This window comes from Myiozetetes cayanensis, unplaced genomic scaffold, assembly GCF_022539395.1.
Source record: "Myiozetetes cayanensis isolate MyiCay16 unplaced genomic scaffold, myiCay2020 scf5-8, whole genome shotgun sequence".
Taxonomy (NCBI): Eukaryota; Metazoa; Chordata; class Aves; order Passeriformes; family Tyrannidae; genus Myiozetetes; species Myiozetetes cayanensis.
The window spans coordinates 93,839,998-93,984,176 of NW_026087742.1; the positions used below are offsets into that span (position 1 = coordinate 93,839,998).

General features: G+C 36.9%; 1 protein-coding gene across 3 annotated transcripts; it reads right to left on the reverse strand.

Annotated features, from left to right (window-relative positions):
• Positions 1-29,517: 29,517 nt before the first annotated feature.
• PRKX (protein kinase cAMP-dependent X-linked catalytic subunit) lies at positions 29,518-81,178 on the reverse strand. Of its 3 annotated transcripts, none has more exons than XM_050332479.1 (9): positions 80,824-81,178; positions 56,803-56,971; positions 52,608-52,871; positions 46,602-46,721; positions 40,597-40,692; positions 38,416-38,473; positions 35,788-35,865; positions 32,598-32,746; positions 29,518-32,184 (listed from the first exon to the last, which is right to left on the reverse strand). In XM_050332479.1, exons 1-8 carry the CDS (start codon positions 81,005-81,007, stop codon positions 32,621-32,623), a joined length of 1,095 nt encoding a protein of 364 aa, XP_050188436.1. In that variant the 5' UTR covers positions 81,008-81,178; the 3' UTR covers positions 29,518-32,184; positions 32,598-32,620. The 3 variants fall into 3 exon arrangements, with proteins under 3 accessions (XP_050188436.1, XP_050188438.1, XP_050188437.1); XM_050332481.1 differs by lacking the exon at positions 80,824-81,178 and adding an exon at positions 71,904-72,047; XM_050332480.1 differs by lacking the exon at positions 80,824-81,178 and adding an exon at positions 58,933-59,056.
• Positions 81,179-144,179: the final 63,001 nt, after the last annotated feature.

Below are 144,179 nucleotides of genomic sequence, written 5' to 3' on the forward strand. Positions count from 1 at the left end.
TGTAGTTACCCTCATTTATTTTAAAGAAACAGAAGAAGGCAGGTTTTGGACATACCTTGCATGAAATTAACACCACTTATTGCATTACAACTGCCTATCTTCCAAATAAAAGATTAAAATTGACACTCAGGAAAAGTTCAGATTCAGAAACTTACTGGTAAAATAGATTTCTAGTGCATGGTGAGCCATATAAGTCAAAAACGCTCTCTTACACCATTTAGGAAATGTGAAAAACGTTTCTGGCATCCTGGAATGGAAATGTAATCATTTCTAGTAAGGTTGCTCAGAAAAAATATCTTGGTCTGAAGTATCTGGGTGTGCCTGCTCATACATGAATTCTGTATTTGCAAATGTCCAAATTTAAGTGTCCGATAACACAGACCTATAAATCATGAAACACTGAAGACTTCTATGCAAATTTAGTTTCCACTCTAACTGTGTTTAAAAATACTAAATTTAGAAAGTACTTATCAAAAAGCTTTGGGTTCTGACCAATTTACCCAGTTTCTGAGGGCAAATGCGTGACCAGGCTTTGCTACTTCCAGAACCTGCTGTCTGTAACTATTGCTTGTCCTATATCTAGAAAATACAAACTCAGCTGGTTAAAAGCAGAGAGAAAAGGTAAATATAACTTAAACAAGCATATACATTGAGGTTCTGATAGTTATCTATTCTAGAGGAGAAGCTTTGGGTCGTTTGTTTGTTTTTTTCATTGAAAATACTGTAAAGTCTTCCATAACACTAGTAAATAAAAGCACAAAGCCTGTTTCTTCCCTGTTTTCCACATTATGGTACTGTGACGTAAAACGATCAAGCAGATGGTGTCAGACACCACTTAATCATGAAGGGAGCACACTGAACTTCCTACTGAGTGGGGCAATGACTATTCCAGGTGGGGACTAATATAGAAACATATGAACATCAGTCCACCATGTTTATATGAAATATCTCTGGAGGGATTCTCTATTAGGTATTGCTTTGTCATTTTCTCCAAGTATCAGTAGCACCTATGCTGTATTAGAGCACAGTTTATACATATAACTTTTTATCAGGCATTTTAAGAGAACTGGTGTCAGACACTTTTCTGGGACAATGCCATTTCCACTACTTTTAAGAGGAGGACATTGCCTCAAATAGCAGTAGCCCATGACCCACCCAGTTAGCACCAAATCACAGTCCATGTCAAATAATTTGTAATACAAAGTATGCTGAGAAGAAAATTTTAGTTACTATTGTTCCCCCCAAGTTGGAGTGCAAGCAAAATCTCATGGAGCCTGTTGTCTGCTCAACATATCACCTTCACAATTACTGAAGTATTAAAATGGATGTTGCACATCATGAGCTTCATTGATTCTGAAAACCATGTGCTGGCCAAGATCACAGTGGCAGCTACCACAGACCAGCAACTTCAATGGCAAACAATTCTTGTGCATCACTACACTTCTCGAATAAAGATCTCACTTCATAAACAGTCATCCCCCAAAAAACATATTTTATAGAAAATGCTTCTACAGAGTTACCACTGTTGGCTTGGGAGGATTGTGCTGATGAAAATTCAAATTCAGCATGCTTAGAATGAAACTGGAATTTCAGAATTTAACTTAAGGAGAAATTCTGATTTGTCATTATTTAATTTAACTTCAGTAAAATCCAATTTGGGAAGTAGAGACTTAGGTTACATTTTCAGACAGGTATATACATATGAATGAAAATGCATATATATATATAATTTTTTATAGATATATAAAATTACATTAAGTCAACATCTTCCTCTGCTATAACAAACTCATACAGTTAGAGGATCATATATGCTGAAAGAAAAAAATACATCTCTTTCACTACATGGCTTAACTGCTCAAAATATATCTATGTTTTAACTCTGTGTTCATCATTATGCAACCAAAGCAACTGCATTTTTCATTTACATATGACATTGTGAGGGTTAGTATTGAGAACAACAGAAAAAAAAATGTTTATTTCTTCTCAAAAAATTTCTTCTGGCCTTTAGAGGTCATAGGTCCTTTTCTTATTCTCTTCCCTAGCTCTTATCAGTGTACAGTTTCTTAAAAAACAAAATAAAAACAAATCCTCTCCTGAGATATTAGAGCCTGCAAACTGCAAATGATTTTATGAGCCTTGTGCATTGATATTCCATAACTGGTGCTACACAGCACCTCCAGAGAGTAGTAATGTCTTCTTTCTGTCATTCTGTGGGAGGATGAAAAGGAGAACAATGGAGATCACTTTTGTCTTCTCAAAAACACCACAAAACATTTCTGAAATATTTTCTATTAAAAGATATGTATTTATCATCAACTCATTTCAAAGGTAATCTCATTACTGATGTTTAGTCAACTTTTTATTGCACAGTCTATAAAGTGTAATGTGACAAATATGTAATATGGTCCTGTAACAACACAGAAGATGTTTGAAAACAGAAGCCAGTTCTGAAGAAGTGACACCATCTTTCTAAGCTTTCTTCTGGATTAAATCTCACCTAAGCACTTCCCAGACCTTATCTAGCATAAATCTGACCTTGTACAATGTGCAATTCTGGCTTCTCCTGACAGATACCTTATCTGTAGGGAATTGGAATTCCTAGGGTCTGCTTACAGGTTTTTTTGTTAAATTTAACCCAGGTTCATCGAGACCACCACTTCATGAACTGACAGACTATCTTAAAAATATCCTTTGTCCTTCTTGCAGAAGCCAGTCTTCAATATATTTAGCATGTGGTCATATAGCCAGATGGATCACGAAAGAATAATAGGCAGTGCTAGAAAGAGATTTGAGTGGTACTGAGATCAGTCTGCCTCCTCAAACTGTTCCTACTTTACTCTTACCATATATGCTCATATCTTAACTCTTTAGCTCCCTCAGTTACATATTCCAAAGGATCACTATGTGACCTGTGGGGGCACAGGAGTGGCCTGAAATAATCATTGGCAGAAGCTAAAAGTAGAAGGGAAACTGAGACGGAGTTATGGCCAAGAGTTTGACAGTAGTACGCAGAAGGCTTGGAAATGGCACAACTGCTCTCAGAGCCGCTCCCTTGCCTTTCCGTATAGACACAGTCAAAGCAGCCAGCTGGAACAGCTTAAGGTTTTATGCAAAGGATCATCTTACAAAATACAGATCTGTCATACTTCTGCCAACAGGGTAGACCTCTGCTGGGTCCCCCCCATTCCAAAACATCATCACGTAACAGACTTCTGAGAAAATTGCAGTTTGTAAGAAGTAAGTGCACTTTTCTTTGTTCCAGGAAGACTCTGAATAAAAATAATGAAATAATTAATTATAATTCACTTCCAGAGTCTGAGACAAAACTAACTTAAGGGTCTCGAAATAGAAAGTAGAAACAGCAACCAGAAAGTTCATAAATAAAGCAAGAGTTGTGTGTGTGTGTTTTTCTAATCGAGTCAAGTAATCTATTTGTTCCTTTGAAACAATTAACCCCTCACTTACAGCTGCTACTGTACCTACTACAGGGAGAGACAGGGACAAGAAATGATCACGAATAAAAAGGAGGAATGAGAAAGAAAATATAATGAACAAATACTTCTGCTGCAATATTCCTCAGTCCAGACACTGAATCCAAACCTGAATCCAGTAAGCCAACACATCATTAAAACAGAGAAAAGAGTCTTTAAAGGCATGTTTATTAGAGGTTTACTGTAATTGCCTCACATTCACAGTAGATACAGTTTGAGCCGCAAAGGTAACCCTGTTGGTTACAGATGAGATCTGAAACAATCAGTGCTGCAAAGGGTGTTTAATGAACATTTTCAGCAGATTGGGGCTTTGTCCTGAGACTGAAAGAGTATTGGAAAAGACAGTGTGACTGCTGGTTTCTCGTGTTTTCCTTTCCTTGTCTTCTATTTATGTCTTTTGCAAAATATGGAAGAATGTCTGAGTTTTTATATTTTCCTTGGTTTTGCCTGTGAAGTTTCTATTCAGAAATTTAGTAAAGGGATAGCATTTGCCTGGAAAAACTCATTATCTGCTTTAAGACTTTTTATCCTATCCCCTCTTCCTCCTTCTGTTTGTTTGCTTGTTTTTTCAATAAAGAAATAAATGCTATAGTTTATCCCTGGGGAAAAAAAAATTGCTCATAGTTCCATAATCTTACCTCTCTTTTTCTCCCCAAAAGTAAAACCTGAAACATGTTTACAGCCCTAAAAACAAATTATCCTCTATTTTTTTTTCAAAAATTCAGTTCACATTGTTGCTTTGGTCATAGAAATGGGCCTGAGATGCAAACATAAGTACATACTCTAAATTTCTGGAAGTGGGGTTTTTTTTTCTGAAATTTTGTTTTATCTCTTTTTCATGTAGATGTCAAATACATATGGAAATCTTTCCAGAAATTCCCCTTTAAATGCAAAGCTGTCTAAGTTATTCAGCTCTTTGCTGTGTTTTAGATGTTAGTGATGTCTTTACTTGCTACAGGAGAACCCAAGAATCCTGCCCTCAAATCTAAGCCAAGTAGAAAGACTTCACTTTAATAAAATGTCTTCCACTTTTAGTTCACACTTCACATCTGTAGATTCAGTCATGTGAATATAGGCTTTAAAAAACTGTCCCATTTCTATATTTTGCTTTTCAGCTAAAAAAAAAAAAAAAAAAAGAAAAAAAGTCTCCTTACCATCATTTATTAGAAGAAGCAGTAAGATTTTGTAGGAAAAAAGAGCAGGAAAACTAATTATAAAATTATAAAAGAAACAGGAAAATTACTAGAAAGATGTGGTGCATCTAATAAGACTTTAGCCTCAGCACTGGTGGTGCAATATGACAGTCAGTTTATGTCTTACTTCCCAGACAGTTCCCTGGAAGTGTGCAATCACAAAAAGAATTGTTGAAGCAGTCCATTCTCACTAAGAAAAGAGTTCTCTGTATTTTTATAAGTGAGTTTGATGTGAGCACATGATTTTCTTCTATGAGCTGTGTATACAGATAGGAGTTCCCATACTTTTAAGGCTTAACCTACTTGGCAAAACTTGAAGTAAATGTCTAAGTGGGTGTTGCCATTTCTTCATATTTAGTGAACTATTTCATATGAAAATATTCATAACTGTAAAAAGAAAGACTGCTTATTTTTTATAAGAATCAATAGTGATATCTTTTCCAGAAAGATAATTCATCAGTGAGCCTAAGTCTTCCAGGAAAATTTATATTGTCCAGTATAAGATCAAACCAGCTGCCTTGAGTTTTTCCAGAAGTTTCAGGGTGTTTTAAAACACCTTTTCAAGAAGTAGCACATCCTCTATTTTCAGCACACTGACTATTTGTCAAAAAACAATGTATAGTAGTCAGGCATTTGCATGGTACAGGAAAATAGACAAAAGATGGTTGACATATTAGATATGAGAAAATGATGCAGTATTAAAAGAGGTTAAAACTCTGATTTGGCAATAAAAGGTTTATTTGATCAAACACTAACACAAGCAAATGACCAAGTTGTGCGGAAACCAAGAAGTTTTAGAAATACACAGATGTATAAAGTTTGCTTCCAAATTCCTAATAAAATGTTTGTGTCTAAAGATCATTTTAATGAAACAATTCCTATAAGTTTTAAAATTGTCTTAAAGATTTTAACTGATGTGTCTGTAATACTGCACATAGCTCTACCTAAAGCAGATAAAAACAGATAACTTTTAGATTGCTAAAATGTACAAAACAGTTGTAGGATGAGAACAGGCATTTTGTTTTTATATCCTCAATTTTTTGGGAAGGAAGACTACTGAAATCCAATTATACAGAGCTCAGTTCCTGGGATGAATGCCAACCAATGGCTCTGTCTCTTCTTCTTTGACTGTTAGGGCTTTGGAATTATGCCTATGAAGAATTAGCAAGAAACCTAGTGATGTCACTTGTATACTTTAATCTAGCCTTCTATTTATTTTCTCTCCAAAGTGTGGCCTTTGAATCATACCTGTTTTCTCACACTGCTATGGTGGTCCTGGGCTTGTAAAAAAAAAAAAGTAAAAAAAATAAAACTGCTAAGCTCTGTTCTCATTTTATTTTGGTCTACTTCCCTAATCCTAGCAATAAGTTACGCAAAACTCCAACATCCATATAATTTATCTTTTCTCCCATCTATTTTCCGAGATATTGATCCTTTCAAAAACAATAAAAGAGAAAATAAAATCCCCAGTTAAAATCAGAAAACCACTTCTGTCTCCTGTGATAACAATCTGAATTAAATACAATTCTTCCTACTGAAGAAATTCAGTGCATAAACATACTAAGAAGTCTGTAAAACAAGATATTATGTTCATTGAGCATCACTCTCACTAAAAATAATTTTAAACACAGGTAGTACCAAATGGCAAAGCTGTCATAAAGTCTGTCTAGCCACACTTTTAACCTGGAATACAAACCTTCAGTTTTCCCCAAGGAATAAAAACATCAGTACAATTTTATTAATTGAATATCAGTAGAAGTGCTGTTGGTCCCTAACCACACACATAGTAAGAATATCTGAAACAGCAACAGGGCTTTGCAAAATAAAACACAAGTGTTTCTGTGTTTCTATGAACATCTACCCTGAGCCCTACCAGAGTGAGTTTAACTGGGAGCACTTCAGTGTCTTCACTGAAGTTCAGCACATTTGCAAGAGCAGACAACTTGGTCATCAAATGCAGATCAGCTCTTGTACAAATGTCTTCACTGACTTTTTTTTTTTAAATATAGCAGCCTTATTTATGCATCTGTAACAATTCACAAAAAATAATTTTTCTAAGAAGGCTAAGACAATTAGAAAATAAAGAGTCCTTTTACAGAAAGATGGTTATAAATAAAAGAGAGTTATTGCATCATGACAGTTCAGAGATCCTGAGTAGAAGCCCTTGCAGCAAACACACAGGGAACCCTTTCAGAAAATCAACACTGATTTTCAGAGGTAATTGTATGAAAATTGCTGGATTTTGAAGACTCTATAGGTTCTCACTCCATTTGTTATTCTTTTGGAGGCCTTGTTTACTCTCTTTCTCATTTCCCAAGTTTCAATGAAGAGACATCAGAAGGTGAAGCAGTACAGGGCATTCTATTAAAATACTGCTTTCTGGAAGGCTTCATATAAAACAGGCAAGAAGTTATTGTTAGCAACAATATCCTAACAACAGACTCTGTTATACTCTCATTCCCCCAGCTCTCCCCTTTGTGTAGCCATGTTCATCTGCCAACCAGCTACTCAAAGGGGAAAATTCATTAGAATATGCTTTATAGTGCATCCACTGCGATCACTTCCATTACTATTCTTGGTAGCTATTTTGGTAATATAAAGCAGGCATCATGCTGACTTACCCTATTCCATTATGCTTGAGGGTCTATTGTATTATTAAGGCAGTGGAATGTAGTAAAACCACACCTATTTTAATGTTCATATAAAATATTCATCTCTATTGGATAAAGGTTTTCATTTTTAATGCATTCCATAACATTCCTAACTTTAGTGGCAGGGATTAAAATTCAGGTTGTTTGAATTTATTTATATTTTTAATTATTTTCTCTTTTTTCCTTTAATAACAAGCACAACTATTGAGATGTCTACAGCTTCCATGCTCAATAAAGAGTCAAAATGTTGGTTTAATAAGAAATACAGTTTTCATTTCTGAAACTGTGTATTAGAAGCACAGTTCTCAGTTCTCAGGTATAGGGAGATATCTTAGGTCTATTTTGGAAAAAGATACAGGTATACACCATTTCCCAAGAGCCTGATTTCTGTAGGAAGGTTCATTAACATCTCCAAAAGATCCCCAGAATCAGGACACCAAGCCTATGCAGCATGCTAATGACCTCATAGCCTCACTCAAGTATAATTCTCATAAAATGTATATCCTGGAGTTGGGAGACTTCAGTCACTCCCTCTGACACTTTTTCCTTCTCTACTTTTTCTGACATTTTTCCTTTTCACATTTGATCTTTGATTTAGATCTTGATCTTTGATCTTGATTTAGATCAAGACCTGATATATGTTAAGGACAGATCTCTATAAAAAAAAGGTAAAGGCTGGAAAAAGGAAGGGAAATGTCATACATTTGATGAAAATAGAAATTTAGCTCTCGGTCAGGGCCAGAGCCCGGCTTTACTGAACATTGTAGAAGTATCTAGGTAAAAAGCCCTTCCCTCTATGTACTTGCAGTTGAGGGCACCTGTACTGTTTGCTTCTCTCACATAGCTTGAGTTAAATAATCCCACTTGGCAACTGGACCACAGAGAATCCAGTGAAGGCAATGATACAATTCTTCATACTGTGGAGTAAGTGCCCCTTGCAACTCATTCCCTAAATCTTGATCAAGATTTTGGAGCCTTTATGAATTACAGGCTCCCTTCAGCCAGTATCAGACAAACATCAGGAATCAAATTATAAAGTTGTTAAAATGAATTACTGGTTTGTAACTTGAGATTGAGTCTACCAATAATACATAAAGATAAGCAGGGACTTAAAGCTAATGCTCATGGACAACTGGCCTCCTCTGCTATTCTGTTTGTTTTCTCCACTAGATTTTCCATATTTATGTTCTCCCTTTATGTGATTTTCTCATCTGTGCTCCACAAGTGTAGACTGCGGAGGGCGAGGTTACCTTTGCCGGAAACTTAGCAGAGTAGGATCTAGCCAGGATTTGTAGCTGTACTGCCAGGAAAATAAACACAATTAATAAAAGGATTTCATTTTATTGAACTTTACAACTTAAGAACCAAGAACATTATTTCATAGGCTATTCTGTTTACCAAATGTAGTATAACCACAAATAGATTTTTTTCACCTCTGACAAGTACATTCCTGCAGATGCTGGGATTCTGGAAATATTATGATGAAGGACAGGTTTCTTTTGATTTCTTCATGTTATTTAAAGTGTTCAACTCAACAAGATAAAAGGAATTTTTAAATCCTGCAATATATGTCTGGTTCTTTACATAAAACTAAATATCATACAACAGCATCTAAGGAATTTACAAGGTAAGAGGGAGTTTCAGAAACTTGTTCTGAGATAAAGCTGTCATGTTAGAAGAGAAAGATAGTCAGTGCACACATATGTGGTGGAAATGTGGCAGTGTATCTGGAATATGTCCTCATAAATACCACTTCTGTATTGACTAGGTGAAAAGCCCTAAAACATCAAAGTATGCTTTGGGAGAACATCATTGTTTCTTGGAAAGAATAACTTACTGAATGCAGAGTTTAGGTCCCAGAAAAAAAGTCAGGATGAGAAAGGAAATTCATGATACCTTGTGACGTACTCAGATCATCTAAACATTCCTTCTGTTCAAAACCAATGCCGTTTGAATAGGCCAGATTTGCAGTACTAACTACCTTTATTCCATTTCACTATATATTCATAATAGTGGTCATTTCTATTTTTTTTTAAAAAACTGACGTGGAAGAGTTTGGTAACAGTATGCTTAATTTTTATTTCATATTTTTTACAGTGTCCTTCTTGCAGAAGATGATTTTTGAAAAGAGGTTTGTGGATAGCAAGCTAAAAGCTCTGTGACAGGCCTGAGCAACTCTAGTGCAATGAGGTCTCCTTGGGGTTGATGGTAACACAAATAATAATAAAATGCTAACACTTGTGCCTGCCAGGCTTCCTTCTTCAGGATATTACTGTAACCCATCTGAATGTGCTTTGACCTGCGCAATGACTTTTGATTCCCTATTCTGGGAACTATTTATTCCTTCATACACATTTCTAACTTTCCATTAAGAGAGACACTAAATGATTGAACAGATTTGAGCCTATTTTTGGTCACCAAAAGTAAATGATTGCTGAAGATTTCTTTTTAATTCTAAGGTTCACAAAAGCTTCAAATCTGTCAAGATAAAGTCCTATACGAAACTTTTCCTCTGTAATCTTGCAAAAGTTATACTTTCAGTTATTTACCTGAGTACAGTCCAGATGCAGCTGTAAAATTCATAACCAGAATTTACTTTAATTAAAACCTTACTGCAACAACAGAGAAACAGTGGGCTTTTCCACCAGACAAGTGGAATCTGCACATTCTGTTTTATAATTCAATTTTTGCAGTGCCCTTTCCAGAGGAGACTCTCTTCTCTTTCCTGTCTGTTTTCGATTATTGCTGGGCTGGTGCCACTATCATGGTCTGTGCAGTGCAAGACCAAATCTGAGTTTACACAACACAAAAGAGCTGTTCCAGCTCTTCAGTCACTCCAGACTTGCATCTGACAGCACTCTGGAAACACAGACCTTGCACAAGCTGCCAATAAAAGCCAACCTTCCCAACTGCATTCCTTTAAAAGCCACTATTGTTCTCATTCATGACTGAATGGCTCAGCCTTCATTTCAAATTTAAAAAAAAGAGAAGTCCAGGCTGTGTTGAACAACTTCCAGACATTTCCTCCACCCTCAGAGCATTTAAATCCTATTGTAAGGCTTTTGTGTGTAGTACTCCTGAAATGGGGATGGTTGTCATTATTTTCTCGGATAGGACAAAATCTCTCTGATTTATGCCAGCACAGTATTTCTTTAATCTTTTAAAAGATTAATTCTGTAGGTATTAACATGCAGAATTGGAAAAGCAGAGCAGTAAATGCATAAAAGGCACCATTTTATTGGCAGAAAAATAGATAATGGATTAAATCTGGTGTTACTTCAACTTTTTCGGTAATGAGCCATTTTCATTGTCATCCCAAATTGTTTTTCTAAGTCACATTCTGGGCTTCAAGACAATGCAAGTGGTTATAAATTATTTTCATTTTGCTCAGTGTTATGCTAGAAAAACAATGAGCTCCAGAAAGATGTCATGAATGGAGGTGTTTTTAAGATAAAGACATCTAGATAGCCCTTTTCACCTATTTCTTGATTATGTTTCCTAATTTACCCCTTTACTAGAAACAAGCTACCAACTTCCAGTGTGCTAGAAACCAAAAAGAGGGCATGGTTCCTATCCAGGAGACATAATATTCTAAAATACAAAGCAACTGGTTTATAGTGAGCTATAAAACAAACATTTGTATATTTCAATATCTATATATTTTTAAAAAGGTGTAATTTGCCTAAGCTGCTTTGAATTTTTGACACAGGAAAAGAACAATAGGGATAGAGATTATTTATACTACACACAGAATCACAGAAAGGGTAAGGTCAGAAAGGACATTTAATTCCTGTTCAAGCAGGGTCCTCCCGAAGAGTACATAACTCAGGATTGTGTGCAGATGACTTCTGAATATGTACAGTGAGGGAGATTCCACAACCTCTCTGGGCAACCTGTTCCAGTGCTCAGTCATCCACACAGTAAAGAAGTTCTTCCTCATATTCAGGTGGAACTTCTTGCACATCAGTTTCTGCCCACTGACTCTTGTCTTATTGCTTGGCACCACCAAGAAGAGTCTGGCTCCAACCTCTTGACACCCTTCCTTCAGATACTTCTAGACATTGATGAGGTCCCCTCTCATTGTCTCTTCTTACAGCTGAAGAGACATTGTCTCTTCTTAAAGCTGAACTCCTTCAGCCTTTACTCGTGAGATGATCCAGTTCCTTAATTATCTTTGTTGCCCTCTGTTGAACCTGCTCCAGGATCTCCATGTCTCTCTTGTACTGAAGAGCCCAGAACTGGACACAGCACTCCAGATGTGGCCTCATCAAGACTGAGTAGAGGGGCAGGTTCACCTCCCTTGACCTGCTGACAATGCTCTTCCTAATCTACCCCAGGATACCATTGGCCTTCTTGGCCCCAAAAGCATGCTGCTGGTTCATGGACAGCTTGTAGCCTGATATTAATTTAGATTTGGTACATATTAAAAAACCCCAACAAACTGGTTTCTCTGTGGTGAACCAGCAGAGGTAGAAATGTCCAATATCTATGGACAGGTCAGACAGACTTTGCTGATTTGCTTCCTAGTGGAACAGGTAGCAAAGTACTGATGCCTCTCTCCACTGTGCAAGGCAAAAATTAGGTAGATTCAAATACAATTATTTTTAAAAACTAACCCAGTGAGTAAGCAAGTATTTACAAGAAAATGCTAAAGTCAGAAGGAGTCTTTAGTCCTGCGTTCTGGTGCTTAAGTGCCTTTTACTATGAGGAAAATCTCCTCAAAAAACAGAAGCCTCTGCTAAGAGTGAGTCCAAGCACAGTTTTTTCATTAACAAGGGCCCATAGAATATATACAGAAAGTTTCTGTTGAGCGCACTCCTGTACAGAATTATTCCCTTGGTGCTGGAGCACTGGAAGGCTCCTTCCACTTGGAGAGAGATTCAGACCCAAAGTTCCCATGAAGCTGGGGTAGGAGCATTCCTCTAACACCCCAATGAAGCTGTGTGTGAAAGTCACTTAAAGCTCACTCTAAGAGGAAGCACAGAGCGATACAGTGAAGGTGTGAATATAGAGCACACTGATTACGACACTCAGCTGAGAGGCAGGAGAGTAGTTATTATTTTTTTATCAGGTTGCTAAGTCCAATCCATATTTCCAGCAAAAAGCATTCCTATGAAAAGCAGAAACACCTAAGCAGGAGATCCATACAGCCCTGTGGTGAGCTAATTGAGCTATCCAGAAGTTAATGCCAACACTAAGGAATTGTCTCATGTTATTGGCATACGATGTTGTCCCAAGCAAGTAATGTTTGTCCCAATGAACAGGAAATCTGTCCCAGCTATGTCTAGGATTCTCCTCCTTTTCGTTTTGTTTTGTTGGGGTTTTGTTGTTGTTTGTTGTTGTTTGTTTGTTTGTTTGTTTGTTTTTAAATTAGGTGCTTGAAATAACCCCTTTTTATATAAAATGAAACAAGTAGCATCTCTGATATCTAATGGTTTAGTTATTCACCATTTACATAAATCATAAAGAAGGATACCTTTGTGGACCAGCTTTCACCCATAAAAGCAGATGAGCTGGGCTACGTTTCTCATTTGCTTGAGTATTAAAGAATTGTATACATAGTATATGTAGCATAAGGAAAGGACTTTCCTCATTTGTACATCTACAGGAGAGGAGGTGATGTTTTTTCACATTCAATGAGAAGAAACTGAACTAGATCCTGCACAAATTGGATGAATTTTCTCTCTACTGAAATACCAGAAAAGCCAGGACCCATTACTTTGGGCAGTCTTATTTAGTCTAGATACTCAGAACATATCTGTAAAACCAATCCCTTGGACAACATTAGCAAAAACATACTGATTACTGTGTCCTGCCAGGACAGTGGTGGACTAAATGTACCTATGCTGTTTTGGTAGTGGGAGTTACATGTCTATGAGATAAGGAGGCAGCTGAAGGAAAGTTTTTTGCATCTGAAGGGCACATGATGCTGATGTAAATTCCTTCATTGTAAGGAGGTGCAAATTGGCTGTGAAATCTGTGCGTAATGGCATGAATAAGATCTGCTATCCTAATCTCTCCAGATGAATAATAAAGTAAAGCATTGTCTATCTCCATCTAAATTTAACATGAGGGGTACTTATTGTTTTTATTTAGTGGACTAATAGTGACCTTATCCAAACATACTCTTCCCTCTCACTGTTTCCTTCCCTATTGCCTGTTTCCCCTCCACAGCTGGGAGGAAGCACCCCTTGGTCCCACAGGACTGTCCACCAGGTCAAATTGTACTTGGACAGGGCCCCTCACCCCAACTGAATCTGAACACACAAATTTTAGAGGTTTTAGAAGGCTAAAATATATGGGCAATGGTAAATTAAGATTAGGCACCAGGAAGCAGGAAGAGATGAAGTATGTAATAAAATTTCTTTCCTGGCACCCATGCCCAGCTCTCCTCTAGGTACTAAAAGGAAATGAAGCCCTTCTTTCTCTATCTTGTTCTCTTTCTCCTTCTTTTGCTTTTTCTCATTCTCTCTCTTTCTCCCTGCTTCCCTTCCTATATGGACAGATGTCCCCTGGCCATTCTCCCAGTCGAGCACCCTTCAGCAGATCCCAGAACTGATGCTCCCAGGTCCCTAGCATGAGGGGACAGAGGGACTGGCCTGTTCCAGAAAATCCTGGTGACATGGGGCCAGCTATTCTGCACATAAAACCCTGGAAGTTCCTAATGTGTTCAGCATGTGCAAGCCGATTAAGTTCTAACTACAGGGAAACATAATTATGTGCATACAGTTGGAGGTAGTAAGAGGAGAAGTTATTAAACATGGAATGAGGGAGTTTATTAGCCATAATAGTATGGAATTGAGAAAGCAAACACTTGAACATATGGAAAAACTGTCTGACAATGAGATCAACTCTAAGTATGAAAGGCTAGTGTAAGGAGGTTGAGGAAACCACATTTAACACTAGAAAACATGCTGTGGGGAACACGCCTGCCTGGTAGAGATGTGCAAACCCAACAGATCTTTTCCCTCTGCACCTAGCACCCCTGGATCTGGAAATAGGTACAATCACAGCAGCAGATCCAGAGTTCACGATTTGAGGCTTCATGCCATCTCTGCTACCATCAGGAGAAAAATGTTTTTAAAATATGTTACGGGCTACTGGACACTGTAGCTGAGCTGGTAGTCACCAAAAAGACAGGAAAACCAAACAAGGGATATGAGGGCATCTTCGTACTGATAAAGGCCAAAGGGCACCTTACAGGCTTGCAATATTTATTTTCAGACTTGCCATCACCTGTGGATTTGCCTAAAGCTTTTGTTATACATCTACTATTTTCTGGTTGGAGAGGGGGTACAAGGAAACTAAGACGTGTGATATTAAAAAAGAAAGTCTTTAAAATTATGTTTAGGGTGTGGAAAGTGCAAGCAATATATTTTGCCTTTCTTGCTTTCAGTGTAAGGGAAAGAGATCTGTTGGGAAAGTCTGGCTTGGTTATTTTTACAGCTACATGACTATTGCTAAACACAGCTTGTAGACACCACCGACTGGAAACACCCACCCACCAACCATGCATTTATTGTGAAACCAAGGCAATAGCAGAAGGCACCAGGGCTGCTGTTATCAAGTCAGCTGGGAACACCAGCAATTCTCATGCCCTCTCAACAGCCAGGCGATTCTGCCGCTCCAGCTTGGCAGCAGAATCTTGGTTCTCAGCTGATACGACAGTGCACATACGGCACTAAGAAGGCTTGAATTAACTGTCAGACATTGCCTCAGGATACAAAGATGCATAGATTTTTCCATTCTCTTTTTATTTGCAATCTCTCTGCCTAATCCCACACAGCAGTTTCAGTGAAACCCAATAGGTCACTGGTGGGTTGCTTCCTACAGCTCCTGTTTTCTTCCTCTGCAGACAGTCTCAAATGGAGCAGCTAAAACGGGTTTAAATGTCTGACACACACATACCAGAAAAGAGCAGAGGTTTATGTGGATATATTAATGAGCATATTGCTTTCCATGACTGAATAGTGCTTTTTAGGAGATAAACATGGAAATGTGTACAGTTATTGTTGCAATTGCTATTTTTGGAGGGTACTCTGGTTTTAGAACTAGAGATTTGTATTTTTGAAAAAATATCTCTGTAGCTCTAATTTATGCTATGTTACAGTTTTACACCCTCATATATGGACTCTGGGGGTGTCTTTGGCCTCTTGCACAATTTTAATATACAAATCAAGAGCATTTCACTGTGTAAACACACACCCAAAGGAGGTAACTTGAACTATTTCTGTTTCCAACCAGCTGCTCTATCTCAGAGTCCCTCCAAAGCAATTACACAGTTGAATATAATGTCTTTGATGGATTTTTATTACAAAATCTTGGATAAGATATTCTGAATTTATATTTATCATCGTTTTTGTTACAGACTTTGGCAGCAGTACACGAGGAAATCAAATAAGGTCATTTTCATTATTTCATCCAAATGATAAACATTTTCATCATGTGGTTTGTAGAAAATATTTTAAGTACAAAGCTATGGGTAGTTGATGGCATACTTACTAATCAGTATATCTGAAAAACAACTGCAGGTGGATATTAAAAACCATTTAGAAAATGATCTAAAGAATTATGAAGCTATGTAACTTCACTGTTGTTGAAAAAAAGCCAATAGTATTTGCATTAAACTCAAACACTTTTCTCGATAATACTTCTACTCAAATGCATAGTCTAAAGAAAGTCAGGGAATACTACAAGCTTGTATTTGTTCTTCTGTAAGTGAGAAAAAAGGCCAGTGTGTGTTCACTTCAATCTTTTATGTTTTTAGACAGCCTGTAAGTGCAATGAATCTGTCTTTGCTTCCATACAATCTGAAATACTGTTACTGCTGCAGAGCATGTTCTTAGAAGGCTGTCTTAGAAGAGTTACTTCAGTTGTCCTGAAGTCTTTGCTAACTCCACTACATCATATTTCTTGCTTTTAATTTTAACACAAGTGAACATAAACAGAATCTACATGGTGCCTGTTTTTTCTGCTGTGCTCCTGCCTCATGCAGTATTACCAAAGGATTGGTTAGAGAAGAAACAGGTTTTGGAGGTCAGGAGTCTTGGATGATAGGTTGAATTTGACCATTTAATTAAGTGACCCTCAGCAAGTCATTTCATTTTGCACATCAGTTTTCCTTATGGTTGTCATTTGCAATATCAAGGACACAGATTTCTGGGTGGGTGGCACTGTTATTAATTGCATCACTCACATTCAAGTAAACTCATCTGCACTGAACACCGTAAAAAACTGACAAACACATACACACATTGTAAAATCGTGCATTAGGGACAGAGTAACGACAATCCATAAAGCAAAAAACATTAGCATTAGCTATTTTTCATGACTCTTGCCATAGAAAATCCTGAAGGAAGCAAAGCTTTGAAAATGAGACAAATTGATGAAACATCCACTAAAAATTACTTAGTCACAACAAGTTCCCTGCTCACCAGCAGATTGTTTTGAGAAGCTGCTATCTGGAATATTTGAGGCAAGGCAGCTGTTTCCAGCCACCCCCCTCCACAGTGAGCTCTGCATGGAAAGTATACAGTGAGGATATGTGGAGGCAGTGAGTGCCTATATGATGTCACCCTGAAGCAATCAAACATCTGAGTTTTGTTTTATTTCATAAGGCTTTTTTTTCATTAAGAAAGCCAAATGTCATATTCCATTATCCTAGTCCTTCCCACAAAAGGATTGTAGCTGTCTAGTTTATCAGGGTCCATTTTTTCACTAACAATGCCCAAGTTTCCTTCTCTTTACACTATGATAAGACATTAATCTTCATTTTTCTACTAATCAGTTGAAGGTTTTTAACACTTAATACTTTATGTATGGAAAGCAAAAGAACTGTCAGCATGATATAATTAAATTGTCTCTCACTGACCCTTAACATGTTTAACATCACCTCTTGCAGAGACATAATTACACTAAATTGGAAGGAAAGCTTCCAAATTGAGTCAGATCTCCTGAATAGTAACTGCATTCTTCATTCCTGGACCCACAGCTGTTAGCACTGTTGTTGAGATGTGTTTAAAGAACCTTCAGAAAGTAACAACTACATACCCATAACAATATTAGGTAGAAAATCCTACTTACATCACTGATGATTTGTTAGATATCTGCAACATGCTTGATTCTACTTAGAGCCCAGTATCCAGTATTTAATCAAAATAATTTACTAGATGTCTCTCTGCTCTACTTTCTCCATAACCAAATGTACACAAACAGATATCAATTACAAACATTTCTGATTAGAGATCCTTAGGGGAGTATCAACGTCCCAGGCCCTGGGCTTCAGAAAAATGAATACCAGCTCAGGTCATTCAGAGGTAAGATTCAGGAACAGATATAGAAAAAATTAATTATCAAAGCAAGCTTTAAGCCTGTTTGTCATTCTCATACACAAAGTAAGCCAGAGTACCAATTGCTTTGCGTCTTGGGAGAGTCCACCCTTCAATTCTGAGAGACGGTCACCTGGTGTCTGTTGCAGATACCTTAAATCAAGATTTTTCTTTTTGCTATTAGCTTAATACAACTTAGTTTTAATCTCTATATGTATAGGATTGCACAGACAATTCTGAACTGAAGAAAACAAGGGGTTTATTTACTCAAATGTTCTCTTTATCAATGCAAAACTTCCATGTAGTGACAGCTGAAATCATCGCACACAGCACAAACAACCCTTCAAGTATCATCAGCAAAAATAACTCCAAGAAGATACTGGTTTGCCATCTACATCCTCTGCAGATCCACTTCCTGACTATTGATTTACCAGAATTTCCTTTCCTCTTTGAGTAGAACTGACCATATACAGTTAATTCATTGACCAAGTGAAAGAGAAGACATGCATTTCAAGGGACCTCACAGCTGAGAAAGTGCAGCCACCCTTCTGATTCACACCAGCACAGCTCACTTCTCCATAAAGAATTTCCCTAGACTTTTCCTGCTGATCAAAGTATTGCCCAGTGATAATGTGGAGCAGAAATGGAAGTTTCTTGGTGGTTGGAAGCAGACATGATAGCACTCAAGGTTAACAGATGTTTCTGCTTTATCAGAAAATGATCTCAGTTTCCACCCCCTAAATTTCTCATGCTAGGGAAAAATCAGACAAAATCAATGTAGCAGATAGATATTTGAGGTGTGGGAGGAGAGTTGTTTCCTTTAACCTAGGAACCAGCAAGAGCTCCAGCCAGCTCTGGCACATCCATCTCCCCTTACTGCTGTGAGATTTTAGGATGGGCAAAAGCCATTTTCCTCTCTGTCTTGCTCCACAGAGTGTTCAGGGCAGATTTCAAGGCTGTTATATGCTTCCCCAGCCAGACCTAGGAGCTGGGCCTGGGGCCAGGAGTTCGGCTCATTGTCCAGAAATGTGATTCTGATTTGGACTTTGTGATGGGTGAGGGAGCTGTGCTGAGTTTCCTTGGGGAAGAAAGGAGTTTTGCCAAAGCTTTGTAACACAATACAAGTGTAAACCCCAGGGCTGGAGAATGCATTGTGATAGAAGGAGCTTTGGCCAGCCTCATTTATATCACTTGCAGCACTCCAGGACTTGCAGCTGTATCGGAACTGTATTGCATGTTAGTGCTAAGAGATCATCACTGTGTTCACAACCACGAAAGGGCACAGGAACTCTTCAACATATGACCTAGAGCAAATGATTCATGCTCTCCTCACAGCTGTTTGCTCCTACTTTGGAACAACATTGAAAATACATGGAGAGCAAGGAAACAGGCTTTGTGCTGGTATCCTGCTTGTGCATAGTCCTTCCCCTTCAAAATTGTTAAGTATGGAAGGGCACAGAGGCAGGCAAGCTCACCTTCCCTGAACACAAACTTAGTGGGATCTTAGATGGACACAGCTTTAATTATTTGAGCTGTTTGCATTTTGTTTATTTTCTTCATTGTTACGTGACTACATAAGTAATCTGTTTTTTCATTATTTATTCCTTATCCTTTCAGTTTCCTGAGGAAAGAAATGAATAAAAGAAATTTAATAAGCTAAGAAAGGGACCCACAGTATTTCCAAGGTCTTCTGTCCTACAAGCTCAGGACTAGAAAGAAAGTTCCCAAGTGCACAACTACAAACTATGGATACTACAAAAGTAGGTAGGATGCTGAGAAAGCAGGGATGTGTGCTTCCCAGTTAGACTAGTTTACCTTGCTCAGCAATAATCTCTGTTGCAGGGACAGAACATAAGACTCCCTACCAGGCTCCAAAACCCTGAGCTTTGACTCTCTTTCTCCCCCATTCATATTTGATCCTTGCCCTTACAACATCACTTAACTTCAAGAAAAAGCATGGTCAGAGCTAAGAAAGCAAATGGTGGCCTCTGAACTTTTGGATGTTTTTTTTTTCTATTGTTTAAGTAATCACTATTTTAGAAAAGATGACTTCACTGGGAGGCTGTGCTTTCATGGTTACCTGTGCCAATCTGCAAGAGAGGAGTTGAGGCTTTCACTCAATCAGACTGAGACACCTTGTGAGTGTGTCTGTGTCTGCTTATCTGCTCAAGAAAGGAGAGAAATTTCATCCCCTCTGCTCCATTTTAAAATCTATGCTATTTCACATGTAACTACAGTAATAGGTAAGTTTATTTAAGTTACTCACAATATAATAGGATAGTATTCACTAAAAGCAAAAAAGAGAGAGAGGATTGCAAGGAGAGAACAAACAACTGCACATTTACAGCCCTCAGAGCCAAAGAAGCCAGGTGTTCCCAGCAGGGCAATCAGCTTTGCTACGTGATAGCAGCTGCCCCCAGCAGCAGGAGCCCTGCCTGTTCAGTGAACAGCACTGCAGTGCTGCAAAGCTGGGTGAGGTGAGACAGGTCTGTTTTCACTACCCAGCTCCTCCTGGGAGAAGGGAATTTTTCTGCAGACAGACCTATGCCGTAAGAACAAGCCTACTCCTAGGGAGCAACACCCTTAAATATTTTCTCCTTTCTAAGGAGGTTGCTTTTTCATCCTAGTGAAGACGAATGCAACGTAAATGAAATCTCTCCATTCAAGTCCTTTCGGTCTCATTCCTTTTTAAATTAATTTTGGCTTTGTGACAGCTTCCCTTTCCTGCCCTTTCCTCTCAGTGCTCTGCTTTCACTCTCTAGTTACTTTCTAACTTCTTAGTGCAAACCCCAGACCACAGGCTCTGCCCCACAAGTCTCCTTTTCCTTTCTTCCCCTTGGACCGTGCTTATAGACTCTCATCTTACTAAAATACAATGGAAAAAGACCCCTCCTTATTTTGGCTCCCGTATTTATGCTACCATTATAGAAACAGTCTGCCGAGAGGCAGAACAGCCGTGCGGGTGTTTGGATTTGCACGTTGCACAGCAGGACGCTTTGAGACTTCCACCATGCTCTCCAAGACAAAAGCATCAAAGAATTTAAAGTACTAATTGTATTAATTTAAATACTAATTTGACTCCAGAAGGTCATTTACAGTGACTGTGCTGGATAACCACCTGGAAGGTACTAAGTCTTGACTCAGGGTGAAATAGGTGACTCAGGGTGCCAGGCTCCCTTCAGTGATGTCTGACCACATACAAAAATCCAGCGTCCTGCAGGCCTTCCAAGAATTTTCTGACTACTCAGATGTTATCTATAGAACACTGCAGAAAGATCAGACTGAAAAAGCTCTGCAGAAGCTCTTTACTGGATCATGGTGCTGCTGTTGTACGTGAATATGACACATTTTCAGCCTGTTGAATCACACTTTTTTAATGACCACATATGGGACCTGGATCCAAAAATATTTTGGTGTATTAGTAAAGCTTTTTCTTTTCTTTGAAATCATGTGTTGAAGCATTCTTCTATATCACATCACTTGATGCCCCAAGTGAGCAGAGACACAGCCACTCCAGATATCTGTGGAATCTCCTCTTGTCTACATCTTGAAGATCCTTGGCCATTTTCTTAAATTCTTGGGGCAGTCTCTCCATCTCCTGATTCAGTTATAACATTTTTGAATCAGGACCATTGGGAGAAATCAGACTACTTGGTGTGTGACAACTGATGTTCCTATTATCTCACTGTGCTTTGCTGTGCTTATATTGCTATGTGTTATACTTCTAATATTTCTGATTGGTGGTATTAGAAGGCAATGCTTAACATATTTGAAACATGGAGAGCCAAAAGTGGAATCATTTTTGTATCCAATAGTACAAAACCACTGAAATGCTTTTAATCAAGTTGTGGCTCATTTTTAAAGGAAAAAACCACTTTTTTACAACACACACTGGATTATAAATTCACGCTTTGCTTGTGAGGACATTCTGTGATCATTCACTAAAAGGCAGTTAGTCCATGGGGGAGCAACACATGCCAAATTAACTAAAGAAGAGCCTAAATTCTCATCAATTCAAACAGGAAATGAGAGAGGAAGAGTGTTCTGTTTTCCTGCACATCATTTCAAGATCAATTCTTCTAACTCTAAATTTAGAATTGTTTGGAACTAAGCCTTGTGGAAACAATTGAATGATTTACTATATATTGTTTAAAAATAAACATAGTCTAAAACTAATTCTGTGGTTATTTTATTCTTTTTTTCTTTCTTTTTTTTTTTTTTTTTTTATGTAGAGGGAGAACAATTCTTCCTCTATCTGCTTTCAACAAAAGGACAAATAACAACTCAGGCTCTGTTAATTAACAGTGGTAAAATGTTTCTTGACTTTGGAATGATTTATTTTTTTTTAATTATTACACGATATTTCAAAAGGGGAGGGTTAAAAAAAATATGGTGTTATTACTGTATGTACATAAACTGCTAATTAAATAAGGAATATATCACAAGAAAGGCATGACTTTGATATGGCCTAAGTCTCCCTCTGTTTTCAATTACACATATTCCAGGCCAATTCCCACAGTTTTCAGTGGAGGAGGAAAGAAGATGTACTCTCTGTATTACTAAAAGCCAAAACATCAAAGTGAATTCTTTGTTGACATGAGGTACCCTACATGAGCAATATGGTACTTACATATTTGGGGTGCCTGAATAAAGCGAGGGGGGTGCAGGCAGGTCTGTGTCTTTAGACCTATCGCACAACTCCATCACCCAGTCCCATGAGCAGGCGTGAGGCTGCTCCAGCCTTTGCCTTGAATGCCTTCCCTGACCGAGGCAACGTCTTCTTTTGAGAGGTCTTGCTGTGCTTCATTCTCATCTGCCTGTGATGAAAGAGTTGGCTGGCAAGCCCAACATCATCATGCTGGGGCTCATGGTTTCCTGTAAGGGGTTTTTGTTGTGATGCATTCTCTTTCCACTCGCCAGTGATCTGTACAGGAGCTCCTCAGCATTTATTACCCATCCATACCATGTCTGGTGGAAACGCAAGCACAATGTTACTAGACTTCATTATTTGTCAGCTTGTCAAATCACCATAGAAAGAACTGTGTGTAAGTTTCTGGTGAAAATTCTTTATCTGAAGAGGTATGTTTTGTGCAGTATCCAGTGCTTCCTGGATTCAGTGCATATCCAGCAAAGTGTGAGCACAACAATCCTTTGTCTTTCAGTTTGCAGAGATCTGGGTCCTGCACTGACTTCAACCCCCCTCCACAATCCACAGAGAGGCCTCACTAGCTTTCTAGACTTGACAGAATTGAGGATGAATGGCACGGCCATTACACCTCTGAGGTAAAAAGATTTATGAACTACCAGAAACTGGTTCTATGCACGGAAGTCACGGAGGTAGCATTCTTTCTACCATAGCTGGTTGACATACAAAATCAGTTTTCTTCCAAATGAAAATCGAAAGCTGTCTACAGAGACAGCAAATCCAGCACCACCTTCAAACAAGACTTGCTTGTCATGAGCAATCAGTGTGCAGTAGCTGACATCAACACATAGTCCATTTCATGACTTCAGACCTTTGTTAAGTCCAGAGAAGTTAAATAGTCCAGCATTTGAGAAGACAAAGAACTGAGTAAATTCCTTAGCTTTTAAAATTGCTGAAGTTAAAGTTGTGAGAACAATTAATTGTATTAATAATAAATAAGAAATCATTTATTATTGTTAATGGCTGTTTGGAAAACTTAAGAACGAAAAAGGTTTAATCCAAAAAGAAATATTTTAATTTTAGTGAAATACAAAAACAAAACAAAGAGCAGTGTACATTTTATTTTCTCAGCTTTTGAGGACCATTTTAAAAATGTCATTTGAGATGAATGCAAAATCCTGTTTTGTTGGTTTGTGTGAGCAGGGGTACTGGGCCAGATGACCGCTAGAGATCCCTTCCAACAATTACCATGAAATGGTCAAGGGAAAGTCAAAACTTATTCCTAAGTATTTCCTTCCCACACTCCAAATTAATCTACCTAATTTGATCCTTGAAGTCCTGTGTCCCTCTGGTGCAACATAAGGCACTGTGTACGAGATTCTGATAGAAAACTTTCAAAACCAAGGATATAACACTTCCTTTCTCATTCCTGAGACGTTGTTCTTTAGTTTCAAATACTCTCTCCAGCCCTAGAAGCTGCATCTGCCTTAAATCAACCACTTCATGGGTGGCGGAGTTTTTTTAGTTGGTTTTGATTTTATTCTTATAGAAGAGGATACAGTATCAACAGAAATAAGCATTGAAGACTTTTATTTCAAACAGCCCCTTTTCCAATTTGAAAAAATTAAAATCCCAAGCAAAGAAAGGCACACTGCCTAAATGCACTATGGTGATCCCAGGCAACAAATGCAATGAATATATTTTCCCCCTTGTTGCTATAGGTAAATATTTGTTCTGCAGTGTTACATTTTTGTTGGAGCATTTTGTAGAAAATAATTTTTTCACTTCACCCAGAAACCCTTTTTCCAGCCAGTTATACACCCCTACTGACTTCCCACTATTCAAAACATGCCAAAGGAGATATATTGGGCAGATGGAACAAGTGCAATTAATAACTGTATTTGATTCTTAAGCTTTGTATCTTAAGACCCTGTTTTAAAGAGTTTTAATTTAATCAAGTTACTGGAAACCCTCTGAAAGACTCTAGCATGATAGGATTTTTTTCTCTCTTTTGTTTTTCTACTTCTCATTCATAGTCTTTCATGAGTCTTACAATAATGCATTGTTTCAATCTATAATTTATTGCTGCTATCTCCCATAACACCTTGAGAAAAAACAGGATCAGAGATTCTTTCAACAGAAGAAACAGAAGTGAACTCCACTAATGTCACCCTCGGGGCAACAGGGGAACAAGTCTGAACACGAAGCAAGCACTTCCAAAACAATACAGGAAAATACAGCTATGGATGTCTTTAAAGGGCACTAGCTAAAAAAAGCCAGTAAATGCAACAACTCTTTTGGCAATACATGAAACTATACTGTAACTCAAACCTGGTTTTCAAGGTAGCTTGTATTTTTCCTTCCAATACATCATATGCTATATGGCCCTATGCAGAGAAAAAAAAAATCCAAATAACAAAACCCTCACATTTTTGGACAACATATGTTCTAAAAGACATTGACTGCTTCTATACTCTTACTGAAGCTTTTCTCTTTTTAGTTGCTTGAAGTTATGCCAATCTCAGATCAACTAAAGAGATTTAAAGAGAAAAAAGTTATGGAATGAATTACTTCAAGTAGTATGAACTCTCCACTTAGTGTACAGAATACACTAGAACCTAGACATTACAAGGTAAATGACTCAGTTGCATTTTTTATTATATTAATTACTACTATTGCTGACAAGTTGAAAACAGAAAAAAATCCAGCACAAAGACTCATAACAAAGCTAAGTAAGTTTCAGTACTGTTCATGATTTTGGCAGTGGCATGTTAAGAAAGTCCATTCGATTTTCTTTTTTAATTACAATGACAAAAATAATCACTTCACTGTTTGATCATTGAATCTTATTTTGTATTTGGAAATCTGAAAAAACTTTTGTAAATCTTGTCTGTCACCACAAGCCCAGTGGAAGGTATTTCCTAGGCTGATATGTCTTCTTAATGAAGGCTATTTCACTCCAGGAATCCCATCCTTTGGTAAACATTACCTATGAAAAGATTTTTTTACTCTGCATAAAACCAAGAAGATGAAAACTGTCTTGTATTGGCAACTTCCTTGGACATCCACGTGTCATACATACAGAACAAAACCAGTAAATAAGCTTTTTGCTAAAGCTTCAAAGCCTCCTTTGCTTAAGAAATGTAACATCACATGTCAAACTTCAAACCATTTAATATTTCATATAGATACTGTGACCAAAAAAAAAAAAAAAGGGTTAACTCAGCTGCTCCTTTTCCATCCAGGTGAACACTGCTCTTAGGGATAATAGGCCAGATTTTATACTTCTGTCAAAGACTTACAGTTCAAAGTGATACAAAACGCATTTAGATTATAAGTTAATGGTAACAACAATCAATCTGTTTTCAGGAGGTGACTTCTAACCTGTCCCATCTCATCAATTTTTTAATAAAAGCACCCGAGCAAAGTCTCACACAAAATGGAGGACATGCTGTCCTAGGCAGTTTTGAGAATGCTCTGTTCAAATAGCAAATTACTGACAGAATCTACAGGTCTCTAAACAGACTTCAGATATTGTCACAATCCAAAAGTTCATTACATCAAAACCAAGGGTCAGCAAGAAAGCCTGACTCAGGAGTAATGGTCACGTATGATCTCATAGCTTGCCGAGAACATTTATTTATAAAATAATAAAAAAAATACTCCCTTTACTCAATGGCCAGATAGTGATATTAAAGAACAGATTTAGTCCAGTTCCTAGAAACACTTACCTAAGTGGTCCACCACCACACTTTCCTTCTGGCATCACCAAGATTTTGCTGGGGATTACATGAGTCACAGGAGCTTTATGTAAGTATTTTAAAATGGATTCAAAACGTGCCGTTTGAATTTTGTGTTATTTTACAGCATATTGCAGTAGTCTTGCTCCCTGGTGGCAAATACCTGCAGAGAATAGAAGGACTTCAGCTACGCTCAGCTATTGAAAATTCCTTTTCAGATAAACTAGGTAGAAGGAGCGCTTTTGATCCAAAGTTCAGGTCACAGCAGGGACACATTTTCTCCCTGATCGGTCGGGGTAGAAGACTCACTGCTGCTACAGCGGTGACAGCAGTGGTAGGAGGAGCAAGTGTCATGGCAAAGGACTGCAGTGCTGCTCCAAGTCACAGGCCAGTAAGAAAAATCCTAAATCTGATTACATTCAAACAACAAATTTATTAATCTGGAACAGATTGCTGCTCCTTGATAATGCATTTCAATATCAACTCCCAGCTCAGCTTTACTCACACGAACATAAAATAATTTACCTACTTCTATTTACTTATCTGTGCTTATTTCTTTGCAAAACCTGTTATTAAATTGGGTTTGACCAAAAACTAAGTAAAATGTTAAGATGTTTATAGTTAGCACGCATCAAAGGAAACTGTTTACCAGTACAAATGAAAGACATGCCACCTGTGAATGTTTTATTTACTATATTAACATAGCCCAGCAGCCCTACTTCAGTTAAATGGTTTTACAAGCACCTTGATTAGAAGACAGTCCTAAATTCAATTACAATTTCTTTGTAACAGAGAAATTAAAATCAGGCCAAAAAACTACTAGATATTATAGACACAATTTGAAACACTCCATATTTTTGGCTTTTCACCAAACTTCAGAAGCACCAAACAGATCAGATTCTTTAATTTTTGTATCCTAAATCAAAAAATGAGCTAATGTTATTAACTTCTCACGAAATGTGGACTCAGAAAGCTGCCATTGTAAAGTTCAGAGTTTTCCTAAGGATTAGGATTGATAAGGATTAGGATTCCTTCTCAGTCCTAATATTTGATAAGATGCTCATTTACACTCTCACAAAGCTTCTGAAAGAAGAGACTTGGGCCTTTAAGATGAGAAGACTTAAGTTTAGGCTGCAGTAGGCCTGACACACTGCAGGCTTGAGCAAGCTGCTGTTTTCTTCATGTGAACTGCAACAGTACTCAAAGAACAACCAGCTCCTCTGCACTGCTTACACTTGGGCAGAACAGAAAATTAAGAGGATGACTGTAAAGCACCCTCCTTCTCCAACCAAGAGATTTTAGTATGAAGGACTCTCTAAGCTAAACCAATTACTGACTAAAGTTGAAATAAACTCTGGCTCTTACAACTGTCTTTTTGTATACAATATTGAGAAGAACAGCAATTTTAGCTTGACAGCCAATATAAATCCAGAACTGGCACAATTTTTTCTGCATTTAGTGGTAGAACAAGTACACGTCCAAGTATGTACTGGTGAGGCATATCAAGTTATTTCTTGAATTAAGTATAATTCAAACTTATTTGTTTTCCCAAAATAGTTTTATCCCATACATTTGCCTTCTTTATTACCAGAGTCCAGAATAGGGACAATATGCTGGAGGCAAGAACAAAAAACCTACAAAATAATAGTCTCTAGTTAGTTAGTTGTTTAAGCTGATGTAGATTACACTTTTCAAGGTATCTATGATACGTACTCTGATAAAGTAAAAACCAGTGCAGTAGAGACAGTATCTGCATAGAACCTCAGAGCTTCATATACTAGAAGGCAGGTGGGCATTTTTGGTGTTTTGGGTTTCATGTCAGTTTTGGGATGTTTCTCAGAGACTTCAGTGGCCTGAATTACAGATACAGTAAGGTGTTCAACTCTCAACTGCCCTCATTCTTACTGGCATTGAAACAAATGCAGTAAATCAGATAAAACTACCTTAAGTCAAAGCTCATATATTAGCTCTACTTTTCACAGAATAATAGTTTGGAATATTACTGCACAAAACCAGAAAAATATTCAGATACATAGAAATAAATTCCTACAATTAAGGTTGCTATATTCCTGGTTTCAAGGATAAATATGATGCTTGACATACATTCGTGTGTGGTGGATTTTGAAGAGTAGATGCAAAGCAGGTGTGGAAGACAGAATGGAAAGCTAGTCTTCCACTGAGAACAGCAGAAGAGCCTTCTACTTTCTCTGTGAAAAGCTGCCTGAATTCTGAAGCTGAGATTGTAGCGGCTTGCAGGAGTTTGCACAAGAAGAGCTTGATATGTGCATTACGTAAGAATTTACAAAGTGCAGGGTAGGATATCCCACCTTAACAGTGCCAGCTGCTTTCAACCAATTCTTATAAAAATATCACATTGTTACTGGTTAACAGTAGGCCGAATGCTGTTTTAAGAGTGTTTTGCACTAAAGAGGGCTCATGAACCATGAAATGAGAAAGATTTGGGAGTAGTGAGTAATGCTGCGGTCTAGCAAGATTTATCGGCCCTGCATGAGTGAAAAAGCGCATTTAAAATGTCCTTTACTGGCTAAGACAGAGCTACAGGTGCAGCCAAAAATGGTACAGTTCTCAGAACAAATGAACAAAAACTCTATCACATGACTGGGGTAAGAACAAGATGCTAAACCAAATTCTTTACAAACATCATGGATGCTTGTTACCATTCAATAATTTTGTAAGTTTTAACTGAGCAGCTCTTTTGATTCACGTCAAAGACACAACTTAAAACTTTCCAGGGTTCATTGCAGCGTTCCTTCACTTTCCATTAGCAGTTTCTTGAAGCACAAAACATAGTGGTTTATTACAAGAGAAAAACATCAATGCACAAATTTTAGAATGAAGCGGAGGCAGAAAGAAAAACTGTGTTAGAAAAATGAACCTTTAACTAGTACAAACTATATCCAGTTGGCTCTATGACTATGTAATTATCTCTGCCAGATTAAGATATCTAGTGGGCAAGAAAGAAAACACATTTGACCCAAGAGAAGTAATTTAACAGCAATAGCTAAACAAATTTTGTTGAAAATGGACTTTTCAAGTTCTTGATGTAAGATGAAATAAAGGTTTAGTTAGGTGTGCTTGACACTGTAAGAATATTTTTTGATGCTTAAGGAAACAAATTGAAATGAGTGTTCTGGACAGTGTTCACGTCACTAAGCTGTGAAAATGTCAAAGCAATTAGGATCATATAATCAAAGTTTAATGAGAAGTCTGAGTTAACACTTTTCATTATTGATGTGCTACCTGAAATGATTTTGAAAATACACTTTTTGATGCCTCTTCCACACCATCTGAAGTATTCCAGCACTTGTGTCTTGTTCTGGAAAGACTTAACTCCTAGAAACAAGGAACAGCTGTTCTTTTACTTCCTCTACTCTCCCCTTCGTAATTTTTTTGGATGAAGAACCTTAACCTTCTCCTAACATAAATGGAAGCAAACTAGGTTAAAACATTTAAAAAGATATAAAGGTTTATTAAATGAATCCAGATTTGACAGATATTACATAAATTAAACAGCAATAAAGTTTTACTAGGGTTTATGTACAGATCACAGTGATTTTCATTGTGCAATGAGGGCTGACTTTGTAACTTTGAACAGTACTTATACATGTGAGCTACAACAAGCAACCAGCAACATACAACATTAGTTCAAGTTAACCTCGCAAGTCTAGCAGTTCAAACTGATTATGCAGCACACAAATGCCTGTTACCACTATCACTACTACAAAACAGAGTATTTATTTATAGAGCAGTCAAGGTTTGCCATAGAAAAGTGCAAAACATAGAAAGTCTGTACACAGTACAGTACAAAAAGAAATCATGCTACAGTCATTGAAAGCTGAAAAACAATTCTATAGCATAGGAAGCACTGCATCACAACTCTTCTGAATGGCAAGCAGATGGGCTGAGGAACAGCCATAGCTTATTTGCTTTCAAAACTGCAAAATCCCTGTTCATCCATTTAAACATAGTTTAGTACCTATATTTGACCCATTAACAATGACTTTCTACAGTGGAAGATCACACTAGTTAAAGCTCAGTAGCACACATATTCATTGATCAAGCTAATTTACAGGAAAATTTACAGCATGTTCTTCATTGAAATCATGAAGCATTTATATCATTTGGTTACAAGGCAATTGAGTTTACAATGCAAGTTAATCACTTAAAACCTCAAACTGGGCAATTAAAAATATATATATATATATAAAACTCAAAAATAAAGGTTGTTTTTTTTAATGTTTAACATTCTTGTTCACTGACGTAGAATGCCAAAGGCCTATGGGCTCTTTTGCAAGACAACAGTCCTTATGCAACAGTCTATACTCAAAAAAACATGTGTCAACAGAAACAACCAAAGTAAAATGAACTTCAGAGAATACCCTACTTGAATAGAAAATAAAAGTGTTCTAGTCTTCTTAAAAAAAAAAAATCCATAAATCCAGAGCTCTTAATGAAGCGTGTATCTGCATGAGCTCTCAGACAGAATGACATTAGTAGGCCATGAAGTCCCAGCAAAGACTTAAAATAAAACAGGCTCACTTGTGCAAATAAATTAAATGGGTTGGTAATAGTTCATTAAGTTCAAGACTGTAGAAAAAAAAAATAACTGATCACTTCAAATAATGCTTCAAAAATGTTTTGGTTGTAGTTTTTAATTCAGGATTTGAATTAAAAAAAAATTTGAAAGCAGTTTTGTACTAGAAAGCATGTTGACGAGGTCAGTAGCTGGAGGAGTATGTACACATGGCTCTGGAAACAATGTAAAGTCAATGTAATTACTTTTTGCAATTGAAGCACTTAAAAAATCAATTCCCCTATATTAACACAAGCATCACAATATATAACATGAAAAAAAACTAAAATAAAATTCTGACTTGTATACAATCTACCTTCACGTTCATGTGTATTCGTATACACAGATCCATATGCACAAAATGATATTTGGTGCTACTTAAAATGAAGTAATATTGCAAATACTTCCAAAATACAGTGTTACTTTACTCTCAAGCTACTGGAAAGATATTAGGACAGGATGAAAAAAGACTCCTACATCTAAGGTTTGAACCCTATACATATGAAATTCCTGGCAGCAGAAAGTTCAGGACATTTTTGAAAAAGTAGGAGCAGAAAAATTAGGCTTTACTATATATTCAGTCTTCCCTCTGATACTCTGAAGCACCCAGCATTCAACAACTACTATTTCACTAATGAGAAAGGTCTGTTATGGCTCACGCTTGGAGAAGACAGCAAGCTTGAGACAGAACAACTCCTGTAAGAGCTAGTTAGAGCCCTTTTTTCAGTATGCACTGAATTGCATGTTTACAGTGAATTTTCATGTGAGTAATCTCATCTCAGACAGTGTAAAATCACTCAAATTCCCAGTTTGCAAAGAGACATAATTTTAACAGAACTTTTAAATTAGCCATTAAGATGCATCTTAAACAGCAATAAAACATGCCCATGTCTTTCTGCTTTCAAGTACTATGGTTGCAAGTGTGAGGCATTGGAAATTTTAGGTACAAATCTTTTTTAAAACACAATTATTTTTATTTTTTACAAAGAATTATAAAATGTATATAAGATGATGAAAAACTCATTTATCCTTTTTAAGATTTTTATTCTTAAAGAACTTCTTGAAAAACGTTATTTGAAAAATAAAAATCATAGACTCTGCAAAGTACAAAAATTTACATCTTTGCACAATTCCTGTGCTTTAGTTGTTTTGTATTCATTATATACATATATACTAATTTGTGCTTTTAATTACACAAGTTTAGTATAAACTTATAAAATAAAGTCTATGAGTTAACTATGCAAAAAAGATCTGGGAATAGCAGGAAACTTAACCATAAGTTAAAAAAAATAAATCCTAAAAATACTATTTTAGTGAGTCTGCTTCAGAGCAGACTATCATTATTACAGTTAACTAAACTAATGTCAAATGTTTACAGCAAAAAATCATTCTTGCCTGCCTCCACCTTTTTAGGTATTTACTATATACTAATACACATATTTGAATGTAGTATCATTCTTAGCCACAAAGAAAATTTTCATTTACATAAGAACTCCATCATTCTTCGGACTTGCTCTTAGGACTTCAATTTTCTTCCAGTCTCTAAGACAAAAAAAGGAACACAAAACAAAAGGTGGAGTATCTGAATTGAATAACAAGTATCAAACTATCACAATTAAAAGACAGAATCCAGGGTACAGAATTAATCTGCAAATCTTATTCTTCTAACTAAAGCCTGCATTTTTAATAGAAAAACCTTGCAATTAAGAATAATCACATTATCTTATGTTTCAAATCAATCTAGATATTTCCTTTTAACACACTATTTTAAAAGATTTAAGGACAGGACTTAAATATCTCTATGCAAATAACTCTTCATCACTGTAGAAAACCAAAGCCTGTGAGATAAATGATCTTTGTCATTCCATAAGCCATTAGGAATGAGAAGATGCAATTTCTGCATATGGTTCTCACTCTGCAATGTTTTCAAGATGGCTCCTGACATTTGGACATACCTCGTCCATTGTAGATGTTGCTTTCAGAAGTTCTTGAAAATTTCTAGATCTTTAGGAGGTACTGGAGGTGTCTTATTCCAGTCATCTTCAGGATAAGCTTCAAAATTGGAAGTATCCCCATCATTGGATACTTTGGGTACTATAGGAGGCTAGTCAGAAAAAGTACAACAAAAACGTTAGTACAGTTTCCTCAGTGATCTCCCTCCATCATATTAAAGCAAAAACTCTGTAGAAGACCAATTAAACAAACAGGGTACAGATTTACAGTTCACATATTTACAGATCACCTAATAAGGAACGTCATGAGAGAGAGAAGCCTGCAGAAACACACACACATTCCCACACCTTGTCTATTTTGCAGTTAAATAATGTGGTTAAAAGACACTTATAATACAGAGATCTATGTTATTAACACTACTTCTAGCTGCTTTGCAGACTGAAGATAACTACTACAAAACATTACTACAACTAGGTTTCCAGGTACATGCCATCATGGTATAATCTGCCACTCTTCTTCCTCACTCCTCCCCCCAGCTGTGACCTATGACCAAAATGGAACGTAATCGTATTAGGTTCCTTTCAACTAAGAAAATGTCTTTGTAGCAGTGTGAGAAACTGCTTTCTAACTGAAGGAGAAAAGCCTCCTCTACTCTTTGGTTTTGAATAGATTGATTGGTTTTCAGGTGGCTGAAATGACTAACTTCTCTGCATCTCACACTATCTAGTAGGTAGTGCTTTTTAAATTCAAGTAGGTAAAGAAACTGCTGCACTGTAACTCATTTCACAAGGGTAGCTGCAAAAGCAGCTTAATGCAAATGGATTTTTTTAATGAAACCTGAAAGTGCCAAGAGAAGTATCTGTTTTCTCTCTCTCCTCAGAGGATCCTTTCAATGTCTAGTACTGCTCACCAGCTTCACAATACCTGTAGTTTTTCTTTGTCTTATATCAAACATTCAGATTACTTTACCCTTCTGCCCACAGGCTATGAGATAAAGCTCCCTTCTGGAACATTTAATTAACTGCAGAAGTTAATGTAAGACAAACCTCTTTTCTGTTTCTCAAAGGACATTCATCTCTCTAACCCCCTTCTCAGCAACTGAGAGCTGAACTATCATTGTGAGTCCAACAGAACACTTTAGAATGAGAAAACCTTACAGATGATCACTGAACTGGCTAATAAGAATTATACCACAGACAGAACTATAAAGTACAGCAAAATGTTACTCTGCATCTCCTCAAAAAGATGAAAGCCTGCCTTCCAACTGCTTGTGAGATCTTATCTGATTTTCCGGGCTTTTCAAAACGATGTCATCATCAGTAGGTTTTAAATGGGAAATCAAGGGCCCCTGAGAGGTGATACTTCTAACCTTCAGCCAAATGCTGAGTCCTACTTTTGCACCTGGCAGTCTCAGTACACTGCCTAGATGCTTAAAAAATGTGCAGAATCTGTTCTGTTCCAGAGAACTGTCTGCTCCACTGTGGACAGTGACTATACCCCCACCTCCCTGCAGGCACTTTGGCAGGAAAAAATAGTTTTGCAAAGTGACACACAGAAAGAGACAACAAAAGAAAAGAAAGGATGATTAATGAGATTATTTTCTCTCAGCCATTAATATTACTTACATAATACTGATACTTACGACCTTATTAGGACAATGAATCAATGAGTCATTTGTACATTAGAGAAACTCACTTTTTACGGGGAAAAGGCAGTATTGTGTGCATTATTTCATATTTTCAATCTCTTCATCAGTATGAAATACAGTGAGATTGTAAAAACAAATTCTGAAGAATACAGCTGCCTCTAGAAATCAAGTAAAATTCTGAACCACTTTACATCCCTGCTCTGAAGTTTAGTTAAGCAGCATCTTGTCTTCTAAGAACTTGACGTAATCATCACAAGGATTAAGGAACAAGTTTTGGATTCATAATAACGAGTGTGACAATGACTCTTAATCTTAAAATTTTTAAATTTTTATTAAAAAAAAAAAAAAGCCACACAAAGGAGGTTTGGGCCTGAGATGTTTGACTGCATGTCTAACAATCAGGTTTTAATTTGTTTAATTTGTTTGTTATTGATTTGGTAATACAGAAGGTTTTCATAAACTTTAGAATTTGAATACTTATAAAACAGGTTATCGTCTAGATTGTGTTTTTTTGCAGATTTTGGTGAACAGAATTTACAGTAAATAATTTGAAAAATGTGACTTCATGACAACATATGTACATAAAGCATCAACTGGGTGTAGTAATGATTAAAAATAAATCCACAGATTTAAAAATACGTTAACTTATTTCTGTTAAAGAAAAAAGTCATCTATAGCTTTGTATTAGGATGCTGTTTACAAGAATACACCAAGAACATTTTAATCTCCTCTGTTTTTTGAAGAACTCAATTCCAGATACCTAGCCAGAAATTAAGTGTAAGAAACTAATGCAAAAAAGAGAAAAACAAACATTTAACTGGTACTTGATTGACTGCATATGGCAACCTCTGTTACAGAAAATCACTGCTGTAAGAAATTATATGAGTTAGAACTCTGGGGAAGGAAAGAAAGAAGGTAGTTTTACTTCCAAAAGACTTGAAAAAGTGTTTTGTAATGCTGATAGCTTTTGCAAACATCTGCCCTCATACAATACTAGAATTCAGTGCTGTTAAAAAGTGTGTTAGAATTACATTCATAAATCCTTCTCTTTCACCTTCCCTATTCCTCCTACTCCCATATGCTTTACATTTTGTTAAAGCATTTACCTGAATTGAACTTGGCACAAAAATTTAAAGCTCAGAGTAAAATACTTCCATAAATGTAAGGGCAAGGAAAAAAAAAGTTATCAAACCAACAGACTACCAATCCCCTCCATCCCTCTAAATAAAAAACCACATACAAGTAATTATTTATAAAACCCTAAAACTGAAAACTAAATGTTGTATTAATTAATCAACATCAGCAAACCAAAGCAGGGTTTTTTTTTTAGACATTTCATAAGTAGACAAAAATGCAAACAGTCATACAATTAATTCTGCATTGTAAAAGGGCAAATATGAATTTAATTACTGAAGTGTGCATATAGACATATAGTCATACACACAAACACACAGATGCAACAGCCAACAAACCTTCAACAGATCAGCTTAAATGAACAATGAGTTCTCCTTGTGATGTCCTATACAGTATTTTGCAGAATATACCTTTAGTCTCCTTTGAGGTACAGCATCCCAATCTATAGACCTGAACCATCGATGCCTCTTCACATCATCTGCTCCATTCTTTAAAGAAAAAAAAAATCAAATAACTATTTTGTTAGTTATATATATTCCAAACCACGCATTTCATCATAAGACCTATGCTATCAAAGCAGACTAGCAGTCTATCCTTTTTTCTTTTTTCAGGTGATAATCATTAAAAACTCTGTAGGATAAATTCATAGTTTTAATTCCCTAGCAGATCCTGAGTTCCAGCAATAAGATTTGGTTTTGGGGGTTTTTTTGTGTTTGTTTGTTTTTATTGTTGTTGCTGTTATTTGGCTTGGTTTGTTTTGGTTTTTTTTGAGGGGGGGGAGTTTTTTGTTGTTGTTGTTTAGAGTTTTTTGTTTTATTATGTTTGCAGGGTTTTTTGCATTCTTCTGGCACAATAGAGGTGAAGAACAGGCTTTAATGTACCCACAAAACCATTCACTACAGTTCTATCCATTTCTGTCTTCCCCAACATTTTAGACAATACGTTTTATTCAGACATACATTCTAATTCTGACACTAATAAAAAATAACTGAAAGTTGTTGGTGTCTTAAACAAAAATAATGTCTGGGAAGCACAAAGTTTTCTCAAATATTACAGACGCTTAGTGCTGACAGCAAGAGATTCTCAGTACTGTTACAGAAGTAAACATATTAGAACATTTGTTTTCATTTTAGATATACAGTTAAAGGTGCCTGTTTTGATTATGTACATAAGGAACAAAAATGACTTTTTCCTTTTTCATGATTAAACTTGTTTCAAGCACAGGCTCATTCTCGAAGCATTAAGCACCGGGGAAAAACAGCTGGTTCTCTGTTTCAGGTCTGATCACAGCACAGCACTCAAGATCATACCACATACAACTCCACAAAATGAAGCATATCACACATTTTCAGATTTATGTAGAGTGGGACTATCCATTGCTCATATCCTATGAGGCATCAAGAAGAACAATATATCACCCAGTTCCCTCAAAAGCAGACATGTCTCAGTGCTTCACTAGAAAATGTCCAGTGGAATTTACCTCTTTTTAAACCAATTACAATCATGGAAAAGGATCAGACACAAGTCTGACCTACTGCTCCCACCCCAAAGCCTGCTTTTCATTAGAGCTGGTTTTGACTTTGACATTTTAGTCAATTGCAGGGAAAAACCCCAAAACAAACCTAAGCAACCACAGATTAAAAATGACCAAAACCAACACAAAAGCCAGCCAAACACATTTTCTAAAACCTATGTTTGAATAAATCGAGGTTTGCTTGCCTTTTGTTTTTTGTTTTCCTTCAAAACTGTCAAAAGATATAAAAATTTTCACTAGTCAGTCAGTTTTAAATTTTCAGCTTATGAAATCCTCCTGCTTCTACCCCTGAAAAACACTGCAAAGGATTTTGAAGGATAAGAAGAACATTATTTCCTGGCTTTTCTTACCAGTCTGACTTTGTGCCATAAAAGACTCTGAAAGAAAATCCTGGACACTTGGTTAGAGCATTTACACTTTTATCAAAAATGTTCAAAAAACACCTGTATGACTGTGCATCTTCTAACTTCTTCACCTATGTGCACCATTCAACGTGCTTTGGGCAAAAAAGCAAACCTTTAACATCCCTTGCCCAGAGAAATAAACATGGTAGCTCTCCCTTAAGAAATAAAAGATTACCCAAGCTAATTTCAGTATCTGCCACACTGCAAGAACAAGAGCAAGTCAATGAATAAAGGATTAATTTACTCTGCCAGAAGGGTAAATTAAACTACACTGAGTTTGTGTGATGTTCTGGCTAGCCTGTTAAAGTACTTGAGTTAATTTACATGCCGCTAACTTCTCACTGAACTACCAACCACAGCTACTGCACAGCTGTAGAGTCAAGTAAGTTTGTCATACAGCTCTCATCATCTTGACATCATACATAGTGCCACATAAGGACAGCTCAGAGAATTCAGAGGATTTCTTTGTGTTCCTCCTTGATATACCACAGATACAGGTCTATTTCTGAGGCAGGCTGAAATGCTACCCAGGACACGTGAGCACAGTCTCTAGTGAGCTATTGCTTTCAGAAGTCTGTTCAGATTAGGATGTCTAATTCTTCCTGGTGGAAGACTGCTTGATTCTGCTTAATCAGCCCCACCAAGACAATGACCAAACATCACGGTATTACAACAACTCTTATGCTCTTGAAAATAATTTTTAAGCTTCAAATATGATTAGTGCTCCTTCTGGGATTAATAGCTCCAAAGAAAGAACCAAATGAGCTGGCCCCATGTACTACAGGACTTAATCCTACATTCTTGGTCTAATATAAATTTTCAATTTAATGAAGGTGGGGGTGGTAGTGGTGAGTAGGGAAGGAAACTATCATGAAGGATTGCATTAATCCAAATAGGAAAGAGTATGATTTTCAGAAAAACAGGAATACACAGACTAAACTTTGAATTTAGGATTGCATAACTAAAGTAATGTATGGGAAACTGTAACTTTTTCATGCTTACAAAAACAAAAGCTATAGAAGAGCTGTTCTACATCTTTCCTGCAGAATTATTTCAACCTCATGCTGTGTTTTGTGTTATACCTAACATTTTACACTGACCTTCATATTTCCTAGTCGTCTTGTTCTGTCAACCACAAGCAGTTTCTTAATAAGGTCTCTGAAGTAAAGAAAATACGTTCTCTGTTAAACAAAAGTTATTTATATTTGACTATCACACAAATACAGACATACTTCCCTTTGACCCATTCATTTCCGCATATTTGAGGACATTTTAGAGGAAATGATAAAAAAGAATAACCTGTTTTAAAAGGAACTTGCAGAATTCTTGCTCTTTCAAGAAACAAAGGAAACAAACTTTCTCCTCTCCCTTCCCAAGTAGTACCATTTCTTTCTTTGTATTTTTCTATCTTGCCGGGCATTCCAACTCTCAAAATGGATCTCAAATCTCTTTGTCAGAACACAACCCTAATATATAAAGCAGACAACGCTGTACCTGTATCTTTATGCTAAATATTCAGAGAAATCACGAAAGAGTTAGTCATCTGCTTAAAACTAGTAATATCTGTAAGATGCAATTTCACTGAAAATTAAAATTATCTCCTGAGATTCATTGAATAGTTCTTCAGAAAGCTAAATCAACATTTTAAAAGTATAGAGATATAAAACTCTTCCATTTTAATAGCAAAATACTTTAAATATTAAGCACCAAACAACTACAACATATATAAAAAGTGAGTATCATAATCTAATGAATTACCTTGATTACTTATGAGTTGAGGGAAAAACACAGCTTTGTATTTCTGCAAGCAGTTACTTTTAATCTGAAAGATTATTCCGCTATTTAATTTTAGAAAAATGGCACTCTGGTCTATTTGCATAAAGTACAATGGCAGGAAAGAACAAAAGTTTAACCATCCTTATTTGCACAATCTCAAATAGACCTGAGAGATGACATACCATATGAAATGCTGGGGATCTACAGAGTATGGCTATTTCTAATACAAAAAATTAAAACAAGTGTCAATAGCCTTATTTACAGAAAAGAACGCAAACATAATAATGACACGCCTGCCTCTCTCCATCCCAATCTGTAACACCTACTACCCAAAAATCAAAACAGTATTGTGTCACCTATCCTTGAAATCACAAAAGCCTATGCATAAAGAATATACGAACTGAGAGTGAATGTGCTGGACTGTTTGAGAAGCTGTTGTATTTGGCAAGAATACAATTCTAAAATTCAACTGGAAAAATATTCAATTGCCAAATAAAAGAACAGAAAAGTCCATGTTGAAAGCGATTTTTAAAACTCTCATGATCGTTCCAGACAATCAATGTTTGGATTAGATTATATCATGTGACCAACTCCTTTCACAGTCACCTGCACAGTTCTTCACAGAAAAGACCTTTTCTTACGGAAGAGGTTACAGGAATGACTATAAGCCTACTTTAAAATAGAAGTAGGCGTGAAAATCCAGAAACCCAAAAACAGATTCACAGAGTTTATGGACAAAGGTAAATCAGTTTCCTATTCCTATACAACCAGAAAACATTTCATGGATCACTCTTGGCTTGTTTCAAAAAGTCATCATAGAACAGTTAAGGGATGAGTCTGCTTGGTGATACTGTGTTGCTACTAAAGATGATACTTCCTGCATTTGACAGAAAAAATATTCATTACATTGAAACAAATAATAGATGGTTTAGTGCTTCTTTATTATATAATTTATAAAGAATCCTTTAAAAATTATCATGTTAAAGTCTATTCAATAGATATGTTGTTGTATGTATTTGGGGAATCAAACTCTACATGAAGGTCTCTCCAAACCAATAATCATTAAAGTGCTGTAGCAGTAATGTGCCAGAGTTCATTTCAGTAGTTATGTTGAGAATGATTTAAGTGGTATGTATGTATACAAAGCAACAATTCAGTGTTTGCTTTCTGCTCTCCTAATTTTTACTCAAATTATCTCTTTCTCTCCTTTCTTACAGGGACCTTCGAGCAATGAGGCTTGTACAAGGTGGAAAAGCATTTAATATCCCTGAATATGCAGAAAAGTAAGAGAGTCAGATACTGTCTTACAACCATATCACCAGTGTGAAGTCTACCAAATATATAAGCTTATTTGGACTGAAAGTGTAAATGTAATCTAAAATATTTTCCAACATGGTGTTTCAGAAAATCAGAATCTGGTATCTTGTCTTCTATGAAGATCCTTCAGAAACAGTGCTTGGGAGATGTTTAGAAAGTAAAATATAGTGTTAGAGTCATGGACTTACTTTACGTATAAATCCAAATGCCTTGGGAAATCTATTTTGCCAGCAAGAATCTTCTGATATATACCAAACGGATTGTCATCAAAAAATGGAGGAAACCTGTTTTAATACAGACAATTTTTAGAGGTTAGAAAAAGAAGCTCTAAAAATCTTACAAGCAGTATTAGATTATAGCAATTCCCCTCAGAAATAGCTGATTACATCATTCTTTTCAGTAGGGCACCATGAACCAAATCCTAACTTGAAGAATAACTTATGGGTCTCATTGAAAAACTGCTAACATTTTTGTACACAACACACTGAATGTAGAATTAAAATTTAAGTATTACAATAGAATCGAAAAATATAAGATTGTTACACTAATACAGTAAAAATACAATTATTAAACAAATTTTCAGTGTTAGAAGTAAAAAATGCTTTGCCTTTATCTGTAAAAACCCATGGGTATAGTTTCCAAAAGAGAATTACCATTTTTGATCTTGTCCTGTAACTGCAGGCACACTCTTATTCACCAGTTACTGTCTAAAGTGTTAAAGGACCTTCACATAAATACACTGTCCAGTTCAGTTACTTATTGTACTTCTTGACTTCAAGTATGTTTTGCTAAATAAGGTTTTTAAAAGAGACAGACTGTTCAGAACTCTCAAAATGTAGCTGTCCTTCTGTGTGGGACAGATTAAATACTTATTTCATAACCTTCCCACGATGATCAGTAAATCAAGATGTAATTAAAATTCTACATTTATATTTTCTACAAAGTTCTTCATGAATTTAAGAGCTAACAGAGGTTGCTTCTTGTTGTACAACTACAGTAAGAACTGAGAGTTTTCTGTTGTGCTTCCTTTACTAGCACAACACATTACCCTGATTACTGCAAGAGGCTCAGAGTACATCGGGGGCATCAGTACAGCCAGTATAGGCAGCTTAGCCCAAGTGCCAAGAAATGTCTAAATGTCAGTCGTGTTTTTAAAAGTTACCACAGGAAACCTTCTAAAGGAATGGAATAAAGAACTACTATTTTACTAATGTCAGTCCTCTTCTGCCTTCTGTAAATGACTGAAGCATCCCTCTTACTGTGTTTCTGTCTCAAAATGCTTACAGAATAAAAACTAAAAAAAAAAGATTTTGAGTGTCAACCATATTCACAACATCCAACTACTATTACAGCTTAATGTTTAAAACATTTTCACATGATCCTAAAATTTTATAATTACTTTCTAAGAGAACTTAACTGTGTGTATACACACACAAATACAGTGCTGGTGACTTCGGAAATCACGGACAGCACAAACAAGAGTGAAACCAAAGCTTCTTAATTTCATATTCTTTATTTTATGGTACTCAAACTAGCTTATTCCTCAACAAGTACTATATGTTATTTCCATTCTGTTTTAAGCAGTACTAATTTCTTCATTTTTCAGCTGATGGTCAAGTGGAGTAGCATTTCCTTTGAAATACTGTAAAATTTGGCCATGGGCAAATTCAAATTCCATCAGAATAGTTAAGGTATCTGTAGGCACACAGTAAAAAAACAAGTAATAGTTCAAAGTACTGAAATGCACAAACAAATATGGTTAAGGAAAGACTAAAGAACATTTTTTGGTGATGTTCAAAAAGCCAGAGTAGTTTCATTATGAAAATCTACTTTCCAGGTAACTGGAAACAGGAAGAATACTTTGGTATCAAGAACTCCTGCTTTGACAATAAAGAACAAGGAAAGCATGATTTCTAAAAGTTTCTTTTTTAGTCAGGTAATATTAATCTTCTTCACATTCTCGACAACAAGTTGACAAAGCACTCAATTTTCTATTGTTACGTATTAGCATCTATAAGTGCATAAAGTTATCAGAATGAAACTTTATGACTATTTGTATTACAAAAGTGCCAGCTGCAGTAAAGAGATTACTGTACACTGAGGTGTGAAATCCAGAAAAATAAAAAGTGTGTGTAATTTTCTACATATTTACATGTTTAAATTGCTCTCGGCTTTCCCACTTTGAAAATCCAAAGTTAGAATGTCTAGAGCTCTTGAGAGAAATTTAAATCACACTTGGCTATGTAATAAGTTTATGGCAATGCTGCTTAAAGTATATTTGAACTGTATAAAAATGAGAACTGCTTTGAAAGATTACGTAGTTTTCTTATGGACAAACCAAATAACCTGATTTTGATGCTTCTTGTAAATGTCCATCTTCAACACAGCACAGTTTTTTAGACAAAACAATGTAAGTATTGTGCTGGAAGCTACCTACTAAATCATTAAAAAATCCCTTGAGCTTCAGACTGTCTTCACACCATATGACAAAAGTAAACAGCTGCCTTTTTTCCGCCAACTGAAAACAAGCTATATTATAAATAGTAATATCTCTGTAAATGGGACAACAGCTTCAAACCATTCCTTTTTCTAATTTATGCATAACAATGGCACTGACATTAGTTTCAAAGATAACAATCTGATGAACAGAAGTTGTAAAACCTCAGGTGAAAACACATAGGTCTGAGAATATCAATACACAGACAAGAACCACCTAAAATGACAAACCAGTTCATCACATATGACCACCAATACAAAAAAAACCCACTAAGTCCTCATTAATAGGCAAAATTCAGTTAGCTACACATCTGATGACAGTACAATTACGACCTAATATATTTAATGTTAAATAACAAGTATATTTTCCTCTATGGTAAATTGTAACAGCACTCATTTACTCAAAATAAACAGATCTTCCAACTCTTAGTATCGACAACTTGTTTCCATTGTCTAGATTATCTATACGAATTTGTGTTCTGTAAAGATTTCTTCTCAACTTTGGTTCTCCCTGTTCTTTCCCTTTCCTATATCTTACTATCTTAAACCTAACTGAGACCTTGCCTTAAATCTAGTATGTGCAGAATTAGAATTTCATGGGCCTCTAGAGATTAAGATAGGGAAATCAGACACCATAGAACAGGAAAGTGTGGGTTTGTTTGTTTGTTTTTAGAAAGACCACTTCCTTACATACACATCTACCAATTCTTTTCAATTGCTTTTGGGCTTCAGAGAGACTAACTTCAGGAAATAACTACCAAATGTTTAAAGTTAATTTACTCGCAGACAAGTCTTGAATTCAGGTTTTGTTCACCTTCAAAAAATTTTTGTCTTCTTTGGGTTTCAAAGGATAAAATTAGCTATGACTGTCCATGCTTTAAAAGCCTCGATAGTATAAATATCAAGCCACATCTTTAGTTGGTGAAGAAATGCATTTTAAAACACTACTGTTAACAACAGTTAAAAGCTGATAAAACACTAAAAGCACCCACTCTATGTGACAACTTACCCACCTAAAGGGAGCACATACAAGCCATAATCCCTGCCTCTCTCTACCCCCCCTAAAAAAAAAAAAAAAAAACCAAAAAAACCCAAACCCTAAGTAGTATCAATCTACACTCCCCAACTCAAAAAAACCCAACGATGACCAAAAAAACAAAAACCAAATCTAAACTAAAAACCAACCAAACAAAAATTGCAATCAAAAACCAAACAAACAACAAAAACCAAACCAAACAAACAAAAAAAACCCAACACAACCAAAAAACACATAAAAAACGCCCAAAACTCCAAACCAAAACTCCAAACAAAACCGCCCCAAACAAACGCGCTTGTGTGAAGTCCCTGTCCCAGCTTTGGATAATGACTGAATGCTGCTTTTTATTTTTTAGTTTTGGATGGAGTCCCTACCCAAAACAGCATTCAATTATGAAAAGCACGTCTACACAAATACTGTAGTAAAAGCCATGACAGAAATCTCACGCAGCTGACAGCTGCTCTGTCAATCAGCCTATATAAGGCCTCACTCAACTGCCTTTTAGAAAAGTGTAATTTACCTCTACTGGTTAAAGGTCTCTAAAGCCCAAGTGTTCAAATTAAGCCACCCCTCCCCACCACCTCCCTGGAATCCAGGTCTCATCCCTAGAGCCAGATGGTGTCATGACACAGAAGACCCTACATAGAAATGACTGCAGCTGCTCCCTTTTTTCATGAAGAAGATATGCCAGTTATATTTCAGTAGAATATATAGCAGCCATACTTTGGCAGCCTCCAGTCTTGAGATCTGACTCCAGAAATGACATCTTGCTCAATTACCACCTGTAGTCAGTATGTTAACTCCATAAAATAGAAACTTTGTTTCTATTATTGCTCTAGTAAAAAGAATCCTATCAACATCTCTGTAAGGCACACAAAGAAAAAAGGTCTGATATCCACTTACATTGAGACCACACAGACCAGAGTGGTCCCACTGAAGCCCGTGGTAGGAAGGTAAATCACTCAGACTACAGCTGGGTGACTGCAGCACCTGTGCTCATGTTACAGCACCAGACGCTTTTACCTACAGTTTCCTGCTGTCTAGAACTAAGATTAGTGGTAACAAGCCTGCTGGGAATTGTTTGTTCCTTTCATCCCTCTGAGAAGCATTCCTCTTGACCAACTTGGGCTGCTCACCTTACAGGAAGTGATAGAAGAAAGGTGAAGCCTGGTCCCTGCACAGATCAGCCTACATAAATAAAGACTTTGTATCAGACCAGTCAGCAAAACCTGCCTGGGTCAGTCAGTACTATTATACATTTTTATGTTTTTCTGTCTACAAATTGCCTTGAGATTCAAAGTCAATGCATATGCAAGCCTCCAGGACATAAAGAAAGCAAGCAATGGGCAGCAATACTGTCCTGGGATAAAGTTTTGATGCTATTGGGTGGACTTCTTCACAGCAATACACACTATGGATTAGATCTCTGAAGTGATCATCCATCCATCAGGGGATCTGCTTGATCAGGCAATCTGATGAGCTTCTCCAAACACTGGAAGAGTCACCAAAGTTACTCTGAGAGTGACAGTACTGACTAGAGAAAAGGATGAATAAATCCAAGCAAGGACATTTTGTTTCAATCACTCTATAGGGCTGCAGATCTACAATGAAAGGCCACAGACGCAACCTGACACAAACTGAGAAGTCATAAAACGCACTGAGTCAGGTACCAAAAAGAAGTTCTAAGAACTATAAAACCAAACTGATGAAATATACTATATTTCTTCAGAAACTACGAAGGCCTTGCTTTGGCCTACATTTGTGTTACACCATGGCAAAACCAATTATTTTCAAAATCCTTCTCTTTTCTGCCAGTACCTTCACACAATGCAGCCAAGACAAAAAAAGCCAAGGAAAGACGTGCAGATGGCCTTCTTTAGTACATAAGCAGAATTTCACATTCTCCCTAAATCAGTTGTTTATTGTACTCAAAACAGTATTTCTTTTTTGAAATCAGAGCAAATTAAGGCAATTACTTTCATATATAATACTAAAAAGTCATAAACAGTTTATTATAATAATGTCAGAAACTCTGTCTTTAGTTTAAATTTGTGTCTTCTGGAAACATTGCTTATCAAACAAATTCTAAAACATCAAATGTAGCATTTGAACAAACTGATTTTAAATACATCTTTAAAGCTTTTCCCTGTTCTTCTTCTTTTGGTTTAAAAAAAAAAAAAAAAAAAAAGTGCTCAGTAGTAATACAAAGTGTATTAATACCTCCTACTTGCCATTAGGCATTTTTACAGACTAAAGCTCCCACTGCAAGTATTATATCACTATGCTAGAAATTAATTACAGAAGTAATCCTCTTCTTTAGCCTTTAAAAGATTTTATGAAAAAAAAATCTCAACTTTGACAAAACCTGAATTTCCAAAACAGATGAGGAAAAGATCAGCTGTTAAAGTCTTAAGTAAAACCAAAAAAATCCCCAAACCAAAACAACAAACAAAACCAACAAACACAAAAACCTAAAACATTCCCATAAGAACAGTGATGTATGTTCTTCTTTACAGTTTCCCAATTCCTTTCTTCAGAGGCAGAAATTAAACTAGTATGTTTTATATTTAGCCCATATTTGCTAATCCAAATATTGTAAACAGAACTTTTAAAGAATCCTGTATTATGTAATATTGCTGTGATATAGTAATTGTCACTTACCCTGACAACATCTCAAATATAAGAATTCCTAGGGCCCACCAATCCACAGCTCTTCCATGGCCTTTACTTTGTATAACTTCTGGTGCAAGGTACTCAGGAGTGCCACAGAGAGTCCACGTTCTGGAAGTAAAATAAGAAAAAAAGCCCCACAAAACAAAACCAGATTGAAGTTAAACTGAAATACAGTAACAGGTAAAAACACACACATAAGAAGTGCCCAACATATACCTATGTATTTACTGTATACAGAAACAGGAATAATAAGGGTCACTACATGATCTAAACAGACTGCTTTGATGATGCTCTCCACTCCTCCTGTAACAGACATACATGGAAATTAAGAAACTTCTTGGCTGCAGAAAATATGTGTGCACTCAGTTTGCTGACTGGTGGTATGGTGCTCTATCCATGAGGCTGTATGTTTCTTTGAAATTACTAACACTGTTTTTCACCCTGTGAGCTGCAGGAGTCCTGGGAGTTCATGGACTACTGCTGACAGGTACAGCAGAAGACAAGCTTATTGGCCTTTCCCAGAAAAAGGAAAAAGCTTTGTTTAGCAAAAAAAGAGAAGAAGGGAGTTAAAGTAGTAGTTTAAATCAGTACATAGTTGCACATACAAGTCAGATTCATTTTACAAAGTAAAATTTTTCAAATAGTATTGAAATGAAACTTCCACAATATCCATTAAAACACTTTGTATTTTTAGTTATTTAAAATATTTACAAGGTGTAGTTAAGCATGTGAGATATGTAAGCAGCACTATTTTTTATATATTTTAATGTCATTTTTAGTCACAGCTTTCTATGATAAGGTAAGGATAAAACAGTGTTATATTGCTAACTAATTGAAATGTATCTTTTGAGTTCCGTAAAGACATGAAATAAATTGAAACTAAGCAGTTATGTTTACAAAGATCAAATTACAATTTGAAAAGAATATTCTTAAACCAATTCTTCCAGAAATATATTGCCCTTCTTTGTAAAAATGCCCAAGTAGTATTTGCCTGGCTTCACTCCCTGAGACTGCAGGGAGGTGATTGTCCCATCCTATTCTGCATTGGTATGGCCTCACCTTGAATACTGTGTGCAGATCTGGGCACCACAATATAGAAAATACATTAAGCTATTAGAGAGCATCCAAAGGAGGGCAACAAAGATGGTGAAGGGTTTGGAGGGGCAGCTTTATCCAGTGACAGGACTTGAGGGAAATGCGTGAAACTGAGTTCGGGGAGGTTTAGGTTAGATATCAGGAAAAGGTTTTATACCCTGAGAGTGGTTGAGCACTAGAACAGGCTCTCAGGGAAGTGGTTACAGCACCAAGCCTCAGAGTTCAAGGAGCTTTTGGACAACACTGTAAGGACCATGGTGTGACTCTTGGGCTCAATGATCCTGATGGGTTTCTCCCAACTCGGCATATTCTATGACTCTATGAAGTATTTTAAAGAGAGCTTTTGGAAGGTTTTTTCCCTTTTTTCCCTTTTGTTTGTTTTTTTTTTTTTTTTAAGCCTTAGCCTACATTCATAAAAATACTTCAGATAAAGGAAGAGGAGTTGTACAGCCAGTCAAGCCTTTAAATAAAGAATTATGACTTGAATTTCTTCAAGCTTGATTTTCCTCTAGTGAAAGCTAAATTAGTCAAGCTAAACTGTCCGAATGTGTTAGACACACTGTGAATTCAATGTGCTTCATGGCTCTTGAAACTACCTTCAAACAATGCATTTTTAATTTTTATCACAAATTTATCTAAAAAGTTTGAACTCATTTTCCAGATCAAGCATACTGAAGAAAATGCTTACTTTCAGCGCTGCTTGACACTACCGCCATCTAGCAGTTGCCTGGATCAGCACTATGGAATTAAAAAAACCAGCTAAGCTCTGTTGTCTTATAAAACCAAAATTTCTCTCTCTCCCAAATTTAAAACACTGTGGGCAAAACAGCATTGTTTGCATTGTTAATCATACTGATTTAGCCAGCTCTGCAAGTGAAGCAGCTGACAGTTTTACTGTATTTGGGAGGAAGAAGGTTTTTATCCCTTATCAAGGTCATTTACATACCAAAAAAAAAAAAAAAATCATTTGACCATGACTTACACAATTTGCTGGGGACAATGTAATTAAAATGACTATCAGTTACTGTACAGGATATTAACAAGATCTTTTTATTGAAGCAAGAGGAAAACTGTGAATTAAGCAAAGGTTAACATAACTTGAAGTCTCCTGGCTGCACTAGGAAATAAAATTTATTACCACCAAGAAATTTATGCTTATTGACTACACAAAAACAGGGAAAAGGCTTGTATTCTTTTCCAAGTTATGTATTTGTGCTGTAAGATGTGTAAGACTTGTGTTTCCTCTTCTGTTGGTCACGAAACAAACTATTTAACGTTTAACAAATCAAGTAAAAGCTATAGATAACCTGCGTAAAGTATTTTTTTATCATTACTATTTTATGACTATTTCATACTCATGTGAAACTCCAGATCATCATTTTGAAGATAAATTACAATGCACAAAAATAAGAACAGACTGTTCCCTTCAAACTGCTGGAAAATATCCTTTGCTCTGGGTTTTCAGGATAAAAACTGAAACGCAGGTAAGCACTAGTCGATAAGGTTGAACATTCAATTTTAAAACGTGAAAATAAAACAAAGAATCTACTCTGGTTACAAATGTAAACTATAAAATTATATTTGTGGGACTTATTAAGAGTACTATTTGAAGAAGTTAAGTCTCGATGGTTAATGGTATTTTAGCATTCTACACAATTCAGCATCCATCTCTGTAATAATTGACAGGTTTCTTGCATATGAGTCAGAGATTACCAAAAATGTTCTTTTTGGTATTCTGGCTGTTTGTTTGCAATAATATTAATAAAGATTGCTTTGTTTCCAGACCACAAAAATTTGTTCAGCAAGACATTCTTACTTGTTTCTACAGTGGCAAACAATACAGTTCGTAAACCAGACTTACTGTGTCTTACTTAGTTTTTTCTCTGCAATCCACTCTGCACAAAAATTATGAGGCACATTCAGCTTAAGCAACAGTGCAGAAATATCCTGAATATATTTAAGATTAATCATTTAAAGTTTCTAAAAGACTTGCATAGATAATTTTATTTTTAGGAATACAAGCTGAATAAACTAAAATTAACATTCCAAAAAAGAGAAAGTTTTAACTTTTCCTAAAACTTTTATAACTTTCTGAGTGAAATCTGCATATTAAAAGAAATTAAATTCTATGCAGATTAGTTTTTGAGCTTCTCTGAAAGAACACAGGAATTAAAAAAAAACAAAACAAACAAAACAATCAAAAAACACACCAAAAAAAAGACCAGATTAGAAAAAAATTTTAACGAAAATACTATACACAAAAAGTGGTATATGCTTTTCAGGAGAAGAAAGGTCTACAAATGTAATGGTTGTAAAGTTCAAGGCAAATCCCTTCTAGGACCTTCAGGTAACAATAATTCATAAAAATCCCCTCCCCATCTTTCTTCTTGACATTTTTTAAAGTATGAATGTACTTACAAGAAACTGAAAAGGTTATTAAGTCTTCAGTTAAGCAACACCAAGGTGGAAAAGAGAAGAAATAAACTGCAGCTGAGGCAAAGACACACTGTTTTGGAGAAAAATTTAGAATTTTTAAACGTACACTACAACTGAGAAAGGAGGAACAAGGATAAACAGAAGGACATACTAACAAGGAACAGAAGGAGGCAAGAAAACCTCCTCTCCTTCCTCTGCCTATATGAAAAAAATATTAAGAGTCTAGTTCTTCAGAAATTGTAGTAATAAGAAGGTAAACGTGTAGGTTGCTTCCCACAGTGGGAATATGAGCTTTGAGCCAGACAGTCTTTCTAAAGAGCAGCTTAATTGTAGATGGACATGGTGAACAACTTCATGTTTTCACACATCATAAGAGGAAGAAAGGAAAATGTGTACAGAAAAACCTCACTTAGGCAGCTATAGAATCTTTCATGTGAAGTATTACGTATCAAGAATGTGTAATTCTATCAAAGGTCTTCTGGAGACCATGCTTTAATTTCCATATCATGTCTTCTCCTCAGTAGGAATACATTTGCTGATTCTGAGTGGCAGGTACCTCACAATGTTTGAAAAACATAAATGCTTCTTGTCTTATTTTCACAATTCATATACACTGTATATATGCACACATCTACACACATACATACGTACAGATGTTTGCCATTGTAAAAATGACAAAACATATCCTATAATTTTAATTAAATAGCCTATGCCATAACCAAAAGAACCTACTGGAGTACATTAGTGGATAAATGGTGAGAATTGTGTATTTTTACAGTGACAAAACCAGCGTTGTAAAAATTACTTCAGCTAATATACTGGCATGTGTACTATTGGAACTATCATGTAGTTCCAATAAAACCAATGACACAAAAAACCAAACCAGACTTGCATAGGTAACTACCTATGCTCTGACTGATAATGTCCTTGCTCCTTCCAAAGTTATGTTCTGTATTTATATTACTTGTTTTACATTTATAGGCAAATCATCTATGAATATAAACCTACTATATTCTTCTGTGATTCAATTTAACACAAGCTAATCGATTTCACTCCCCCCCACACAATATGGGAAATAAAAAAAACCAATTAAAATCAGTAATGATAACTTGTTCTGATGTCCTAAAACACATTTGAACCAAAAAACACACTCTGAGGTGAACTATTACCTTATCTAACTAAGGGTTACTTCTGTTGCGCCTTAAAGCCACAGAAATCCAAATCAAGAATAACCACTAAGTGGCAGTATCTACATGTGAAGAGAAAGTCATAAGAATTTGCATGAAAACGTCTTATAAAGAGATTGTCCTACTTTCTTACACGGAAGTAGTAGCATTACCTTTTTCAGCAAAAAGTTACTTTGACTTAAAATCAAAGTATTAAAAGAAAAGGTCAGCATTTGGATGCCTATTTGTTTGCCCAGTGGAAACTGAATTCAATCAAATGTGTTGATATTAAAATTCTATGGTTTTCAAACAGACTTGCAGACCTTAAAGGTGAATAGAACCAGCTTGCTATTAGTTGTCTACCGTTCTTCTGTGTCGAGGCAACCCAGCATTGCGTGCATGTAACCCATGGGGAAGCAGTTTTTATGACCTCCATAACATGATTTGATTTCTCATCTGACTTTTACTTTGTAAGGGATCCAGTAAGTGGCTCCCTCAGATCCACTCTCCTTTCAAACTGATGTTGTAGAGTAACACCTAACTAGCTGCCTCAACTAGAACAATCAAATACCGTTCCCCTCAAGACATGGCTCAAGGGCATAATACCAAATTTTGTCACACTGCTTTTCTGATATGATAGGCTAGTTTTTTCTCCCATTTCTTGAATCCCAATGCTCTTGCTTCCTTTTATCTTGTAATCTTGGAACAGTAGTCCAAAGAGAGAGGAAAAAAACCCTCTGCATTATCAAAAAGTTTACATATGCTATTAAAGCTGACAGTAATGTAGAAGTTACAGTTAAATAAACCAATTCTGCTGAAGATGGCTTTGTTGTTTTTGTCTAGATTTTTGCACTTTCATTTTAGCAACAGGTTAACACAGTATGCAGTTTTAAAATGTTATTCTCACACTTCAAAAATCTCTAAAAGGAAAGCAGAAGGAAGTATGAGTTACAAAACTTTTAGCCATTCAATATGTATGGAGGTTTAATGTACACATTTTAATATTTGCTCATATTACTTTAGTGAACTCCCTTTATACAAGACAACTGTTGAAAACTTCAATATACAAAACTACTCATATAAAAATATTTTTCTACTGTTACTTATATGTGATTTTGCTCCTAGTTATACCTAAGGGGTAATACGGGTTTCCATGCAGCCATTCCTTCATATTAAACGATTTGACATGTACGAATCACATGGGTTGTTAGATGAAATACTGAGCACTGAAATCAAACCTTTTTTTTCCAATTGTTTAGTAAGCAAAATGTGATTACCATAAGAAAACCTCACTTACCTATCCACCAGCTTTTTAGCAAATCCAAAGTCAGTAAGCTTGATATGTCCTTCTTTGTCCAGTAATATATTTTCAGGTTTTAAGTCTCTGTAAACTATTTCTTTGGAGTGCAAGTATTCTATTGCACAAATAATTTCTGTAGAGTAAAATAGTCCTGTGCTGTTGTTGAAACGCCCCATGTTGCGCAGGTAACTAAAAAGTTCTCCTCCTGGTACATATTCCATTAACATATATAAAAAACGTTCATCGTGGTTGGTCCAAAATCTGTAATAAAAATATTATTTTATTGAGTAAAGAAATTATGTCTCCAATTCGTTTTAAACTCCTGTAAAATGTATGTAAACTAATTGCTGATGTCTAGTCCGCAAATATTAAACCCCCAAGAATCCAGCAAGATTATGTAACAGATATTCAAGGTAGCTGATTTAACCTGCAATGTAAAGCAGATAGTTGAGGATGAGTACAGCATAAGCCAAGAAAGTAAATTAACTGATAGACTTTCATGAGAATATGTTCAAAATAAGACATCACAGAGTTATCATTCTATCTCCTCTTCCCTGGAAATACACAACCCCAGCTAAAGCATCAGATCATAATGCTTGCTCTTCCATGGTATCTTTTAACAAAAAGCAATCGGAAAGCAAAAATGACAGCAAAACAAGATTCACTTCGGTACCTCAGAATTAACCTTAGTACCTTCCATTCCTCAGACTGCCGCCTTTAATTTAAGAACTATTATTGTGTACAGTCATTACTAGAGTGCAGTAAAGAACAGCTAAGGAAGAAAGAAAACAATTCAATGTGGCTTTAAAAAGCTTCATTACAGAATAAAGGAATCTTCTCTCCAACATCCCCTAAACTAAGCTGTTTTTCTTTCTATCCACACTAAGCAACTCACATATCACACACCCAAACATAACTCAACAGTTAAGAAGAAAATAACTATCTGGTAACACCACCTTGAAGAACTCTACCATTTAAAAAACAGAGATAACCCTAATTTTATAATAAAAGATAGAGAGCATACTACTTTACCTACTACAATACCTACTTTATTAATACAAGAAGAGAGGCTACTTTACCTTCTAGTAACTGCCTCTGCAGTATCACCTGGTACTTAATCAAGGCAAAGAGCTTCGGCAAAGACATGCAGAGCAAGCCGAGCTCCCTAACACATGAATGACTTTTACTCAGTCAGATTTTACTTTTGAATATCAGCATTGAGGCAACCAAGAAAATGAGATGGGCTACTAGACATCAGTAACAATTCCTCCATTCCTTCAAAGTGATGAAGAAAGCTGAGCCCAGGCTCACCTTTGCTTTTATGGAGCTTCTTCCCTATGACAGCCATCAACGTAATTAATTGACTATTGATGATGTCCACAGTATCTTTATTGACTGTTTGTAAAAACACTCTATAGAGATGTATTTTAGGTAGTTAATAAATAATAAACATTGAAAGAGGAACAGGAGTGGGCAAAACAAAGCAAACCACATATCTAAAAGAATATATATGTGGTAGAGGAAGAGCAAAATCTGACAAAGAATACAGAGGGGGAAAAGTGGAATATCTAGACCATTAAAACAAAGTAGTTTTACTGAATTAATTTCTTTAAAAACTGATATAGGTTTGTCTATCCACAGAAAAAATGGATACATTATTTGATATACATGAAAAAGAACAAAATTAATAACTTCGATACTTGCAATGCAGATTGCTTTAAATGGTAATTCTAATACAAAAAAGAAGAAAAAATCTCAGAAGCTGTGATCAGAACAATATCCATGGTGATGTTAACTCTATAATTCAGCTTTAATACATAAACTTTGGATGCCATCGTGAACTCTTATAAACAACCTGTTTGAGCTTATAGGATTACAAGACATAGTGGACTTCTATTAATTCTTGTTCTCTTGAAAAAAATCAAAAGATACATGTCAACATTTACAGATACTATGAAGTGATGCATAGAGGTATGATATATCACTCAAACATGCAGTCTTAAAGATTGCAAGAGCACCAAATAAGCATTTACAAAACATTGTTTAAAAAAAATGTAGATAAATAACTTAAGTGTCTACAGAAAAAACTGACCTCCCTAAATGCAGAAAAGGCATTTCTCACAAGCAACAGGAAAAGGAAAAACAGTTATATAAACTCTTTACATATAGGAAGACATAGGAAGGACAGACACCGGAAATCAATTATGTGCAGCATTACTTATAATTTTCCATCATAAAATGCTGAAGTATTGTGTTGCACTGACACAGATTCCTTATTTTGCAATTAGAGGAAAATACCATCCATGTTTAAGATGGGGAAGCTAACTGAAAATATAAAACCTAGAATGTAGATAACACAGTTTAAAGGTATTGAAGTAGAACTATATCGAGTTTTCCCCCTTTTCGTTAAACACTTAGTAAAACACTTTCAAGAATTCATAGAAAAAAACCCACATATACTGGGCAGCTGAAAAAAGCTGTTACCCATATAAAAAGCTATACAAAGTGTTATTCGTCATACAGTCAGTGATAATCACCCATGAAAATTTGTTTAACTCAAAGCACACAAATATTATCGTGACTTAAATTTTAACTGCCTCATTTCAGCTAGGTTGCTTTGAGTCTCCTTTGCCAAGGGACAAAGGCATCACATGGACAATTACACGAGCACAGCTGATGCAACGCCTCACTGGACATTTCAAGAGAAAAGGCAGAGCTCTAGAAGACATGAAAAACGTTTCCCTTGCACACAAGTAAACTTCCATTTGAATTGTGTCCTTTGGCAACTTTAAAAATCTAATATTTTGGATATAAGGTATGAATGAAATTCAAGAAAACTTAGCAGTTTGGATTTTTGATCACTTCTGTACGGACATGAATCCTTGCATCCCCACCTCTGACACAGGTTTCCCTACTCTCACTCTTCCTCACACATAGACCTACTTAGCTGGGGTTTTTTCTGGGTTTGGTAGGGTTTTCTTTAAAGAATTTACATATGTATATAGACATACACATAAAATCCTGTTCCCCCTGTTCCATCCCTATTTCAACCAGCCTAACTAGATGCACTCAGCCTCTCCATCTTGCTTTCCTCCAAGCATCTCAAACTCCACACACTATACAACTCATCTTACTGATACTGTGCCACACAGGATTTCTGAACACTAGCTGGAAACTAATAACATCATGATGCTGGAAAAAGCAACTCACCAGTGAAAAAGCCTCCTCCTGCAGGGCTCATTACATCTTCTGAATGACTACCACTCTGTTCCTTCTTCTTTTCTCTCTGATACTTTCTTAGCCCTGGGAGGAGGCTGCACTCCCTGCAGCTAGAGATTAACTAAGGCTAATTTCGTCTACTTTTATGTAAAACTGATTAAGGCAAGTAAATGCAAAACAAATCCTGGTTAATAGCCCTGTATCCATGCATGAGAAAATATAAATGGAAATTAACTCTGCAATTACCCAGAGTTTTAGTTATCCCATTAATTGATGTGGACTCAGATACACAAGAAATGCTGTGGTGCTGTGAACAGAAAAGTATGATACCTTCTATCTTTAACAATGGGATTATTTGGATCATTAGAATTACCATACTTCCATGGAAAAAAAAAAAGTGTTCTTTATGAACTGTGTTTAAAACATGTTTCTCAATAGGTTCCATCACTTAACAACCTTGAATATGGGAATATCAAAGTTCAAGAAGTGTTGCAGTTATTTAAACTCTTGAAAAATAAAGTTGGCAAGAGTTCATAGAAGTTTTTTAAAAGCAGATACTTAAATTTAATAATACCTTTAGCTAGACACCTACAAGACATACGTGTAGAAATACTTTTATCACATTTCTAACAAACAATCATTCTAGAAGTCATTTTGATGAGTGAATCCTAACAATTCTTCATTTGTATTTTCCCCTCACTTAAGATTTCTCTTCTGCAGTGTGAAAATAAGAGACAGAAGAATTCTCACCATAAATTATTGCTTGAATGTTTAAATTATGCATCTTGAGTTTAAATTCTTCATTCTTCTATAATAAATACTTTAGTTCAAAGTCTATTTTAGTCTAGATTATGTAATAGAAATTAAATGCTCAGCATTGGTTAAGTACACAAGAAGTTGCAATGAGACTCTGGAATATTTTAACTGCACTTTATGCATGAGTTAAATGAATTAAAAAAACAAAAGAACTTACAATCTGATCAAAAAGGGGTGGTTGACTTCTTTCAAGACAGACTTTTCGTTGTGCACGTGTTGCTCTTGTTTCAGTCGAATGACATCAGGAATGCTCATTACTTTCAGTGCAAAGTAACGTTTGCCCATTTTTTCCTTCACCAGATGAACACGTCCAAAGGTACCCGTGCCTGAAAAGTTGAAGTCGAAACATCAACTTAGTGTAAAAAGAGGAAAAAACAGTGATAACTCCCTAAATCAAAACCTACAGGAACTCAATTCCAGTTTAGTTTGTTTTGGTTTTCCTCATAGTTTCACATATTCTACCTGCTTTCATGGAATTCTTTTTCTTGATATTTCTCGATTTTCTCAATAATGATTTGATAAAAAATAATGGTATTCTGATACTGCAACTCTTTGGCTAGATACTGGAAGCATCTCTTGCAAAGAAGAAAAATGGTCCTGAGAAAGGGTAATGGAGACGCACACAATAAATAAGTATGTAGTATATAAGTTTCAAATATAACCAATATAAATGGAAGAGCAAAACTGCTGCCAAATGCAGAAGAAAAGCTGGGAAACACTCTCTTCAATTTCATTATTTCCATTTATTATTTATTAAAACAAGGTAGTTCAAAATCAATTAAGGCTCAAAACGTAGGAACTCATAACACAAAGAAAACAAAACACAGAATCATGATGACAAAGAAAAAATAAAAAATATTCATTCCTAAGGTTTGGTGACTGAGAACAGCTCCAGTCTCCAATTATTTAGGGGAGGGGACTATTCCCTTAAACTTGCACAGAGAGGTGAAGTGATTCAGTAGCATAAGGAAGTGATGGGAAAAAAAATACTTAAAAGTTGCTGACCTTTCTAAAAAGAAATTAAAAAAAAAAAATCTGCTTATAGTGCTGCAGCATTTTATCACTTGGAAACAGTAGCTCTCTGGCACCCATTTTTTGGCATTAATGCACTCCTTTTTCACTCTTAAAAATATAAAAGGAAAATAAAAAACATATTGACTTTTAAATACTGTATTAGCATTTCTCCATTCAATAAAGTTGCCTTTAAGTGCATTGAGCTCATGACAATCACTGAACTGAGTATTTCTTTTAGTTTGAAATGTTAAAACTAGCCCATTTAGCCATATGGCTATTTGTAGTGCAGCACAGTGTTATACATTTCAGCTCACTGCATGGTAGCTTATTGTTTTTCTGCTTATTAAACAAAGCCATGCAGGTTCCATTACAGCACTACACCAGATACTTTTAATCCCATTCTGACAGGAAGATGTGCTGCTATAAAGGATGCTTGGCATTCAAAACAAGGGCCTAACTTGTGAAAGGTCACTCTCTCCAAAAAAGTCAAAATCTTATACTTGAGCTCACAGTCTTCCCTTTCATTGCACAAACCCTGGAAAGGTAGCCCACAGATATGTTACAAGATTATTAATTAGTATGTCAATTGATTTCAGATTGTGTTAATCAGTTAGCATCAATCTATGCTACCAGTCAATTTTAATTTTCTAAATGTGTAACAAGTGCAAGGAGATGAGTATGTATGTAAAAGGAAACAGATTTTTGAGAGATAGGTAGGGGAAAGAGACCAAAAAATGAACTTCTAAAACTGCATTATTTGGGGAGAGAAGACAAGGGAATTTTTGCCTCTGGTAAGTTCAAGAAACTTGAGAATTTATTTTTCAAATGTTTGTTTTCTGTATGTGTATTCTCACCTAAAACGTTTACATTTTACTTAACAGTTTTTCTTTCCAGTCACCTGTAATATTGTTCAAGACCATTTAGTAAAAAACAAAACAAAATACTCATTTTACAAACTAGAAACTAACAACTCCAAAAATCCAGTTTTATGGAACTTGCAGCTCCCCTAACAATACAGTTTTTGAAGCCAGCTTTCTAGATAAAACTTCTCACTACACAAACACATCAATGATTACCATTGTGCAATCACAAAAGATTCTATCAAAGAAGTTTTACGTTCCCACCTGTCCCAAATTACAGTTCTTTAACCATGAACACTGTATAGAGGTCTCAGAAAGCCTGCTGTTATAACCAAGTAAGCCATCAGGTTACCTTGGAAAATTTATCATGCAATTAAATCCTTTAACAACGTAGTCACATTACACGACTATACCTGTAAACAACCTTATTTGCTCAGGGGCAGGCTTCTGCAGTAAAAAAATCCCATACAAAAAAAATAAGGACCAAAAGCTTCCAAGCAGAGACATCTGTTCAAGCTGCTTTAAATGCTGATTATTTACATCTGCGCTGAATGAACATAAGAAAAAAAAAGTAACTTAGGTTATTTCAAAATTAGGAGCTGCAATTTAAATTCTGAATAAAAACACTGTGATGAATAATTACAGTCATATTGCACACTGAAACTAAAAATCTCCTTTCATTTTTGCAACTTTCAAATGTGGACTCGGGGAAATTAATAGTACTAACCCCATCAGCAAATGGGGGTTTTACATGCCTTTGGATACTTGTATGAACAAAGTGCTTCCACAGACCTATTCAACAGGAATGTCAGAAGTGAGTACATACCTAATTGCTCCTAGGTCTCTGGTGATTGCATGTTTCATGACTTGCTCTACTACTTGTCATAGAAATTTTTATTTTAGAATGCTTTACTTTTCCATATGCTAATGGTCTAACTTTACAAACTGCTGCTCAGAAATAACATAATCACAAGTTTCATCCGTTTTCAAAGAACCTATCAGGGACTTATTTAGCAATACTCCTAACTTTGAAAACACGGCCTCCTTAAAAAGGTCTCTGCCAGGAACAGCAAAGCTTGGCAAGCTATTCCAGAACAGTGACAAGCACCTAATCTAGAGAGCCTCCGGGAAAACCAGAAGACCACACAGACAGGCGAGAACACAAAACCTCCCTAACCAGTTTTATTTTTGAACTGATCGCAGGCAGGCTTTTTTCAAACATCTTTAACCCAATTTCAAGCAACTATGGAAATGAACAAGACAGTATAGGCTAAGAAGCCATCTAACATTTGCTTTCAGACATCTCTCATAATATGAATTTTCTAACCATCATCTGTATTTATAGCTAACACAGCCACTAGGCCTGCATTAGCTAGCAGTACCCAGACACACCCACCACCCTTCCATGGCACTAATTGTTAAACTTGTTTTTTATGCTTAGCCGGTCTTCAAATAACCAGATAAAGTTTGCATAAAAAAAAGACTATAATTTGAATCTCACTTCAAACTTTTGGTCTGGATCTCCTGTTCATACTTTTAGCCATTCTTGCAAACATCTTTTAAATTTTCTTCCTTGCAACTTGAGGGGCTGGGAGGAGGAACAGGATGACAGTCAAGGTGGGAGGCTGAGACAAGATGATGTTATGGTTGTTCAGCATAGTCAAGAAAACCTTTTATATAAACAGGTGTTGTTGTGACTAGGTCTAAATTCTGCTCCTCAGATTCACAGTAAGAAAACTAACAAACTGAAGCAGTGAAGTGGCAGTGTGTAAGACGAAGGCCGAGATCCATGAATTTGAGGGAAAGTTTTTTGAAGCAAAGAAAGGCAGGGTTACCAATCTTCTATCAAAGCACCACTGCCTTCTGCCCTCCAGGAATGAGACACTAAACTCAGGGAACAGTTTCTGTTAATCCCTGTGAAAGGACTGTTCAACCTTTTTCCCCAATGACCTCAGAGCTCAGCTGAATGAACCAACTGAATTCAACCTTTTGTGACAAATAAGCAAACATTCCTTAGGATTATCTTAAAATATAAATATTTTATACTTGTACGTTATGAATGAAAGGAAATTCAGTATTTACAAATTTGTACATTATTCTACTGACATTTATTTCACACTTGGTTCAAACCAAAGGAACTTCATGGACCTTGTACCATTCTGGATGAGTCCTGGGAGTTACCAAGTACTATCCTGCTGAAGGAAGAGCAAAATTATACTTCATCTATTATTAGAACATCTGAAGGGAGATTTGTAGGTTTTTTGTGCAGGCCCCTTCTCCCTGATAAGGCATATGGCAGGGGAAGGTTTCTGGTCACCAGTAACAAAAGAAAGTGAAGAGTGTCTGTGCTATTCACAACATAATTCAGGATTTTCAGGACTAAATGGGCAAACAGAATAAAAATATGCAAAATGCTAACCACTAATCCAGTACAATCTGTTTAAAACAGAAATAATACATTTTTTGGATCCCACTGCATATTTTATGTGGTTGTAGAGCTTGAAGGAATGCCAGCAATCTTCTCCATTAGTTAACCTTCTCATGTTAAACACACACAAAGGGTCAAAACCTGCACAGGACCAGCTTGGCCTAAATATCAAATGGAAGAAAGGCATTTTCAGTCTTACAAAAGCTGGATTCCTAATGCCATGCCAAAATACCATAGCCAGTTTCCAGAATTTTACTCTCTTTGAAGCCTGGTAGAAAAGAATAAAGAGTGTGGGAACATTTCTGATGCAATTTTAGATACTTTTGATGCTAGGAAAACCAATCCTACAACTTTTGCTCAGCTGAAACAACTTGTGAGTAGCCATGCAGTGACTATTTTGCTATTGATGTAGGTGACTAATTTAATGCTCAGTTTGCCTCTTTATTTGCTCCCATTAATTAGGCCCAGCTGTTCCAGCTTCCCATCTTTTTAATCCCCAGTTCTTTCTTAAAACCAAGTTTGCCTTGCTCAGATAGATACCATCTGTTTTAATGAAGAATAAACTAGGTCATGTGAGATCTACCACCCTGAGGGCTGCTTTCCGAGTCCCAAAGGGTTTGGTCCTGACTTCAACAGACGCCAACAAAAAACATCAGATGTGTTCACTTTTATTTACAGTTAGAAGAAACATTTCCTACTGTGACACATTAGTCTTTATTGATAGCCACGAGCACAACAGACTTAATTCTGCTGAATATAAGAGATGAACTAAGCAAACTGTATCACATTACAAATTCACTACTGAATGTCAAGTTCGTTTGCCATTTAAACTTTGCCTCATTTTGGGATGGAACTTGAACAGCCTATCCTGGAAAATAAATGCTCCAATAATACCTGACGAGGAAGTGGCATAGCAAAGGAAATCGGCCTGCCCTAGCAGACAAGTAATCAGAAGATTAACACTCAAGAGAAAGATGTGGGGAAACCACAAGGCACAAGCAACTGTGGGCTTCTGCAACAAAAGATGCAGATGGCACATCAACAGGGCAACTCAAAATGAGGATGATGATTTTGGACCATAGTAGTCAAGTTCACATTTTTATTAATGTTTCACCCATAGACAAGTGTCAACTGAAAATGCCAAATTCAGTGCTGTGGATTGCTCATTGAAACTCTTAAACCATTGCTTTTATAGCTCTGTGTCACTCTAGAGGGTTCAGATCTAAAACTGAAAAACAGGTCAGAGAAATAATGAAATTTAAAAGAGGTTTTATAGGATGCCTTTTTTTCTGTTTAGAACTGCTCATCTCATACTACTGAATATAAGAAGGAAATGTCAACCCACAATTTTTGTAAAGGTTTTGCATATCCTTCAATGATATGCAGTGAAGTAAGAGACAGTGATTAAAAGAGTTTAAAAGGATAGAAAACAGAGATGCATGTGTAGTGTTCACCCTGTGCAGCTCTGCCAGAGCAGCTTGCTTCTATGACGCTCTTCATTCATCCATTGTGCTATGATTCAGTTTATACCAAGTACCCCTTGGATAGAGAATGTCTTTCTTTTAAGCAATAATATGAGCTAGTACACAGCAAGAACTATGCTCACCACATTCCAGGCAAAACCATCACTGTTCAGATTACCTGTCCCAAACATGTTTTTTGCCAGTGACTTTCCAGTGGTTTTCTCTTTTGTTTTGGATTATAGACTCCCCCCTTGTCAAATCATTTTTAAATTAGAAGTTCAGTGTCATTAATTCTTTATCCCAGCTTAGTTGAAGTCAAAAGAAACTAGCAATGCATGTTCAAAGTACAACCTAGCTTTTGACTCAAAGGGGCTGATGTAAGAAATTTCCAAAGATTCCAAAGACCTAGTGTATTTTCATGTTCCTTCTTACTTGGTCTGCATGGAGTCTATAACAACACACCATTAAAACTACATTTAACAACCTGGAATTCATTGTAGTCTCTTTTCAACTTTGCACAAAATTTAATATGCCAGAGAATACCAAGGAATTGTGTCAACAACTCTTGTTGTTGACCCACCCGTTTAAATCTTTCTGAACTACAATCCTTATATGAACTAAGGACACAGGAAACACTAGGCTAATTATTAGCCATCAGTCAAGTTTCCTGTTTTTCACATAGTTCAAAGACAGGTTTCTGATTTCCAAAAGTGCCAATCAACTGAACACTGATGATGTAAGTTCCTTTATAATCTCAGATTTATCCATTTTTTTCTTCACAAATTATTGTCTCTCTGTAAAAATATTTTAAATATCAGGGTGTCTTTAAACAAAAAAAAAAAAGCATAATCCTTGGAAGTTTCTCCTCCCTCTGTTCTTTATTTACTTATTTTGAAATATCAGGGACCAATAAATAAATGAGACCATAAAGACCATATCATCACCTGCTGGTGATGATACCCTTAAATCCACTCAATTTCTAAACAGCTCTTAGAACACTGAATTTAAATGCATGTCCCTTCACAAAACTTTAACATCTACAATCTTCAGAACAATTCTCATAAAACTGGTATTTCCTTACTTGAATGCTACTTTTGCAACTCTTCCCATGCCTTCCCCTACCTATGACTCATGAGACACTGATAGAAAGATGAATAAATGAGCAGATGAAAAGCTTTTCCAAACAGGATATTGCAAAGTCATTATTACTTCTAATTTTACCTATTTAAATATCACACTTGACATATAAATAGGCCACAACTGAAAAACTGGTTTTTTGTACCAACAGCTGAAACGGAAACCTTTAAAGATGAACTTGCCTTTCACCTAGGAACTAAGCTTTATATTATTTGCTGAACTAAATTAAGTTCTATTGAAATAGCATATTTTAAATTATACCAAACACCTGCTAGAAATGAAGTGTATCAATCTGTCTTGACTCGATTTTAAAAAACCTTGGTCTATCATGTTTTAAAAGACAAACAGTTAAGCTAAGAATCAGGTACCTGTCTGGCTAGCAACACATGCCAAGCTAAAACACTAGAAAGCATTAAATTCTCTATTTCAACTGATGAGAATTTCAGGTAATCAAAGCATTATCAAAAAGTGTCAGGTTTTAATAGTTGGAAAAGAGTCTGTAAATTGGAAATTATACTAGCAAGATAGGCCATCTCTGGACTTTAAAAGGTTATTTCATTCAAATCCTATTCAGAGAATTGCTTCTTTCAGGTAGGGAGAGGTTAAAATAAACACATTAACTGAGAAAAATGCAAATATTAAAGAGAAGGATTTTTAACCTGTTGGTTTCTTTCCAAATAATTCCTCAAACAACAAAAGCCAGACATGTAAACCCCATATCTAGACACCCTCTCTCCATTAACTGGTGCTCGAAATTCCCATCAAGTTTAGAGCAATTCAGGATTCTTTCTAAATCAATTTGTGCTCTAAAATAATCTTTTATAATTGCTTTAATTATTTTTAAGTGTTTAAAACCACTATGAAACAGCTTCCTTAAAATGAAACTTAAGACAAATTGATGGACATTTAGGTTCAAAGTAACTATTTTTATTCAAGGGTGTTACACTTCTACTTACCACAAACAAAATGTGTCACAAAGTAAACCAGACTCAGGCAAAGAAAAGGAAAACCAACAAGATGAATAAAGTAGTATTCTAGGTATCATAAAAATCCCAAATAAAAATAATAAAAACCCAAGACTCCTTTTGATTGTTTAAAAAATGCAATAAAAAATGTTATGATGGAAACATTTTACAATACAACCCAAAGTGATGAATTCTGATCTCTCTTCAGATAGTGTTTGATTTTGTGTCTGTGAATGGGTGTGAATTGTGAATATACAGCTCCTGCTTCTTGAGTTGGGATTAGTACTACACTCAGTATTTTGAACTGGATGTTCCAGAAGCAGTCTAAGACAAAAGGGACTGACTAACTTTCTATGAGGACAAATAACTTGCAATTTACCTCTGGTAGTACATAAATAATCAATTCCAGTAAATCATTAATATATCATTTTTCACTTATTCTACTCAGGTAGCACAATAGAAGTGTTTCCCAGTGATTTTGTTCCCCTCCCAGTGAGGGTAAGAAATAAAAGGAGAACATAAGCAGGGATATCTTACATCAGAAAAAAAAAAAAAGGAAAAAAAAAAAAGGAAAAAAAAAATCAGTTGCTAAGTTTCAATCTCACTATCAAGATTTTACCCAAGAGAACAAACACTAAAGCTTTCTCTCTCATCATTTATCAGCACTTATATCTTCACCTTCAGTTTCCCTATTTACAAGAAGCATTTATAGAACTGTTTAGGCTTGTTGCTTTACTCAAATTCAGCATGGAGACATTTAGCTGATTTTTCACCAAAAAAACCCTTCCAAAACAAAATAACCCCCCCAAAACTAAACAAATTGCCATGTCATAGTCAAGAGCAGACTGAAACCCTTTTTAGGTAACTTCAACTAAAAGAAACAGTAATTTTGGTCTTAAAAGTTTGAAGTAGCACCTCTATAGAAGACACACTACTGTTCAGGTACTTGAAATATAGTTCCAGCAGCTTTTGCTCTGTCACTTGCTACAGCTGAACATATTAGGTCCTAAATTTTGCAGTGAAACTATTATATGCACAAAACTTACAATTATACACACAGAACACAGAAAACCTTGAAATAAAACTGGCCAGACAAACAACTACAAAACATGTCTGTGCCCAAACCTCATGTTTTCATCTGAGAAAAATAAATAAAAATATAAGTTTGATGATTAAGAAACAAACACATATGCTACATGGAGTCTGATAAAAATCAGATCCATGCAGCAGCATGGATCAAAACTTTAACAGTAGCCTCCTCTGAACTACATAAGCCTAAATGGGGGTACTTAGTAGGTATCTAAGACTTGATTAGTAACCTTCCTTTTCAACCCAGAAATGTCACACTTGTTTGATTTTTACATAATCAGCATCTTTTTGCCTATCCTAAAACTCAGCTCTTCAGAAAGAGCTACTTGCTGCAAGTCAGTCCCATATTAATGCAAAGAAAGTATGAGGTTGAATATCCCTGTGTCCTTTTAAAAAGCAAACAAAAAAAAATTCTTGCTAAAGTACAAAGGTTTATTATTGCTGACTCAATGTAATAAAAGCCACATTGTTTGTACTTGACCGATTTCCTCCTTCACCAGTGCTGGACAGAAGCCTTTGAGGGACTAGTACCTCTTATAATATATCCCTTTCAATTACATTTCACTTCCATTTTCATCTTAAGCAGTGCTAAAGGAGAAACAAATTGAGAAAGACACTTCACACAGTGCATAAGAACTGTCTTTTTAAATACTTTTCAAACAGATTAAAAGCATTGTAGAAATACCGTATTAAGTAGTGAATAGATAAAGCATAAGACTGAAGAGTAGACCACGTTGAAGAGCTCCTGGATGAAGACAGATCTAAGACTTAGACTTAATTTAAATGCACTCAGCACATTTTAGTTCTCTCATGCATTTCAGGAAATAGCTAAATAGGCAACTAAGATATTCCAAGATTACCTATTGCCTGCTATTTTGTGTGTTACCACATAATTCAACACAGAAAGCCCTGGTCCAGAAACATACTTGCATATTTACACACACATATACCACCAAAACTGAGACTTAGCTCGAAAGGCCAGGTCCAAAACCAGATACACTAATATTCAGAAAGCAAAATGAAACTAAAGCTCAGTGGCATTCAATACCTACTCTTCCATTCTTTTTTCCAATCATACTTTTGACCTCCATTTTTAAATTTTAAATTGACCTAGAGCTAATTCAGGCTACGGAAATAAAAGAAGAACAACCTTCAAACAATAAACCTCTGGACATTCCCATGAAGACAAAGCCTGACCACTGAGTAGTAGTTAAAGACCTCAAAGCATCAGAAAGTTCACTCTTCACAATGTATCTTAAAACCTGAGAAGTAGTATTTTTGTAAAATGACATACTGGAGTTTTTTCTACATTCAAAGATAAAAGACTACAACAAAGCACCACGTAGCTCCACATCATCTCTTTATGGCTGGACATTAAAAGATAAAACACATGTATGTTCTGAAAAGCTGCCACTGTTCTTGGCCTCTTGCAGTTTATGATGGAAACTTAAAGTCTTTTCACAACACAAAAAAATCAAAGTAGTAATGTTGTAGGCTAAGGCAGTACCCCAAACACAAGGTGACAGACAGGATTTCTCCCATCTTTTAAGCAAAAAAACAACAGCCTCCCTAGATACTTTGAGCTGGAACATCGTCACTTATCACACAGATTACCTTTGGACCAAGTGGGTGGAATCCCCTGCAAGTCAACAGAGGAAAAAAAAAGCATTTCTATATTCAATATAGAATATTTACCTATTTACCTCTGCTGATTCTGCACATGTAGGTTTGACAGTCCTTTACAGTGCATAGGTCTATATCCTGAGAGAAGAAACCAACCTCAAAATTATATGGTCTGGTAAGTGCATGTAGGATTTCATGACATGGAAATTATTGACACAGAATGTGCTAATTTGTTAAGTACATATTTGTGAGGTTTAAAGAAGAATTGTTAGCAACTCACTGAATTCTTCCTACATCACGAAAACTATGCCCAATGATACCTATGACTTTACAAACTTCAGCACTGTTACCTAAACATAACTTACTGGCACAGTGTCACAAATGTGCTCTTAAAAATGTCATCTAGCTTTATTTTTTTTAAATCCTCGTAATAGTTAAACATTACAAACAGGAAAGGATACAGTTTGTACAAATAATCACACCTCAAACCATATCCAATTTGGAAGCTTGAATTTATCCATAGTCTGTAATTCTACATGTTATTTAAACTTATACAGCACAATAGTCTTAGAAGGGACTTAAAACTTTTGTTATGTTACTCACACTTCAGGTATTATGCTGACAAAAAGAGAAAAATATTTCTGATATAACTAAGACCTTTTCTAGAATTTCGATTTAATTCGATCTGCATTTTGAATGAGTTGTACTGAGTAATAGAGATTTTATTACAATAGGTACAAAGGACTTAGTGTTGTAATTATAGCAAAATGAATACCTTGGCAAAAGACCCAAATAATACCTTTGCATCTCTAAATTACAAGCAGTGTGCTGTGCCACTACAATGTTGTATTCTATCTCCTGTAAACAAAGCGTTTAAAAAAAAGAAAAAAATCAAGCTACAAGCCAGTAAGAATCTCCTAAAATTCTACCTCAACCTGGAAAATGCACTGCAAACTTATTTAGTTTTCATTAAGGGTCAATACACTGAGAATTCATGAGTGGAACAAAGTATTCCTCAAAGGGAAGGCTTTGTTTATATTCATAAAGCAGCATCAACTGATATTCCTGAGAGACTAAAGAATAACAATGCATTAGGTGTCTAGAATTTACTTCATGTGTTCATTACCTTTCCAAATTCTCACATAGTATACCTTACAAAAATTAGTGCAACTGTACAAGATCAGGTGATGAAATCACAATTGTTTGGTACTAGTATGGACATCACAATATTCTCCACATAAAGAATTATTATGCAAGAAAGTGGAAGTAAGTCGACAATATTCAAATAAAGTTATATCTGATATGGAACTGGAACCAACACAGTAAGTTTCAAAATCCCAGTCTCCACTAAATTCCATTCTCAAACGTTAAACATTTCAGGAAAAAAGTCTCTATAGTGTGCAAGAATTACATTACTAATAGAAGTAAAGACTAAAAATATTATTTGTGCTAACACCTGATTTTACTGAAGACATGCCAATGGTAATTTGACAGTTTTGTTTAGTGTAAACACTTAAATATTCTATTAGAAAAGGACCATGGTCTGAATTTTTCATGCTACTCAGGACTGTATGGACCACTTGCTGCTGTTTCTCTACAGTGCAGAAAAGTAGGTCTAAACTTAAATTCTCTTCAAACTTCAGTTCAGCCTACTATATGACAAACACAGAATGGACATGTTCGTTTTTTCTACCCTTACTATACAGTTTCTTAATAGGAAAGAAAAGCCACTCTACCAATTTTGCACCAGTTTCAACTGCCCTTCTTAGTTTTTTTCACACACTCTCTCTCCCATTTCAAAACTGGGATCCAATCTCTTTCTCCACTATTATACCCCTGAGTACCATGCCCAAAAAACCCATTCAATCCAACAAATAAGACTTTAAATAGAACGTTGTACATAATTGACATTTTTTAAATGAACAAAAATGAACCAAGACAAGAACATTTGAGAATTTATGAAAAACTACACCCAAACTTTCACGAAACAACTCTGATTTTTAAAGTGACTCTTAGGAAACTAAATATATAGGAAAACAGAAATCAAGAGATGAACAGGTCACTACAGTCAATACTGAAGCTACAGTATATATCATAACAATATCATTAACTTTGCAACAGTAAGGATAGACTTTTTGACTGATACCTGATGGCATCTCTGTGACAGCCATTGTTTCTATATAATCTTTTTTTTTCCCTTAAGCATAAAGTCATCTGAGGTCCAATTTTTTAACAAAAATTGTATTAAACATAGTTTGAAAATTTCATACATTTGAAAACACAGATGGAAAGATGCAACATGTCACAAACAGGCAAGGATGTTGGTGAACTCCTTACACAATACCTTTTTTCCCAGGCAAAAGCAAGGTTATAGAATTTAAAATTACTAGTAACTGCTCCGGAACAAATATTTTAAAGAGTAAATACATGCATATAATAAAGAATTTATCAGATCTGAAATTATTCATGAGTCACATTATGATAAGGTTCAAAATTCAACACAATGACATGGGAATATTGTGCAGTACATATGTCCAATCCCACACAGACCAAGGCAAGCTTAGCAAGCTGCAGAGTTCACTCTAAATTTCCAAGCTAAACACTGTAGAAGAGCTAAGGTTGTTACTTCTTGAACTATTCATGAAAAAATGCAGGTAGGTGATTTCAGATTCATTTTATGCTATTTGACAGCTAGTTTTTTTGGAATGGCCAGCTTACCCAATATTGAACAGTATGCGTAGTGTGAGAAGGCTTAAATCTAAACAAATCAAAACCTGCACTGCAAAACACTACTATGTCACTTCCATTAATGGCACAGTATATAATGCTCTGTATGGTCATAAGGAGTATCAAGTATATCGTATAGTAGTAATAATAGTGCACATCAGCAGATAAACCTTACTAATAGAAACAAAATCTTCAACCCATCATATCACAATTACAGTTACAATCTAGTCAGCCATACAGAGCCTTTTTTATGCCCAGAGCGTTCTCACTTTCCAGTTACTGAAAGCAGTTAGCTAGTCACCAGTTCTTGGGGATTTTCACGGATGAAAAAGCTGGACCTGACCCATAAATGCACGCTTGCAGCTCAGAAGGTCAATCACATCCTGAGCTGCATCAAAAGCCAGCAGGTCAAGGCAGGTGAGAGTACTGCACCTGTGCTCTGGTGAGAGTACCTGGAGTACTGCATCCAGCAGTGGGGTCTTCAGCACAAAAAAGATGTGGACCTATTATAATGGGTCCAAAGGAGGCGCAAAAAGATCATCAGAGGCCTAGAACACCTTTCATATGAAGATAGGCTGAGAGAGCAGGGGTTGTTCAACCTGGCAAGGCTCCAGGGAGCTTCATTGTGGCTTTCCAGTACTTAAAGGGGGCCTACAGAAAAAAACTACTTCATACGTGGGCAGATAGTGACAGACAAGGGGGAATGGCCTCAAACTGAAAGAGGTTTAGGTTGGATGCTAGGTTAGATTACTCAGAAGCTGTGGATGCCTGGTCCCTGGAAGTGTTCAAGGCCATGCTGGTTGGGGCTCTGAGCAATCTGGTGTAGTGGAAGGTGTCCCTGCCCACGGCAGAGGGGCGGAAACTAGATAGTCTTTAAGGTCACTTTCAACAAAAAGCATTCTATGATTCTATACATAGTCAAAACTTGAAAATAAAACCAAGTTCTCTTTTTTTCATCAGAATCAAAATTTTCTTCTAGATTTTGTTATTTCACTCTATCTTAGATATGTCTTCAGCATGTATCAACTTTCTTAGCAACATATACTTATCTGTATATAGATAACATATCTATACAACACATAAATAGATAGATGAGTATACATGTATACACATGCACCCATTTACCCAAACTCCTGTTCATTTATTTTGTTGTTTACTGCCATCGTTGCTTCTCACTTCTACTCCCTTCAATTCTTTCACGCCATACAATCTCTGAATTATCTAAATCTAGACTGATATATTTAAAAACAGAATCAGAGCCTGCAGTAAAAGGAGTAATGAATAGCAAATCCAACACTATTTTGATAGGATAGATTACATTACAGATAATTCATGAGCTATAGTTCACAGGCCTTTGACATAGTTCACAAGGTATTTGACATGCCTTTTGTAGACTTTCTTTCTCCAAAACTAAAACATCATTGCTGAGGGTCACTTGCTATTAGAGGTGACACAGTTCAACAGAAATATAATTTTAAATTGTATTCAATTTAAAGAGCAAACATTTCAAAATAATGCAGGATTTATGCTTAAAGAAACAGTACACAAGCTCAAAGATGCTAAAATTAGAATGCAGGGACAGATGTGAGGATCAGAAATAAACACAAAACAAATCTATCTGGGCTGCCTCATCGGTTCATATTTAACTCAAGTCAGTTGTAACTGAAAGCTACTGGTATATGTTGGTTATTAGTTTATCATCCATTAACACTTTTACATGAGGTGAAGCATGTGAAGTTTTCAGTAGCAAGGACAAAAGGCATACTTCTGCCCTGAAGACAGATGAAATGGAGTTTACAGAATATAGTTTACTTTATTAAATTCTAAAAATGGATAGCTGTCATAGGTTTTACAGCATCAGGAACAGATGTGCCCCAATTTGTATCTACTTTTCAAATGATAAAGGATGAAATGTATAAAATTGAAATTAAAAAAAGAATTTAAAAACCCACCTTTTTTTTCACCCCAGAGGATATATATTTTCCTGCCTTTGGAAATATTTTGCATTAACTTTGATGTTACTTCTTTTTTTCAGATTCTTTCCAATTCTCTTCTCAGTTACTTTTGTTTTCCTTCTAATGGTTCTGTCTTGTAGGACACACTGTCTTTCTCACAGCTTCTTCCCAGCTGCCATTTGCAGCAGAAAAAAAAAAAAGTATCAAAACCAACTTTAATCAAGAACAATTTTCCATTAACAGATCCAAGAAACCACTGCTACTCACTGTAAAAATACTAGAAGAGATGTAGAAAGCTTTCAGACAGAATATTTTGAATTAAGGTGTAATATTGGGAAAATTTTAGAAAGGTTCTTAAATTTATTATAACCCAAATTACATTATTTCCAAATATATTAATGAATGAGCAATTTCTACACATATTGTTGCTAATGTAAATTTATTTTAAATTAATTATGTTGGTCACTATAAAAGGAAGAACAATGTTGCTGATTCAGCATAAATTCAAAATTCACCACTTCTGAGTGTGACAACTAGGTGGCTTAAATAAAGATATACTAGCAAAGTTTTTATAGGTCTCTGAAAGTCACAAAAGTCAGGGAGAGTTTAGTAGCCTCAGAACACAAATTCAACATAAAAACAGGCAATGTGAAACATTTTGATGAAAGAGGAAACAGGAATCCCAATTTAGAAACAGACTGACCAGCAGCTGACCTCACTGTTTGCTCTGCAGAGACAGACGATGAGTTACCCAGTAATCTTCCTGAAAACAAACTGAAATTTTACAATGCATACTCTGAAGTTATTTTTGACAGGCCATGCAAATTAAAACTGTACAAGCTATCATCTGCTGCACCCAAGAGTTGTAGGAAACCGGTGCCAAGCTGGAGCTGGAGGGGGGTGAAGAGGTCTGAGGCTGGAAGTCTGTCATCAGTTTGGGAGCAGGTGGTTAGAGGAGTCAGCTATTATAGCACCCAGAAATTTAATATAAACACAGTCAACCACCAGCCTCTTAATTTTTATACTCACCATGCACACAACTATTACAATGCACCCTCGTGAGTAGAGCAGCAAAGTAAAAATCTTACATCCAGTTTAGCCTGTTTTTGAAGAGTCTGTGGAGGGATAGCTCTCTGAACATCTACCTAAATCACTTTAGAGCATTTAATTTACTGACTGGAGCAGCACATGAGAGGCATAAAAGGTAGTACTAACTAGACAATTCCATCCAGAGAGCACCCTGCACCTTCAACAATAATGGCAGTGACATTACCATAAATATTTCAGATTGCTCAGTCTCCCCATATTCCCCAACACAAACAGAACAACACTTACACAAATGCCAGGGACACTGTGTAAGAAACTGCATTTTAGCAAAGAACCATACCAAAACTCATAAAAAATACAGTATAGTGGACACCTTAAACGGTCATTTTATGTGACTTTGGTAACAAATCATTAACTCCTTTGTAAGAATCATGTAAAGAAGAAACGAACAAGAAAACCAAACAAACAAAAACAACACAAAACAAAAAAATTCCAAACCTTGGCACCTTCACATGCTTTCCTCTCATATTAGACAATGTCAGCGGTTCTACAGTCCCATTTTCCAGGCAAAATAATGTACTGCTTGCACAGCTTTGGTGCTTTTTACAAACGTGCATGAGACAATGCCAAGTGTACACACAAAAAAGAATGCATGTCCAAGGGTACAACTTCTAATAAGAGTTTATACTATATAGCTCTTCCGCCTTGAGTTCCCTTTCTCAAGTATTCCAATAAATACAAAATATAAATCATTGCACCTGAATATGCAAATTGCATATTATAATCAAAGTAACAAATACCAGGTATATGATCTTTCATGAAAAATTAGCTCAGAACCAATCCTTCAAGGAAATAAAAAAATCCTAGCTTAAAAACTAAAAAAAAAAAAAAAAAAAATTGCTGCACGCTGTAAGTACTATATGAGTAAAGGTCTGATAAGTGTGACAGCCATAAAAGTCTATATATGTTGACAGAAAATGAGCTGAAGACTTAGTCTTCCTACATCAAGCTGGGGAACAGTAAAACTTAGGTTTTATGAGTTTGTATAAATTTAAATACATATGCATATTTACAGATAAAATATAAAATCCAATAGGGAAAGCTGCAGGTGATATTCAAACTGAATATCCAGAAAAGAAACAGGAGAAAAGATTTCACATAAAAATTAGTCTATTTTAGACACTGCAGCTTGTTGGCATAAGGGCTATGAAATACACTGCAAACAAAAACTATATAACCAATCTACTTTTACTTTGGTATTAAATAAACACTCCCCAACAAATAAGAGTCACAAGACTAGAAAATCAGATACTTCAGGAATGGTTCCACGGACCAGATCAACTTAACAGACAAGTCTAACATTCCCCCACCACTGGTAGCACACACAAGTACTTTCTACCATACAGTTTAGTCACATAGAAAGGATACTTCCCCTTTGTATTTAATGTGCTTTAGTTATAAATAAATAACACTAACACACACACACACAAGCTATTTGTCTGATAAGAAATGTATTGAAGCAGACCAATTGATTCCCTGGAGAAAAATGACAACACATTCACAAAAAATTTCTGTCAATCAATTAACAGACCAACTAGCAACTAGTCCAAACTGGGATGAGAGCAAACAAAGTGGGCAGAAGTAAAAGGGCAGCCAAGTGGAAAGTTTGCACTACCAACTCCTACACATCACCATCACTGATCCATCTTCAGTATTAAAAAAAAGGATAAAAAAAAATGTATTTCATATAAAAAAACTGAACTTCTGCTAAAAGTTGAAGTTCAAACAGTGCACTTAACAAGGTAAACAAGCTTCACAAAGAATGTTTTATCTTGTATGTCTCCCTTCTTCATTTAAAGAAACCAAAACAAACACACTTGTTCATTCATTTGAAAGATAATCTTCTTATGGGAAAGCAGAAATAGCCTAATTTTGAGAACTGCTCTTCCCTAACACCTGAATATCCCAGGTGCACACCAACACACAGTACTCAGCAGAATTTTACAGAGCAACTTCTTTGAAGCTGCTAAAAAACCCTCCAAAACATTGCAGAGATGGAAGGGTGCTTTCCCAAGTAAAGATAACATGTTTAACTACTCTTGAGTAGTACAAGCTAACTCTGAAAATGTTTTAAACTGCTAAGTATCAACAGTAAGGAAATTATATTGTTAAACCTAAATTTGGCTAAGAACAGCTTATACCCAGACAAGATCTTGAAAGGTAAACACAAGTTCCCATCTTTTACTTCACAAAAGTTCACTTTTCCTCACTGTATACATATCTGTGCCACTCTTAACAAACAAAAGGGGCACACAAATTCCACCACACTTGCCTTTTTTCTAATTACACTGCATATCATCCTTAAAAAGGGACCAAACTAGAATTAAACACACTTTAGGTAGGAATTTGCCTCCCTAAGTTTTCATGAGATAAAAGCCAAACTATCAAGGTATCCATCTCCAAAAGGCTGTTCTCCCTGTCCGCTACAAACAGTCCAGACATGCAAACTCAGGAACCTAAATACAGAAAAAGGTGAGTCAAGCCCTAAGAGCCTTCATGCTCTCAACCACCAGTACTTTAAGCTCCTGCTTCTTCCCTTTGAAAGAAAAAAATTAGTTCAAATTGGTATTTCTCTTCAGATTTCGTATCTTCTTCAGTTTGGGCTGACACACAACACTTGACAGAGGAATTCTTCAAAAGTATTTTCACCTGGAACATTATTTTTATTTAAGCATAAACTTGGCAGAGGAAAGAAAGGTATGGTGTTAGGTGTTTTTCATTTTGTGGGAGAGTTTTGCATGCTTCTTATTCCTGAAATGTTAGCAGTAATTGGGTTCCAGATTATTTGATTATTTGCATGGCAAAAGGCACTTCTGGGCATCTCTGGGCTATTTATAGGACTTAACAAATTATTTATCTCCAGAAGTATATGTGAGTGTCAAAGCCTACTCTATAACATCTATAACATTTAACTCTACAACTCCGTGTTAAATTCACAACATCAGACAAAGAATAATGAATTTATTTCTGCAATCAGTTAAATATCTACATTACACTCAGACAAAAGAAACAGGTGACAGGCAAACACTAACCATTTACCTCAACACTACTTTTCAACAATGAAAACAGAAAAGCAGAAATGTGAACTTTCAATTTTCACATGTTCAGACCTTTAATACACTCTCACTTTCCTGATCTCTCTGAAAGATAAAAAAAAAATACTTGTTTCAATCCATTTTCTCTAGTCTAGTGAGAACAGGAACCTTATGAGAAAGAACCTGTTGCTGGCTAATCCATAATAAACATTATGCTACTGAAATTCACCTCAGCAGTGGATAACAGGGAAAGCAAGAGAAGAAAGCTGAGTCACACCTGGTCATTTTCTCTCTAGAACACCAGCTATAACAATAATAAGGATTTATTTTGGGACAAGTATCATTTTGTGGGAGTGAAAAATGAAGTAAGAAATACAGAGACTGAAGACAAAGTCCAAGTCATTTAGCTTTATGACTAAAGCCTCAAAGATGTACAAACGTAATGGTGAATTCAGGTCACCATTACAGTCATAACATTCAGACCATGTTTTCTTTCAAAACTTGTGGTATTTAAGAACGCTGCCAAGTAAAATCATGGATTATTATTTATCATTTTAGTATCAAGAAAAGGTGACAAATCAGGAAAAAAGTGCTCACACATCCCTTAGGATATTTTAAAATAGGCGAGGAACCTTAGTAGTAAAACAAAAAGTAACACTGGGTAAGAAACTGAAGTAATTTGAGAGGTGCCACCTCAAATTCCCCTGGCCCCACCCCAGGGGAAAAAAACCAAACAAACCACCACCATTCTTTGGTGTAAAGAACTTGGCTACTCTGTGGCAGAATTTCTTACCTAGACAATGTGCTGGGAAAATAGGACTGCAGTGTTCTACACAGGAGCCAATTCCTACAGCATTAGACTACAGTTCTGTACCTACTGTCCTGCTGATACAATGCCATTTGAAATTTATTTGGCTAGCAACTTTTGTGTGTGAACATAGAGAAATTAAGTATTTGAAAATACGCTGCACCTCATCTTTCCCATGAACTTCTTTAAATTTTCCCATGCTCATAAAAATGAAAATACTGGTTTGCCCAACTTTTTATTCTGCATTTGTTTAGTGTAAAGCACGTCATGGGAACAGTAGTTTAAAAGAATCTTTTTGCATGAAAATACTGTTATTAAAATATTTCAATCAATTGAGTAGATTTATAAAACCAAATTTACATTTATAAAGACTACTATGGAATTCACTGCACTTTGAAAAATGGGCAAGAAACAGATCTCACAGATCAGAGGCAAGAATAAGTTTGTCATCTTTCTCCTCCTGGTGTTCTTTCTCCCTTTCCTATTACCATACATTTCAAATGGGAATATAACACTGCTTCTCCCAACTTCACCTACACAAAAGTGAAGAAATACTTTTTGGTTTTCCTGTACTACTTATTCTAGTTTACCTGAATTACTTTTTCATTATGGCATAATTAAAAATTTAATATCTCCATTTCAGGATACATATCAGATGTCCAACTGCAGGCACTCTGGCTACTGGAATAGAAAGGTTGCTCTTGTTAAATGCTCATTAAAACCAAGCATGATTCAGAAATTATGCCCTACTGTTCAAAGTCTCCCTCTTCCTCTCACCAGACCTACATTTGAAATGGGTTCAGACAAGCACAAGTGGTCCCTGAACTTTCAGCAGATAAATGTCAATGAACATGGTGGTCATGGCATATTAAAATTTGCTTCTGTGCAGCACACAACTAAATCAATCTTCGCACAGCTGAGTATGTAAATTCACTGAGACGCACAAGAGTATTTCAGTCTGGCCTGAGCAACAGTTTTTAAGTGTGCTGAGCAAACATCTGTATTTCAACCTCCTTTGAAAGGAAAATTAATTCAAAACAAGATGGGGATAACCAGGCACCTTCAATAGCTCCAGAGCAGGAGTGTTCGCCTTTCATATAAGACTAGTCAAAAATTCCATTCAATTCAAAGGTTCAAAACCACATCTTCAACCTCTCAGGAAGTACCCTTAAAGAAATATTTTTCTTGTTCAACTTCTATTAGTGCCAGAAACCACTATGCACCCCACTCCTGCACCCTCCACAAATGCATAACTTCACTTTATCAACTAAATATTGGGGCACTTCCCCCAGAAGCATACCTGTACTCTACACTCTGCCTTTTAACAAAGGGCCCACAAACACCAAACCAAAGGTTGAGTTCTGGGATGTTTGGGGGAGATAAATGTCCTCTGAATCGTTATGCTAAACTGTACTTCCTTTTGCTCTTCCTTCCTTCATAGCAAGTTCTTTGCTAAACTGGGCACAGTGTCCCAACAGAAATCACAGAGAACACATGCAATTCAGCCTGCGTTACGGCGGTCTGGTAACAGAGAGAATTTGATCCTCTTAGACTATGAAGGATACTTAAAACAGTAGTTACTATATTCAAAGCAGATATCGCATTCAACTTTTTTTTTTTATACCTGGCCTTTATTCTGTCCTCCAAGAGAAGCTGCCTAAAGTCATGGATGATCACAATCTCACAGACACCAACATAATTTTTTTACCTTAAATACTGCTCATAAACAGCTGTAAGAGCATGGAGCTCACCGCCCTATTTTGACTCTTTCTCAAGTTGACTGTTTTCAAGGCCCTAACTATTTCTAAGCCTGGGTATATCTATAAGCAACAATGATTCTAGTAAAGAAGATATCAGAACTTCCTGTTATGTAATTTCTGAGTATTCCTCCTCCCCTCCACAACTATCTCCAAATATCTCAGAGCACACAGCTTTTGAGAACATCAGCAGAAAGAAAATGATTTTTCTTATCGGAGTAGTAAAACTGCAGACAACTCTAAATTGCTTTAGTGAAACTGATGACATTCATCTATTTGTGCAGGAAGATCAAAATGGAAGATAGCGTAATACTGACTTAAACCACTGCTAAAAAGAATTGTAGATACACTCCTTCAGTACACAGTTTCAGTATCACTTTGAGGCTGCAGTATTGCTTCCTGGTCAGGAGTGAGATCCTGTCCCTGTCACAGCCTTCTCCTGATGCACACAGGCATGTCATAAATTCATTTTTAAACCAACTTACAGTAAGACAGATCACTTTCTTTGACAAAGTGAGGCCTTATGTATTTATCTGTGCACATTTTTATACCCTTCCAGTTTTGCATTTTGTCTTCCTTCTCCCTGAAAAACGACTAATGTCACAGTTCAAAAGACATGCAAAGAATGGTCATCTTCTCATACAGAGCTATCGAAGAAAAGAAAAAACCAATCAAGCTGCGGAAAACAGAAAAGGAAGGGAGACTAATTATTCTGTCAGTGTCCTGACAGGCAGTTATTGCTCCTTTCACATTTTATTCCATTCTCTCTTTCTTGATATCAAGCAGTGTCGCCTAAAGTTTCTCTATACCTTGTGGAATCACAACTTTCTGCTTCCTTCCTTAACCTTTAAGGAACACCTTAAAGAACACTAAAAAAGGTATACTGTTTCCACATTTCTTCACTAGCCTCAAGAATATTTCCATGACTACTATGCTTTCTTTAAAAATTACTATTTTTCTGCAATCTGTGTTCCACTTGAAGTCTTAATCATCTGTGATGACAGCTATATCAACAACAACTGGTCATGACTTAACAAACAGGATCCATCACTTCTGGAGAAAAAACATATCAAAAACCTTTCAAGAAGTCTATTAATAATCTCAAATAACTTCTCAATAAAATGCCTGTTCACGTTTCAAAGTGGAAAAGTGTATCAAAAAACAATGCACTTGAAGAGAAGATAACATGTTCTTCATTGATAACTACACTCTTGGGCCTTTCCAACACCATTTTTCAAGACCTATTAAACCCACCAACTTCACTAAGAAAGTGTTTGTATCGCACCTTTTCGGTTAAAGAGAGCTTATGGGAAGTTCAGATTTACAGCATTTACTGAAATAAATCTATCCGAAGTAATTTCACAGTCCTATAAAGAAAAAAATGAACAAAACTTCCATGTGGTTGAGCATACAAGCTTTCAAACCAGGTCCAAAAAACGAATGTACATTCAAGTGCAACGCACAGACAGATACATGAACACAATGAACATCATCACTGATGCCTGAAATGCCAATTTATTACATACATGCATTTATTACACAATGCGACTGACTACAGGTAGTTTTCAATAAGTGTGGTACACGTGAGATGCGACCTTACCTTCTACCAAAATTCTACACGCGCAAAGCATCTTTGCATCAATATTCTAGGCAACAGCGTGTTGGGTGTTTGACATACACTCAGCTGTATTCAGTTAACCTGTTTGATCTCTTCCCTGGCCCGACAACTACATTTAAATGATGAATTTTTTATCATGATGCAGGTAAATGAAGTTAAACCAGATAAACCAGAGTTTGTACCAAAAGGTCTTTCACCTTCAGCAGCGGCTGCCCCCGCCTCAGACAAGCCAAACCTGGTTACAGGCTCGCTGTGCTGCAGATTAAAGCCGCAATCCCGGAGTCGGTGGCACCAGCACAGCACCTGGAGCAGACAATGCCAAGAGCCTCCCGCAGACCCGCGGCGCGTCCTCCTTGGCCGCCCACAGCCACCGCAGGCACCCGAGCCGCCCAACACCGGCCGGCGGGAGAGAAGGGCGCGGATCGGGGAGTGGGGCACACAGGGGAATTAAAAAAAAAAAAAAAACAAGAAGCCCCAAAAAATGAGGGGCTGGGAAAGGGGGCCGCCGGTTGTTGGGGCATTTCCTCCATCCGGGCAGGGCTGCAAGTAAGCACCTCGGCAGCTCCTTTGTTCCACCCCTTCCCCTACTCACCCACGGTGGCCAGGGTCTCCAGGTCCTCCAGCTTGTAGGCGGCGGGCTCGGGCGCGGCGGGCGAGCCGGGACCGGCGGGGCTGGGGGCCGGCGCGGCGGGCGGAGGCGCAGCCACCCCTGCCGCCGCCGCCTCGCCGCCGCTCTTCGCCCCCATTTTGGCCTTGGCGGCGCTGAAGGCGTCCATGGGGCCGGGCGGGCGCCCCGCGGCCGCTCAGCGCATGGAGGAGGGCGAAAGGAAGGGGGAGGCGAGGGAGCGGCGGGCACGCAAAGTTTCAGTCTTCAGTAGAAGGGGTGGCTGCTCCCGGGGGCTGGAGCCCGCTGCCGCCTCTGAGGGGGCACGGAGCCCTTCAGCATCGCGGCCGCAGCCGCCGCGCCGCCCGCCGGTGCCCGCAGCAGGAGCCGCCGCGCAGACAATGGCGAGGGTGCGCCCAGCTGTGCCGCGCCGCGCTGTGCCGAGCCGAGCCCTGCCGAGCCGCGACACACGCGGGGCGGAGGGGCGGGGTTTGCCGCTGCCGCTGCGGCTCCGTCCCGCTGAGGGCTGGCGGGGCGGGGAGGGGCCGAGGCGAAGCGCGGCCCCGCCGTACAGCGGCCAAGGGGTGCTCGCCCCTCGCCGCGGGCGCGGCCCGGGGCCGGGTAGCAGAGACGGTGCCGTCCGCTCGTCCTTCCACACCCCTGCGTCCCGCCCGAGGGGCGGCGGGGCGGTGTGCGGGGAGGGGGGCGGAGGGGAGCCTGCCCCCGCGCTCCCTCCCTGCTGCCGGGCGGGAGGGAAGGTCCCGTCCGCTCCCCGCAGAAAGTTAAAAATGAACGATGGAGCCCTTACGAAGCGGCCTCTGGGGCCACCTGACTGCACAGTAACACCTCTGGGAAGGGCCGGTCGTTCCCCACGCGTGGGGAGCTGAGTAACTCGGCTGTTCGCGGGTCAGCGAGTGTCCCTCACCCGCACGTCTTCTAACAGGGCTTATCACGCCTTATTTTACTCCCCGTTTTCTCGCAGGTGTGGATACTGCACGGATCGCAGCCCATCCCCTCCCCCTGCTCCATCCTGCGGGATATCTGCGTGGCCGGGGATGGCTGGCGGGTGTGCCGGGCTGCTCGGCTGAGCGGAGGAGCACCTACCGCACGTAGCAGCAGCAGCCGAGTACCTAATAGAGCTCCTCCTGCAGCGGCCAAGAAGCTGTGGACGATTATGCTGGAAGACAGGGAAAATTGGTGTGTGAGCCAAGTCACTGCGAAGCATACGTGTCAAAATGGGGAAGGAAATCCTAATTTTTTCCACGTCTTATTCTGGTCCAGTTTTACCCCGTTCACAGCTCCCACCCTATGCTCCACTAAGCAGGATATCTGCATAGCTCATGCGTAAATCAAGTCATACGAGTGGCTTTTGGCATCTTTTTATTAAATGTGACAACATGGGTATATAAGGCCTATTCGTTTCAATGCGGAGTAGGTTCAATAATAATGGGAAGTAATTGTGTGTATGCAAAAAATGAACACAAATATATGTTATTTTTAAGAATTACAAATTTATGTACATCTATCTTGAATTTTAAGACATCCATACAGTGTCATTTGTAGTTATGATACTCAGAGGATATAACATGCATTTTTATCTTTTAGCTTGTTGACATGAAGGGTTATGAGTAATTCGGAAAAAGGTTAGGTCATCTCTGTTTCCTGTCAGCCTGTGAAGAGTCACCAGTCAAGAAGGATGACATCACTTTTGTTACAGAATTTCAAATTTCATTTGTGAACTCTCTGGAATGCAAGTTTTGCACTTCTATTTTGCTTTACTACTTTACTTGGTTTCTTTTTGTGCTTCTTTACTGTGAGGGTGACTGAGCACTGGAACAGATTGCTCAGAGAGGTTGTGGAGTCTCCCTCACTGGAGATATTCAAGAACCAGCTGGATGCAATTCTGTGCAACATGCATTAGGATGACACTGCTAAAACAGGGAGGTTGGACCAGATGACCTAATGTGGTCCTTTCCAACCTGTGATTCCATTCTGTGATTGTGTTTTGTACATTGTATACAAGAACTACCATGATTCATGCCTCAAGTATTTTAAAGATTCCTTAAATTGAAGTTATAAATGTTCTGCTAAGCTATAAATTTAGTTCCTGTTTGGTCAAAAGATGATCAAGCCAACAAAGCTCTCTTAACAATAACAGAAAATTTGTTTAAGATAACAATTTGAAAATTAAACATTGAAGAAATCTCAGTGTATATAAAAATGTAACTTTGGTTTTTTTAGCCAAATAGTTGCAAATTGAGAAAAAAGGTATAAGCTAATTGTCATCATTATTTTCAAGTGAAAGTACCTTAACTTCAGTCTATCCAAGAAAATTGATATTTGATCTTCCTGAAACTTTTTTTTTTAATTGAAAACTAAGAATGCTCAAATGTTAAAAAAGACATAACGTACTTTACAGAAGTACTTTACATATTACTTTACAGAAATTAATTTCAACTGACATTTCCATTTATACTATAAACTTTACTTAATGGTTAAATTACTTCCACTCAGAAACTTAAAACTTTCTTTTAAAGAGCCTCCTACTGCCATGCTTCAACAGTTGGTGGCCTGTACAACAGCACATATTCAAAAATACTATGATTCAGCAAGGTTGCTAAGCACAGGATTAGTTCCATTTGATGCAGTGTTTTAAAGTTAAAATTAGCTTACTTCCTTGGCATCCAAAGCATTCACTAGTTGCAGTTGTAGCAATATAATTGCAATGTTTATATTTAGAATGTCAACATACTATTAGTGTGCTTTGCCACCTCTATATAACCTACTTAGAATTTATCTTGCAGATACTTCAGGGAAAGAAAATACCACTCTTTCTACATACAGCAAGATTGAGAATCAAAACTCCTAACTTCAGAAATTGCAAGTGGAAGTAGAGATGACCACTGGGTTGGAATAGTGGATATGAAACTTAGTTTCTTACCCAATTTGGACACAATTCATAAGCAAGACTGCAGCCCTGTGCTCCTTTTTTATTTCATTTTTTTCCCCTATTCTAACTCAAAATGTGAACTTTTGGTCACAGGTACCTTTTGAATAATCTTAGCTTTTCCCTTGCTCTTAGTTCTCAATTTTTTCACTTTTTCCACACATGCATTAGGTACCTACAGCTAGGTTCCTTTATCTTAGAGATTACTGCCTTATGTTTCCATTCTTTTCCCTTACAGGTGCTTACACCAAAGGTTAGTTCTATTTTCCTTTTCCCTCAAAAGTATCAAATGTTACAGATGATCCTTTTCAAAGACAGTAAATGCCTTTCTAAATAAAAAACAAAAACCCAGAGAAGTAGTTTAAATTGTTTTCTCAGTAGCCATGACTTAGGTAAGGGTTTATTCTTCCATTTAATCTGCAAAAATGTTCAGTGCACTTATATTCCTTTATAAACTTAGAATTTTGAGGATCCAAAGGGGTCCCAGGTGTCAATTTGGTTACTCCCTGCTGCCTATCAGGTATGTAGGTTTGCCAAACTTCAGCATGTCTAGCCACACCAATAGGTCAATGATTATTTGGGTCCTAAATTGCTAACCTTCCTCCCTTCCTTTTTGTTTGTTTGTTTTTTGGTTTTTTTTATTTCCCCTCAGGAAACCTTTAATAAACTAATGGAAAGGATTACAAACTTTTTACCTTCAATGAATTTATATAAGAGATCATTTCTCTGTAATTTTGAGGGGACACTGTGGTACACATACTGTGCAAATGGCATGTGATTAAAGCACCTAACTCTCTGGGAAAGGAATCAGTCATTTAAATGTCTCCATGACTGCAGACGAAAGAGTCTTTCCTGTGGTCTGAGCAGGTTTGCGTTTGTCTACCTGAAAGCCTGCTTCTTTCAGCCCTGCAAATATATGATTTTCCTTACAAATCTTGTTAAAGCCTATCTTTACCATCACTGTAATAGTAGAACTACTACAACAAGTTTGCTACAGAACCTGTTCAGACCTGTAGGGAGGAAATGGAGAAGTCCTTTTGCCAATGGTGGCTATTACTAATAAATAGGTCTGTATCGTCTCCTTTAGTCACATTACTTACAGTGCCTAAAAACGTGGGACTGCACTGAGGAGGAAGAATAACTAGTAAAGATAATTAGTACTGGTATGTGTTTTTCATTTGTTTTGTTTTGCTAAAGAAGCTCATGATCAGGCAAGCCCTATGAAGTAAACCAGCATCCTTTCGTGCAAGAAATTCTGGCCTGTGACAAAGGAAGGGGGAAATTGTTCCACCCATCTGAAACAGTTCCTTCATATTAGGGAAATAAAACCATTTGTATAATGAACAATCACACATCATGTGAATGTATCTACACATTTATATAGCAACTATCACACTTTTATTTGAATATGAGTGTATTTAACATCTTTTTAAAAGCATTTAAATTACGATGAGTATAGTGGCTGAATCAAAATGAGAATTTAAACACCAAGGATATAATGTAGTTGCCTACATCCAAAACTATGATTCTGTTGATTCTTGCTGAGTTGATGCCTTGCTTTGGAAATGCATTGATGTAGCCCGTTCAAATGTTGAAATGCTGTTACTGGGGTGTCTAGACTTCTGCCCAGTCTGAGCAAGTTTGTGCCTAGCTTCTGCCAAAACTAGATTGAGATCTGGAAGTAAGATGTTGCTTTGCCTACTTTTGCTGAGGAACTTGTTCTGTTAAGCATTCTGAAAGTATATCTCACATATATGCAAAACTGCTCCCCTCACAAAAGTAAGTCATGGACAACTTTTCAGAAGAAAGTATGTTAGAGGAATGCTGTTTTATCCAAAAGGAGATCCTGAAACACCACTGTGCTGGACAAGCTATATGAAGACAGATAGTGATATTTTCTTCAGTTCAGAGGTAGAATAAAGTAGCAATGCACTAGGACATATTTTTCTTCATTCTTTTCCCCAAATTACTAGTTATGTATATTGGCACTAACACATCTCATTTAGAATACTCAAGATAGCATGAAGGTTAGAGCAGTCACCCAGCCAATGGGATATCCAGAATTTTTGATCTTGATTGTATGGAAGGAGTTCTCATTCTAGCTGCCCTTCTTTAAATTACTGAAGGCAGTTGCAGGACATATTCTCCCACACTGTGCATTCCTACTTCACAAACACTCCACTTTTACTGTGCCCAGAAAATGAGGTGTTTGCTACGTTGGTCTGTAGAATGCTACAAAAGTTATATAAATTAAATAATAGTATGAGTATTATTACATACAATTTATGGTATGCAATGATAGTGTTTTTTACAAATTTTACCAAGCTTCTGCAAAACGTAGTGTGAATATGTGAACTTTATACAATTCATTGTAGTCAAACAGAGTAATAAACCCCATCTGTTCCTACCAACTTCAAAGAACTAAGCTATCTCAACAAGGAGTTCTCAGTCAGATAAATATAAAATTTCTGTGATAAAATTCCCCCCCCCCCATGTTTAGAATATTTAAGAGATTTTTAAAGTGAAATTGCATATGTCTCTTTTAAGACACACTCATCTAATGCATGAACACAATAAATATTTTATTTCAACATTTTTGAAATTCTGTTTGGTTTCATGTTAGTGTCTTCATATTCAAGATTAAGGATTTACCAAGAAAAAAGAAACAGCTAAAATCTTCCTTTAGTCAAAGGCATCAAAATGAGAATGATGCCAGGCTTAAGAGTCCATTGTAACTTCATTGATTTAGTGTCAAGTTTTCCACATGTTCCAGTTCATGTGGGCTTCAGTATTAGAAAGGTGTGGTTCATTCTAACCTGATCCAAATCCAGGCTGCCACAATTCTGTTGTCCTCCTCCCTCTCTCATCAGCAGTCCCACCCACGCCCTTGCTTTTGCATTTGACATTCAGGTAGCTTCCTGGTGAGCCAGTTCAGGAATTAGTTCAGGGATTTATTTATTAGATACAGTTATTAGGGTTTCTAGCCAAATCACTTGCCCAAACCCTTGCCATGTACAAGGTTTTAGGGCATTTAGTGCCCTGATCACTTAGCTGTGGGGAATTCTGAGCCAGATTGCATTTCCATCAAGCTGGTTCAGCTTCATCCACCACTTTTTTTTGCTTATGCCTTTGGTATCCATCCCATTGTCCCTTGAAAAAAAAAAAATCAGCACTTTGAATACTTCATGGATGTACATGGTTGCAGCTGAGGTTGGTGTTTCCCATTAACAGTTTTTAATGGGACCTTCATTCAGAAGTCTTTTCCAGCTTAAATGATTCTATGTTCTGGATGAATAAATCATTTCACAGTGATGTTGAGGCTGGCCATAAAACCAGAGGAATGAGATGGACACCTTGTTTAGATTGTCAGGATTTCTGGTACCCTGGATTCCTTTCTTTCCCTAGCTCTATCAAGAAATATGCATTTAAATTTAACTCAGGTTGGCTCTAGGCAAGAGGTTGGCAGTCTCTCTCTTACCTCTATAGCACTTAAAATCAGCTAAAATCTGACCCTTTTTTATTCAAAGTTTAAGCAAATCCCTAAAAACCTTCGTAGTTTATCTCTAAAACAAAGATGACATCACAGCCCCCAAACTTCTACAGATAGTATACAAAGGTGTTTTATAAATATTTATATTCATGGCTAAATGTAAGCAAATCTCGGGGTTTTTTATTGAAAACAAAGTGCTTACAGGCATGATAGCTACATCTTTAAAATTGAAATGAAACTGTGAAAAGAAAGGACATTATCAGTTGAATCCAGAAACATTAATTATGCCTTTATTATCTGTGACTGATATCTTCTGCTGGTAAGTAATATGTTTTTAATCTTCTCTTAGTGGGGATTAATTAAAATATTATAAATTCTTTAAATTAATTCTGCAATGTCACATTTACGACTTTTACACTTCAAGCTGGCCTAATTTATGCTTTTAGCTCTTACTATAAAATAAAATTCTTATAGAAACATGAGCTAAGGCAGATAGAAAAGCCTTCAAAATAGTTCTACTGAAACACAATCTGATTACTACTGAAGGTGAAGAAATAGATTTTAGATTTCTTAGAAATTTTGTGCTTTTACATATGAAATGAAATTTATGTATGATATTCAAAGTCTTTTTCTGCTAAACAAATATATGTTTTACTGAACAAATATAAAGTGATTCATTCCTCTGTTTACAGTTCAGTTCACGAACTGTTCAGTACATGAGAGTCATTGCAGACTCATTAAGCAAAGTATTTAAGCATCTACTTTATTTCTGTTAAGCAAGTGCCTACATTCTGTTAAAGCCAGTGGAATTAGTCAGAAGATGCAATGTTTCAATAACTTCAGTTACATGAGTTTGCATGAATACCTAAGGTCATGCATGCACTTATGTGCTTTCTGAATGGGAGTATAAACCAAAAGCATGACAGCAGTAAAACTGAGAAGGAATTCAATTTCAAATATAAAATGAAAATACATTTTCTTAGGCATCTTGCTCATTTAATTATGAACTTCAGAAAAATAAAAAAGTCTCATTGTGGCGTTTAGGAAGAGTCAAGTTAATATATGATCATTATAGGTTATACCCAAGCATATATACTAAATAGCTGGTCAAAATAGCTCCTGAAGGAGAAGAAGGATAGTTTATTATCAGGGGCTTTTACATGTGAATTCATTTATTGCTATCACATTTTTTTCTACTTTACAGTCCATTTTATTTTTTTTTAATTCTATATTGCTTAGATATAGTATAAAATCTGAGAAGTAGTCAACATAAATATAGAATGCAGTTAATGTTAGACAATACAGAATATGAATGTGGCTGAGTTCAGCAACGTATGAGCAGTCCAATAGTTAATTGATCTTGCAAAATAACTAATTACATAACTCCCCTACTATACTTAGCAGCTGATCTCTGGCCTTTGAGTCACCTTTGTGTGTGTTCTCTAGCTGGAGAGGATCACTCATTCATGGTTCTGTTAAGGGTGAAAACTTTTAGAAAGCCAAGTTTGGTACACAGTCATTCTTCTATCCAGGTTTCAGACACTGATGTAATTTTACAAATTCTGTACAGATGAAATTAGGATTATTTAATTAAATTTAAAATCCGACAGTTCAAACTCAAGGTTACCGCATTCAACTGATGCACTGTCAGTGCAGTTCCCTGCAAGTCTGAGGAGAACAAAGAAGACAGTGGCTTGAATTAGAGGAAAAATTCTTTTAGGAAGAAGAGATGCTTTAAGATATTTATCTAAAAATAATTGCAAGCATTCTTTGCCACCTTTGAGCTTAGTATATATAGGGATCAGATCTTATCCATCATGAGGTAGAGAAGTTATTCTCATCAGTAAAAAATTCACTTTATCAAAGTTTGTACCCAGTGTTTTGTAAAATTTCTCAACATGTTTATCTATTTTTACCATGATTACTTTTCATCATTCACTCATCTACTAGTCATAGGCATAAAGATATTTCTGTGATGACAGAGACTTTGTATTAGGTATAATCTACATGCACTTTGGATTGATTGGTTTGTTTGCTGCCATTAGTAATGGCATACTCCAAGTATTGAAAAAACAGTTGCTTAGACACTGATTCAAACCTAGTGAAAATTAACATGAATCTTGTGCTTTCTGATGTCCAAGATTAGTAGATAATATATAAAAATATGTGTATTTATTTTGTAAAATAATAAATAATTTGGGAGAGTCTCAGATTAGAGGAGAAGGATATTTGTTGCTGTTTCCATCCATTTAGTAAATTTCTCAAGAAGTGTTTTGTATTTATTTGCATTTCCTATGATGTTTATATGTATATATGAAAGAATATGACCATTTTCATTTGTATTAATAATCACTGTGATTATTGTAACTTGGAATCCAATTTTAAACATTACCATTTCAACATGTCAAGTATTTTCCTTGCCATTAATATAGGCAATTCTTGTAATACCTAAAGTTTTTCTGAAATGTTGTGAATGTCTTTTTGCTTGCATGTGGACATTCCTTTTGTGCAGAAGGCTCTCACTGGTTATGTAGCTTTTTTCCTGTTTTGTAATATTTGCAGGGAAAGGAAACTGCGGGTAGAAAAACGATTAGAAGATTGTACTGGAACTGCAGGTAACCTTTTGTAGCTGCCACTGTCCTTTATAAATGTCAAAGGCAATCCTGTTCATGTTGAAAACGAGAAGTTTTGCTTTTGGTTTCGCTGGGCTCACCACTGGGGCATGCAGTTGACTGCTAATCAAGCACAACACAGAGCAAGAGAGTCATTAGTTGTCTCATTCTCTCTCATAAGTTTTCTATTGGAATTAATTGTGAGGTTTTGTTTTCAGTCATGGCTTGTCTCTTTACAGTCCTCAGCTGCTCCAGATGGGCTTCACAAGGCAAACACTTGGGTCCACAGCCTCTGTTGAATATCCTGCTTCTCTTTCTCTTGCCGTGCTTGAGAAGGGAACACAGCAATTCCCTAGAACCCCTGTTCCTTTTGATCTGGTACTGAAATACGGAGATACCGCTCTCAGATGTGCCTGTACATGTCTGCTACTTATTAACTAGAAATAGAAGGGGAAAAGCATGGGAGAGGATGAAACCCATAATAATGCTCTTTCCTCACTTATTTCAGAATTAATTTTTTAATTATTTAATCAAATTATTTTCATTTTGAACTGTTCTATTTTCATTCTATCTCTTTCTTGTATGTTTGTCATGAAAAGCACACAGACACATGCAATTTATTTTACTAAAAAAACTCTGACTATATGTTTTTTATTTAAAAAGAATTAATTCTGTTTTTAACTTGTACTGTGTTTAACTACTTGATAGGTTCTGTGACATGAGGATAAGGGTTTGATCTGTGTTTGGTTACTCCTTCTTTGTGCCTGTTATTCTTCAGATACTTTACTGCCTTAACCGTTTTATCACTGGTGCTGCTTTCATGTTATAAGAAGCTGTTCTCTTCATGTTTATGTACTATGGGTTTCTTATCTGCTTCTGTTTTTACACACCCTTTCATTCGACAGCCAAACAGACTCCTTGCTTAGAACAAGGTTCATATCTCCCAGTGACGCTTATACAGCTGTGAAGGTTACTACTCAAAAATGAGTAGAAAACTCTGCCAGATGGCTTCATTTTTTTCACATTCTCCATTAAAAAAGATACCCGAAAGAGGAATTATAGGAAAGTATGTGAAAAATTAAAAATGTAAATAATTAGTAATATCAAACATACAGGTCAAGGAGAAAGAGCATTTTGTGTTGGAAAAGGCAGTGCCATGTAGGGTGGGTAGGATAGTAGGAGTCAGGGCAGCACTCCCAGGTGGCACGGATAAGGAGGATGTCTGCTGAGGATTTCTGAGCCCTGGAGAAAGCCTTTTGAAGGAGAGTGTTGGTAAGATTTCCTTTTTCAGCTTCCTGCTGAATGTCTGCTGGGGGTAACAGCACATTTACGTTTCACCGAGGCTTGAGAAGCCCAGTCTATAGAAACTGCTGAAGAGAGAAACTGCATTTGAACATACCACGGTTCATTACATGACTTTCCTGGCCAGCTCTGTCCATTTCAAAGCCCATAGGTGAAATGTGCAATAAATGCACGTGTTAGCGCATGACTATATGCATCTGATTCTAAAATTAATGGGAGAAAGATGAAGTTCCTTAGCAATTATTTAGCAGGGTTCATTGATTGTTTTTAGTATCTGCGTTTTTGCAGCTGGAACTTGGGGAATATCGAAAAGAAGAAAATTACTGTAATTCAAAAAGAAATGTAGGCAAGAGGATATAGGGATTTCACAAAGAAATAGGGTTAACAGATGGAAGTGCTTCCCTAAAAATGCAGAGGTACAAGTTTTAGGGTACAAGTGGCTAGGAGAGAAGTTGGTGAGGGGTTTCTGAATGAGCATATGGCCTTTAGGCTGGACAGCTGACAACCTAATTCTTCTGTCAGTGGTAATATCTGACTGTACTAACCTATTCCCCCAGTGGATTTCACACAGGAAGAGTGAAGATCTTAATGAAGGGGGTGCATGAGGTTTTCAGAAGCTAGGAATTTAAAATTAAAAATATTAATTAAAATACAATTTAAAATATTGTGATGGTGTTACAGATAGAAGAGTATCAAGTCTAAATTAGAAGATGGAGACATCAAACATTTCTACAAGTTCATTCTGTACTCTTCTACTCTGTTATTTGGGATGAAGTAACTTTTACATGACCATTGGGAGATTTTCCATTCACTGTAAACATTCAAGACCTTTAAAACTGTAGTGTGCTGTTCTACTAAAATTCATTTTTGCTATTTGGTGGAAAAAGATAAACCCAAAGATGATTTGTGCATTTGAGAAGAAATGTGAGAATACTTGTTTTTATCATTTCTGAGATTCAGTGAGAAGTGGTTTTTCACTAGCTGATTTCAAAAGCACTAATAGCATTTATTTGGCAATATTACAAATATGCATATCCTAATCTCATTACATCATAGATTATTTAAAATTCTTAAAAATCAGTAGTTATTTGCTAAACATAACATGACAACTTTGATATTTGTTCAAAGTTTTTTTGACAGAAAGGTTTTAACTTTAGATAAGGTATCAAAGTTTGACAATTTATTCTTCCCAGCCACATTCAGGGATTTTGAGAAGACTAAAATCTTTAATGAGTTTTAATGGAATCAGATGGCAGCTTGAAGTTTTTATTGGAGAAGTCCATCTAAAATGTATTTCTTAGTTTGGTCTTGTTTTATGAAAGCAATTATATTTGTGTTTCGGTTTGAGCTTGTTTATAATTTGAAGTCAGTAGGAACAAAAGAAATATTTAAGTGCTTTGTTGACTAACAAAAAATTAAGCACATATTTAGCAGAAAGTGCTTTACTAGATTGAAACTCTTCTAATTTGTATGTTTTCTCCAGCTTTGATGAGAGTAGAATGAAGTAAGAAAACAAAAAATACCCTTTGATGTCACTGAACCATATAAAATACAGACATCCTCTCTAGGAACCTATTGTACCAAATCAGGCCAATTCAGCAGAATGAAGCTTCAAACTGCATATTCTTATTAAATGTAACGCTAATTTCAGTGGGTGTGAAATTGTTTTTTGCTAATGCAAGAAGCATGAAATAAGCACTGAGCAAGGAATACCTCATGGAAATAAAGTACCACACTGATGATTTCTGACAGTAGGTAATGATTTGAGAAAGGGAAAAGGTGTTCTTTTGACACAGACTTGCTGCAAACTAAAGAAAAAATCACTTTCTAGTATTTCTTTAGCACCCCAATTTATTCTTTTCTGAAGATTTGCTAAATTTCTATTTCACAAAGCAGTAAAAGTGTTGAAAGTGAAACTATGAATGCAAAGGAAATATATTAGAAATGGAAATTTTTGTGGTTTTATACATTTGCTGAAAATATGAATTAATTTATTGCCAAACGAACCTTAAAGTGCAGTGCAGAAATAGAGGACTAGCAAATGATACATCACTGACACATGTAAACATGCATGTCTGTGCTAAGGCCTTCGAAGTAATTAAAATTATTTCTTTTAGTTCACACGTTAATATAATGTAAAGGCCTGGGTTCTCTCTTATTACAGAAATAATGTAAGTCGACACTAGAAGTGGTTATTCATTAGGTGTTTCAAACTAAAACAACAATGATAAAAACATCCTGAAAATATTATTCTTTGTATGAGATGAAGATCTGCCTCAGTTCTGAGAAGTGTTTCTGCTGAAGGTGTGATAATCAGTCAAGGCCATGAGAAAACTAGATTAGAATCACGATTTAAATTGCCATGTTTTAGTTTGAAACAAAATCTTTCAAATTTAAACCAAACTTTGCTTAAGGGTCTAATATTTTTCTTCTGAAGACACATTTGTCAATTACTTCAGTAATTCAGCATATAATTACAATGTAAAAGGCCATGCTGTATTTTTGCTTCTCTTTTAGAAATCTCATAGAAAATTGAGTTTTTTCACTGTTTAAATTTTGAAAACAGGCACATTTATTCAATAAAGCAAACAGTTTTCTGAAAAATATTACTTTTCCATGAGTGCAGGGGAATTACCTGGTTTTTATTTTCCCTCTGCAAAATTCTCTTTGTTTCTTCCTGAAGGACTTGACCATTTCTGTGGCATAAAGAGAAGAAAGAATGAGCACTGCTAACTACACTAAAGTAATATTGAAACCAGAGTTGCAGAGGCCAGTGCACTGAGTGAGGAACTAATAATCGTCCTTGAGTGAGTGTAGGTGAGAGAAGGCAAGTGAAGTGTGGTGTGGGCAAAGCTGAGAATTTACCTTTGATATGCAAAATAGTAGTATACAGTAGTATACAAAATCAAGATGAAAATGAAGGTTCCTTATCACCTCAGCCACTGGGATACAAGTGCCAAGCCAGCAGTCCTCAGCTGATTGGGTTTTTTTCCGTCAGTCCCTTGCACTTGTCCCTTTAGTTGTGCAACCACCCAGTGAAGAGTCCTGACAAAGATGATGTCATGGAAAGAGAGGGCTTTCTTCAGCCTCACCAGTTCCTTGGTTTGGGTCACTACACAGTTACAAAAATAGCTCTCCCAGAAAAATTGAAGAGGTGATCAGGAAAAGAGGAGGTACATGAGCCCACATAAAACAATGAACCTCACTGACTTATTTTTGTCAAACTACATCTTGCCATTGACTTGCTACAGAATACAGTCGAGTCAGAACACTTCTATTTCCTCCTGAATCTAGATATAATCTAAAGCTGCTTTATAAGAAACTATTCCTAAAAACAGGACATTTGCTTAGCTTCAGTTAATTATGAAATTGGGTTTTGTACCTAAGAAATAATCTGCTGCATCAAAATTAATAAGAATAGTCAGAAAAGACACAAGGATAGTGAAACCTGTCTTTACTGATTTCTAGCATTCTTAAGACTGCATTCATAGTTGAATTGTAAACTGTAGTCCTTGACGATAAATTACATGGGTTTAATCCAAATGATTTCTTTTGTATTCCTATTTCTTTTGCATTCCTGTAGCACATTAGCTACCTTTTATAACATAGGCATATCTTTTGCTGTTGTCTTTTTTTTTCTTAATATTTTAGCCTTATTGTCACATGTATTTGGGAAGAACCAAAGCTTCATGGAGTTGAAAAAGAAATCTGATATTTTAACATCTATTTGGTTGTATTATCTCATTAGAGCCAAATTCAACCCAAGATCTCCCCAATCTTGACTTCTTTTTATTATTCATAGTTGTTTATTAACTTCCTTTGAAATACATTGTCATAAATGTTGGACAGATCCCCATATGCATTTCTCAACAGTTATTATCAAGGTGCTATTATCTTTTCTGGGTTTTTTGACATTTTTAATTCCTTTTCCCATTATTTCACATCTTGGTCTTCAGCAATCTTTTTTCTTCTGTAATTGCATCTCACCATTTATAACAGAATTTAATATAATATATATGAAATCTGCCATGGCTGTTGGATTGAGGACTAAACCCTGTGCTACCATACAATACATCTGAACTTAACTGTGTTATGTTTTGTTCTTCCTCATGACATATTTAACATTTTTATTTCTCCCTATTGCTCCATATCTTTCATCTCTTTTCTCATTCTGGAATGCAAACAGTTTATTCTAGAGCTCTCACTACTTTCTGTTGGTTTGTAGCCTACAAACTTAATTATCCTTCATTGTATCTGATTTTCAGTTCTGTAAAGCTTAAATATTTTTGTCATATTTCACTTATTCTCATCCACAACTGTCTTTTCTTCTTCTGTTTTAGATTTATTTCACCTTTTGTAGCAGCGTTTGTGTCTGTTTATGTCATGCTAATGATTTAATATTTTGTTTATTTTTCAGGAATATAAATATTTAACAGATCTTCTATGCCATGGCCCTTCTCTGTCCTTCTCATTCATTTCACATATGTTTACTTTATCAACTGAATCCTTATTTTTTTGAAATATGTTTGGCAAAAATTCTCTTTGAGTGATTAATGGCTTGATTAATTATTGCTATGATTGATGATAAATGAGCATAAAGTAAATACAGCAGCTGGATTTCCCTAAAAAGGATAGCAAACAAGGAAAAAGTTAGACTTTGTTTTTGCTGTGAAGGGTAAAATAGAGTCCATAGTTATCCTTAATTGGACTTTTGGAAGCAGTGAAGACATGCAAGTACTCAGCTGTCAGGGCTTTTTAACTGTGGTGCAATGATTGCTAGTGCAACAATGCTGTTTCTGTGTTGTACCTGGTAAATATACTAATGCTATTGGGCCCTGTAGTTGTGACCTTAGTGTGGGAACGTTTTTAAGAAAACATCAGTGAGGACTGTATGGAAATAAAAATTCAGCTGAAGAGTAGAAATATGCTGACAGAGTATGATATAAACTATGTAAGTTATTATAAAGTCTGCTGCTTTAGCTGGTTCTTACAGCTCAAGGTATCCATTTCCATCTCTGGCCTCACTGTGCTCTTCACAGCAATACTGGAGTCACCTCACTGCTAAGCTTTGTCTGGCAAAAGACCCTGGAGAAAAACCCTGAAGAGAAGATGTAAAAAATGAAGATAGTTTCAGGATTCCTAATCTTATTTTCATGTTAAGAACAGCCCTGAGTTTTTAACCCTGCATCACTTGCTCTAGAAAATGGGCTACTCAATAATTATTTCTTCTTCTCTGTGTGATTCTTCTGTCCATGACATTTCTGTACCAACTTAAGGAGGCTGGATGATGCCAGCGGGGCAACAAAACTAGTCTTCTGCACTGCAGGGGGAAGAAATGTCCATGCCAGGTCTCCTCCCAGGTTTGCTCTGAAAAGAAATCAGGCAGTTTTAGAGTTTCAGAAATAATTCTTGCCTTGAGTAATGGAAGATTCACAGATCAAATGATGTATGTCCTGATTCTAGAAGTGTTTTTCACCGTTTGTGAGAACTGCTAATTGACAAGCAGAATTCACCTCTTGTGCAAGATTTTCTGACACATCTTCCATAGGGCTATAAGCAGCATTGGGCAGTTTAATGCTGTCTAGCAGATTCCCAGGTCCTTATTAATGTGAGAATGAAGCATACTACTTCAAATTGCTCACTTGAGAACAAGTCTTTTGATCTTTCTTAGCATTTATAGCTAGAACTTAAAAGTGAAGCTGGCTTAGGCAGCTGCAAGAGTATGTTCCATACTCTTTCTGTATTATTTCTAATTAGATGTTCTTTCCCCCAAACTTTATTCTTTTAACTAGCATTTAGCTTTTACATTCTTCTAATTATGTTCTGCTGACTCTATGTTCCGTTTCATTACCTTTTTTGTTCTGTTTTTATGCTTATTACAGAGTCTTGATTGATTTTAAGTCCATTGTTACTGTTTTGGATTGCAGTAGAGAGCATATGTGGATAAATGGAGTGGGCATGACAGTGGCTGTACAAATGTTTTCCTCTGTTGCCCAGAACTTGTCTACTCTTCTGGTTTTCCCAGGAAATAAGTCATTGTTTTAACATAATTATACTAAAATAGTGCTTTATGTTAATTTTTTTCTGAGGATTTTTTTAATGCGGTCTATACTTAAGACTGAAAGTTTGGTTTTGGCTCCTTAATTAAGGTCTGAATTTTGTTGATCCTCTGTGTCTGTTAATTTCATCCAAGGCAGTTGCTGCATACCCTATCAAATCAGAAAATCATACTATTGGACATAGGAAGCCATATTTATATTTGATTGAATTGGAAAATCTCATACATTTTATTTTTACAGTTTCAGGAAGGATTCACTTTGATTTTAAGTTTTTAAGAATGTGTCCTTATTTGAAAGGACAGAGATTGTCCTATACATTACTCAATGGAATTAATTAAGAGTGATCCTCACAAAAATACACTGTGTCTATCATACTGCTTAGGCTTTCAAATATTATCTGAATTGTCCTATTTTCAAATTAGATAAAATAATACAGATATTTTTGTCATCCCGGTCATTCAACAAATCATGAATAGCATTTTCTACTAAATCTTACACTGATAAGCTACTCATGTTTTTTAAAAAATATTACTTAGATACCTTTCTTTCCATTATTTTAGAGAGAGAGATAAATAATGAAAAATATTTTGCTATATTTGTATTCATGTTTGATCATGTATACGATTCTAGGACATGCTAGACCTTTAATTTATGTAGTTTTTGCCAGATGATTCCATGGTCCTTAGCATGCCTTCACATTGCTACTATAATTAGTCACCATGTAATCTAGAGTCTAATAATCATATATAAATTCCCTACTAATTACACTATAATCTACTATTTGTTGATTAGAAGAGCATGAGATGAGTATTTCTACTATTATTAATTTCAATTTACATGATAATTATAGGGCTGTTTCAGATTTTTCTTGTTTACTCTCTTGGCTATGCACTGTGGCCTTTTGTTGTGTTAATAAAATACTGTCTTTTTTTTATGTTCATCTATTTTAATCCGTACTCAGCCAGCTTCTCCTCACATGCACTTCTAGCCTGCATTGTTCTTGGGCTTGCACACATGCAGGTCACTACAATAGGTCATTCTTTGTTTTCCCTGAAAAGTACCCAGACAAGTTTTGAGGCTTCAGGATATAAGTCAACGTTTATGTGAAATAGTTACAATGCTCATGTAACTCAATGCTCAGTTTAAATACAGGGTGAAACCCTGCCCATGCTGAAGGAAAAATACAGGGAACTGTTGTTCTGTGAAGCAGGAATGTACACATACCTGCTCTGAAGTTGAGGAGGAGGCAGTGTGGTTGGATACTTGGGTGAAGATGAAAGGGAAAAAGAATAAGGTTAATTTAATGGTAAGGATTTACTATAAACTGCCAAACAGAAGGAGTAGGTGTGGATGAGGCTATTTTTGTGTAGCTATGTAATGCATCAAAATAGCAGGGTTGTGGGAGATGGCTTTAATTAAGTTTGTATCTTTGAAAAAATAATTTTGCTTTTCACATAAGGAATAACAGGTAGTCGGACACATTATTTTCATTTGAATAAATGGTTCGTAGTAGCAGTTTTAGGTGTGATTCTAACTAGCTCGATAATACTACTTCAAAATCCAAAGACAGGAGACATGTTGATTATTATGATACATGAAAATTATTGTGTATTTGGGATTCTAGGAAGAGGATGTGTGTATGGAAGAGGATGATAGAAGACAGACAGAAGTATATTTCAGCAAGGGAGACTTTGCAAATTCAGGGTGTTGTTAGGTAGGGTCCATGGGAAGATAGAATGAAACAAGGATAACTATCAGAGTAGAAAATTATAACTTTTAATTAAAGAATTAATTAAATTTTGGAACAGCAAAACATCTCAATTAAAAAAAACAACCTGAGAAGTTACTGAATATGATAAAGTATAGAAATTATCTGAATACAGTAAGATGAAATTCAGTAAAGAAAAATGCATATTAAGGCACTAGGGAACAACAACAAAAACAAACAAACAAACAAACAAACAAAAAACCCCAAAACAAGCAAAAAACCCAACAAATACAAAATGAGGAATTACTCCTTAGGCAGAAGAATTGCAGAAAAGGATTTTGGAGAGATTGCATACAGCAACATAATAAATGTAAATCAAGAGTTTGATGTGGTTAAAAAAATCAGATTTCATTCTAGGGGGTATTAGAAGCTGTGTTGTACATAAAACAGATAGTAACTGTTCTGCCTTTATTTCCAGATCTAGTGAGGCCTCAGCAAAAATGATGTGTCTAATTTTAGGAATCGCTCTCTATGAATGATGTGGGCAACTTAGAATGAGTTCAGAGTAGTGCTAGAAATGCCAAAGGATTTAGACAGCATGATCTCTGAGGACAGTTTAAAAGCACTGAGTTTACTTAGTTTAGAAAAATCCTCCAGTATATACTGGCTGTTAGATAGTGGTTTTCACCTATCTTCCATGTCCACCAGAGGATGAGGGCAACGAGATTGGCTGAATTTGCAACATGAGAAGCTTAAGTTAAATGGAAAAAGATAATTTAAAAACTGATAACTAATAACAGGAACAAGCTGCTTAGTGTAAAAATAGTATTTCTATTTTTGGAGGCTTTTCAAGAGAGAGTAGGAAACCCTTCATTAAGAATGGTCTAGGCTGCTTCAGTAAAGAGAAATGGACTCAGTAACTTTTTGCTCTTACATCTCATTCTAACATTTCCAGTTTTGGGGTTTTTTTTGTGTGTTTTTTGTTTGGTTGGTCTTGTTGTTGTTGTTGTGTTTTGTTTTGTTTTTTAATTAATGGCAGTAACACCTTGGACTTTAGTGTTTTACTCCATGAATGAGATTTATGTGGTAAAGAGTGGAGCTACAAACTAGCTCCAAAACATGGAATACGAGTGACATTTATACCTCCTTTCCTCTTAACAGTTTTTATACTGGATCACGGGATTTAATGTATGATCCCCAGAAACTAGATAATCTGACTGTGTTGTATGAAATCACATTACTCAGTTATGTCATGGTGTTTGAAAATTTTTTAAATTATGAAAGTTCAGATTGATGCTAACAATGTAAAATAAGAAAATTTCCACTTGAGAGCCATCTTTCAGATTCAAATTATAAATGACTCATTCAAATAAACTTTTATCCCTGTGGGTGATACATTATCAATCTTACTTGAATCATTGGGAAAAAATGCAGAAATTAACATAAATAAATAAATACATCCCAGTGAAGCTATACCTTTGATAATCAAATAATGTTCTGTATAAAAAACCTCACACACATTAAATATTGAAGAGAGACTGATTTCATGAAAATGCTTGAAAAATCTGACCATTATAGCATTCCTTATCTGAAATATTTTTAGTCTAAAAAGAAAAATTTACTTACATCTCTTTATCAGATCAGTGTCAATCACGAATTACAGAAAAGCCATCACTCAAGCGTTAGCTGTGTACAATGGAAGCCACCAGCACATAACCAGAATCTGAATCATGGGTCATTTACCGCCACCACTTGCATCTCTTAGAACGCTTCCATCAGTGTTACCTTCGTACAATCCTAAACATCCACTGGACGGATTATGTGACCAGCACATCAGTCCTTGAACAGGCAGCAGTCACGAGCATTGAGGCCATGCTGCTGAGAACACAGCTGCGCTGGGCAGGGCACGTCTCCAGGATGCAGGACTGCCGCCTCCCTAAGATCATGCTCTATGGGGAACTTGCCACTGGCTGCCACAAGAGAGGAGACCCGAAGAGGAGATACAAGGACTGCCTGAAACAATCCCTCATCCTTGGCCATATTGATCATCACCATTGGTCTACCCTGGCCTCCAATCGGGAGGCCTGGAGACACACCATCTATAACGCTGCTGCTGCTTTTGAGAACACACGCAGGATCACTCTCGAGGAGAAAAGACAACGCAGAAAGAATCGCATCTCGTCTGCTATCACCTGGGGAGTCTTTCTGCTGTGCCTTCTGCAACCGGACTTGTCTATCTCGCATTGGCCTTTTTAACCATCAGCACACTTGTAGCAAGCGTGGGTAGAGCCCTTCTCAAATCTTTGTTTGCGAAGCCTAGCCATGATGAATTGTTACATTGCTCTGAATAAAGAAAAATGATAGTTCCACACAGTGGAGGTCTTTATGGAATTAGTGTTATATTAATGTATTCTAATTGTATAAGATGTTGTGAAAGATTGCATTACGTTACATATTTAGGGTAGTTTTCTCATTAACTTCTGTTATGTAGAAGAAAATTTTAGGGATGTTTATTTTGATGATAAATAAGGGAGACCCTTTAAAAGCAACGCATTCACTAGTACTAGGGTGTGAAAGGAACAAGAAATGTATCCTTAAGTTGCTCTAAAGTCTGTTTCTTACAAGAAACTCAGTCCAAATATATGGTTGACTGTTAAGGTACAGTAACAATATTCAGAAGGTTCCTTCTTTCTGAACATCTGATCATGAAAACGAAGGTGGTCCATGTGCTAAGTTTCCATCATCTTTTGCTGTCGCTTTTGAAATCCAGGCTTTTAAGTTTTAAAGAACTGCCATATACAACCACTGGGTAGATCTCCTAGATGTCATCAGTAAAAAACTTAAGATTATATCACAGGATAAGTAAGGGGACTCCCATCACTGCTGTCACTGCTCAGGCACCATATATGATGTATTTACCATGTAAAATTAGGCTTAGAAGATACAAAGCCATTTAGTCTTAAAATTCTGTAGAGTTCATGAAGAGAGAGAGCTTCTGAATTAGACCTATTCTCTGAAACCTAGGATCGTTTTACAAAAATCTTTCTGACTACCTGCCTCAAATACAGAGGTGGAAAATCCTGTCAGCTGGAAGCAAAGGAGGAGGTGGTGATACAGAGCTCAGCAGAACTGGGGCAAGGCAGGGAGGAACCCAAGCTTAACAGCCAGGATCATCAGGCACAAATCAGGTTATTAGTAAAGTATTGAGACAAGATGGACAAACTGTGAGGGAGATGCTGAAAGAGGGAAATCATCATTATGCAGTCAGTCAAGAAGAATGAAAAAGAGAAAAAACCAGGTAACTCATGGGGGAAATCCTGGTATGGAAAAAATCAAAGATGGAAAGTAGTTGAAAAAGACTGGAAAAGGCTCTGTGAACACAGTCATGTGCTCCTTCTCAGGAATTATGTTTGAAGCAGACAGATGCCAAGTAACATCAGCCTTCTACTGATAACCTATACAGATCATCACCATGATACAACAGTTTCTGTTTTATTTTATTTTACCTCAGTTAACAGTTTAGAAAATACATACAGAGAGGAACACATTAAGGAAATACAAAGTTTACAAGTACTCAAAATTAAGAAATGCCAAGCAGAGGCTTGCCTCTTTTGTGACAGTATCACCTTCATTTGCATGATCACAGGACTTGGTCCCATGGGCCTGCTCTTGTTATGGAGGCAATTGTCATCACAGTGCCTTAAGTTTCATTTGCACCTGGAGGCTTTGAAAAATTACTGTTTTGCTTTCTATTAGATAAACACCATGAACACTGTGTGCTTCAATTATTCACTGAATGTAGCAAAAAGAATAATAAACGTGTAATAACATTCATGCATGCACCCCTAGCATCATGGGAGTGAGAAGAAATCTATTAGTACATTTGGGAAAAAATTCCCTTGTCAAATCCCCCTCAGTAAAAAAAAAAAAAACAAAACAACAAAAGGAAAACAATTGAAAAAGTATAGTTGATTGAAGGAAGAGGCAGCAGAAATTAATGAAAATTTCCTTTAAAATTTAAGAACAAATAGAAAGTAAGAGTCAAGATGAGGAAAATAAAATAAAAGAAACCTAGTGAAAAGTTGAAGGTGTCTCATGAAGAGAGAAAAAGGGAAATAGGATAGTTTGTCTAATACCTGGAGGCCTCAACATTTGCAGTATGCAACATTACCTTTTCCTGAACATTTCTCGTGTACACAGTTTGGGGAAAGTCTATGATGACATGTGTCCTTGGAGCAGTTGTGGCAGTACAGGTAAATCAGAAACATAGCCTAGCAAAAAAAGAACTATTTTCTGGAAGCTGTATAAAGCCATCCTCTCCAAGACTTATTGCCTTCCTCTTTCATCTGGACATCTCTCTGCCCTCTGGGATTGCTACTGCCCTGGGACTGTAAATGTAATCCCAGAAGTCTGCTCTCATCGTGATCTAGTCCTTCATTTGGTGGTGACTATATTTAGCTTGTAAACTACTTTGTTCAACTTATCCAACACAACTATTACAGTTGCAAAGGATGTGACAGAAACAAAATGAACAAAAATACTCTGTGTAATGCAATTTCACTCATGTTTCAAAAATAGCTACATGTAAACCCTGTGGACAATAAATAAAAGTAAAAATATTGCATAGTGCCAGAATAATTCATCTACTGGTAGATTTGCTGCTTGGTAAGAAAGAAAGTGACTGGAAGTACTGTGTTAGCAAAACACAACTGAACAGGAAACAAATAAACAGACAGCTGTCTTGCTAATTATCACTACTAAGAAACCGCTAGTGCTTTGTCTGTGTGCCAAATGCTTCTTTCAGAGGGTAGGGTACAGTTTATTCTACATTCCTCTCTCCCTCTTTTCCCCCCTCTTTTCCCTGTGTTTACCAAATTAAGCCAAATGATTTTCAAGAAGGTGGCAGCACATGTTTTTAGTAAGTAAAACTGTTTCTAGCTTTTCTCCCACCAGCATGGAGTAACTTATTCAACTGTTTCTGAAGAAAGCATGGTCATAAATTTGTCAGAAAATAGAAAGGTGACTGAGGCACATTCATTTTATGCTGCAGTGTTCACTGCGTATTTTCTAGGGAGATGAGGAAGATTTATGTGTTATCTCTCTGGACACAGCAATAACTTCTTCTTCAGGCAGTATTTATCCACGGATATAACTGACAATTTATATACAATGCGTAAAGAGTGTCTTTTCTGACACATTACATTTGAATTTTATGGTAGGTACCATGAAATTAAACACCTGAGTGATTCAGGGTGCTTTGTTCTTATTTTCCACTCCCTGTTGAATAGGTATCTGTTCCTTTAGTATTACATTTATATTAAATATAATTTTATTAAATTCAGCAATGCAAGACATTTGAAAAGCTTTGAGAAAACTGAAGGTTGTCCCTTAGAGCAAGGATAATTGAGTCCTCAGGAAACTAAAACAGTATTAAAATGTTTGTTTTTAAGCATCAAAGGACCAGTTATATTTTGAAGACACTTATTTCTTTATTCCCTGACTTTCAGGCTGTACTTTAAACATGCAGTGAAAATACATGAATGTCTCTACCTTACACAAGAAACATTTACCAAAACCTATAGGTACATCCAGTGTGGGTCATTACCTAGTAGTGACCTGGTAGAATTAGTAGTGGAATCGTTGAATTGTCACTAGGCTTCAGCAATAGCAGCCTGCCAGAAAATATGAGGCAATTTATGTTATTTCAAGCCTTTGTTCCAGACTGTAAACTCAGGGGGACATTGCTGCATTGATTGCAAAGTCATTTTATTTTTTACAGCGCTGAGACTAGAGGCATTTCAAATATAAATCATGAATTATGAAGATGGTGGTTTAAAAAAAGCATCTGACATAGTGCTGCAATGTGCACAAGTCTGTAATCATATTATACACTTTCCCTGGCAGTAAGAACTAGGCAAAGTGGATAGGATATATCTGGCAGTCATCACCCTTGGCTTTATATGAACAATAGAAAAATGAATATCATTATGACTAGTCTCTCCAGTACTAATGAAATTGTGGATCTTGTGTCTAATTATTGTCAAGGCCACTGATGACTTTTTGAATAAACTAATAATAAACCTGTACCAAGCTGGAAGAAATTTTGGACTAGGAACTCCTGAAGTGTTTTTTGCACCTGCAGGCCTGGAGCAAAATAAAATCAAGTCTGATAGCTTATGCCAAAGAACAGGAGACACTGTGTTTTGGTGCATACGACATGTCAGTGTCACCCATTCTGTCCCTCTGTGCTTTGAAAGAGCACAAAGGGATCTGTTACCACGTCTCTGCTGAACTGGTTCTTCTGGCCCAAGCAGAGGCAGAGAGAGCCAGGTTCCTGACCTTTATTTTTACATCCGTTTCTTTGTGACAAGGTTCTGGCTGTTTTCACTATTAGCTTTAAACAAGCTTTATGAGAGGGAAAAACACCTTGTATTCTGACCTCTGTGTCCTTTACAGGACTGCTGTAACTTAAGTTATAGTGTTAAGTTTATGACTTAAAAGAGGAAAGACTGGCAATCTCAGAAGCACATATCAGAATTCAGAATGATGGTATGTTATTATTACACATTTTTGTATTCTTTTAACTAAAAGTATGCTGTCTTTTGGGGACTATGTTTACATTAAAAGTCTTATCGGTGCCAACAGAAGCAAGGCTTGCCTCCCTAACAATAGGAACCCTGTTATTACATCTTGATGAGTGCTAGGAGAAAAATGTCTCCCTGCTGCCATTGCTCAATCGGGCTGGAACAAGCAGTATGAAAGGAAAATATGGAACTCATCACAGCTTATCTATGAGTATGACTGTATCAAGAAAGTGGGCATTTTTTTTTGCAGCCTGTGACATAGAAATACTCCAGCGTCTCTGACTAAAGAGCTGTCATTGCTGTGAAAGCCTGGCTCTACTAGACTGCTAGCCCTAAGGGGTTAATGCAAAATAAAGGATATGGAAAATAGAAAACAAGATGAAAGAAATGAAAATAATTAATCAGCACAAAGGGTGCTGAGCCTCTTCCCAAAAACAGCAGATTTAACATTTCTTACTAACAAGAACAGAAGTATCTTAGTGAGACTGGCTTTGTGGTAGGAGAAATATAAATAGAAGCAAGCAGTTATGAAAGCAGCTGAAAGGAGAACTAGAAAAGACATGAAAGACCTTGGAATCACTTAATGTGATTACAAAGAAGTAGGAACCTCAACATTAAAGCTGAAGTTAATATTCTCAAAATTAATTAACAAAATGAAAATAATTAAATGAACTAGGAAACAGGCATCCTCACTAGTCTATTAACCTAATTTGGTTTGTTGATTTTTTTTTTTTTTGAATCAACAAATTATGAAAGCCAGAAGGATAGAGGGACTTATTTTCTTTCTTCCTTTTCCTGATGTAGACTGTAAACTTATTGTTTGCTTACCCTTTCTCATTTGGATCACCTATTTGTTCATTGGGAAATGGTTTGACAAACTCCTTCCTTTTCACAGAATCACAGAATCATAGAATCACAGAATATGCTGAGTTGGAAGGGACCCACAAGGATCACCGAGTCCAACTCCTGGCCCTGCACAGGACCATCCCCAAGAGTCACACCATGTGCCTGAGAGTATTGTCCAAATACTTCTTTAACTCTGTCAGGCTTGGTGATGTGACCATAGCACTGGGGAGCCTGTTCCAGGGCCCAGCCACCCTCTGGGTGAAGAATCTTTTCCTAATATCCAACCTAAACCTCCCCTGACACAACTTCAGGCCATTGCCTTGGGTCCTGTCACTCAGACAGAGTCAGTGTCCACCCCTCCCCTTCTCCTCCCGAGGAAGTTGTATACTGTGATGAGGTCTCCCCCGAGTTTCCTCTTCTCCAGGCTGAACAGACCAAGTGACCTCAGGCGCTCCTCATATGGCTTTTCCTCCAGACCCTTAACCATCTTCACTGCCCTCCTTTAAACACTCGCTAATAGTTTAGTATCTCTCTTTTACTGTGGTGCCCCAAACTGCCACAATATTCAAGGTGCAGAGCAGAGCAGGACAATCCCCTCCCTCAACCAGCTGGCAATGTTTTGCCTGATACCCCCAGGACATGGTTGGCCCTCCTGGCTGCCAGGGCGCTGCTGACTCATATTCAACTTGCCATCGACCAGGACCCCCAGGTCTCTTTCCATGGCACTGCTTTCCAGCATCTCATTCCCCAGTCTGCATATACAGCTGGGGTTGCCCCACCACACTTGCAGAATCCAGCACTTTTCCTTGTTGAACTTCATGTGGTTAGTGATTGCCCAGTCCTCTGGATTGTATCATTGCAGTTTTATTTGGAAAAAAGGTAGAACAAGGAGGATGATAGTAGACACAATTCAGAGTCTTATTTTTAGATCTGTTGTTTGTTTTGGCACAGTTCAAAACTGAGAGGCAAGTTGTTGGATGTGAACCAACCCTTTGAAATTTTTGATGAGATTTAAATCTGATGAATCCCACCCTTAAAAGTGGTAAAGCATTTTTATCGATTGTTTTGGAATGTAGTCTGAAGTTTGATGCAAATAAGAAAACCCACTTGCTTTGGCTGAATCTTTGGTCATAGATTACTTTGGCACAAAAGCAGATGGCTCAGATATACCAATTAGGTTGTAAGGAGAGTGTTGAGCACATCAACATTTATGGATGTGGGTGTGGTATGTTCACTGAAGGTGTGGTTTTGGGTTTTTCTAAGATGCTCTTGAGGTTTGCATTAATAAGTTATTCAAAATAAAGGATGATGAGTACATCAGTTTTTAATGCAATAAATCCATTCTCTTTGCCAACAATAAACTCATTTGAAATATTTAAAAGGAATACATTAAAAAAAAAAAAAAGGCAAAAGGAGAACCTTATAAGTAGTATTAAAAACCCTACATAAAAATGTAGGAAAAAGATTACTTCCCCCAAACTCATTGTAGAAAGAAATATTAATACAAGCAGCAGAGCAAGGAATTCAGACATTTCCAATGGATGGAAAGCCACCATAGAAAAACAGCTTTAGTATTCTCCAGTGAGGAAGAACTGACAGAAAAACACAACCATAGACAGGAATGGAACCTAATATGAGGTTTCCTCTATATGTCCTGTTGCAGAGAAGCCACAATGTTTTATCGTAGCCTAGATTTACTGAGAGTCAATCAAGGGTCAGCCTAAGGGCATGTAAGGACTCCTGCATTCACTAAAGCTGTTCAGACTAGAAGCAGCCAGCTAACTACTGAAGACAGTTTCTTGTGGCTGGAAATGTGGGAAAAATGCAAGTGCTTACAATTGCAGAGAGACTAAAAAAATTAAATATCGATTAACTAAAAGTATCAAGCACTTGCTAACTGGTAAATTGTAGTAAGATGACCCAGGAAAAGTTCCAAGATTTTCCATTAAAAGTACTGTTTGTGACAGACAAAAGGAAACAGTCAAATGTAGGCTTTGTTTGCTTCTACTTGGGTCATTTTTATACTACATGTTATTCTGGACTTGAAGTGCCTTCTAAATGTTCCGACTAGAGTGTACACTTTGTGCTGTGTGAGCAAGACAGTTAAAATTTTTTGCTGGGATAGGCCCATAGTTTTCAGAAGGCAAAACTTTCAGGTTTTGTGCTCTGCTTCCTGTCTTTCCACAGTAAGCTCAGAAAAAAAAATTAGGTGACAAAGAAATCAGTGCAACAAATTGATGTTTAGTAAGTTGCTGTTCATTTGGATGAAATGGAATAGTTAGACTCAGTAGTGTGATTTGCATTTTGCCTCATTCAGCCTAAAGTAATGAATTTTGGCTATTGAGATAAAATTAGTTTTGCTAAAATGAAATAGAACAGTACTACTAGGATTTAATACTTTACATTTGCCCATATAGTTAATTTTCAGTACAGTCTTCACTATACCATAATTGCACTTTCAAAAGGAGATAAATACTGCTCATGGACATCTTTGACTGTTGTTACCCTCTAATAGAGCTGCAATGTAGATTGCAAAGAACACAGCCCATTAACAGTAAATATCATGCTGATCAGAATATGTCCACTGTATCCAAATGAATCTTTCTTTCTACTCAGAGAAATGCTTAAGGTATGAGTTCTAAAACAAGTGACAAACACTTTAACAGGCTGAAACCTTAAAAACCAAAGCAAAGCAAACCAAAACAGCCCCACACCCCCCAACCCCAACAAATTTCTTTTGGACTTTTTGTCTCATGTTTCCATTGCTAGAAATAGTCATTCTGCATCACTACATGAAAAGCCACCTTTCATTCAAAGGATTATTGGTTCAAATCCACTTGCAAATTTCTAAACCATTTTCCTGTTAAAAACTATCCTGGCCATGTAATCGCATTAGTTGTTGACTGGCTTCTATCTGGGCAAGGCAGAATGTCATGACTGATGCAGAAACTTGGCACATGCTAGCTCTGGCCAAAGAGCATTTCTAAATGGATTATCCACAGAACAGCTCTTGATACAGGAGCACAGAGGAATCCACAGCTGTGTTTGCCCATCCCTATACCTAATGCTTTTTCATGGCTATTCAGTGGAGAATTACTGAAAAGCATTTTGTGGAGCTATTCTCCATCTCTTGTGTATGTGTTTTAGCTTTAGGTATTCTTTGTACATTTATGGTGGATGTGCTATACTTCCAGATATTCTTTTTAAGGTCTAACTGTTATTGCATAGATTAAGGCAGGAAGACCTAAGAAACTATATTTAAAATATGTAAACATTTATGCAAAATATACTTACGTATTTAAAAAATAGAGGAAAAGCCAAATTCATGAGGTTGTGCAGATTGCCATCTAGAAAACAGCTGCATGATATAGGCTAACCCACATCAAAGGTACAAGATAGATCAATTCATGGTCATCCTGTTAAGATATGAGGGTGACTGTTTAACTACACACATTTTCCATTCCTTCCAGTTTTGTATCAGAATAAACTCTGTTAGGATATATTTACACATTCTGATACTCCTCTCCCAGCCTAAGTCTAACATTCATTTGTAGCGCCAGCACTTCCAGGGGGATAGAATCATGATGGCATCATCACATTTACTAAATTTTATGGTAGTGGCTTACATTTGAGAACATCTTTAAGCTTCCTTCTCCTTTTGGGGTTCTGCATCGGTGTAGTTGTACCTGGGGTCTTCATGTGGGTTAACCTAAATTGCATATCTTGATACCAGCAGTGTAGATATATTCACTTCACAGGCCACACCTCTAGACCTGGAAATATAATGAGACCACTCCACTAGCTCAAAATTGTCTGCAAATTGCTTCCACTTCAGAAGTGGGATATGAGGAGAGTCCTTGTTATCCAAAGGAACTCTAGCAGGAATCGGGATGAAGCCTGACAGAATGGATGACCCTCTTTTATGCAAGGCATGGAATGGAGAAGGGAAAGATTACACAGGAGACACAAATATAAAAAGAAAACAGACCAGGAGAACTTATGGAGCAGAGTAGCACTCATACAGAACACAGCAGACACAACGGCAGTGTGCTGGCAGGGTCTTGGCATTGGATCTGTGTTTTGAGAGAAGTGTGTGAGAAGAAGGGAATTTTTAGTTCCTTTAGAAGTCTACTCACTGAAAGAGCCTTTATTATGCTAACTCTGTGATCAGTGCCCTCTGAAAAATTACCCAAAGAATGTATTTAGAATTAGCCGGTGAACTTTGTTCTGTGTTGCCAGCATATTTTGTTTGAACTTCATGCACGAACATGCCCATTTTTCAATATAACACTCTCAATTTTCTTTCGCTTCTCATGTAATTCTCCAGCTGCTTGAGAGAAAAAGCAAAAAGAGACATTTGGTCTTTACACATCTGAGTGCCTTTTTCATCAGAGGGAGAAAAAAAATCAGTGATAGTCAGACTGTGTTTAAGTCATCCAAGTCTTTAACTAGATCTTGCACTAAAAATAGCATCAAAACTAGGGTGTGTTTATGTGAATAATCTCCTTTGTGTGTATATAAAGGAAAACACTTAAATCATTGATTTTACAAGAATAAAAAATTAATTTCCAATCCAACATTGCACTGACTCTATGTATTTCCAAATTTATAATTGGCATAAAAATCAGAGAACAAAATTAGGTGAAAGCATGAGAGAAACTTGACTCATGCAGTAATGTGGTTTTTCAAGGTTCAGCATGTGGATGCTCTGGCAGACAGAATTGGATTAAGTTTGTCTTTTGAAATGCTTTCCAAAGTATTTTGAAAACATTTGTGCTACAATATAGTACAAATCCAACTAATTCTGAAATAGATGATAAACATGATTAACTTTGTAGTGGAAGCTATTCAGAAAGCTTTAGGCGAAAGCTGTTGCCATACTGCTGAATTAAGAAGGGGATAATATCACTGTAATGGATATTTTTGTATTAGGGCATGTCACAAGAGTTGTGATTAAACAGTCCATGATGAAATTTCATATGCCTGTTTTGACAACATGTTGTTTCAAAAATAAATTCCCTTTCATCATTGTCTTCAGACACCTACACATTGATGATCTCTAGATAAATTTCCCCTCTGCCCCTTCAAAAAGACCATGCAAACCCCAAGTTTTTCTCTACTTCCTGGATCAAGACCATATTTTATCCCCCAAATTACCTTTTTATGACTTTTCTTTTTTTAAAAAATTATTCTACATTATTTCACTGCTCTTGTACTATGTACAAAAATAGACAGATGGGCAATTCCAACAAAAATAGCAGCCATTTAAATCATGAATGTGAATCTGAGTTAGACTATCCCTTTTACCTATATACATGTATGAACTATTGTTACCGACTACAACTAGTATAATGCGGTGATCTCTTTGGCTCAGAGGAACATGGATTTCAAGGTGCCCTTGAGATATTGTAGACCAGTCTTGAAATGAGTGTGATATTATAAATTGCTAGATAAAAAGAGCTGATTACAACCTTTCAGTCTTTTCAATACCTGAGAAGATAATAGTATTGCCTCATGTGGTCAAATCCTTCTACTCTTAACTATAGAAAGAAAGATTTTCCTTTATAGTATCTATTACTTGCTGCAATTTGTATCACAAGGAGTTAAGTACTCTCCATATAAACAGACAAAGAAGAATAAAGCAAATACCAATGACAAATGTGACTGTTTTCCTTTGCCACGAGAGTGTTTTACTTCAGTAACAGATAAATAATAAATAAATGATTACAGATTCAGAGTGATTAAGAACATGCGACCAGACCTGCTGCCTAGAAAGATTCTGGAGTCTCCACCCATGAAGCTGTTCCTGGGCTGGATGAAGCCAAAGCAATCTCACTCACTTTGGAACTTCAGTGATTTGGGACCTCCAGAGTTCCCTTTCATTCTAAATACATCTATGCTTATATCTATATATGTAAATATCTTTCTTAAAAATTCAGCTTGGCAAAATTGGCCAACTTCTTTAATAAAACAAAAGGTGACAATTGGTTCTGCCTGTCAGGTGAGAAAGAACAGTTGTTCAGCTTTCTGTCATTCATCAGTAGTCTGAACCTCCATGGACAGGTATTGGCTGATGATACATAAGTAATGTTGCATTATTTTGGATGTTGCATAAAAATGGATGGCCTCAGTCTAATATTTAGGGATGAATGTTGGTGTTGTTTGAAATTTAAGCTAAAATTATATATATTGTTGCATTCATTAGAGGACAGTTACATCCCAAGGGGATATTTCAGTTACAGGGACAAGGTGATGTTGTTTATTTGATGCCATCACTGCTGCATTTTTGCTTTATCTTTCTCTGAAAGTATTTAAGAAAAATATTTCACACTTTTACTCTTATTTTGAAATACAGCAAAATCTGATACCAGACAATTTTGATTTCTACTATCCTTATGGCTGAATTGAGATATTCTGACCTCTAAAAGTAAAAACAATTAAAAAAAAAAAAGAAGAAAAAAATTGAAGGTTATATTTTGAGCTGTTCATGTTTCATACTCAGGAGGGAATCACCAACTCACAAGCAATGAAAATGAATCTTGACAGTCTGACTACCTATCACTAACCTTGTGGTAACCTTCTGGCAGTGGTATCAGTTTAATGAGTTTGAATTGCACAAATAAGGAGAGAACTTGCAAATTTGACCCTTTTTAAGGGACTAAGAAGCAAATCTGTGATTGCTATGTTAAATGAGGTTGTCAGTGGCAAAACCATCTTAGTGCAAAGAAATTTTTCAGAGGAAAAGGCACAACAAAATTTCAACACCTTTCCTGCTGCTGTGGATGGGCGTATGCTTGTTTTAGTAATTTTATAGGAAATGAATATTGAATATTTTTACTTGTAAGTCTACCTCTACTTGACTCCTATTTCTTCTTTTGAATACTCCAGAAATCTTACTTCAGTGAAATGTGTATGAAGTAAGAGCAAATATCCACTTGACCCATCCAAGTATATAATGTGATGCATAGTGCATGCCAGCGCCTGCTCTATTTTCCAGTCTTCTCTGCTTTGAAATAGGTTTTGTTTTTCATTTGGCACACTGGCAACACAACTCCGTACAGCTGTTGCAACACTTCCATGGCAATGCATATTATTATGGACTCATAGTCTGTGCCTTATATGCATGATAGATTTTGTTTTTTAAATCCTCAATCAGTAGGATTTTATCTGCTTTACATAACAGAACACCTCTAATCCATGTAGAGTAGGTATAAACATTCTTAACATTGTAATGAAAAATGGACTCTGCATAGTAATCCTATTGTTTCTTTTAAACACCAAAAAATGTTGCTCTTGTTTTTTTATTTATGTTCTCAAAAATCTTACACTCTGTTCTGCTGACTTTCTGTTCCTTATGCTAATTTTCCACATAATTTAGTATGGAATTGCATTACTTAACATAGGATTCTTAAACCATCCCACAAAATTTTCTGTCTGAGACAGTTATCTACTAAATCTTAATTGATTTAATAACTGCTGCAAGGTATGTTTAGTATTAATAGAAACATATGTACTTAATTTCTAATATATTTTATCACAATTTTTCTGTTAGGCACAGTACACTAGAGAATAAACAAACAATGAAATCCAAAACAAACACCTAAATGAAACAGCGATTCATTATTCCCTTTCACACATTCTAAGAAGCTCCCATAGGAATACATGAAGCTGGGAGGCATTTCTAAACAGAGACATGTAAATGATTGTTTGGATTTTCTGTTTGTTTATTTGTTGGCTTTGTTGTCAAAATGTTCATTTCAGCCTCGGTGCTGCTCCAGTGGAAACTTCTGTGTTTCTTTGTTTTCGATGGAAGCAAAATGGTGGCCCTCATATTTCAAAATATTTTTCAAATAACCTACTCCTACAAACTACTGCTTCTAAATCTGTTCATCCATTCTTGTGACAGCAAGTAAATTCATTAACTTAGGAGATACTTTAAAATAATTAATATGGCCTGTTTATGGTTGGTGCTGTATTTCAGGAACTCTAAAATCCACAAACAGATCTCTGAGAGGAAACAACTATCATGATTATATTACCTTTATTTTGATTTACTGGGTATTAATTCAAGTCCATTGCCTTGTGCATGCTCTAATAATTTGGCACATTAAAAAAAATAAAGTTTTCAGCAGCATAAATATATATCCATACTGCTGTCTGAGAGAAATATGTGCAAGGGTGATTATTTTTGTTTGCTCATCCATGAAGCTTCACAGATTTGAAATATGCAAATACTTTGCACTTCTGGAGACACAATGCAGCTTATACCTCCTTAACACACTGGTGTGTAAGGAAAATGAATCTACAGTGTTACAATACTAGGGAAGGTATAATTCATTTTCCTTAAATAAGAAGGCCCTAAACACTGGGTAGCTGTGCACATTATGCAATTATATATTTAGTATACCAAATAAAGATTAATACAATTAAAACAGGGAGAGGTAAAATGTGTTCCACCTGAATAAGCAACTAGTTGCAACAGTTTCATAGATGAGGAAATACTTTAAGGAAGATACAATCGATATTTTGTTTGTCCCTTTCTTTGTATGCAAATAATTTAGGCATTTGTCACTATAAAAGTTTGAAAAAAAAATAATGAGACAGCCTCCTAAACTGTAAAATAGCAGAAACTCTTGTATTTGGATAACAGGTTTGCCCATCAGAAATCCTCAAGGAGATTAAAAGATGAGTTATTTACACATTTGGAGTGCCACATGTAGACCTCTGCGGATTATTTTTCACTGTGTGACTCTATGTTCATGAAAGTTAAATTACTTTTTTACTTTGGCCTAGTTAATTAGTTTAAAACTACTTTCATACAGAGGGGAAGCAAGTACACCATTTTGTATTGCTGAATTACCACACCCATTTTTTGCTAATAGCTGTGGTCATCTCTGCTGCAGTCCAACAGAAAGTTTGTTGGAATAAATCCAAAAGGTATGGATTGTTACATTATCATTTTCCCTTCTCTATTTATGACTGTGTAGAATTAAAATATGAAGCACATCCACAGAACACTTCATGGGGAAGCTGTAAAGCACTACCTTAAAAGCTAGAACAGCCCAACCCACATTTCTTTTTAAAGGGAGTGTGGACATAATAGTACCTTTTGAGATCAACTGGAAACTTATTAACACTGAAGTAACAAGGAAAACTGCCTGTAAAAATGTTTGTAATTTATATCTTCTGTAGAAAATTCTCTGTTATATCAAAAAACCCACAAGTGCTGGACGTATTTTCTTCCACAAATTTTTCAGAGATATCGTAGAAACTTAAAGGAAATTTTAAGTTATAAGTTCATTTATAGATGCAAGTGTTACTGTACTGCAGAATGGTTTGCTGCGTATATGACAGAAAACTTCTCTTATTTGTATGTGTGAGTATCTGTGTAGTCAGTTGTGGTTGCCATAAATGGTAAATGTGTTTGCATTGATGTTCAAGGTGTCTTTTTTTACACCTGAAAGTATAAGAATTCAATCAAATAAGCACTGTGAACTCTTGCATTCACAATGCATAAACCATACTTCATGGCAAAAAGAAGTAAAGATTGAACAGTCACTAGTTCCACAGAAGTTTTTGTAGTCAGCTCCACGAGTCAGGAAGACCCCCACTTCTTACCTCCCATCAACTGGCATGATAGAGGGTAATAAAACATTTGGGAAAAAAAACTATTTTGAGAATATGATATGTATTTCATAAGCAGCATAGTTCTTTGGAGAAATAGTTTATTAAGAGCTAATCTCCCAGTTGTGTTGCTAATATATTTTATAATGATGCCATGTGTGAATTTTTAGATTACAGGTCTTGACTAACCACTGGGACATTAGTTTTGATCAGTAAAAGTCTAGTTAGAATGCTAAATTCTCTGTATATATAAACATATAAGTCTTATAAATTATTTATGTTACTATTGTGGTTTATTTTGGTAGTGGTCAGAAAGGAACAGATTATTTTTCTTTATACAGGTTAGTATTTATTGTATTCTTTCCTCTGATTAATGATAACTGATGTTGTGATTCCCAAGGCTGTATAAAAAAATGACAGGACTTAATTGCATTGACACTGCAAAATAAGCACATTTATTTCAGTATTTGTGTGTGTGCTTGATACTTCTCATAAATTATATCTTCTATAGCACTCATTTTTTGACATATGAGAAGAAATTTTTCTCAGACTGCATAGAGACATTTAAGAGTGCATTTGAAGAAAGAACAAAGAATAGAGGTAGATTGACAAGTAGATTCAGTAAATTATATGTGATTAGTGTTATTAAAATATAATTTTTATTATGAATAATCATAGAGTGATCTGGAATAAATATTTGTAAAGAAAAGTAAGTACTCTTATCTCTTCGCTGTATAGTTGTCCAGCTATTACAAAGAGGTGAAGTGTGTTCCCTCTTAGTCAATTCTATATTTGGGTTGCTGGACACTTCCCTAGAAGAAGACATCACTGACAAAAGACAAGAATCTCACACCTCATCTGAATATGCTAACCACTAGGATATTGGAAAAGCTGGATGGTGACATGCATGCCTAAATGACATTTTCCTTCTGTTTACAAAGCATGACCCCTTGCTATTTTTGGAGCAAAGGCCAAGAGATGACTAGTTTGAATTCCCCAAATGGGATGGGCTTAACATGTCCTATCAGGCAGCTTCAGGCAGTTTCCTTGTCAGTGTTTCCTTGTCAGTGTGCATAAATGCTGAAGTGCCCCACCAGAGATATTTCGCTTTGTCTTTGTATTGTGTCCTACCTATGTATGAATTTTTGACTATATGAGTGAGTGCAGCACATTCAGGCTACTTTGTCCCTTCTTTGGGGGGGTATGGACACACACAGGGACTGGTCCGTGTCTAAACCAGTACTGAGCTTTTCTACAGACTAACTCAGAAAGCAGAGAGGGACTGTTAGGATGATTTGCAATGTTAAAAAACCACCAAAAATAAAAAAAAGTCCTGCATGTTTAACAGCATTAACAGCAAGGACAGAACCAGGCTTTTTTCAGCTGTGCCTAGTGACAATGAGCACAACTTGAAACACAGGAGGTTCCCTCTGAACATCAGGAAACACTTCTCACTGCGATGGTGACTGAGTACTGGCACAGATTGCCAGGCTGTGGAATCTCCATCCTTGTAGATATTTAAAAGTTGTCTGGACATCGTCCTGGGTGTGGTCCAACTCTAGGTGGTCCTGCCTGAGCAGTGAGGTTGAAACCAGATAACCACAAGAAATCCCTTTTAATCCCAACAATTCTGTGACTGCGTAATGTGTGTTTTCTCAACAGGATTTTAGAGTTATGGCTTCTTTATGTTATGAGTTATGGCTTCTATGGCACTGATTCATTGTTACAGATTGATATCTAGCTCTTAATACCATGGGGTAGGGAGAAGTACAACCCAAAAATATGCACGTGGCACTATTTTTATCTTATAATTTAAATAAAGATTTAATCTCAACACTTGGCAGAGTTTCCTGGGCAGGAATGTATCTGCTAAGTAGTGCAATCATTGGAACTAAATATGCTGTGCAAGTTGGAACAGGAATTAGGACAGGAAATGGGATGGAGTTTTCCCATTCTGAAGGTGTGGTAAAGAAAAAACCTGGTTTTTTTTCAACCACTAAATTCCAAATTAATGAGATTTTCTAGTCTACATTTATTTTATTTAATATTTTAAAAAATATTTTACACTAAATTCTTAGGCATATTTTTGTTAATTGACTTGAGCTTTAATTAAATGTACATCATTGGCAGAAGTCCTTAATGCTAATCCAGGGGAGTGTCATTGGAAGAGACACACTGTAAAACTAGTATTTGATGATTGTTGAGTTTCAAACATGGAACACCATCTCTACATTGCAAATGTCTGTGGCTTTTGCATATAAATATATGGCAGTAAAATTGTATTGCATATTTACATCCCTCAACCAGCTTTTTAAATTTTTTAAAGTATTTTCAGTGCTGAAAACTCTGATCTCAACTACACTCTTGAACTTCCTTGAAATGTCTTTGCTCTTAAATTGCTTACATATTTTCTTAGTCCTACTGCTGTTTTGCCATTAAAGTAAATGAATTATGACAGTTTTCTTCAACAAGGATCAGTTGCACAGTCCTTTCTTAGAAATACTAGTAAATAGCAGACATCTACCCCACTGAAGGCATAGACAGACCTTGCTAAGCAGAGGACATGGCGCAGGCAAAGAATGTAATTCCACATAAACCTTACTCCTTGTTTTTTGTAAATATACCAATTTTAGTAATGTGGATGACAGTTTCTTCCCAGCCATGATTTTCCATTACTTCATTTCATAATTTTATGTTTTGTGAAGACTACAATACTCTGATTTTAAGAGGGCATACACCTGTTTAAACAGTGCTTGCTGGCTTTGGTGAAGTTATTTACAGCTCTGCAACATGACCACAAAATGAGAGTGATTCATGATAGTTCTGCTTGCACGGCATTTTAGCATCCTACTTTACCTGCTTCAAAGAGGCATAAATGATCACATAGGAGCAGAATTACAGACACTAAGTGATTAAAAAAATCACAGAATATTCATTACTGTTACTCAAATAAGAAGTCAAAAATACGTGGAGAGGAAAAATAAAGCCACACTAACATTTCAAAGTTTCCATTATACATATACTATATGTGTGTATATATATATACAGATATATGTATATATATGTACATACACTATATGCATATATACATATAACTAATAATCAAAATAGTGGTTTCAATAGTATTAGGGCAGGTTATCACTGAATGCACTTCCTGTATACCTAAACTCAAAAGTACACCTGTCTGCAAAATTACATATTTCAACAATTGACGTGGCTTTGGAAAATGGGAAAGGAGCGAACCAGCGTCAGGGGTTCTTGCGCTAACCTCCGAGGAGGTAGTCTCTGATTAAGGCAGCCAGCGGTGGCTAATCTCTGGATGTGGGAGACAGCAGAGCACACTAGTGCAGGCAGAAGTGAAGGCAGCGCAGAGCTGCGAAGAGCCCCGAGCCCAAAATAGAGACACGAGACCAAGGTGTTATTCAAAGCAGTGATCAGGGCTAATCCAATTTATTCAGGGGGGACAGGGTTTATATAGGGTCGGTTAGGGTAGGTTCTGGAAACTGGGCGGAGGGAAGGAGGAGCATGCAAATCCTCCTACAAACCTTGGGGAGGGGGAATGAATATGGATAAGGGGGGTGATAACTGGGAGGTAACAATCAGGCTTTCCCTCCAAACTCTGTGATCGGTCAGTACCCCAGGGTATCTGGCCAATAGAGGAATTGTTGCTGGCACTGAGTCCTTATGGGAAGAAGATAATTAAAGTAAAATGGAGTCCAACCTAAGATTAGGTTTTCTTCCTAAACCAAAAACACACAGTAAATCAGTCCATCATGTAGTAGGCGATTTGGTCGATGTCCCTTCCTTGCCAGCACCTTTCACTGTGTGTGCCTTCCATTCTGTGAAGGATTTCTCCACTGTCTCGGTGTTTCCCTGGTCCACAACACACGCCTTCCACATTTCATAGGTGTTCTCTTTCTCCCTACTCCCAACAAACAATGGGAACATTTCAAAACTTTTGTCTATGGTTTGGCATACCTGTTAATGAGATATGAAGAGAAAAGCCTATGTTTCTGTTTTTTTGGGGTTTTTGTTTTGTGGTTTTTTTTTTTTTTTTTTTTAACTCCTCTGCTGGTCTTAACAGTTGCAAAACTGACATTGGACATGCAATATTTTCATTTTATGTGAAAATATTTAATGACATAACAGAAAATTAATAGCTCTTATTCTCCAAGAATAACGTAACTTTAATCAGTTGGCTTTTTCCTGTATTTGCTGCAAGGGAAGGAGGTGTAATGAGGTAGCAACAAAATTATTTCTGCATAGGGTGTGCTGGGGAGACATAATGGATAACGTAGAGTGAGGTGAGAACAGAGCAGCTGCAGGTGTGCAGCTTTGCAAGGGGCTAATTAGAAAGCAGGTGAACATAAGTGAGGAGCAGAACTGGTACTTATGGAGGTGGTGGGAAGGGAAGTTACAGTGCAAACTGTATGTCTAGTAACTTGCAATTATAAAAGGGTCCTGATTCTTCTGTTTTACCTGAGTTAGCCACAGATGAACAAATTAGGTCTAGAGTATGTATTCAATTATAGATCTTAGAAACCAGCAATCCTTACTGTATTATAAAATCCTGACATGAAACAGGTAAAAACTGTTTAACTCACACACGTTAGATTTTAAAAAACTGTTGTGGGAGAGGAAACACTGACTAAGATAAAGAGATTGCTTTTCCAAAATTTGTGCAATAAGCTGTTTAAGTTTAAGTTTAAACTGTCATTTGAATGCCAACTACCAAAGAAATCCAACCTGGTGTTTCATGGTGAAAGAAAACCATTAACTTCAACAGTTATTAGGAGGGCAAAATAGGGATAAATTTTCTCCTGTACTTCAAGTCTAAAATAAATGTTTCCACTAAGAAAATAAATCAAAGTTCCAAGCATTTTCATGATCCAGTAGCCAAACAGAAAATTCTAATTAACCAATCATAGATTCATTTTGATGATCTGAAAATCCTGAATTTCAATTTTGTTAGGTATTTATATTTTTTGATAGAAATAAATTGACATTTAAAAATCATATTCTGAGTTGGAAAAGCAAGCTTTTTATTGAAGATATACATTGTGAAATATAAAGCTCAAAAAAATGTGGAAACATGATGTTATGTCTTCTTCTGAAACTTCATGTTTGTCAGCATCTTTTACACTTTTCCAGAGATCAGTTTTGAAAAGAGTGCTATCACTATGCTTTGATGAGTAGGCAGAGTGTACTTCCTTTGGGGTATATTCTTTGCATACAGTATTTTCACATTCAACCTCTATAACATGAGTTGGTGAAGGCAATCAAACAAAGGTAAATGAAATAAGGTTTTTTTTTCATAAAATGTCTATGGAGTAATATAATCTATTATATTTTGGGGGAAAAAAAGTGTATGTTGCTGTCAACAGAATTTGATTTATTTAAAAACCTGTGCAGCTTGGTTATGTTTGAATGTTTCAGATAATTACTTTGTGTGGAATGTTTGTTAATTTCCCAAATTTCAGTGCTTAGTTTTGATTAGCTACTTACATAAGCTTTTCAGATGCAGAGTACATTGATTTCAACACCTAAACTTCATTAATATAACTTTTTCAGATGAAAATCTCTTTATTCTTGCAACAATGTGGTTAAATAGTAAAACTCACCCCATTTTCTAAGTAAATTAGCAAAGCATGGAAGATTTCAGTTCTGATACAGAAAAATCAATTTAAGGATAAGTAAGTGGTAGAACAGCTTTTCAAGAGAAATCAAGGAATTTCTTTAATGAACTATGTATTAAAGCTGGTTAAGCAGGTGGCAATACCAAGGAAACAGCTGTAAGTAGTGCTATAGATATAGATGGTGTTTTAAGTGGAAAAGGGAATATTCAGAGATATACATCCCTGTTTATTTTCACAGGGTTATTTTTAGTTCTGTGATTTAGGCAGCTGACTGAGATTAAATGAGATTTTAAGGGCAGATAATGAAATACCTTTCAGAATCTGGGTATATGTGATTCATACAAAGTCGTAGAGGAGGTACCTGGAAAAGCAAGGAATTGAGCAGTAGTCTCCTGAGGCACAGATTAATGCTCACTCCATTGAACAGCCTTTCCTCTTGCAGGTAAATTAACAGAACTGGTCATGTTTCTAATTAGAGGGCCATTAAATCTTTGCCTTGTGATTGCATAACTGTACGTTTCACCTTCAAGGTCTTATGTATAAAAACTTGAAATAAAACCCTGTGAAAATTTTTTCTATTAAATCTGTATGTGGTTAGAGTCTGATTCAGATATATGTTACAAATTATGTCAAAAGATCCTGGTTGAGTTAAACTCATATTTAAGGGACAATTATATTCCAGTTGATTGTACTAAATAATAGCATTAACAGTACATTATGTTTACATGGAGTTTTGCACTACAGCACCTCACAGATTTAATGCTAATTAATTAGTTTAATGATAACTCTGAGAAAACCAAGGCAGAGCTTGGTGCTCAATGTTAGAATCAGCAGAACCACATAGTAAGTAGGAACACAATGTGACCCAGAGAGCAGAAAATTCTACTTGAAGAGCTATTGTAATCAATGGAAAGACCACTGTTAAATCCCAAGTCTTTCTACTAAATCCCAGGGAAATTAGTTCAGGATCGTGCAAAACTGAATTTTCTTTCCAATATTGGCTGAATGATAACCCCATTGGGGTTTTTTAATGCTATGCAAAAGATGTTTCCTCATAGCAATTAGCATTATCACATATATAAGCAAGGCAAAGCTGCCCTGAACCCAGAGAATATCCCTGAAGTCGGTGTAAGTTGTATGTGTTCCATAAGGTAGGGGCTTGATTCAAAACTCTCCTAAGCCAATGGAAAGAGCATTAAATACAAAATCTTGAATCAAGACCCATTTTCTAAAATCAGGAACGTTCTTTATCTCTTTCAAGCATAGATATTGTCTTCTTACTTTAGGGATATAAATGCATGTGTATCCATAAAGGCTGTGGAAATTGGTCATTAAAATATGGAATTTCATTCTATGGTGATTTAAAGGGAATTAAAATGCAAGTAATTGGAAAAAAACCAAACAAACAAAAGTAGGATGCACAAACCACCAGAACTAGTTCTTCCTGTGCTTTTGCACTTTCAGTATTTTTAAGACACAATAATTTTGTGAAGAAAAATCAAGACAGTCCCACTGATATGGAATTAATTTCTATAAAACATGTGATAAATGAATCAACCATACAAATGCAGTGGTTTTTCTGCTAGGGCAAATTTCTCATGCTGGAACTCACCAGAGATTTTCACTCTGTGGAGCCACAGTTCTGCTTTCTCCAATGACACAGTAGGGATTAATAAGTTGTATTCCACTGCCATTATTTAAATGTATGATAGTTACCATTTATCTGTACACTTTGGAAAAGTGACAAGTTTTTAATTCCTATCCATGCAACCAGTATCATCTGTCATTTTATAATCTGTGAAGGCTAAGGATTCTCTTGTATTTCACTCAGATTCAGCTTCTCAGGACAGTATGTGTGTTTGCATGTGTCTTTAAGAAGGTCAGAATGCAAGACTGTAGAGTGTTTACTTTTTAATGGATTACCAATTGAAGGAAAAATAAAGGACCATGGTGCAGAGATCCATCCAGGTGGTCAAGCAGCTGAATGTGAATTGTGGATGAATTTACACACTGTTCCTAGAGGAGGGTCAGTATTGCATAGCAGTCCTCCTGGTTGGGATGGGAATACATACCTCTGATCTAAATTAATGTTCAATTCTTGAAAGTAATGTACCATGCAGTAGTGGAGCCTTTGGTTACTGTGGCAATAAAAAGAAGCTTAATTGGAAATTCTTTTGAGAACTTGCATGTACTGCACATTATTAGCCCGGGGTAGGTCATTCTCACCTCCATTAGTTTTCTGACTGATACAACACATTTACATTCTGCAATCTCTCTAAGTAGATGATATGTGGGTTTTTTCCCCTCTGCTGTTTTCCTCAATAGCCCTCCCTTCACTTTTTTCTGGCTCCAGTAAAACAGGCTGATGTAACAATTTGGTATGTATTGCTTAAAACTACTTTCATTGTATTTAGATAGGTTGGCTGCTAGTTCAAATGGATTTGTTGAAACAGCATGCTTTTACCAGGCTGCACTCGCGTCTTCTCTTAGCAACAAGAGGTTCTGACGTTAGTAAGCTTATTTTGGAAAGCTCTGTTCTGTTCAGTGTGGGATCAGAGCACCCCAAGGGCTTGAAGTCAAACTTTGTAACTTGTAAACTAATTGATAAGCTACAGAATCCTCCTAGAGATAAAGTTTTTTGCTTTAAAATATAAATAAATCTGTAAATATGGTAAATAAATGCTTAGGGTAATAATGAAGATGCAGTAATGCAGTAATATCCAGTTTGCTATTGATTCACAATGGCAAATTAAAATCGAAATAGTATTAAACAGGCTAATGACATTGAGAACCCTGTAGCTGATATTAAGCAGTGTATGTTAAAAAAATCACCAGGAGATTCTGGAAAAAACAGAATAGAACAGTTGTGGGAAAATAACTGATTTTTAAAAATAAGGGAAAAAAAAGAAAAAGTGGAAAATTTTATCTTGCCACTTTACTGACCTCTTTTTCCCTGGAGAATAAAGTGATTACAATTTTATTTGTGAAAATGTTTACAGGAGTGACAAAGCTAGAAATGCAGATAAATATTCCTGAGAATTCTCACCCTGGGAAACCTCACAAGGGCTTTCAGATCTTGTTCTGTGGGTCTCAGGGGAAGGGAAAGAGAAATTTACCAATGAAAGGATAGAGGAGAGAATAAATCTTAATAATAAGGGACAGTAATAGCACCGATTTCAGTGTGATTTGAGTGTGAATATTCACACACCTAAATTTAAGCACTCGTCTCAATTGTTTTGCTGAGCTAGGGCCTGAGGATAGTCTTGAGTAACTGAGAACTGGCAGACTGAACATGAAGTAAAACACTCATATACACTCATATTTTGTGTCTGAAACTGTGCTTTGGCTGCATCTCTAGATTTCATGATATTATTCCTGTCTCAGTCTTAATAATGACTCTGACCATCAGTATGGATATTCCCGGCTTTGATCATTCAGAAGAACAGTACACTTCAGTTCCCACTCAACTTCAACAGGGCTTGAGAGCACTGAGCATCTCACAGGTATGCACAGTACCATGAAACCCATGTAGTGCTTATGCAAGAGGTGGTTCCTCAGAACTGGAAAGAATTCGTCATTCTTTGGGAAGAGGAGTTTGACATAATTAAATGTTGCCTCTGATGTGCCATCAGATGTGTTTCCCTTTTATCTCCAGAGTGTGAGTGCATCAGCATCAGCACTAGAGGGAGAAGAGACTTGATAAACCCTTTAGGACTCTATACTCATAGGACATTTGGAGGAGAGTTACAGTCATTGTCTGCAAACAAAACAAATTCAAGGGGAAAATCCCTCTGAGCTAACCTTTTTAAAGTAATCCTTTTAAGATTTAGTGTTACTTCTGCTTTACTCGATTTCTTTTTTTAAAACATGTAAGACTGTAGTTGAAAGAAAATTATTTTAGAATAAAATGCACAGGTATTTCTAGGGATTTTAATGTGTGAGTTGCTGCACAAAACTCCAGCTCAGCTGCTGTCAGATTTTCCTGGATTTTCTCAGTTGTAAGAGTAGGAGAAAACATGAAGATGAAAGAGCCCTAAGAAAATCATCCTTGTCCACACCGAAAAGTCCCCCCATAAATAATAGTGATAAATGTTCCTAATTTTTCCTATAATCCCATATGTTTAGAGACCATCCAGTTCCCTTTTCAAGGCCAGCCTTGTGGAAGGCACCAAACAGAAACAGAGACTATACCACAAGTGGAGACAGATCTACAAAGAACATAATGAAGATGAAGTTTAAAACTATGGACTTACACACTGGAATGGACATCTGTGAACAGACCTTTGAACCTGCTTGACATGGACAATGTTGTTTCACCCCCATTAGTAATGTTAATGCATGTTAAAACCATTGTACCCCAGTTATAGATTTATATTTTATTCCCTTATAAGTTTTCCCTCATGAACCCTTTCCCCTGATTGGCTGTTGAATCCCCAGTTATGATTGGTGAGATTTTGCCGCAGTAAGGCGGTCTCACCACACCCCCCAGATCATCCTATAGGTTAAAAGTTAATGTATTCCCTCTGTTACTCCCTTATTGGTTCTCCCCTTATGTCAATCACATACTCCTCCCAGTTTCTAGACCCTTCCTTCCTTAACCCTATATAAGTCCTGTTCGCCCTTTGTTCTGGGCAGCACCCTCGCGGCTCAGCGCCAGGAAGCGCCCTCACGCCTCCTGTACCATCAATAAACCTGCTGCAGACTGCGAACCCCCTGAGTGCTGTCAGTCCTTTCCCACTCGGGCTGCGGCATATGGCGCCCACGCGCAGGGCTCTGTAGCAGGTTCCTCACATTGAGGAAACTCCAGAGTGCCCGGCTGGGATACTGGAGGCGCAGCGGCTGGAGGCGTCCTCCCCGGCAGTCACCCTCAGCTGGACGGCGAGCAACGGGTCGGTGACCGGCGGTCTCAAACGCACCTTGTTCTGCTGCGCGGAGCAGGTGAGCAGCTGAGGAAGTCCCTTCCCTCCTTCCCCGATTCTCATCCCCGCAACCTCTGTGTGTGCAACTTTAACACCATGGGAGCCCGTCTCTCGGCACCGCAGAAAGCTATTTACCACCACTTAAAGGCCATACTCGCACAACTGCCGACAAGCCATCCCGTCGACAAAAGAGCGTTAAAGACCCTGGCTAAGTGGTTGCATTTAAAAGGCGAGCAAGTCCCGGAGGTGCTTAACGTCAAAGACTGGGACAAAATTGGTTTTTCCCTCTGGGTGGAAAAAGAGCGAGGAGATTCTACGGCTGGTGAAGCGCTAATTGCGTGGAGGCTTGTTCTGACGGCTCTACAGAGCCGGATGAAGATTAAGAATTCCAAGCCGCATGATACATCACCGCGGCGCGCTCAAAATGGCGGGGGACACCTTGATTTGGGACCTTCTTGTTCGTGGGCGCAAGATGACGACGCGGCTGAGGGAGAAGGGAGGAGTCAACGGGTGGCGCGAAAAGCTAAGGGGCGGGGGGAACGCGCCGCGCGGGAAATGGAAAAAGCGCGCGACTGTGACGTCGGGAATGGGAGGCACCCTCGTAGTCCCCTGGCCACGCCCTCCTCTAGTAGCTCCACCTCTTCCCTAACGTCATCGACGTCCTCTTGTAATGACGCACTATCCGGACGCGACGTTGTTTTCTCACGCGTGACTTGCTCCCGCAAAGATGGCGGCGCCCATGGTAAACACCGGGCCCACCACTCCGGTAACCTACAAACCCCTGATATCTGGAAGGCCTGCAAGGCCCAAGCTATGCAGGCAGGGGATGCGGAATTTCTGCGGGCATTTCCCGTGTTTTATGACAATCCCAACACAGCTCCGGAATGGTTTCCTATTTCCTATCCAATTTTGCGGGACATTAAAAAAGCAGTCACAGACTATGGACTCGGAGCTCCTTTCACACTGGGACTTTTAGATACCTTGTTCCAGGTACATACATTAATACCCCACGATGTGCGTGTAGTAGCGAAAGGGCTCCTTACTACTATACAATACTCGGTCTTCGAAAGTGAGTGGAAGAATTTAATCGTTAAACATGTTAACGAAAAATTACCTAAGCGCAAGGCCCCTACAGATCACCTAATTAATGTTATGTTTGGGGAAGGCCCCTTTACCGACAAGCGACAGCAAATCGGAATTAGAAGGGAATATCTCCAAATCTCCCAGGATTTGGGTTTACAAGCAATTAAAAAAGTAGCGGATGCATATACCACCACTCCTTCATTTACCCTAATCCAACAGGGACAAGACGAACCATTCATTGACTTTATCTCCCGCCTCAAAGAGGCAATCGTTAAACAGGTTTCCCAAAAGGAGTCTCAAGACATTTTATTTCAAAAACTTGCTATCGAGAATGCTAATCAGGAGTGCCGGAAAGCTTTGATATTGCTTAAAAACCCCACGATCATAGATATGATCGAAGCCTGCAGAAACATTAATTCAAACACTCACAAAGCTAACCTCCTAGCTGCCGCTCTTTCTGGTCCAAATCGTTGTTTTCATTGTAAGCAGAAGGGCCACGTGATGAAACAGTGCCCTGAACTCCAGAACAAATCTACCCCTGCTTTACCCAAAACCCCATGCCTGCGCTGCGGCAAGGGACGCCATTGGACAAAAGACTGTAAATCTGTTACTGATGTCCATGGCAATCCCTTGCCACCTAAAACACCCAATTTGCAGCGCAAGGTCTCCTTTAAATCACAGGACAATTTACATCAGTCGGGAAACTTCCAGCAGAGCGCCAGGGGGGGCGCCCCGACACCAAATTCCCCTCTGAATCCAGAAACGGTTCTCAGTGGCTTAGATGAACAATCTTCCTTCACCTCCTCATGATATGTTACCCTGGATTCAGTTATTCCCCTCCTCTCCTGTCTACTATTTTGTTACACGACAGCACAAATAATCGATGTTGTTCCTTCCTCTATGTTACCATATAATGATGTTTATTTAGTTATCTCTACCCAATCCGGGATAGCCAAAGGGTATCTTTATTGTTCCTGTGTTGTGTATGATTTTAAAAACAGATGTTTTCTCGATTTCTGTTAACGTTTCTTCTCCCCCTGTTCATGTAACCAGTGATGAACCGATTGCTCAGTTGATATCCTTGACTGCTTTGATCAGAAGTGACACCTCAGGCCTACTGGACCCGAGTCAGTTACATCCCGACCACTTTTAACGTGTTGTTTATCTTCTTCAGATATCACAAGTCCATCACGCGTGGAAGTGACAGGCCTTATGGATACAGGTGCTGACGTTACTATAATAGCTAAAAAAGACTGGCCTTCCACCTGGCCTCTAAACCCCACACTAATTAACATCAGCGGGGTGGGGGGCTCACAATTTCCATTACAGAGTAATATGGTTGTACGCATCACAGGACCAGAACAACAATCAGCTTCAGTATGTCCTTTTATTCTCGACATCCCCCTCACGTTGTGGGGAAGGGATGTCATGGTACAATGGGGAATAAAACTCACATCGGTTTTTTAACAGGGGTCACTGGGGAGCTGCAGCTTCCCCCGCTGGTCTGGACCACCTCAGATCCAGTCTGGGTAGACCAGTGGCCCTTGACCGCCGAGAAGCTGCAGGCATTGAATAATCTCGTCGATGAACAACTAGCTTTGGGTCACATTGAAACCTCTACTAGCCCCTGGAACACTCCTGTTTTTGTTATTAGAAAGTCCTCGGGATCTTGGAGGCTTCTCCAAGATCTCCGCAGGGTTAATGATGTCTTAGAACCCATGGGTGCCCTCCAGCAAGGGATGCCTTCACCATCTATGCTCCCCGCTGGGTGGCCCATGGTAGTGGTAGATATAAAAGACTGTTTCTTTCATATTTTACAGGACTCAAAGTGGAGTTCCAAAGATTTGTTTGAAGGACTCAATTGGGGGTCCCTCCCCAATTGGACCAAACAATTAATTTTGATTGCGGTTTCAGTTTTACTCTCTGTTATTGTTATTACTTGTGTTCTGTCTTGTGTTTTCACCTGTTTCAAAAGGTATTGCCTCCCTACTACTAACTCTGCTGTGATATCCATTGACTTACCTGTCCTCGACATAGCCTCGCATCAAACAAACAAAAAAGGGGGAGATGTGGAAGGCACCAAACAGAAACAGAGACTATACCACAAGTGGAGACAGATCTACAAAGAACATAATGAAGATGAAGTTTAAAACTATGGACTTACACACTGGAATGGACATCTGTGAACAGACCTTTGAACCTGCTTGACATGGACAATGTTGTTTCACCCCCATTAGTAATGTTAATGCATGTTAAAACCATTGTACCCCAGTTATAGATTTATATTTTATTCCCTTATAAGTTTTCCCTCATGAACCCTTTCCCCTGATTGGCTGTTGAATCCCCAGTTATGATTGGTGAGATTTTGCCGCAGTAAGGCGGTCTCACCACACCCCCCAGATCATCCTATAGGTTAAAAGTTAATGTATTCCCTCTGTTACTCCCTTATTGGTTCTCCCCTTATGTCAATCACATACTCCTCCCAGTTTCTAGACCCTTCCTTCCTTAACCCTATATAAGTCCTGTTCGCCCTTTGTTCTGGGCAGCACCCTCGCGGCTCAGCGCCAGGAAGCGCCCTCACGCCTCCTGTACCATCAATAAACCTGCTGCAGACTGCGAACCCCCTGAGTGCTGTCAGTCCTTTCCCACTCGGGCTGCGGCACAGCCTTTCATTGCATAGGCAATGGATTAACAGGATGCTTTGCTAACATGGCACAAATCACAGGCTAGGTGGACACTGAGTCACAACGCTGATGTGCACAAGGTATTCGTATGATTTATCTAGATATCGTGAAAGTCTCCTGATTTGTTTGTTCCTGACTGCCAAGAGGAATAAGTGGATGGCAGGTTTCAAACTAAAAGATAAAGCAAATCTTCTAATTTAGATAGAACTCACTGCTTTTATTGTCTCGACAAAATAAAAATGTAAATAAATTCTTGCATAGGGGAAGACTGGACTAATGCCACGTGTACAGATGATAAACCAAACCCACAGTTATATCACAGAAGTTGTTAAAGATAACAAGAGCAGTGTCGAGAAATTAAATGCCTTCCTTGAAAAATAAATTAGCATATAATGTAGTGAGATCTTGCAACTCTCTTAATTTTAAGCCAGGTTCTGGAGTACACTACTCTGTACACAGTGGATCTGCCTCATGTATCTGACAATATGAAATATATGGATTTTCCTTTTAAGAGTCTGCAAGCATTTATAGTATAATTTTTCATGAAACTAGTATAAACATAAGCAAAGTAGTAGGAGAAATTTTAGCAGTTGCTCAAAATGTATATGACCAACAGGGGTCAATGTGCAAGTGCAGTGTCGAGGGTCATATTTGGGAGACTGAGTAAATCAATGCCTTTCTCTTCAAACTGACCATATATGAGCCTCTGATGTCATTAAAAACCCCATGAAACCTACTGATATGTATCTGGAATTAATGCCCATCCACAAAAAAAAAGAGAAAGGAAAAAACCAAACAAACAAACCACAAAACAAAACCCAAACCCCCAAATAATGCTACTACTCAGTTTGTGGTTTCACAGCATCTATCTGTTGTGAGTGCTCATTGATCCAGAAAAGAAACTGCAGTTGTTTTCCTCTCAGATTGCCTTTTAGCTAGCAGCAGATGGGTCTAGATCTCTGGAAGCACAGCCTGTGGCAACCCAGGCATTGGATGACTCTCCTGTGAGGCTGCAGGTCTCACACCCTGCTGATGACTCACATGAAAATCAGGATAATGAGATCTAATGAAATTTCCTTTTTTCTGGTTTTGTGGGGGGTTAATCCTACAATTTTCAAATATTAGCTGGATTAAAATACATAATTAAGGGCCATAAATTAAACTTGAAAGATTATGAAATATCAGTATTACAGCTGCTTGAGTAACGTTCTTTTGACCCTATCAGGCACCTGTGGTATGACTTAGTTTTTAATTACATGATCACATACTATTTTTCAGCAGTAACCCTACCTCATTTAGTTAATAGGTCATCCCTGTTACAAGAATGTCCCCAGCTTGTATAGTTAAAGATGCTGATAGCTTACACGTGGAACCATGGTTCCTCATACCTTAGTTCTCTATATGTAAATTTGGTATAATAATAGTATGCTGTCTCACTGGTGTGTTGTGAAAATAACTTAATTGGTGTTTGTGCATCACTTGGTGACTACAGTAGGCTACAGAAAAGCCCAGGAGGAAAATAATAATTTTGTATCTAGGGAAAACCTTGAGTCACGTGCATTATACAGGGTGTGGGACACAGTTTGGAGAATGAATAACAAACAAGATGTGGAAAGACAACAGATCAGCAGTGGCATCAGATATCACATGTTGGCTGCACCTGATTTTGGCAGGTAAGTGCATCCTGACTCATCTACTTGGAAGGCAGAGGAGGGGAAGGAGCTGGAGTGCAAGAAGTAACACAGTTCAGTCTGTACACTGATAGACTGAAAAAGACAGACATTTACTGGAGGGAGAAAAAAGAGTATATGGTTAGCAGAGTAAAAATTACAGTTAAGTCGAAAATTTGCGCAAGATACATTACTTTGCCATTCTCTAGCTTTTAAGTGCTAGAGCTCATAACCTAACCACACTCCTTTGGACATACATATCTACCTTTTGATGTATGTATTTACTTAGATTTCATCTATTTAAAGAAATATCCTCACTGCTTTACATTCTTCTTTGGCAATCCTTAGATAAACAGCCATGAAATACAGACCTCGTTCCACAGAAACCACCTATAACCACAAACATTCAAGATCTGTATCATAATCCACCCCTGCTAACGGAAACCTAGCTGGTCTTGCAGCAGTCCTTGCAGTTTCTCAGCTAAGTCTTTAGTCAATCATGCTGATGAGAGGGCTGATGAAAGAAAGCCTCTGCAAAAGCTGAAAAACCCTACAAAAGATTAGGCTGTCAAACTGAAACACTTCACAATCATAACTGGCAGGATGGTGTCAGATGAGTCTCATTTTTAAGAAGTTCAGGATTACAGTAGACAAAAGATATCCCTAAACATTCACTTATTTTTTTCAGAAAGCCATAGGAAAGGCTAAGCACCATATAAATAATAATAGCCTAAAATTCTCAAAATAAATTACGACAAGGCAAGCAGTTTAATTTTGCACCACTTTTAGGTATCAGTTGGAGAGAAAACCTAGTCTAACTGTCCAAATATAGTTCCATAGAACAAATTATACTTCTAAATCTAGAAATGTAAACTAAATGAATTACTGCTGTAAGTTCTCTACTGTAAAGAAACTAGCCAAAAGTCATTGATATTCTGGTCAAGAAAGCATACTTGTGCAGCTGTTACATGATTTGATAATCATCGGAAAGTAGAATAAAGAAAAATCAAATAGCAACAACTTTGTAAAAAAAGATAGGGTCATTGGCTCATAACAAACTGAAAGAGAGAAAAAAGACTCAATATATTTGAAAGCACTATCAATTTCATCTTTGTTCTGTCTGTGTTTTTATGTAACACTTATTTAACTATATTAAATCTCACATATTTCTTAATTGTGAGAAATACCTAGGATGAGTATCTAAAAGGTAAGATCTTTATTTCATCCCTTCATTGTATTTCTGTCCAGGTCCGTAGGGAATTCCATACTTTCCGTCACATTTTTGCATTTGTCTTACAGAGAATCACAGCTAAAATGTCTACTTAGAAAGAAAGTTTAAGATGAACTATTAAAGGTGATTTTTATAATTATTTGTAGCAACTACGTTATGACATGAACATCAGTTGCGGTGCTGTGAATGGCTGAAGGAAATCCAGGTGACTTAAGCTGTACCACAGCCTACATCAACTCCATCATGTTCCTTTGTTACCATAGGAGTAAATTCCATATTTCATAAGTATATCTCTCATGTACAAGTACAGATCCTAGGATACTTTTTTTTAGAGAAAAAAACCATCAGAATTAAACCAGAAAGGAAACATTGAGTATTTTTCCTCCCTCTGTTTTGTAGCAAAAAAGTAACTGTGAAGCTGCTGTGGCTTTGTCTCTGTGTCCAGCAAGCATTTCTGCGTAGCAAACAATTTATGGTTTCTCTTGTGCTCACTGTGTCTCTGGCCCTTCTCCCACTCTCCAGCAAACAGGAACACCAAAGGTGAGGAGGAATTCTCCGCTGTGAGAACTCTGTCACCCCAGATGTGAGAATCGTGTTCTCTGAGACGTGAGTGGGGTAAGGATGATTGCGGTAGTGGGAGAGAAACAAGCTTGATGAAAACTACACAGAAAAATCTGGGGAGCCAGGCTAGTAGATTCCAGCCATGGCAAAGCCAGAAGCAGTACCAACAAATGGTGTTTCTTCAGGGGCAGTTATCCCAGCAGGAGTCACAGGAGTCCTCATAGCAATGCAGCGGCCAATAATAATTTCCCAGCACAAGCAAAGCCAGACAAAGAGATACCTCTGTTTTGTGTCTCTGCCAGTTTGCCTCTGCCTAAAGATGGTGCTGCACACAGCTTGATCCTGTCTTGAGTTACAGACAGGGTTTTTTCCTCTCTGCTTAAGGCAATAGATTTTAGGCAAAGTAAGTTTAGTTTTGTTTTACAATATCTCACATGTGAATTCCGCTTCTAATCTTTAAACTTCTATTAATAAAGAGGCAGAATACCCTCACCTTTATTTTTCCCTACATTTTTTCATCTGTTGATTTGCATTTTTCTTTCTGGAAAGTCATGCCATGATTTTCTTACTCAATTAAAGCACAGTGGTATGAATTTAGCTTCCCCACACAACACAACATTAAATGGGAATGGGAAGAATAATTAAAGAGCAATTAGTTCTCTTTACTCCATCAAGAAGTCAATTAACTAAAATTTCTTCAGAATGCCAAATGATTCCTTTCCTAAATCCTGTTTCTGACAGCATTATTTTCCCTAAATTTCCACCTCTTCTGCCTTCCATCTGTATTTTCTCTGTTGACACTATGGAGAAGAGGCACATATGCTGCAGAGGAAGAGACTCCCAAGATACCCAGTGTCATCAATGCTGAGTTTAGATGTATACTAGAGTTTAAGGAGTGAAGAGTATGAGCCACTTTGCTCCTCTAAAATGGAGTATCCGTATGGACTATAGGCTGAATAAGACAAGTGAGGAGAAAAAGTCCTCTTCAGCTTTTATCTCCACTCTCTCCTTGATGACCGAAATATAAACATTGTCCCAAACTCTTGTCCATCCTTCAATTCTCTGCAGATTTATGCAGCTTCTTCTCTCCTCTCTCTCTTCCAAGTTTCCTTTAATCATTCAAATCTCTTTGTATTATTTTTTTAATAAAAACCCTCACATCCAACTTTCTTTAATTTTCTATTTGGCTTTTCTTTCCATTATTTGTTATGGATAATCCCTTGTGGTCTACAACTCTCCTAGTTCTTTTCTTTAATAAAGCATGTCTATAGGGAGTGCCCTATGAGGATGTGTGGGCTAAAAGGTAATGATGCCTCCAATGGTGTATGTAAGAGCATGGGGCTCTGTTTTTTGTGAGCAAAAAGAACTGACCTTGCTACCAGGGTGCTGAGAGGAAAAGCTGCCTTGTGTGCACATCCAAACCCAAGATGGGGTGTCCACTTAAAAGATATACATGAACCTGTTAAAGTATTAATATGGGCTACTTCTGTTCCACATCAAGCTCTCCAACCCTAGAACTGTTGTCACCCTCCTCTCTACCCTTCCAACCAGAAGACTTCTTACTTATGCCACATCCCCCTGCCTACAGGTAGACATTTTCTCCAAATTGCTGTTAGTGACCTTTTCTTTGTATCCTTTACCTGAGCAAATTTCCTGGTTCTTTCTCTGGAGCTCATGTCCTCTCTCTTGCTTTTGTAACCCACAGGCTTCTTCAATTTTCACTTACCTTGTCACAACCACCACCAGTCTCCTTTACCCTTTCCATGCTCCCCTTGTCTGCAAGTCACTCTATTTACCTCTCTGCTCTTGGAAACAAACCATAAAACCTTACCATGGTAAACCCTTAAAAATGTAGACCTAGACCTCACTGATCACAAATTACTCCAGGTGGGATTGATTCTGAAAAAGGATGGAGAAAGAGATATTCTATCTTCTGTTTGTTTTCTATTCCATAATAATTTCCCTTTCCCCTTTTACTTTCTTCCTTTTTTCCTTTTTTCTTTTCCCTTTCACCTTTTCTCCTCTCCTTTTGCCATTTTTCCTTTTCCTTTCTCTCTTTCTCTTCTCCCTTTCTTTTGATTCTGAGTTATTTTTATGTTCTCATATAGCCATTCTCAGCTCAGACTTTTCATTATCCATTACAGCCTTGTCTTTTGACTCCCAGGAGAATTGCTAGAAACTTGATTGGGCCAACATGTGTGAAAGTAAAGACTTATCAGTAAACTGAATGAAATACTCTCACAAGCTTACCCAAAGCAGGGAAATTGGGTTGACTTTCCACATGTTTTTATGGTTGGTTATGAAGCAGCCTTAGCTTGTTAGTTCTGCTAGGTATATCAAATGTGTTTCTGTATCTTTCCTGACAATTTGTGTTTCTAGTTCTCAACAGTAAAAAGCTTAATAGAAGGGAACATTTGTAATATGATATAGTGCTCCTCTATCGATGATAGCATTTTCCTCCCTGCTATCAAAAAGATTGTTTTGAAAGTGAATTTTTGCAGAGAATAGAAGTGACATTCTCCAAAGCCCTCAAATACAAGAAATGTTTTATAAAAATATAATGGAAAAAATATTAAAAAAACAAAATAAAAACAAATTTAGCAGGACTGAGGCAGATTTAGGCAAAACTTTATGACTTTTTTTTTTAACAAAAAATACATTTATATTCTCTAAAAATAATTTAAACAAAATATCCTAGTGTGGGTTGCCCAAAAGCAAAACGTCTAATTGAAAACTATAGAAATATTTTGCAGATGTACTCATAAAATTTCCCTATTTCTATTTCTGGCTGAGTGCAACTGAATTAAAAAATTATAGAGTTTGTTTGCTTAAAAATAAATTTTCTCATGCAACAATTGATTGATATTATTCAGCCAGTCCTGTCAAAAATTTAATTAGAATGCTGGGATAGAGTGTTGACATGGTGCTAAGAAACATTTTTGAAAACCCTGTCACCTTCAATGAAGTGAACAATACAAAACCAACTGAACTGTCTTGTTTCAAAGAGCAAATCAAAATCAAAATAAATATTTTCAGTTAGACCAGATTTTATTTTGCCCTAAATTCTTTTAGAATAATTTTTAAAAGAGAACTGAAATAACAAAAATAAACCTCAGAAACTACAAATGAAATGTTTCAGTCTTTCACAATTGCCCCTACTTCTGCTGTGGTCCCAAATCTGTGTATAATAATTTCAGTTAGTCCAAGTCCATATTATTTTTTTCTTTAATAAATTAAGTGCAATTTTGTTTGTAACAAAACTGTAGAGCTTCAAACAGCACTCATGCACAGATGACTCTTAAGTCTGTCCCCTAGGAACCTTTACTTGGGTAAGCACTGGGGGAATCGTGTGCTGTACAGAAAGCCCATATGACATAACCTGACACCTGTCACACTCCACGTGATCACTAGAAGAGCACAACACTCAGCTGCATCTGCCCTCCCAGACCCCTCTCTCAGGTCACCAGAGTTCAGCTGTCATCAGGTCTGTAGCACAGCTGAGCTTGCAGAATGGCCTGACTCTGCAGGACACACCCACTAAGCAGAGGGTGACAGATCTTGTCCCCTTCTTGATTCTACAGGACCCATACTTGATTTACAAAAATTTAAGAACTTCTCTTCACCTTGGCAGAGGTAAACTAAATCCAGTCAAGGGGTCAGTGAGGATTCAGGCTATGCATGTTGTCTCCCTGCACTTATGGCTGAAATAAGTGAAGTAATTGAAGCAGTAATTTTTAGCTCCAAAACTGTGTTGACAGCACATGCTGAAAGAACATCAGTTTTGATATGTGAGGTTTGAGTGGTTCAAAAGGCCAAACAGCTGTCAGACATTCAGAAAGAAGAAGAGGATCTAGTAAAAGATCTGGTGTCAGATGAAAATATTCAAAATGTATTTTTCTGGGGAATGTTCAGCTGCTGACTGTGGAACAAATTTCTTTTTTTTTTTTTTTTTTTTTTTTTTTTTGCTACAGCAGTATCTCATTTTGAGGAACTTGTCTCACAGAAATGGGGAAATGCCATTTCATCTGTTCATTTCAATAGCAAGGGTTCTGGTCCTGTGTAGTTGCAGCAGAGTTTGCTGAGCTGAAGAACACTGAGCCACCATCTGCAAAGGTAATGGAAAGCAAAGATGAACCCTGTGATCCCATTAGGTCCTTTCCATTCCTTGCACCAGGGTACTTACTTACCACTCAGCATACCCTTCTTGTAGAGATCCAAGATGGAACTCTTATTTCTCTCTCTTGGCGTGGGCACACTTCCTTGGAATAATTTAAGCTACTAACTACCAAGTGTATCATCTGGTTGAACACTTCATTTATAGCCCCACCCAAGTTACACAACTCCGAACATAACCTTTTGTTTTGTCAGGAGAACTCCCACCAACAAAATTGCCTGGAGTTTCACAACAAAGACTTTACATTTGCATAGTTTTCCCCATAATTCATCCTGCATAATCAGGAACTCTAGCCTTGTCACATTAAATCCTGCAATGGTTCTATCCTATCAAAGCCTGCTACAGGCTAAACAAATCAATACAGTGTTTTTCTTCATAATGTCGAAGAGCATGGAAATTTTGACTTGTCTTTTTGGTCTTGAGATCAATGTAACACTAAGAGCTATAACCTGTTCCTTAAAATCATGTTTATTTCTTTCATAGACTAATTGTAAGTTTGTCCTGCATCAACAGGGAATTTGCAAAGGAAACACTGACTTTTTATTTCCTTTTGGAAAACCATTGTTACTGTACCCAGATGAAAATTAGTTTCTCAAGGGAGTTAATTATCAAAGTAATCTGTAATATATTAGCCCTTGATTCATTTGTATTGCACAACCATTACAGAGAAGTATCAGCTGGTGTGAATGTATGGTTTTATTGTTTGTTCAGCCAAGAGTTCGATGCAATTCTAAAGTATAGGTGATGTCTTTGTTTTGGTAACAAAGTATAATAGTGCTTTGTCTACAAGTACAGAAGTAGGAAAAGTGAAGGAGGAGTTTTGGGTGGGTATTTTGGTGGTGGTGGCACTGAAAGGAACGATAACACAAAGGGTCAAGACTCAGGAAGGTTTTCTGAACTACATGGTGTAATATAAAGATTTGTGTAATTGTAGAGAAATAGTAAAAAAGTGATGAAGAGTGTCTGAAAGCCACCAATTTTTTCATGTTCATGCTTTTTTAGGCAGTTACTGCTTTTGTTTCACCATGTAACTGAAAGAGGTTGCAGGAGATTGCTAATTAAAGCTATACCATACTTCTTGCTGTCATATAAATGCTTTGTCCTTAAAAGTCATGCTTTTAACGTATAGACTTTCAAATCGGTAAAATAATAATACAGAAATATAAGAAAGGCTTGGAGAAACAGAACAAAAGCCATCTACTCTGCTATGCTCTTTCTCTAAGTAGTTAATGCTGGATGTTTCACAGCAAGAAAAAAAAAAAACATCTCTTCCCAACACATAAATAGACTGATCATCTCTGTATTTTTATTCTATATAGAGGTTTACTTAAAATCCAGAGAGGCAGGTCAACACGATATAGACTGTGGTATAAATAAAATGAAAATATGTTTGAATCTACTGTTTGATATCCAAAATCAACAAATGTGGCAAAACTATTTGTGAGTCAGAAGCTGTATAAGCAAGAAAAATAGTTGTGACATCTTTCTCCTCATTACAGGAGAGGTACTTGCTGTTCTGAGAACTACAGAAGGAATTAGTACTATAGTACAACATTAACATATCAGGCAGCAGATTTAACACAAACAAAGGAAGTAATTTTTCTTTCAACAGGTAATTAACCAATGGAACTTACTGCCATAGGATGTTGTAGAGTCCAGAAACTTCAGTGGCTTAAAAGGAGTTAGAAAATTTTGCTGGTAATATATCCATCAGTGATTGTTCAATAACACAGTCCACTCACAAACCCAGAAATTCCTTGAGCAACTGGCTGCTGAAAAATAGTATAGAAAGTGAAAAAAAATGTCAGACTGTACTTTTGGTGGTTTAATATTTTTAATGTTGTGGCATCTGTTATTGTTCATTGGTGGAAAACATGATTCTGGGCTAGATGGACTTTTGGTCTGAAACAGTGTAGTGTGTAATTTTTTTACTCTTGTTAAGAAGTGAGGGGGTACACAGCTGCAAAGTCCTAAGTCTGACTAACCCAGACTTGTTTGGCCCAAACTTATCATATTTACAAGTCTCTGAATTTTGTACAGAAGTACTTTGTCAACCTTCTGGGTTTTAGGAAGATTCAATGTCTTCCTACCTCCAACAGCAGCTTGATGAGTAATTGGTAGAAGATGTTTTCCATTTTTGTAGCTCAGCTTGTCTATGTCTTAAGTGGGAAGAGAATGATGACCTGCAATTGGTGCTATTATATTAGTGTTAACTGTTTACAGTAAACTGTTTAACTTTTGATAAAACTGATGCTTGTCTAAAAAACTCTAGTTTATTTTGAGCTTTAAGCTTATCATTTATTCATAAATGCTTTATTTTAGTGCCTCCTCTGAATCCTGGAATCACATCTGTAGAAATGTGGAGCATAAAGGCACCCAGGCATCTCTATTTTCTGTAATCTGTCTGATTTTTGCCTTATATCTAATATGTAAGTTTTCTTGCCACTGTTATAAAAGACGTTACCTTCATCAAGACGTGACATCCCTGCCTGGATCAATTGGCTCTGTCCGGCTGAAAATCCCGTTCCTGCTGTGAAAGTCGGAGCAGCAGCACCCTCTGCTGGGACCTGGATCTCGGTCTTGGTACACAGCAAAGAAAACCTTGAGAAGGGACTTCGTCCTGTAAGGTGGGCGCTTTCTCTTCCTTGCACTGCTCTTATCTGTGTGTTACAGAAACGGGGATGTCTAGGTCCCTTTCCTTGAATTAAAATAGAGCTACAGTAGCGTGTGCCTAGTTGGGCCTCACGGGCTTCTGGGTTACATACCTGCTGCGTGCTCAAGGGTTTTTCAGCTGTTCCGAAGGAAGACTCAGAGAAAGAAGTAACAAATATCAAAGAAATGAGCAGTGTAAGACTGAATTTGAGAGTGTTGCTATCTTTTTTTCTAGGCATCTTTCAGAAATTATATCAAAATATTTTCTCACATTAAAAGAAAACCATGCAGGATAGAAATGAGTCTGAAAGGTTACTTGTCTGTATAATACCAGACATTTTGGATTTTCAAGGAGGATTATGGAAAAGAACATAGATCCAGCTGAAGCAGAGATAAAGTTTGTAAAATCCTAAAGAAATTATTTAATTAAAAATGTGAATTGAAAAGACTCATTAAGCCTTGCAAGTACCACATAGTTCAGCAATTACTGATCGTTAAGGAAGGGTTTGTGAATTTGCAGAGATTGAAACAGTGAAGTGTGGTGTATTAAAATCCCAGTTCTATTGCAAACACACATCCTTTTTCCGAGCACAAGAGAAAGACATTCCCTGCTGTCTCCATGGTAAGACCCCCAAGAGGGTCTCACAGACTGGTGTCACCACAGAATATTTTTCTACTAACATGGTACAGAAATTTGTCTTTCAGCAAGAGTAAGTGTCAACCATGACAGCCAAGAGAGGGGAGGGGAAGAAGGAATCAAGATTAAAGATACAATAATGAGTTCTCTCAGTCTTGGCAGAGATGCTTCTCCTGTGGTGTCTGGAGGCCAGACCTGTGGCTGGAATGAGGAATGAAGATAAACTGTGTGGCTGAAGAGGAAAGCAGTAAATGGAAAAGAAGAGGGGAATTGCTATGTGAAAAGTGATGGATCAATGGCCTCAAACAGTTTTTAAGCAGCCATTATCTGTGACAAAGTACCAGATCTTGTAAGTGATTAACTGAGATGTTGCCAAAAATCTTTTTTTTCAGGGACTCACAGAGATGCTGAATCCCCACAGCTTCTAGTGGCTTTGGAAGGAAAATTGGTCTTCAGTCTCTGAAAATCAGTTCAAAAAAATAGTCTTAATTAGTTCCGAAGTACCTTGAGAAGAGCAAATTAGGTTCAGTAAGACTGAAGATTCACAACTAAGTGATGCATGTATTTTTTTAAAATCTTACTCCAAAAAAGTATGTTCAAAGTCAGACTAAGAATGAACATAATTTATTAGCACTGTGGAAAACACACAATAAAACTGCCATGTGTGCAGAATAGTGAGTCTGCCATAAACAAGAGGAGTTAGACAAGTGTTAGAGGAGAGTTGTTTGAGTGTTACAAAAGGTCATCAGGGGACAGACTTAGCAGACTAGTCCCTACTAGAATGATGCCTACTATTGTGAGAAGACAAGAAAAAAGTGTATCAACTCAAAGGTTGAGTTGAAATGCAGGTTTTGAATAAGGTTTATAAGATATCACAAAAAATTACAAAAGAATTCCCACTTTGGATTTTTACAACCTATTCAGAAAAAAAACCCAAAACCAAACAACAAACAAACAAACAACCGAGCAAACAACAACAACAAAGAAAAAACCAAGAAATTATAGAAGACTGTAAAAGTTTGCAGGGGAGAAGAAAGAAAAGTTAGGGGGGAAGAAAGAAAATGAAGTAATGTTTTTAACATGTGCATATTCTGAAGTCTCTCCTGGAGTATATTTGTGCTTTCAGTTTCTTCTGGGAAGAAATTTCAGGTAATTGCAGTAGTCTGATTTCTAAAAAGATATTTTGGAAAACTGGTATCATGGCTATCAGAGCTGGATCAGAATACTCTATCTAAATGCACTTTAAAAAAATGCATTGAAAGGAAAATGTGTTTCCATTACTGCATAGCTCTCTTATTCTAAATTAATTAAAAAACTTTCTGCATGTAGCCTACAAATTGTGATACAACACCTGAGGGAGCTGTAGCTGGAATGCTTCATTTACCTTTGGAAGGACATTCCAAAGCTGGGAACGAGAGAACTTCAACCAGGGACATATTTTTCATCTTGATTATCCATTTAATAAAAAAGACAAAAATTGTCATAGTGTTTCATAGGATAGATGGCTGGTTATTTATCTCCACCAAGCAGCAGATCATTTATCATGAGGCATAAATTTTGTTTGTCTCTTTCTTTTTAATAAATATGAGCTTCACAGATTCAGAATTATGCATCACTCAGCTCACTGTGCCCAGTGACTTGGTAGCAAAAATTTTACCACTTCTTTCCACAGAGTGTTTTATTTTTCAGCAGATGAGAACAGAAGAGAGAATCCTTACACAGCTGCACAGCTCTGCAAACTGACCTTGTCGCTTGGAGAGCTGTGACTCACCAGAGTTTCTGTATGTCTGGTTCTCTCACCCAAGAGAGATACACTGGGTGTTTTAGGCATGAACTCCAAAACCTCTTGCCATTCTTGAAACATTTCTTCAGCTTAGATACCACAGAAATATTGTCTGTGGGACTGATGTAAGTGAAAGGTAAATACATCTGGGAAGAGCAGCTTGATTAGACTAGCAGCATAATCCATAGGGTAGGTCATCTCAGAAGCTGGAAGCAAACAGAGGTTTGTGCTGTTATGCTGAGTGCTCTGGGTGCTCTTGGCCATAATGTAATGTGTCTAAGTACCATCCACAGCCTTCTGGTAGCTGCAGTGATGAGGCCAAATGGATCCATCTTAAGTAGTCATCATTTGTCCCATCCTGCCCCCAACATTATTGTAATTTCAAAGGTTTTGCCACTTGAGCTTATAGTATCTATTTTTGCCACTGTAGATTATTACCTGGTATGAGAGCCTGATATTACTGAGACACAAGGCTTTTTAATGAAATAAGTATGAGGGACATGAAATTTTTGTCCCTGGATAGCAATAAAACTGCTGGCAAGTGACAAAATAATTCAGTCACTCATATGCTGAAGGGACATAGCTTTTCCTGTCTACAAGCAGCAGGATTGTTCATCTGCAGAACATAGGAGAGGGCACAGTGAAACCTTAAAGGAAACCATCAGATGATCTGTCTACAAGATACAAAGGACCAAAGAGATTTAAAAGAATGAGCTATGAGCAGGAAAAAAGAAAGTAGTTAGGTGAGTAACAAATGTGTGGAGCTAATATAGTACCCAGCAGATGCATGGTCAGATTCTGTAAAGACTGAAATAAAAGATCATGGGTATCAGTGAGCTCTATGGTCCTGGTGTTAAGAGATTTAGAGCTTTACCATCTGTCTGTGCTGTCTGTCCATCTCGTGCCATCATGAATTGTGAAGTCAGCTGTGAAGAAAGGAGGGTCCATGTGGTTTTACCAATCCATCATTGTTTATTTGATCCATGAGTGCGAGTGGGAAACTCTACTGTTTGTAAAGAAAAGCTCTTATCTGAGTTTATTGCCCTTCTGAGCTTGAGCCAAGCTTTCTAAAGTGGCACAGACACTGGTCTCCTTTCTTCCCCTATATCAATTTTGCTATTTCTTGGCTAGACTACAAAAAG

Bases quoted from the DNA above. Each gene is read 5' to 3' on its own strand.
- PRKX (XM_050332479.1), bottom strand. From the start codon at position 81,007: ATGGACGCCTTCAGCGCCGCCAAGGCCAAAATGGGGGCGAAGAGCGGC. The intron at 38,474-40,596 runs GTAAGTCCATGA...TCTTTACTTCAG, and splicing joins CATTTGGATTTATACGTAAA to AGACCTTATTAAGAAACTGC. The intron at 32,747-35,787 runs GTATATTCTGCA...TTTTCTGACTAG, and splicing joins TACCTCAAAGGAGACTAAAG to CCTCCTATAGTACCCAAAGT.